The following is a 121896-nucleotide window of genomic DNA, read 5'->3' on the forward strand; positions in this document are numbered from 1 at the left end:
GTTTTGTGATCTTAACGGGGACGTGCGGCCCGATAGGGTATGGTTTTCAGGGTGCTTTGTCTGGAACGGGGTATCTACATTGTATTTCATCACTGTCTGTCTTAAACAGGGTATTCCTTCATGACCTAATGGCTTAAACAGATTGTGATTGCCAATGCATTAAAATACAGTAAGAAACTAGTGTACATGTATTCTTATTTCATTCTAGTCTTAAACACGGTGTGATTTTGGGTTAAATGTCTTAGAAAGGGCCTGAAAATTTTTAATTCTGTCTTAAACGTGATAGGGAAATTGAAGAATTGTGTCTTAAACAGGGTCAGGATTTGAACGCCCGGGCTGCACCTCCCTACCCAAGTATCTGTTGAGTACCCCCCCCCCCCCCCCGATCTAGAGTAATGTTACGCATAAAGCGTACGTTTATATCCTTGTACGTTTTTCAATGTTTCGCTGTTCATATTTTAAAATGAAATTCAGGGGAAAGCATTTGTTATTCACCTTTCATTTGAAGACAGAAACCGTTTCTACATTGATTGTTTTTCGATAGTAAACGTGAGACATCTTTATCTATCTTGGCCCGCGAGGTCATAGACTGATTTAGTTGCCAAATTTTCGGTTAAACAAAACTAACCTTGAAGCACTCAGGTTAGCCTAAAAAACACTCCGGTTAGCCTAAAGAGCACTCCAGTTAGCCTAAATAGCACTTAGGTTAGCTTAAATACGTACATGTAGCACTCCGGTTAGCTTAACGGTTAGCAGTTTATGTTGGGGTTGTTCATGCCTCACATGCCTCGACAATTTAAAGAATTTGATAACACGACAGAAAACATAACTCGTACCAGCCGAGTACAGAAAACGAGACCGAGAACAATAACTCATGGCCCGTAGTCTTATCTCTCGGCCCATCGTGACCCCAAAAAGAAAAAAGAATTTGATAATACAAATGAAACCTTAACTCGGTCCGCCTTACGGCCCGAGTAATAAGTTAAAAAGCAATAAAAAATCTATATATGGTACATACTGTAGTCTAAAAATGCTTACGCAATTTAACAGTTAAAATAAAGCGCAGATCAGTCAAAAAGTTCCTACTTTGCATAAATCGAGATATCTAAAAGATGCCCCAGCCTACAGATTTCTCTGCTAAATAGCAAGTGGTTAGAGTAAGAATTCTTTTTAATATTCATTTTAGTTTTAGGCTCAAGAACCAAAACCAGTGTTATAGATAAGAAGGCTGAATCTTGGTCAAGTTTCAGTCATTATTCGTTTTCTCCAAACAAGAGTTTGTTATTTTATGTTTGCCCGGGTCTTTTTCACTGCTATTCACAATGTGCTTTGAATATTTATGATAATGTGAAGTCGTGCAAAGCATAGGCTATGCGCTACCATTGCTATCATGGTAATAGTTGTTGCTTGGAAACTGATGAAAAAATTAACTTTGATCATACATGTTTGTTGAAATGATGAATGATGTAGAACGAAGGAGATCAAAGTTTACCTTCTGTGCCAGAAAGGGTATATTTCAAAAAGCTGGCAAAGGAAATGCCTCTCACCTCTAGAAATCTGAGATTGCCACTCCATTCACATCCAGCAGTTACTTTTGTACAGTTCACCTTGACATTCTCTATCTCCCTTCTCACAAATTTGTCAGCAAACACCTGTTAAAACATGAACAGAGATGACAATAATCTATAACACCTTTATAAATCCAGGCTTAAACACTTTTTACTAGTTAGTGTCTAAAAGAATGCTATTATCATAAAGGTTAACATCAGTTTTGCATTTTTTTATTTATTTATTTATTTATTTATTTATTTATTCACCACGACATACAAACATAGAAAGTTACAATGAATAATAGACTAGGATTACAAGTACATAAGTTTAGAGTAAATAATAATAGTAAAAGAAGTAAGAAGTGGCGAGGAGACCTCAAGAAACCCCCGGGCTTATACTGAGAGGTCTCCTCGGAGATATGTTGGGACTTTGAGACCATTGAGACTCCTTTATGCTTATCAGCATTAATTACTGATAATGCATGGCAAATACACAATGTAACATGTGCGTCAACTGCAATACTCACAGCAAAAGCAATTGAATTAAGGAAAGAGTCCCCAGAATGAAGTTTTCACGTAAATATTAACTGGTACTGACATTATTAAAGGGCTGCCAAATGTTATGTTAATTTTTTGTTTGGCTCAAAAGTGCCTGTGCAGTGAATTTTTGGCATATGTAGGCAGACTTTAAACATTCTCTCTTTTTTTTTTCCTTTTCTTTTTAAGCACTGGTTTACGTTTGCTTTTCAAGGAAAAAAAGCCAAACTTAAAAACAAGTCATCAAAATAAAAGCAAAGAAAAAGAAAAAAACAGGTCTATGCTTTGGAGCAAAAAACAAGAAATATGGCGTGGCATTCTTTGATTAACCCTTTAATTCCTAACAGTGCCAATCAGCACATAATGAGATGATAACTCTTTCAATATTTGACAGATTTCTATGAATTTTTGACACCAAGATGGTCTTGTGAAGATCTACTCATTAAAAGGATGAAAACTTAACCCCCTCACATATGTGACATGGTTGACCACCCCCATAACTTTTCAACTTATCCCCCTAGAAGTTGTGGGTCTTAATCTCTCTCATTAATGAGCATGTTGAGAACTGCAAAAATTAAATAAGCTATAGGTTAGGGGTAACACTGTACCTTATACACACATGGATTGGGACGCTTTTGAATTTTTAAATTTTTACTTTTTTAGGGCCGTTTATCTCAGAGCCATGCATAACTTTTCTCATTCATAATTATACCAGTTATGAAATACACTCACGAGAAGCTTTAAAATGGTATATCATACATGAAAATGAGTTTGTAGTCTTGGATCTGGAGAAAATGTTGTTTTGCCTTAGCAGTTAAAGGGTTAAATTGAAGGCACAGGAAAAAAAATTGGGCATTTTTTCAGCAAAATGAAAAATAAATCCACAATTTAACATAGGACGTCACATGTATGCCGCACGCAGACAGCTCTTCAATTATACCACATTGGTCAACACAAAAGCCGCAGCTTTTTGCCCAAGAGATTGCCATATAATGGTGATAGCTATATGGCTGTGTTTAAATGCGCAACTTATGGTGATGAATACAATGTGATTTCTATTACTGACATTTGCACTATATTGTGTTCTGCAAACTTACAGACAGCTCACAAGGTATCATGGGGCAAATCATCCATGCAAAAAAAAACCTTTAATGTGCAAGGAGCTCAAGGAACTGCAAGCTGAAAATCAGCAATGAAGGTTCTAAGTTTTTTCAAATTTTCTTGAATTATAAATATTATACAAATGCTCCTCATTTGAGGTTGCATCTGCATGTTGGACTATAAATTTAAACAAGTCATATGTATACATGTAACTACAATTACATTGTATGTATTACTTATTATTCACAATTAAATAGTTGTACAGGTAAAATAGCAAAATATGAAGGGCATTGAGTGTTATTGTTGAAATAATAGTAACATTAATTGCATAGCTATGACTGCATTAGTTATATGTTCCCTTCTGGCTTCACCAGTACAGAGATAGCCTTTTCTCTAGTAAGGAGAAGTCAACTATATGCCTTGTACTGAGATTACATGTAACAGTAAATTAAAGAGCTCAAGGCAATAACTAACCTATTAATAGTAGTTTTTAGATCACTTTGTTGTTTTACATGTACAGCTCAGATTTGCTGTGTTTTTTGCTTAAAATACAGGACTACGGCTTAATTTTGCACACAATTACAATAAAAAATAGCGCAAGTCTCGTGTGGCTGTAGATTGATAGAAACATTATTCTCATGCATATGCAAGTAACAATTTATTCCCTTACTTAAATACTCAACATTAGCATGCAGATTATTAGGATCAATTTCTTGAGTCAATATTTCAGAATCAATAGCCCCTTTTAATTTAATAAAGAAACTCTGGCTCAGCAGACAACTTCAGAAATTGTTGGGCATATACATATACATGTTCATGTATCTTTTAAGCAACATTTGGAATTATCATCCATTGGTAAAAATTTTCAAACATCTTACATCCTCAGATACATATAAGTAAATTGTCAGAATGACTTCAGAAAACAGGGAAAATGTTAACCGACAACAAAAATCTCACACATTATAATTATTCACATGAGAAAAGCCAAGGTAGGTAAATTAGTACACTACCTGAGTTTGCAGCTCCAGAGAGATGCCACATTTAACACAAGCTGGGTGGTTTTGTCTAAAACATATATTAAGCAGAAAACAAATTATTATTGATAATAATAATGTATTAATCAGAATCAAAGCTGCAACAGGTAAGTAATCACTGACTATTAAAAAGTTGCCATGTCTTTAGCCGAGGAGGACACAGTTTGGTTTTTGATTATTACATTTGGGGGATTTTGATGAATTAGCATTTAGTAAAAAGAAAACAACATCAGAGAAAATTGGGCTTTGATGTGTAACAAAAATTATTAGCGCATTCCATATATTATAAGTAAAAACCCTTAATCGAGCTACCTTAAGACAACATTCACCACTTGAGATTTTTTTTTTTTATCAAGTCAACTAGAAAATGGTGCTTCAGCTTGAAAACAGTTTAAAATAATGATAGACATGTTTGGAAAATGGACTAGATATCCTTAGTAGCTTAAATCTTATCCTTAAATGCACAATTATTACCTGTATAAGTTACATGTTTACCATTGAATTAATGAAATCTTTTACCAGGCCGAAGATACATATACATTCATTTGTAGTCAGCCGCCATAATAATATTAAAAAAATTGCAAATGTTTATTAATCATGACCACTGTAAAATTAATCAAACATATTATTCATCCAAAAATAATACATATCTTGGAAATTACTGGGTTTTTATACAAATTTATATAGATACAATGTACACTGTCATGTACTTCTACCAGTTAGTTAGTACCTTTTCACTTCCTCCATGCACTTTTCACAATACATGTGCCCACATTCTGCAACTTGCACTGCCATTCTCACAACAAAGCCACAAGATGAGCAGAGGTATTTCTCCCCTATTCTTGCTAAGTCTGCAGCACAAACTCTATACCCACCAGGGGCAGACATTATAAAACCTATCTGGAACAAAACAAATTAACAAGATTAACTGGAGAGCAGATCTCAGGCACACCAAAACAAAACCAACATGTTATACCAGTGCCCCATTAAAGGCAGGGGTTTGACTTTAAGGGCCACACACTGGGCAAATTTACCGTCAGTGAACACACTACGTACTTCACCTAGCTGCTTTAAACACCTCAACCAACTTTTTCAACAAAAGACCAATATATCCAAATTTAGGTTATCCCAAACCTAATTGCAGGTGTAATCCTCACACAAAAATTTGTATAAGTGGTTTGTATTGCCGCCAAGATTTGCTCACATAGTTTGCATACAAATGGCAGTTAACTCCCAGAGTAGAAAAATCTTATTGTTCCTGTCCACCAACATGGCCACCATGATGTCACATGCAAGCCATCAATAGCGAGCCCAGAAACTCTAAAAAGCTATATAAAAACTGCAGTCTAAAAATAATGCTACTTTTTAACACTAATTTGCTTTGGTAGGCGAGTACAGGCCTTGGAATGCAAGACTGAGTGTGTGCTTTGACTGAATTACTAAATTTAGCTGTCACATCATTGTACACAATGAGTGGTCGGTTGTTTTGTGTAGGCTCTTGGGGCTACGAGTATTTGAGATGAAACAGTCAAGAGAGGAACGCCTTGAAGCTTAAGAACGGCTATTAAGTGGCCCAGGCTGAGTAGAAATGTCGCCCCAAGGCGGTAGTTAACCAGTTACAAAACCATTGAAGTTGTAATACTTGCGCATTGAGCTAGCTAGAATATTGTTGTTGTATGCGATGACTCGATTCACAGCCGATCGCGAGTGGCAGCTTAAAATAACGCCATCCTAGAGAGGCAAAACTCCCCAATCTTTCATAGGAATGTCAAAATGTACTGGACTGCAGAGTGTTGTATCAAACCAACCGACATTTCTCGCGAGTATCGATAATTTTCAGTACATGATATCGAATGTTTGGTCCACCCTCTATGCTTGACATGCTTCAAAACAAATACGCGTGCATGGACTTTGATCAGCAATGTTTTTATACAACGAAGACAAAATCATAAACGAACGTCTCAGTATACCATGAAAAGAATGTTAGTTTCTAAACACGTTTCGCCTTTCACGAAAACGTCACTGTTATTTATGATAATAACCTAATTTTCACGCTTTCAGTTAAGGCTTAGTTGAAAACCGCGTGGCAGTAGTGTGGCCGCGACGTATAAAGCTCTGCGAAATAATTTCAGGCCGGGAACCTCTACCTTTCGACAACTTTACAGCCTTAAAACAACGTCAAGGCGCCAACTAGTAAAATTTCGCTATATATTTCGCAACAAAAATCAATTCTTAAGAGACCTACCTTCTAAAGCGGCGTGGTAAAACTCGAGTTTCCTAAAACTTGAAAAACCAAAATGGCCGCTAGCGAAACACATACGTCAAAAACCCATAAGTCCTTTTGGTCGCATTTGGGGAATCCCCTGGGCTGGATGGAACATTTTTTCGCTTTCGATGTCGAATTAAAAAGAGGAAATGCACACAATTTTTTCAGCTTTATTACGAAAAATTAAACATATTATCCAAGTTTTCGAAAATTTCCTTAACATCAAGTATCTTTCCAAAAATCATACAGTGTTATGCACTAACAAATAAAGCAGATTATGAGGAAGACAAGGACGGCTGGTATGAGGCTCTAAAACAGGCAGTCTCCAAAGTCCCTCAACACGACATGCTAATGATCATTGGTGACATGAATGCAAAAGTAGGAACTGATAATACCGACTGTAGAACAGCTATGGGAAAACATGGATGTGGTGTTATAAATGACAACAGCGAACGGCTATATAGGCTAGTTGACTTACTGTATGTTTAGACAACAACCGTGTAATCGGCGGCACCATCTTTCCCCGAAAAAACACCCACACTGAAACCCACATGGAAGTCGCCTGATGGCTCAACTGTCAACCAGATCGACCACATCTTGATCAACGGAAAATGGCACAGGTCTCTTCTAGATGTCTGAGTTTGCCGTGGGGCCGATGTCAACAGCGACCGCTACCTGGTCTGGCTACCTTCTTCAAGTTGAAACTTAGGAAAGTGGTCAAGCACATTGAACAGAGAAAACACCTAGCTTGTTGTCGTCAAGCTCAAGTGCCTGAACGTCACCCAAGAGTTTGTTGTGGAACCACGAAATCGCTTTGCTGATCTGGCTATGGAATCTGACATGGAACCTAGCCTAAGACTTTGGTGGCTGTATCGACATACGTTCTTTTTATGGCCTTCACTCAACGCTATGTCATAATTACCAATTTATTCCGTGCGCGCCCTAATCGACCCTAATCAGGCCAATCGACATTCGTTAAATTTATTATATGACTTTTATGCGCTGGAATCAAGAGCGCCCCCTCGGGACTTTGTCTCTCAAAATCAAGGGCGCCTCCTAAAGATTTAAAATCACCGCAAGGTGTGAAATGTGAGGTGCGTTTCCGTGCGGTGATCCGGATTCAGGGAATTTTAGATCCAAGATCACTCGGATCGTGGATCAGTAGCTATGGGAGCAGCCTCTAAATTCGCACGCGTCAGCGGAAACCCAGAGGGAAAAGGCACTCGATAATAATACTCGGCTATTTAAAATACCGAACAGCGTTTTCAACCAGAAACAACAAGCTAAAAACAAACAGGATCATGGCGCTCGTCCAAGAGAGTCTATTTTTGAAATGGCAATTTCATGGTAAAAGCGAAAGTTTATATAAGATGGATTTAGCAATTACGAAACTTTTTGGATGCAGGAGACCACACGACGCAAATAAACTGTTCTGAATACGTTCCGTTGGCCCAAATAAATAAGCCCTTTGCCGTCGTGTCAGCTTTGACTTATCGGATTTAGCCTCCTACGCAGACGATCTTTGCGTGACGAGTCCAAAGAGCGTCGGTGTAGGCGGCTAGAATGAATTCGATAACCCACTGATCTGGAAATAGACTGCGGGCAGTTGACTTTTTTCCTCAGATCACGCGCGCAAAGCGATGGTAGAATTATGCAAACCAGAAAAGTGAACGAGGAGGGATTGGGGAGAGGTAGGGACGCGAGCGTGCCAGAACTTAGGCGGAAGAAAGAGACTGCTCGCAGTCCGAGTCTAAAAACGGATCATCAAAGGAAAGTGACGAGTCAGAAATCCTGATCCAGATCAACCCAAAGGAACACACCTGCATATCAGATCATCCATCACAAAACTGAAAACCTTTAATGATTGTATTCTATAAATTTTGATACTTTACTGCGAGTACCTCTCTTTACCGTACTGTTGGCTAGTTTTAATTTTTGAATTAATTAGCTGTTTTTCTGCCGTCTAATTTGTTATTAAATCAGTTGTTTTTATTTTTTAATTCAACTGTAATGTATTAAATAGTGTAACTTATTGTTTTTGTTGTTGTTGCTCGTTTGTTTTTTTTTTCTATCCTCCTCGATTAGCTTTCGCTATTTCCGGGTAGTCTTCGCCTGAACAATATGAAAAAAAAATTCTTATAAAATGATCGGATGATAATTAAGGTGCAGCAGTTAGCGTTGTTACTAAGCTGCTTGTAGTGACTCTGTATGTGCTACATCCTATCGAGTTTGGGTTAGATGTGCGAAAAAAATATGTTCGTCGAGCATTACTCCAAGAAGAACGTTTCTTTGACCTGTCTGATTCTCAAACAAAAGAAGTTTAAATCACCGTTGTACAACGGCGAGATTTCTGTCTCCCTCAGAGGGGGAGAGTAGTTTTGTTTAACCATTTTTTGCTCGGCCCCTCCGACTTGTTTTAGCCTCGCTACGGGCCTGTGTGCACCGAAAGAGTGACCGACGAGGACTCAGACGAAAAAGGGCTTAGAACTGCATGACTCACTAAAGCATTTACCCCGTCTTAGAGATTTCAAGTTCCCTATAGTATACAGAAGGACCCAGAAGCGTCTGAAGCCGTTTCTTTCACCTCTTCGGTTCTAAAACAAAAGCATTTACTATACCTTGCTGTTGTTGAACGGCGAGATTTCAAGTTCCTTTTAATTATATACCGAAGCATTGAAGATTTCAGTCTTCTAGGAGTAAATCATTTATAAGTTATACAATGGCAATCTCTTCGCCGTTGAGCTCCGACGTAGTTGGCGAAGTTTTGAACTGAACCACATAATATGTGATTGTAGGATCACTGTTTTCTGGCACCGGTATGACTCTGAATAGGGAATATATAATACTTACATGAACAGTGCAAAACAGGTATGCTCAGTATCCTCTGCACTGCATGTATTGACTTTCAGTTAAGGGAACAAGATGCCTGCTATACTGGCATTACGCGAGATGCTGGGGCTGATTCATTTATTCCAACTGTATGCTTCGCCGATTGATAAAACTATCCTTGCTAATGGAATAGTTTGAGTCACGACGATCGCGTTACGTTGTTTTCCGTGTGTTACGCGACTCAGACTATCAGCGGAAATTTGTCAAATTCCATTACGATAACGTAAGCTTCTCAATGACCTCTTTTCAGTCTCGCGTCGTGGTCTAAGACTGTCAAACAAAGCACGATTCCTTCACTAAGAACTCACCAATTTCCACCGTTTTACGTGTCGGGTGCTTCTTAGAAGTTATTCTTTCGATTTGCCGCTTCAAAATGGTGAAATTTCCCTTTGAAAACGGCACACTTGAGTCCAGAACATGTTAAAACAATATGGCGCGACTTAATCCGTCTTTAATAAATATATCAAATGTTGCATTGACGTCACACCGGTAGGGGTGAGTGGGTCCCCTCCCTCGCAATATAAGCGACAAGAATGGATTTTGATTGGCCTGCTTTTGTTGAAGACAATCAAAACAATACATCCCGAGTAGGAGAGGGGAGAGTTTAATGAATAAATTAATGTACCGATTTGTGTATACGACGAAGAAAAAAACAAGATGCCAGCTTTACTGGCATTACGCGTGATGCTGGGGCTGATTCATTTTTTCCAACTGTATGCTTCGCCGATTGATAAAACTATCCTTGCTAATGGAATAGTTTGAGTCACGACGATCACGTTAGGTTGTTTTCCTTGTGTTACGCGACTCAGACTTTCACCGGAAATGTGTGGAATTCCATTACGATAACGTAAGCTTCTCAATGACCTCTTTTTAGTCTCGCGTCGTGGTCAAGGACTGTCAAACAAAGCACGATTCCTTCGCCATGAACTCACCAATTTCTACCGTTTTAAATGTCGAGTGCTTCTTAGAAGTTATTCTTTCGATTTGCCGCTTCAAAATGGTGAAATTTCCGTTTGAAAACGGCACACTTGAGTCCAGAACATGTTATAAACAATATCGCCCCAAATTTAATCCGTTTTTAATAAATAGATCAAATGATGCGTTGACGTCACACAGGTAGGGGTGAGTGGGTCCCCTCCCTCGCGATGTAAGCGACAAGAATGGATTTTGATTGGCCTGCTTCTGTTGAAGACAATCAGAACAATACACCCCGAGTAGGAGAGGGGTGAGTTTAATGAATAAATTAATGTACCGATTTGAAGCTACGACGAAGAAAAAGAAATCGTCCCGTTTTTAGACACGGTATGCCCCCTCAGGGCATCCCGCGTAAAAAAGAAATCGACCCGTTTTAAGACACGGTATGCCCCTTCAGGGCATCCCGCGTAATAAATGCATACTGCATTCAGGCTGTAAACTGTACTTTATACATTGTTCAGCGTGGCGAGTGCTTTCACGTCACAGTCATGAGTGGGTGTGCAATATGATTCACTGCTTTAAATTAAACGGATTGAATCGTATTGCACACCCACTCATGACTCTGGCGTGAAACAAAGTCATGAGTGGGTGTGCAACTTATGATTTCACCCACGCACGTATTGCACACCCACTCACTCTGGCGTGAAAGCACTCGTCACGTGCCTTAAAATATGCTCTTTTGAAAATTGCATTATTATGAAGTCCCCCTCGACTGACTTCCTTTCTGAGATATTCAATCAACAAACGATTGTCCAAAGTCACGCTGGCAATTAACCAAGGAATCACAACTGAAGCGCTTAGCTTTGCAAAAAAACATGTAAAAAGGTACTACGCTGTTCCGCGACACAGTGTTAAAACGTTTCACTTGTGATTCTTTGGTCCATATACGGGGAAGTAAGGGGAACCCTAGCCTGCGTTGCAGCCCGGACTCAAGACTCGATATACCAGGGCGGTTGTATAGACTGTCGATGTCCGCGACGCAGGCTAGGGGAACCCCCTTCCACAAGGGTGCATGACATCACTTCGCTTTCTATTCTTGTCGCTTTCGGTCATGCGATAAACACGAACCTCTCTCCTCTTTTCCTTGAGCTTAAAAATAATTGGAGACAAGAAACCTTGAAGAAATAAATATATGAAGTGATGTAAATTAAAGTAAAACGAAAAAAAATACAGCTAGAGATTCAAGGAATTTCGTGATGGGGAGACACAAGGTTGTACAAAGTGTTTTGTCAAATGACATCTCCTCCACTGGACGTTATTGGTTCCAACGAACAACGATCCGTCCACCAAATCTCGCCACTTGCACGGACTTCTGTCGCACTTAATTCAACCGTCGTTAAGTCCGTGACAGTGCCGCCGAGTAAACATCTTTTTTTCAATTTAATTCGGCCATTTGAAGAATAGATTATCGATTTATTGATTTTAGCATGGACGAGCCGTAGCAGAAGTCAGGGCACGATAGTTTAATTTGTTTTTTGATTTTTTTTTTTTTCTTTCGTGTTTTGTTTTTTTTTTTGTTTTTCACTTGCCTCCAAATAAAATAAGAAGTAGGGTTAGTTTCTAAAGAAACTGTGGTGCTGCGTCGGTAGAAGCCGGGAGTAGAAACGAAAGTTTGGTTTTATCAACAGAGTTGATAAGGGTGAATTTGACCTCGAGTGCAGACGTTTCGACCCGGCGATATCAATCAATGAAAATCAATAATCGACGAAAATCAATATAATCAATGATAATCAATAATAATCAATTGATTGGTATTGGAAATCAATAGAAATCGAAGCCCAAAAGTTGATTGAGTTTCGATTTTCATTGATTATGATCGATTTGCATTGATTAGTATTGATTATCATTGATTATTCAAATCTCGGTTTCCTTTTCAATAAAACGCATCACATGAATTGACAAATGATTTTAATAAGTTTATTTGTTCAAATATATATCAACTAAACGTATCCTTTAATTTTAGCATCATATTATTATTCATTAATTATTTAAACGAGTGATGGTCTCAAAACAACAACATTTTATTCCCTTTTCCTATATTTTCTTCCTCAGTATTAAAAGATCCCAAATGCAACGGTTTGTGCACAAGCGTCCGCCATTGTATCATTGTCGAAATCATCATAAAAAGAGAGAACGTTTTTTCATGTCCATTTCACTGATTATTTCATGAAAAGCCCATCTCACCACACAGATTTGTATAAATGACGCATGACGTGCATACGTCGTTAGATCAATCAAATGTCAGGTTTCTTTACTCAGATACCGTTGCATAACCAATTATTGATTATCTTCAAAAATCAATAAGAATCAATAAAATTAAGACGTGTCGGTGAGTGAGTTTCGATTCCTATTGATTGGTTGAACCAATCAATATCAATCAATTAATTATTATTGATTATATTGATTGCGATCAATGATTGATTTTCATTGATTGATATCTTCGGGGTTTCGATCGTGGTTAGCCTTTCGTCAGATTCGCTAAGACGAAGGACTATAACGCTCAAATCTCTTTACGGTGGTCAAATTACCCTAATTATCAACTCTGTTGATGAAACCAAACTGCCGTAAAAATTAACTATATAAGAATTGCAATGAGTCGAGAAAGTACGTTCACCATAATTCTTAGTTTACTTATTACGAATAAATATGATCAATAAAATAGAATTACTTTTGGTTTGTTTTGTGTCCTGCCTGCCTGTCTCGAGTATCGTGGTGTTTCCATCATGTGACGAAAAGACAAGGATCCAAGAATATTAGCAAAACTGAAACAGACGAAGGGACATCGAATATCGCAAAAGTGTGTTTATTTTGGTGATCTTCTTTGAAAATAGTTTAAGGTGTGGCAATTTTTCGAGTAATTGGTGATCCTCCGCAAACCCCGGTTATTTTCGTTAACTTAGTAAATCAAAAGAGACTTACCTGGAATTACTTACATTAACTGAATTTACTAATTCTTCTACATACGTCACCACATTACCCCACAAAAACGACCACTACGCCATTGTGATTTGAATCTCCAGGAATTGGTTGCATACGCTCCATTAGTTTGGTAGTCTCATAAGCGACCACCTCTCTTAAGCGACCGCGATCACTTTTGGAGTTGAAAATTTTCTATTGCTTTGAGCCTACGGCAAGCGACCACTTGACACATGATCTGGTCTTACCAGCGTCGCATTTTTTAATCCACTGAATACAACAGTGAATTTTGTTCTAAATCAGTTAGAAAGTTTTATTTCTGATACTACATGTATCCTACGTCCGTTGTATGCTATGCAACTCACTTATCGCTATGGTAGTATATTGAACTTACAAGCACTGAAATAACTTACCAGAATTACTGGTTGTATTTCTCAAAATACTGACCACATGTAGGAAGCATTTAACACAAGTGACGCTCACTGAAACGAAATCGAGATTTCGCTGTATAGAGTTGTGTTATAAGGTGGCTTAATATTGGAAGGGCCTTTGACAACCCGGCGCACTTTCCCAATAACAAGCCGCCCTTTTGACAGGAACATACAAGAATGTTCAAAGACTGCTGATATCCATAAACGGAGTCGTAAGTTCGTCAGCTTGATGATCTTTATTCTTTTTATGTTTTTTCACACAAGATACACAAGGTCTTCGATACTGAGCGGCATATAGCAGCAGAATACAAACCCCTCTTATTTTTCACCTAGCTATTTGCCGAAGACTAGCTCGTCGTTCAACTAAACAAATGAAGGAAATAGTACAATAAGTAGATACATACTGTACATAGTACATACTGATATCAAGCATCTGTCAGCCTACTGTTTATAGTTAAATACCAAAGCAATTTACACAAACAACGTCTACACAGATTGATTGCAAAATTGCTAATGAAGCTCACAAAGAAATATAACTAGAATAAAAGTTTAATCAAACGCCTAATTCTCTAGTCACTCGAAACTAAATTTTGAAGAAGTGTTCACAACCAAACAGCGATAATCACATAAACAATTTCTTTCTCCGAAGACGACAACAACAACAACGACGGCAACAAAAACGTCAAAAGAAAAAAAACCTCCATTTTATAAAGCAACTTCGTGGAATGACCAAATTCAGAAATTTATCAAGAATGCAAGTGTAACACGGTGAACTTGTCATTCTTCGCTTGAACGACATCAATTGAAGGATACTTCAACCACATAGGTAGACGAGCTGGAATATAATTGCGAAGTAGTTTATTCCAGGCGAACTTAATTTTCAAGTGCCGTTTTCGTTAGCATTACCGTTGCGGTTGTTCAATTTCCTACTGGGCCCTTTGCAGCTAACGGTCTCATGGTACAAAATCCACCTTGCTGGAGAGCAGGTTGCGCACTGGGACATCCAAAACAAAGCGACTTCATCCAGTCATGCTTGAATTTTCCTCGTTTTGGATGTCCCAGTGCGTAGCTTGCTCTCTAGCACGGTGGATTTTGTACCACGTGACCGTTGGTTGCAAAGGATCTATTTACGCTGGCAGCAGTATACAACTTACAATACTGAATGTTCGTCATAATACAAAAAATTAATACTAATTTACTTTTTATAAATTATGACAATTTCCACTCAAAAAAGTTATCTGAAAATACATTCAACTGATCGCTCAGTACTTGGCTGGGTGTTAAGGTAGATCTAGTACAAAGTTTGCGGTAATAACCAGTCAGATACCGGTTAATTAGTTGCCGACCGCCAACGGCAAGTTATGGCGACTGGTTAACGCCAAAAAATAAAACAAGTCTCAATGCAATAATACGCAACGTGCAGCTGTTACATGCAGCACTCGCAGTAACGCAATTGCATAGAAGACGAAATCGGCTTATTTTCTTCGCCAATAAACGGACACGATGGTGTCTATGTCCCTGCCCTGACCGACAATCGGTAGATTTGTCGAGGGAAGTTTTGAAGTTCTTGCGAAAACAATCACTTCTGTGATATCAGTTACCTTATTAAGGTGCCGTTTCTCGTCGCCTAGATCAGGTTGACAGTCTGTCACACTTCCCCGCCACTTCGGCCTTCGGTGTCATAGAAAACGGAGAAAGGCAAGGCCAGGTGGAGAGTGGAAACAGTTGGAAAGAGCGAGGATTGAGCACTGCCACTTCGCCTTACATTCCGACTGAGTACTGAAACTGATCAGTGTCTGGTCCGAGTGACGTAGCGTTGGACTTGCCAGTCAAAGAGTGGATTATCTCTGGCTCTTTTCCCCCTCCTTTCCCTAGTCTTCACGCGTACGTAAAACTGCATATCACACACTAACCCGTTTTAGCCAGGTTGCAAAAACTATGTCCGCTATCTCGGCTTTCCTTGCTTTTACGGGAAACGCGCTCTATAAGGACAAAAATTTCCCGAACGCATACACAAATGACGAAACCCGCTTAACTAGGGTTACGATTTTTCTATCCGAGTTTAACCTTTCTGAAGACGACTACACTGTAAGTGAAGAAGGAATTAACTCATTCATTTGCGTGTGGCTTTGGGGAGGTTTTTCTCCTTAGAGTACGAATCCTATAAAAGTAAGGAAAGCCGCCGTTCTTACAAATCTGAAGTATCCACAATTATTTTGAGGAACATCGTGTCGTCACGCACATAAGCGTGATTGTTCAGTTCAGTGAGGGAGCAGAACATGGGGCACCCACTGGCGATGTTGGTCTCTCTTCTCGGCCTCTGGAAGGATGAGCTGCTTGGATCAGGTCTGAAGGCGTCAATCACGTGTTCCACATTATCCTGATCCATCAGCATAAATGTGACCTTCTGTCTGAATGGCCAGCGGAGAAGCGCGTCATACTGACCGCGCATGACAACAAAGAACACTGAGATGTGTGTTCCTCGCCCCATGCCATCTCCGTTTAAATACATGCGTGCGCACATCTTGTATCCATAACGACTGGTGTAGAAGCACGGACTGTAAAAGGACACCTGCTGACCACTGACCGCCTCATTTTTCTTGCGGGCATATTCATTTATCTTCCAAAGCAGTTGACCATCGTAGCTTGAAAACTCCTGCTGTCTAATGTATTCTTCTAAATCAGCTAGGGTAACATTTCTAAGAGCCAGTGTATGCTCGATAGAATCGATCCTTCGCTCCAATCTCCTGATGGTTTCTTGGAAAGTATCAATCTGCCGCCTAACGGTAGCCACGTCTCTGTTTGCCTGTTCTGTTGTGCGGTTGTTCTCCACCAAAAGCACCTCGTGGTCCGCGGTCCTGTTTTCGACGTTAACAAGCCTTCTTGTAATCTCAGGGTTTTGTGCACTTCCGATAGAATCACCACTCCCTTGTCCTGATGGCGTAGCAGCTGGGAAATTCCCTGAAGCAAGTTTTCTCTCTAGCGAGGTGATTCTTTCACTATGCTCACGGCACTTCTCGCGCAAATCCCTGTTTTCCGCTGCACCGGTTTGCACTTGAGCGAGAATGTCAGAAATAATAGCATCGTAGTTTGCGAACATGTTGGGGCTTCTGGACATCATTCTAGGATTGTGCATTAAAAGTGACACCATTTCGCGGCCCATTCGCAGTGCGCACTGCAGGACCAGGGTGGTGTGGTAAGTGTTGGCTTGTTCCAGATGTTCTTGCTTCTCTGTGTGACTAAGAACCTGTCACAAAATAGGAGAGTATTGACAACACATTCCACGTACGAACTAGGACGTAACCTTAAAGTTGAATTTAAACCGACCGAGCTAGCAATAAATAATGGATCAGAGAATTCCCTCTGTAGTGTATGTTACAGCGCTAAGTGAACCCATGAAATACCTGCCGCGAAAAGATGCTACGCGCGAAGGATGAGAGGAAATAACTTCTGGTTTTCAGTAGTGACATATGCCAAAACATAAGCATAAACGGCAGCACAGCTCAGTGCTTCATGTTCACGTTGTAACAGGTCGGACATACATGAAGGCATATGCTTCCGCTTCCGCTCGCTCGTTTTCACTTGACGCAGAATCGTGCCCTTCCACAGATTCTTATGCCTGTGTTTTTGTGCGCATTTCCTCTAGGTTATTTAATTTCATTTGTTCTTCCATCCTAATACATTTCTTCACATTTTCGACAACTTAAAATTCCATGCTCTGTTCAGTCAATTTTTTATATTCGAAATTTTCGTATCAACAGAAATTTACCTCAAAATTTTGATGATCTACGTTTTGCATACAAACACTATGCTCTTGTTTTCAAATTGTTTTCGATGGTTCTAGATCACATGATCACTTTTTCCCGCCACATAATATATATGTAATTATGTGCATAATTATATTGCTAGTCAGAAATCCCATTCAAGCAACCATTGTATTATTTGTTAATTTGGATACCGATCCAAATTAACTATTAATTTGGATACCGAAGATATTTTGAAATAATATATTCCTGACAAAATCAGCATTATTTTTTACCCTTAAATAATACACAATATAATTAATAGGTAATACGACTACATGCTTGTCCAATTTGGAAATAATTGGATTCAAAAAATTCCTTGGACTGCCGAATTGGATTCGGCCGGTCCTCGGAATTTTTCTCATCCAATTATTTCCAAATTGGACAGCATGTAGTCCTATTACATATACTAATTAATTTCACACACTCTGACTCCCGCTTTCCCGCATCTCCGGTGAATCTCCTCGCGAGGTTATTTTTACTTTCATTCAAGTGATTGTCCGATTATCCCTCAGAAAAAAAAGAGGGACTACTCGCTGTCTACCTGTAAAGTGCGGATCCGATCCTGTATACTTGTTACATACGTTACTGACACAAAGCCCTTGGTCTTTACCTCGGTTTTTGAGCAACCAATCTGCGAGAAAGGACAAGGTCCTTGTACGCCATCACAACTTCCAACAACTGGATCCTGGTGCTCCAACAGCTTCAAAAGCAAGGAAAAGAGTTAATTGAAAGACTAAGACGAGCGCCTACTATTTTTTAGGGTTGGGAGCATTGTTCTGTAGTTAGCCGTTAGCCAGTTTAATCTAGTTACAAACAATTTCTGATATACCATAAACATGCAGTAGACCTGTAAGCTCTGTTGATAACCCGAGCTGCATTGATTTTTAGGGTTGGGTGGATTGTTCTGATGTTCTTTTTTCTGTCCTCTCGACCAACCATTTAAGAGTAAGACATTGCAAATGGTGCAGGTCGCCCCTAAACATGAGTAAACTTGGGATTGTTCTAGATTGCCTTCTAAGTGCCCAGAAAGCCCCTCCTAAGATTTTTGAAATTTGGAAATGTTGGTTTTGGGGGAGAGAGGAGAACCAGAATAGTCGGAGAACAACCTCTCAGACCAAACGCAATCCACACATGATCACCGCGCAAGTCCAAGACACAAATCTAAACCACATTGGTGGGAGGAAAGTGCTCTCACCATTGCACCATCACTGTTCCCTTATGTGCCAATGTATTTTTATTTTTATTCATAGCAATCCGCAATGCCCAACTACAGAATAAACCCTGAAAATGCATACACGAATATATATTCAGACACTTGTACACTTTCAGTCGCAGTATGGAAGGATAAACCGAAGTTTCATAATAATTATACCCTGAGGATATAGTCGAAAACGTTTGGTTTTTAATATCTTTTTAACTTTTTAGCCTTGTAAATAGTATTGTGAGTTATAAATCACAAGAACAGGAACAGCTCTTATTCAATGGGAACTGAAGCTTGCATCCCAACTGTCTTCCAGCATGTGCCGACGGAAATTCTTATTGAAACAGTATCTATAGTAAATACATTCATGAAACTCTACAATCATGTTTTCCCTCTTCTTAATGATGAACTTGGATCGTGTGGCATCCGAAAGCTTTCACTAAGTTTGCAACAGTTCATGTATCTCATTTATGTACCAACACAAATTTTTATATACTAGAAAGATGTTCTGAGAACAGAGCTTATCACGGGATTCAAACCCTGCCTTTAAGCTGATTGAAAAAAAAAAAAAAAAAAAACCACTGTCAGTGGTGCCGGCTTACTTCACCCTACCACAGGACTATACGTTGCCAAAACATTTGGGCAATTCTAATAACAGATACCCCGGGCCTACAAATCTGGTTTAACGTAGGAATGCGGTGATGCAAAACCTAAAACCTAAAATGGAGCTAGTTCTGTTTATAAGTTATGGCATTTTTCACCGTTTACACCTGTAGTTTGACAGAACTGAATTAATAGGAAAACATGATTTTATCTTTGCTTTAATGAACTGATGCCCCTTAAAATCTGGTGAATGGATGATGTAGTTTGACAGAGCCGAATTAATCAAGGAAAGAAAGTTATTTGACGAGAAAAATATGGTTTTACACGTACCTTTGCTCGAGGAATGTCGTCTTTACTACACTTTTCACATTCAACTGGATATGCTGGGCACTCCATCTCATGGTGCAGCTACAAACAAACAAAGGTTATTTATTTACCATTTAGCGCAGTACGTGATTGCATTCAAAACCCGACATCACAGGGGGAGGGGGCATTACACCGACGTAAATAGCTGGCCATCTTCAACAAGTAAAAAAAAACCGTTGCGGCTCTGGGGACGAGAATGGACTAGCGGCTGCCACCTAGCTCCCGTGACGCAGGCTCAGTAGGGCTGAACGAGCAATATGTGCAAACAAAGGAAGATATCAGTATTCTTTGGTCAAGAAAAAATGAAGAAAACACGGAAACCAGTGCGGCCGATAAAGGTAAATAGGTGAACCGGAACCTTAAGTGGCAAAGCGAAACTTTCAGGACATCCGGGCGTAAATCTTACAAATGGTTAAAAGCTAAGTTACATCCGCTGACGGCTTTCAGCATATACCGAAAAGTCGTTCGCGTCTCTGATAATTTCACGTAGTCGGCTTACGTACGCGAAATACAAGAGACGCGAACGATTTCGTACATGCTGAAAGACTTTCCAGAGAACTCCCATCCGCCTTCCTTACGGACCTTTGGTCGAGCATCGCGCACGTTCGTCCCAACGCAAAAAAGGATTGTATCACAGTCGCGGGAGTTCGATAACCTCAATGTCTGTTCAAATAGGCAAACTTCCAACAACTAGTTCAAAGTCTTTTCAAATAAAGGTTCTGCAATACAGCAAGGTGCGTAATGATATAATAAACAACACCAAGAAAACTTTCTATTCATTTCAATATGATCGAATCTGACTGGTCAAGGTGACCCGCGGCCAAAAGAAAGTTTGTCTGCATGGTCAAATTCACAATCAGGCCTTCCTTGGTAAAATTTGTACACTATGTCTGAAGAACTAGGGCAAATTTTGTACACCAAAAATATTTTTATTTGTAGATTAATTAATCCCATAATGCCACATTCTTAATATAGAATAAATCCTGTGTACTTCATTATTAACTATATAAACAATTCCAACAGCATCGAGGCATCTGAACAACTGAGGAATGCCCTGGGAAAGTGCATTAAATGAGCAGCTTCACAGAAAACAAAACCAGCACAAATAATAACGTCTTCAGCTCAACAAGTTAACTTGCTGTTATTTGGAACACTTACTGTCATCTTGTTATGGTTGATTTTTCCCTTGCAGTATCCACAGTTTTCCAATCTACACTCGCAATCCTTTTCCAAGTGCTCTGAAAGTTTATCTTTTTTTACCAACAAGCCACACTCAGGATGTACACAGGGAATTTTAAGAAACGTACAGCTGTTTGTGTGATTCTGTATTGTTCAAAAAGAATAGGCCCAGTTTAAACGTACAATTCTACACAATAAGCATGTAGTGTAACAATTCAAAGAGAATACTGGTGAACTGTACAATTAAACTAGAAACAATGTTATAGGTTCCAATTCAACCAAAGCAGTTCATTAACTTTAAATACTTTCCCAGCTTCTATAAATGGCTCAAAATTTTGTGAAGCAATGTATAGGTTATAACGTTTTTGCCAGAGTGAAAATTCTCCATTTACTTTAATTCTTTCTAGGACATACATCTAGGTGCCCAAATGCTACTTGCCTTTCAAGGACTATACCACTGTCTTCCAGGATTTAGGACGAGTTTATTATATAGTGAAAAAACAATCTATAGAAACAAATATTTTTAACCAAACATTACCAATAATGCTAAAAGGTACAAAGTTATCAATTGTTAAAACTGACATTGTTTGTATCTCTTTTTCAGAAACCAATGTACAATGTTTGAGCCGATTAAAAAAAAAAAATTGAACTAGAACCGTACGTTGTTAATTCTTAGCCAATTTACCTCCAAGTGTCTGACTTCACCATTCCATTTACATCCATCATCCATAAATGGACAGTGGACCACCAAGGATTGCACTTCACGTCGCATGAAATTATCAGGAAAAACCTAAAAATAAAATGAGAGACGAATGCTGATAATTAAAATGTTTACACCTGCTAGTGTAGTCCAGGGACTAGATCTGACAGTAAATTAAACACAAACAAACCAACAAACATTTTTTTTTCGCCTTTTTTGTGTAATTTTGGTAAAATTTATGTTAAAAACACATACTGTGATTTTTTGCTTGTTTATATGGGCATAGCACTAAGTTATTGATTTTATGCAAAAAAGAACAAACAAACAAATTCACAACCTGTGTCTAAAAGGTCTGAATCAAACACATAAAGAAGTTTTATAAGAGTTCCAAGTTCTTTCAATGAGCATGATTAGATTTGTTTTTGTTCTACACACTCAGGAAATGTCCTGACATCTACTCTGAATAGTCTGTCAATTCCATGTGTTTTTAACTTCTCCTTATATATATAATCAATAAGATCTCTTGCCCAATGAATTAAGACTAAGTATCCAAGGTAAGAACAAATTTGACATCTTGATAATTAAATGTAATCAATGCACAAATTGTTAATTAAGCCCTGCTTCGATTACAGTGAGAAGTAAATAAAATCTGAGCCTGATCGTTGATGACTGACAAAGATGCCACAAAACTGAAAATAAATTTAATAGTCTATAACACTCAGATTGCAAACACATTAATCACAACTTATTTTAAGAAAAAACCCTGGAATATTATACTGCACAATATAGTTTGTACCTCATTTGGAAGAAAATTTTCTTGGTCTTGCAAACAAGTCATTTTAGCTGTTCCATTTCTCAAAAGATAAAAACAAGCTTAGAGTGAAATCAAATTATAGACCTTATATAATACTTTTAGTTCAAACAATTTAAAAATAAACAAAAAATGCATGCTAATATGTAAAACAGCTACAAAGTTACATTAACGACAATATAAGTCATAGACTGATGCCCATAAGTTCATTCAACATTGGGTTCCTTCTTTTTATCCACCCGATGCAATACTAATTATAAGTGGCCACTCTTCAAAGCATGTCTAAGAATCCATTTAGGAGAGTCATCTACAGTAGTTAATTGGGAAGATGAAATAAATACAGTGTTTGACCCTTCAATGACTGGAACCATCAGTTAATAGAGTTTTGACTCTTGTTTGCAATGCAAATGACATCCTTGTTCCAGTCCAAAAAGTCATTAAGGACAATCATGTCAATGTGGTGTGGTCATGCATTTACTACATAATAGCTACCATTTTCAATATAAGATCAGCAAGCTGACATCGCTATAAAATGTTTCATTTCCTATTGTAATCAGTCTCCCTTGAAAGTGGATTGGCCAGTCAGTTAAATTTTAAAAGATTAAAATATGTGAATATTCTTCCTGTACACCAACTTGGCCGCCATGACGTCATATGCAAACCATCAACACAAAATATTTAACAATTATTCGCCGAAGGCGAAGTAAAATGACTGGTGAACGTCGAGGGAAATATTCACCAATATTTACTGAGCTTGAGGCGAATAATTGTTTTAGTATGATTACTCAGGTGATTAATAGAGAAAAACAAGAACTGTCCGAAAAATGTCAATTTTGTTTGTTTCAAATCGTCACGCATCAATGAAAAGAGATGCGCAGTCTGCCGATCACATGCTCTATCGATAAACTGCTCATGCCTCAAGCAGTATGTCACTTTTCTTAACTTCTTTGTTGTCTTGATGAGAAAAAGGAATAAATTTGACTTCTTCAGTGATTGAATGTTGGGTTTCTTCGACCCGTTCACCAAAATAGATGGAGATGAACCTGCTGTTGGGTGTAAAACTCGAGGATGACGCGTGTTAGTGCTTTGTCACACAATTTCTTGTTGATGGCTTCACCGGTTAACGGACTTTTATAATTTCCCTCAAAGTTAAGCTGCTTCAGGTAGGAATTAAGTCCTTTATTGGTGGTCGAGAGCCGCTCGAACCGACAACAAACTAGTTTTCTTATAAAAAAAAAACTGCCATCTTTTCTCCTCACTGAAACGTAAAACTTAGAGACCTTTTTTCATCTCGTTAACACTTCCATTTCTTCAAATTCTGTTTTAAATTCGTTTTGTTGGTGAAGCAATTCTGTTAAATAAAGAAAATTTTGTGCAAATTTAATGTTTTCATGTTCATCTATACTGGTATCGACATCGACAACATGAACACAGCAATTTACAAGTTTTTTATTACAATTAGCAAAACTTTCATATCGCATCTTTAGTGTCTTTCGATATGACGCAATCCTCGACCAATGAGATCAACAGAATCCCTATAATCATCTGAGTTATTATAGTAAATTAAAGATACCTTATCTCAATATTATATGCCAATATTTCATGGCAGCAAAGAGACAACAGCAATAGAAAAGGGATGGATTAATGGTGCTGATGCTATTATTAAGTCCTTAGTATCACTTCAATTTAACTTACTGGACTAGATCTCCCAAACACGAACTACAGTAAAAATGTCCACATCTAGTCTGCATGGCATCTCGTAACAGAAGATGACATGAATTGCACATGAACTTTGTTCCAATATTTTGCCGGTCAGAACTGGATAAGCTATAACCAGGCATTTTAAGGGCAGATCCAAGCGTTGTTTGTCTACGACCTGGACGACCTAACCTGGCTTATATGATGTACTGAGGCGTATATGCTGCTGCCTTTACCTGCAATAAAAAAATGAAAGACACCAGAAAGATAAAATGTAGAGTAAGAAATTGATTGAATAGGGTTTTTCATATTCCCTTTTTGTTTTGTACTTTTAGCATGCTACAAAAGGTGGATAAAGCAAAGTAAAGAGGATTGGCAGGAGAATGGGTACGAACCACAACTAACCGAACTGCCGGGATGGGGTGGTCTGGGGGGACGGGGGAAACATTTTTCTCAAATTTATTAATTATTTACGAGCTGATGACCCAATCAGGTTACGCCAATTTGGTCAGGTGCATGTATCTTGATAGTCTTGATACCCAACTAACATACTCAGCAAGACTCAAGACTGATCACATTCAGTGAGCAACATCCCAGTTGAAAATGATGTATTATTCTGGAAAGTGACACAGGCATACTCGGAAAAAAGAAATCCGAGTGCTCCTATCAGTAGTCGTACATAAAACCTTCCGATTACTAGTTCGGATGCTCTACCACTGAGCTACAGGAGACTCGTGGGAGCTCAGGCCATTAAACTAGGTTCATGGGACAAACATCCTGCATACTGCTAGGATAATTAAGATCACATTTCTAAACCTCCTTCACGGTAGTGATTTGCTTTGTTTTGGCTTGATGAATTATGAATGAGTTTGAGAAACAGTTTTACTAAATTCCGACTACCACGAAATACAGCTAAAGTGCGTTTAGAATGTGCGATTGTTTGTTTAATTGGTAATCAGTAAATGAAAAACATGTCTGTGAAAATATTGTTGAGGTAGAAAATCAATTTACCGAGTTGTGACCACCGGTGAAACACGCCCTATCAAATCTAACCTGACCTGTGAAATTAAAAATCTAATCTATATGATCCAATCTGTAACCGCTGTAATTTACAATACATAGGAGAGACTAAACGACGCTTGAAAGACCGCTTTAATGAACACCGCCGCACCATCGATAACCCTAACACTAAATCTAAACCACCACATCCGCAGAACTGGCACTTCCTTACCGCTCCTAACCACACAGCTAGCGACATGCAATTAATACCCAAAGAAAAAGTCTATTCTAACTGAGACTCAATCTCAAGGCTTTCCAATCTCAAAAGGAAAAACACTTCTCCCATATATTCTTTCCTTTATTTTAATTTTATTATTTTCTTATTATTTCATTTGCCTTATTGTCAATCACTTTAGTTTTACGTAGTTCCGTTATTGCGCAAATTCTTGTAATATAAGCACGTCCCAATGCAAATTGCATTGTATCGGTCTCTGCTTCTCTTATCATTTGTATTTTTTTTTAAGCCGATCAGATCAACAATTGATCCAACGTATACCAGCAGGATTATCGTCCACGGTTACTGCTTAGACATTTGTACTTAACGTAAAGACCAGCGTCACGTAATTGGAGAAAGCGAAAATATTTGGGTTTGTATGAGAGAAAAAAGTATCCTGTCAGTGAAAGCAAAATTAAGCATGATTTTTCAATAAAAAAAATAACACACAGCACACAAAAATAACTACAAAGGAGGGTGACTTGTAAAAAAAAGACCCCTAATACCCCCAAAACTTGAAAACGAAGACCCACCAATTTTCGTTACATGTTTTATTATATTGTTTTAATAGAGGAAGAGGTACTCTCCCCAGTACCCTCTCTCTTCTTTTCTTCCTCGTCACCTCCCCCAAACTAAATTACCTTTTTCTGTGGCGAGGGGGTGGAGTTTGAACTGAATAAAGTCTCAAAGTCGATTTCGTTTTCTTTTCAGCAAGTCACTAAAATAAATGATACCATTTATATAGAGTCTTAATGGCAAGCTTAAGCTTATAGTCCCTTGCATTTTCTTCAATGTTTTCACCATACATTTGAAAACAGAGCACAAGGCTTAAGTACTTTCTCGTGTAAGGTTTATTTTGAAATTGATCAATCCAACTACATGTTTTTATCCACGGGCTCACCAATGAATGCCTTTGATAATTTATTTCTGACGCATAAAGACTGTGACTTGAATCCTTTTTGAAGCGGTTAATTGAAACAATAATTTCTAAGAAGTACTCGACAGTTTTAACGGTGGAAATTGGAGAGTTCCTGGCGAAGAAATTACGTTTTGTTTGACAGATTGTAGAACCACAATTATATCGTTAGTCTTAGTTGTATTTTATACACATATTGTAAATTAATTCTGAAAAACCCCTCGGGAAGAATTAATAATGAAGGATTGTATTGTATTGTATTGTATTGTATTGTATTGTATTGTATTGTATTGTATTGTATTGTATTACATTGCATTGCATTGTATCGTATCGTATCGTATCGTATCGTATCGTATCGTATTGTATTGTATTGTATTGTATTGTATTGTATTGTATTGTATTGTATTGTATTGTATTGTATTGTATTGTATTGTATTGTATTGTATTGTATTGTATTGTAGGAGGAAAGGTCATTGATAAGATTAAACACACATCACACCATTTTGTCGAACTGATGCGTAAACGCTACTGGAAATCCACTTCGCAAAAAACATGAAAAAAAGTAAAGGTATGATTGCCAATCTTTCATAAATATTTTCATTTAGGAAAACTTTTTGTCTGTTTTGTTGATGAAACGACTGAAGACATTTCCTAATCACTTACACAGTACACTTAACTGACATTACATAACCAGAATATAAGCGCTTTTTGAAAAAGCACTTATGATATGTAATCGATTTCTACGGTTTTACAATGTTCCGATCCGATAACGACCGCCGACTCTCGCGCTGCCATTCTTTCGCGCTCCTCCGAAAAAAAGAACTCCTGGTGGCAGGCGAACATAACAGTGTCATTACACCGGGATTGTAGCATCAACGCTTGCACATGAATCATTAACCTGCGATCAGGCGGTTTTTTTTTTCTTTTTTACAGGCAGACCGCGCCAAAGTTTTGGTGGCGTACCTTTTTTTTTTCCTTCTTCATCATCATAGTCACAAATTGCAATGAATAAATTAATTGATCCTGAATTAAATTTTGTTCAGTCTCTTAATTAGAGGGGATATTTTGTCCTCTATTGTTCTCATTTCTTCAACAAAAACGGCCTAATCAGAAACCATTATCTGCTCGTATGTCAGTAGGGAGGGGATCTACTCATCCCTATCTGTGTGACGTCACATAGCCACAAGTCAAAATAAGGTTTCTTTCAAGTTGGCGGCCATATTGTTTACATGTTTTAGACTCAAATATACCGCTTTTAGAAAGAAAATTAACCCTTAATTTTGAAGAGGTAAATCGAAAGAATAACTTCTAAGAAGTACTCGGCAGTTTAAACGGTGGAAATTGGAGAGTTCCTGGCGAAGAAATCAAGCTTTGTTTGAGAGATTGTACAACCACATGTCAATGCGAGGGGTAGCACTAATCTGTGGAACTGCAGACCGCGGAACCGCGGAACCTGCGGAACCTAGAGAAATAAGTTTGCAACTCACATACCGGGTATAAGGTTACAGCTGATTTCATTGCTGTGTATAAACCCGGATTTTATTTATTTTTTAACATGATTCGACCAAGAGAAAATGAGATTTTCTCCTGATTCGACGGTCATGATTCGACCGAGAGGTTACCAAGCTCATCGATGAACTCGCAAAATCACGAAGGTTCTGCACGAAGACTTGAGGTGGCGGGTGATTTATCACCAATATTTGTACGGGAGCTCGATAAAGGAAACAGGTAATGTTCTTTTAACGAGTACCGCCTTTGTTTCAAAAATCCGTAGACTGTATAGGCAACGTGGCGAGGTGAACCGAAAGAGAAGAAAAGGACGGCAAAGAATCTTGTCTTGTAAGCTCGTGTTTGTTTTGTTTATGTTTGGTTTCTTGAACAATATCTTGAACAATATATGCTAGCATAAACGTTTCTTTGCCTGGTATTGGAACAGATAGAGAAAACAAAGTTTTAGAGGCGATGATAAGGAGCAAGCCGGAACTCTATATAGATGAATTCCAAGACTGGTTTCACGCCGTTACATGTACAGGGACCCGGCTTAGCATTGCAACAATGTGTCGATCGATTCTGCGCCTTGGTTTTACGTACAAAACTCATCATTTTTCCTTTGTTTGAAGTCAAAAAAAGTTTGCAGTTTAATACACCAGAGTATACATAAATTATCCCTCAAAATTCCATCGCTTCTAGTATATGCTGGTATATGAAATGGCTGGTTGCCAAACGTCCCAAGCTTATGTTTTGCTTTTCTGAACTTCAGCTGAGGGTGATTGCCAAACAGAGAAATGAATTCTTGAGGGCAACATACTGTCGTTTTATGGCTGATATACCACGCAAGTGTTATTGCCGTCCTTTTCTTCTCTTTCGGTTCACCTCGCCACGTTGCCGATACAATCTATGGATTTTTGAAACAAATGCGGTACTCGTAAAAAGAACATTCATTTGGCTGTTTTATTTATCGAGCTCCCGTACAAATATTGGTGATAAATCACCCGCCACCTCAAGTCTTCGTGCAGTTTTGCGAGTTCATCGATGAGCTTGGTAACCTCTCGGTCGAATCATGACCGTCGAATCTGGAGAAAATCTCATTTTCTCTTGGTCGAAACATGTTAAAAAATAAATAAAATCCGGGTTTATACACAGCAATGAAATCAGCTGTAACCTTATACCTGGTATGTAAGTAACAAAAGAAAAAAAACTAGTTATTTCTGTAGGTTCCGCAGGTTCCGCGGGTTCCGCGGTCTACAGTTCCACAGATTAGTGCTACCCACTTTGTAGAACTGATGCCCAAACGCTACTGGAAATCAACTTCTCAAAAAAGTAAAGGTTTGATTGTCAATTTTAACTAAACGTTTTCATGTAGGAACGCTTTTTATGAAACGAGGACAATTTGTAATCTTACACTTATTGACATTACAAAACCAGAATAGAAAACGTGAGACAGGCCTGTATGTGTGTGGTATTATGTATCGTAAATCAATTTCCGGTATGACGATAAATAGCGTGACGCAAGGATACTGAAACAACATCACGCTATCTTTGTGACTCAATGAAAATTTTAAAAAACTGCAAAAGCCGTGAACGAAGATCCTGCTTGCTTGTACGTTGGATCTCACAGGAGATCTAATCAGCCAAACTTGAAAAATAGACGATGAGAAGTCCAAAGACTACTGCAAAGCTGACACAACGTAATATATTTTAAAACTAGAAATACGTGACTCGCAAAACCTCGCGAAGCTGGGGCTGGGTGGAAAGCCCTCTTTACACGTATTGTAGCATCAAACGAGGAGATTAAAAGGCGCATAAGATTTTTTTTTTATGAGCATAGTGTTTTCGTAGTTATCTATTTCTGTCGCGACGTAATGTACAACGGGCGTGCAGCGCTGTCGTGTTCGATGAATTTATTTCCCACGGAAAATTATTTACCGCGGCCACAAAGCGTGTAATTTCTTTAATGCACTATTTCACAAAAAAGATTTCTAAAAGAAAGGGAAAAGATTCTGGAGAGATAGTTCTGTATCCAGTGAATATTGATGAACATTGCAGTTGAAATTTGATCATGCACGCATATTTTTTTCGATGTATGCAAATTTTGCTCCAGACAACGCCAGACAGTCTGACGTCATTGTGCGGACACCTTCAAAGATATAAACATATATCAACATATATACATATATATAAATATATTTTTCGCTCGAATTCGCGCGGCTTAGCTCCGCTCGGGCCGGCTCGGCCCGACAAATTTATTAACCTCGCTTCGCGAGGAACAATATTTCAGCAGGCCAAACCAGCCTTCTTCAGGTTTAGATGTTACTAAATTATATAAATGAAATTACAATATATATCATGGAGGATGTTGCAATACATGGGAGCAGCGGAAATGACGTTTACAAGGTGGTACCAAAGGATGAGGAAATAAGTAAAATAAAATAAAAAAAATTACAATTCACGGTTTGAATAGACGTGATGAATTGTAACGTATCAAGAGAATTTAAATCAAATATTTCAAAAAAAAAATTATGCTGTCGAGTCAAGACAGCGTGTCTGGCTGATCAACTAAAACGATTTCTGGTCATTACTAGCAAATATGGGAAAGTGATTCAGAGACCAAAAGATAACAATAAGCAAGGGACCGCAAACGAAAATGCTGCAAGGATCTGTAAAAGATCTCAGTAATCAGCCAAAAATATAAATTTGAGTCAAAAGATAACGCCGATGATTGAGTAAGTGGCGACCAGTGGGTTATGTAATTCGACAGTACACAACCTGTCGATGATGAATTACAACTTCATTGGTCGACTGACTCTGATGTTACTTACTTTTGTCTTTGGATCCAGGCCTTAGAAAAGTAACTGCCGTTCAAAATCCATGATACTTGTTTTAGGACATGCCTTAACCTTGGCTACAAACATGAAAAGGTTAATGCGTGGGCGGAAAACCCCACACGTTTGCGGTTTTTAACTTTAGCTGTGGTATATATATATTGACAAGCTTGTCAATATTTATATATAATATAGTCAGCAGAGCTCAGATCCGCTCGCACACAACTCAGTGCATGACATTAGTGCTGTCGCGTAAATTTTATGCAAATGAGCACCATAGAAAACCACAAGAAACGAACCAGGTAAGTCAATAATGTTTGTGCGACTGTTTGACGATTGCGTGACTTTTTAAATAACTTTATAAGAGACCTGATTTCCGTTTGATCATAGCAAATGCTGTCAAAATATGTAACTAATTCAATCGGTCGGATATCGGATTAGATTTTAGTATTGCTGCTATTCGGAGCGTTTTCGGTTTACAAGTTTTGGTTTTGGACGTGATCTGTTTTTGTTAACATAGAATCCTGTCATGAAGTAAGTTTGTTTGATCTTTTCATTTGTTATTCTAAGCTTCGTAGTTTCATATATTCGGTTTAAAGCAAGGATCATTGCCAGCGTATGTTACGCAACTGCGTGTAATTTTACTTTCCTTTATAACTAGTTTCGTCTTTAATCATCGTATGTATTTGCTGATTCAATTCCAGATCGAATATTAATCATTAAAGATTCTTATACGAATATGGATTCCGTGTTTTCTCGCTAACCTCATGGATTTTCGACCCGCTGGACCAAATAATTTATAAATTTATTTCTTTTTCACAACTTTTCTGGACTCCCTGTGCTTGATCTTGACAAAGCGTTATGAGATCTTATTACGTCACAGGGCACCCACACAAACTGTGTGACCGTTTGTATTTTATATTTATGGAGGAAATGAATGGGAATGTCGAAAATCCTCGTATTATCGTACTGGATTGCGATAAATATTTTCATTTAACATCAAAATAAACGTATTTTTAAATGTTGTGTGTTTTCGTTCTTGAGGTTGAAGAGGGCGTTGGACGTTCACTTTTTCGAGTGAACGTCCAACGCCGAACCCTTCAAATCGCTAAAATTGCTGTCTTCAACCTCAAGAACGACAACGCACAACATTTAAGGTAAAAATACGTTTATTTTGATGTTAAATGAGAATATTTATCGCAATCTAGTACGATAATACGAAGATTTTCGACATTCCCAAAATACAAACGGTCACACAATTTGTGTGGGCGCCCTGTGATTACGCATCGTTTGTAATGATCATCCGAAATACAGAAGCTGATGACATGACGGTTTTTTTAATCGTGTCAAGAAATTTGATTTACCAGGTGAATTTAGCCGGTATAAAGGTCAAATTTGACTCCTCTGCACCCTGTATAGCTAGGTTCCAGCAGAAATCCTTTACCTCAAGACACTGCTTGTCAATTTAGGCAGTGATGCACAAAATCTACCTTCATACAATTTGAATTGGATGATTCGGCAAAACAACCTCTCTCGTTCTCGCTCCGGTCAGTGTCTGGTTTGGAATCGTAAAGAAAAAAGTGACATCCCGTTTGAAAAAAATTCGGGGAGTCTGAAGTAGAGTTAGTCGAGTCGACAGCTGAGTCGAGTCGAGTTAGTCATGTGGAGTCGAGTTTAATTTCTCAACCCCACAAGCTTTTAGCTTTAAGATTTATCGAGTAAAAATAAAGACTATCTATCTAGCTATATATTAAGAATGATGGTGGTGCGCCGTGATTTGAGGCTTGCCAGCTTCCAAGGCATTCATGATGGAATCGAAAATTTATCCCATTGCCAGAGATTTAAACTTACCTAAGATTGTATGGCGTTATCATGGTGAAGCTATTATGGATTATGATTATTCTAACTTTGTTCAACAAAAACAGACTTACCACTTTAAAACTGTAACAACGAAAACAACTCCCCCCAAAATTAAAGTGACTGGAAAACGATAGGGAACTAGGGCACGTGGTTTTTGTAAAATGCTACTTAAAGCAAATTTAAAATTTCAGTTCCGCTTTCATTGTACAGTTTTCACTTTCGTGAACCGACCAGTTTCGGATAAAAGGGTTATCGAGTGGTCTTTGCGAGTATTCTTCGCGAGCATGCGAACACTCTGGTTTTTATTGAGAAACTGCCTTTCGAAAAAAAAATTCTATATCGGCGACACAGACTTACGGCCACGCAACCGGCGCTGATTGGTTCCTTTTGACTTAGTTCGTTTGACATGCAGCAGTCGAAGGGGAATCCCCGAAGGATGACTTAACCTTACTTTTGTGGAAAGATAAGGAGGGGGCTACGGATCACGGCAAATATAGTACACAAACGTCTCCGGAGTTTCAAATATAAATCTGCTCTCTTCCCTTCTCCCTTAACCAACGCGAGCCTCACCGGGAAAAAAACCGTACAATGAATCAGTATCCGCTTTTACAACAAGATTGATATGATACGTGTATGTCACTCACATAGCTATGACTAAACCAGCCGTTGTTGCGTCCCCCGTCTATCTGCGGCTTCTTTGCCGCAAAGTGATAATGAGTGACTATCTTGAGGTCAATGACACGCTTCATCAAATGCAGATATAATTATATGCACATTTGCTTTCTTCGTTCCACTGAGACCTCACGAGAAGGACAAGTAATTTCACTTTCCTAAGTACCACCGGATCTATAGGGAGTGATTCATAGGTTAAAATTTTCTATTATGGATCTGTACCACGCAGTCGGTTTGGGACTGCCAAAATGAATCGCCTTCTACGTGCATTAAACCAGTGACTGAGCTGAGCTGGCGTGGTCGTTAATCGGTGTGCACGTGCGTCCTGGCTTAAAGCTGTTTTCATGTAAGATAGCCTATTTATAGCTTATGATAAGGAACAATTATCTTTACGGACGGGGTACTAAGAAAAATGTAATATAGACATAAAGAAAGATATAATTAGTAGTCCTTGTTTGAGTCGGACACAACGACGAGCGAGCATGAGATGCTGTAGTTCCGCTTCAAATGTAGACTATTCAGCTGACTATTGGTTCATCGTATCGTGGGGTGTATGGGGTGCTCGCTTGTGGTAGTACCTTTGTAGGGAGGCGGTCGCACCCTTCCCAGGGTGGCTGAGCTGCACTGGTCCACACGCAACACCCAGCTCTGACGTATGGCTCCTAGAAGCTGCAGACACTGCAGCGGCCACACCCCGGGAAACGGTGTCGACCCACCGGCTAAACTACGTCAGGGTAACCAGCCTATTAAGTGGGATGGTGATAGTAGAGGGCAGTTGGGGCTCTTTAGCTGTGAAAAGCAGCCCATCTAGGAGAAAGAAAACTCCAAAATCAAACTCGGGGGGTAGTACCCGTTAGCCCAGCAAAACAGCTACCTAGGGGAAGGAAAATCCCGAAAAAACACCAACCTTCTCCATTGGAGTTGGTCGTAGGGCCAATCACCCTACACCGTAAAAAATATCTGATTACGGAAACCAGAGATTTGTTGACGAAAACCTACACTGGATCAAGCACAACGACATGCCAAACTCCGGTGGATAACTATATTACATGGGATGATGGCAGAATGACGGACGCGGGCCAAACCCGCAAGGAAGCCCGTGGACTGAGAGGGTCGTTGGCTAGTCCTAAAATTATGTATAGAATTGGATGTTGGAATGTACGGACAATGTATAGCATTGGCAAAACAGCTCAAGTTACATCGGAGATGCAACGTTACAAGATCAGTATACTGGGAGTTAGCGAGTGTAGATGGTCTGGATTTGGAAGGCTGAGAACTCAAACTGGAGAGACTATCCTTTACTCGGGTATAGAAGATGACGTTCACCAAAGTGGAGTAGCAATAGTGATGTCCAGGTATGCCAGTGGGTGTCTGGAGAGCTGGGCACCAGTCAGTGATCGGATTATAACAGCCAGATGTCACTCTAAATTCATAAAGACTACGATTGTTCAAGTGTATGCCCCAACCAATGAAGCAGAAGACGAGGCAAAAGAGACCTTCTACGATCAACTACAGAAGGTATTGGATACAGTTCCCAGGCGCGACATGCTCTTGGTGATGGGGGACTGGAATGCCAAAGTGGGAGAACGAAAAGAGGGCGAGAGTGGCATTGTTGGGAAACATGGTCTAATATGCGAGAGGAATGACAATGGCGACCGCTTTGTGTCCTTTTGTGCGTATAACAACCTTGCTATAACATCAACCATGTTCCCTCATAAGGATGTGCATAAGTACACGTGGACCTCCCCAGACGGTCAGCCCAGATTGATCATGTGGTAGTCAGGTCTCAATTCAAGAGGTCAGTGCAAGATACAAGAGCGCATAGGGGGGCTGATGTGGGAAGCGACCACAATCTTGTAATAACTAAAGCTAAACTCAAATTGAACAGCACTGGCAAGAAGCAGGAGGGGAACATCAGGTTTGAGGAGAGCAAGTTGAGAGAGCCTGCGATTAGACAACAGCTTCAGCTCGAGTTGAGAAATCGATTCCAAATCCTACAGATGACAGATGAGAACGACATGGATGAAGATGATAACCGGATTAGTGAACAGCCTGACCAAGGCAACAGCAACAGCATAGACCACACGTGGCAGAAGATCAAAACTGCATACACTGATACTGCAATGAAGGTACTAGGGCGAAGAAAGAAGAAAAGTAAGAGCTGGATTAGTATGGAAAGCTGGAGAAAGATCGAAGAGAGAAGGAGACTGAAAAAGAAAAATAGGAGATGCACGATCGGAGAGGCTGAAGAACAAAGCTCGAAACGACTACAGAGAAAAGGACAAGGAGGTGAAGAGAAGCCTCAGGAAAGATAAGAGAGACTGGATTAACGGTGTAGCACGAGAAGCAGAGGAGGCTGCGAGTCTGGGCCAACTGAAGGGAGTATATGTAGCAACCAGGAGATTATGCAACGAAGGGCCAAGAAAGGCAGGAATGGTGAAGAGCAAGGAAGGAAAGTTATTGACTAAAGAAAGACGAGGCATAAGCAAGATGGAAAGAGCACTTCATGGAAGTCTTAAACCGGCCAGTTCCTGAAGTTGTTATTGAGATGGAAGAGGCAGACGTAGTGAATAACAGCATCAATACAGGAGAAATAACAAGGGAGGAGATTAGGAGTGCATTGAGGGACATGAAAAGTGGAAAGGCGCCGTTTTTTGATAGTATCACGGCAGACCTTCTGAGGGTTGACACCGACACCACAGTTAGTGTCCTGTATGAGTTATTCAACAAAATATGGGAGGAAGAAAGTATTCCAGAGGACTGGTCTAGGGGGCCTATCATCAAACTGCCCAAGAAAGAGGACTTGACGAGTTGTGGAAACTGGAGAGGTATCACCCTCATGTCTACTGTCGCCAAGGTGTTGGGAAGAGTCTTGATCAAGAGGATTGTTGCTGGAACGGATGCTGAGTTGAGAAGAGAACAAGCTGGCTTTAGAAAAGGAAGGAGCACGACTGAGCAGATCTTCATACTGCGAAATATAATTGAACAGGTAGCCGAATGGAACACCAGCCTCTACCTTTGTTTTGTGGACTACGAGAAGGCCTTCGATAGCATACACAGAGACACTCTCTGGAAGATCATGAGGTGCTATGGAATACCAACTAAGATCGTGAAAATGGTGCAAGTCATGTATACTAACTGCACATGTGCTGTGGTAGATGGTGCTGGAAGATCAGATTGGTTCGAAGTGAAGTCAGGCGTCAAACAGGGTTGCAACATGTCCGGGTTCCTGTTCCTCTTGGTGATTGATTGGGTGATGAGAAGATCAGTCGAATGCACAAGGACAGGTATTAGGTGGAGGTTGACAACTATGTTGGAGGACTTAGATTTTGCAGATGACGTAGCTCTCATCTCAAGTACATTCACGCAGATACAGTCGAAGATTAACCATCTCAGTAGTAATGGTAAAGGAACAGGCTTAAAGATTAACACCAAGAAAAACAAACTGATGAGAATCAACGCCAACAGCAACAACACAGTTGTTATAGATGGGCAGGAAGTAGAGGATGTGGATTGCTTTGACTACCTAGGAGCAAGAATAACCAAGCATGGAGGGGCTGAGGACGATATCAAGCACCGTCTAGGGAAAGCTACAGGAACATTTAACAAACCAACTAAGATCTGGAGAAGTGGACAACTGAGCAAAAACACTAAGATCAGTATATTCAAATCCAATGTCGTAGCAGTGTTACTCTATGTATGTGAAACATGGAGAATGACAAAGAGGGACGAAAGAAAGCTGGACACATTCCTACACAAGTGCTTACGTAGACTACTTAAGATCTATTGGCCAATGAAGGTGACAAATGAAGAGGTTAGACGGCGAGCAAAAACCTGCTCCATCAGTGAGCAGATTAGGAGGCGGAGGTGGCGGTGGATAGGGCATGTCCTGCGCATGAGCAGCGATCAGAACCCGCGCATTGCCCTAACTTGGACACCGGAGGGGAAGAGGAAAAGAGGGCGGCCGAAAGAGACCTGGAGAAGGACTGTGGAAGGAGAGAGGCAGAAGATTGGTTTTGACACTTGGGGAGAGGCTGTCATCGCTGCGAGAGACAGGGTGGGATGGAGAAAACAAGTCAACGGCCCTATTCTCCCAGAGGAGATAAGGAACTAAGTCAAGTAAGTCATCTTTGTCTAACTTTACGGACGGGGTACTAAAAAAAATGTAATATAGACATAAAGAAAGATATAATCAGTAGTCCTTGTTTGAGTCGGACACAACGACGAGCGAGCATGAGATGCTGTAGTTCCGCTTCAAATGTAGACTATTCAGCTGACTATTGGTTCATCGTATCGTATATTCCATCGTATACGTCAGGACGGTCAGTGATTCGTCATTACTATTCGGTGCATCCTAAGAGGTTCCTTGACCTTATTCGTTCGTTGCAGACGAAGCAAGAGAGCTCGTAGTTGGCATACGAAACAATTCAGTCTCACCGTGTACGGTTCGAACTCATACGTAACTAATCGATTAGTGCCAGGGTGAATGGTCTTATCGATCTTGCATGGTGAACCTATACTGATCTAGATATTCTAAACAGTCGCACTCCTCCCTGCATTATAAAACAAGTTTGTTTGTCGTCTATGAATAATTTTGGTTATATTTTCAGTTGCTCATTCTATTATTTCGAGAAAATTGGCATTGATCATAATCAGCAATTTGTACAAAAATGCCAAAACCCAAACATAAGTATAGGCGTCGTAGACGTAGACATCTCAAGCTTCAGGTTCACCCATGTACGACAAGCACAAACATTTATAAGAATGCGGGTGAACCAGGATGTGCCAACAAGGCAACAAGAACAGGGATATGCAAGAACACAGGCCAAAAGAGGCTATTTTCAGTTTTATTATATTTATGCTTGTACTTTAATTAGGGGCGATGATGTCAGAAGCGTGAACTGGGCAAGATAAGACCATGCAAGCATATGTATAAGAGCTAAGCAGCACTGATTGCCCTGCGTTTGTCGCCTGTTCAGCGCTCGTGCTTATTTCATCAAGAATGTCAAAAGTACTGTACAACTTTTCATTAGCTTATGCTTATTCCTATGTACTAGCATGAAACAGGTCGTCTACAGCCTTCTCTTTTCTTATAAGGGGATTGGATAGTCCAGTGGCGCATTGGAATTAGTGCACCACCGCCAAGGTACTGTTTTCAGATATTGACAGATATTGGTACAACTGAGAGAAAGAATACAGATGTTTGTTCTTTACGGCTCTTATCTTTAACATACTCCAATGTAAATGCATAAAATACTTTCTCAGGCAGTGATATAACCACGAGGTCTGCAAAATCTGCTGTGACTAGAGAAAGCTGTTCGAACTTTTCAGAAACAGAACTGAACAACAGCATCAGAGCTACATTGTGTATAGGAGAAGTGCTTAGTCCTTGTATCCCACAAGAAAGAACAAACGCCGTTCCAGATAGTTGGGCAACAAAGCTGGGAAAATAAACAGGACCAACGCAAACAAAGGCCGGGAAGCCGGTAAATCGTAAAGTATGCTAGACGTTTCCGTTATACCGAGAATAGTCGGAATGCTATGCTTATAATGAATTTCGCGACTTTTTAACAACGTCAGCATCTACGGTAAGCAACTCTGAAAAGGACTTCTGATCTCGGGTTAAATAAGCATTGTATTAAGTCGTTGTTGTTCCCGTCCCCGTTCCCGTCCCGTTGAACATGGTGGTATTTTTGCAAAGTCTCTTTCATATTGTACATAGCAGCTTTTGATGTACTAACCAATTTTATACTGACGAAGATTTGTATTTTGTTCTTTCATTTACTCTTTGTTTATACGATCCTACAAGCTTATTATACTACATCGTGTATAAATAAAGATATCCATTCAATGATTCAAAACGGTAGAAACTAAGGTTTGCTGTGGTGTATTGCAACGTGTGGTCTTGTAAAGTAAAGAGCGGCAGACCACCAATGCTGCGGTGTGGAAACAAATGCTGAGGTTAGCTGTGATCATATTTTAATTTTGCTAAAAATTTCCAGAACCCCAGAAAGGTTTTAAACTCGATCAAGCCCACTCAGTGTACTGACATTTATTTACTTTATTAAGGAACAGGTCATACGAAAATAAAATAAAAAGGCTGCAGGCCTCTAACAAATATTCCAGTTGCTAAAAGGCCAAATTAAGATGAGAAAGGAAACATGCACCACTGGCACAAATTGACCAACGTACCTCCTTGGAAGCTCTCCACTGAGTATCTACACCGTCTGAGTGTCGAACCAGTGCCGCTGATCCAGGACGTTCAGCTACGTCTCTATGTATAATCCACCCAGAGGTTACTGTGAAGGTCAGCAAACTATAATATTCTCACAACTAGAAGGGGAAATTCACTTACTGTGACAGTCGCAGTCAGGGTTTTACAATTCCGTTTACTTCCAACTATGCGAGATTTGTTATTATAAAATAGCCAGGGTCAAGCAAGCGCTGTGATTGGTCAAACTGAGTTCTGTATAACTCCACAAAGCACGAAGCATACGTATGGTGCGTGCATTATAATTGTACATATGCACGGAGCACACGTCAGATTTTTTGCCTGTGAAAAATCTGAGAAATTCAGAGACAGAATGCGCTGTCACTCCAGCGATTCGCAAAGAACAGTCTCTTGTACTGATGTTTCCAGACTTTTAATTAACTTGAACGTGTCTCTCAACACCTTTAAACTTAAACTTGACTTGTAGTTAACTTCTTGAACTTGCTTACGACGAGACGAAAAACTAAAACAGTTTGACTTTTTACTTGATTGCGCGCGCTGTCGCGTGCCCTGTCGTGATCGGCAAGAGCGCGCGCTATTAAATTACGCGTTATCTCGCGTAAGGAGAAACTTGATGTTGATTCATTAAAATTCGCACTTGTCTGAGGAGTTGCGATTGTTTATATTTTATAAAAGAAATAAAAAAACTTGTTCCTCGTGCATTGTTGAGTTATATAAGCACTTGGGAATTTTTAAGAACACTCGAGAAGTGCAGAGAGGCACTCGCCTACGGCTCGTGCCTCTCTGCACTTCTCTCGCGTTCTTAAAAATTTCCGCGTGCTTATATAAGTCAACAATGCACTCGGCGCGTTTTTTATTTCTTTAATAAATGCCTATAACCAGTCGTGATTTTATACTTTAAATAGTTGACCTCTGCGCTTTTAAACTCTTTTGATGTTTTTAATTCTTATAGATTTGACGCCTTTCATACACTCTGTACTATCTGAATGCCTGATCTGAACATGTCAAGAATGCAGTAAATTAATAAGCTAAAGCTTGAAAACAACTGAATTCTTGTTCTCTTTGAAAGGCCTTTCAAATAAGCATAAGTTATTTTTTTTATTTCATAGGCACTTAAATAGTTCTTTGTCCGGATCTGTTGCCTTGTTGCATTACTGCGCAGAAATATCCAGAGTTTCAACATTACTGCAGTTAGTACTGTCAGTTACGAGCAACATCAGTCGGACACAAGGGGGGCTGAAGCCAACCAGTTTGCCCGTTTTTACTCGCATTTTTTTCACACTAACATTTACGGGAACAAAAAGAAGAGATATATAACAGTGCTTTCTGGAACCGAACCATAAACTGTTTTTGAAATACTCCTTATCTTTTGTCTCATTGGTGTCATTTAGGTACTGTTTAGTTAAGGCAGTGATCATTAGAAGACAAACACAGTCTGCGGATCACTTTTAGCCGGCTTCCTACAACATTCAAACAAGATTCAGCTAGCGACCTGAGTGACTCTCTGCTCCATTCCCCTCTCCGCCCGACCGCGCGACCGGTCCTTTCAATTCTGTTTATTCAGAGCTCAGCGGTCTGTTTCTCTGAAGTTGCATCATCCAGTTACGGCTCCTCATATTTCTTTACATGAGTGATGTTTCGCTTAAGCTGGACGCCTTGAGACGAATTAATACTGTTTTCTATTCATGACTGCGTTGCAAAAGGGTTGGTAACTTGTTTTGCCTGTGTTGTGTCACCAATATCTCAAATATCTTGTCAGCTGGAATAAATCTGAATATTCAGCATGCCGCCTCCCGTCTACAGACTCTACACAAAGTTTAACTTTCGCTTTCATTTCTCCGTCTCTAAATCGAAAGCCATTGCGCGCATGTGTGGTGGGTTTATCCGGAATGCCAAAAATACACTGCAAATACTCCTTCAGCCCGAGCTATACTTTTTGGAAGATGCCTCCTCCATCCCTCCACTTGTTTCTTCACATAGGGGCCACAAGTGAGATGCTATAAACTGTCGTCCGTTGTCACTTGTTTCCGACGGTGGTGGACCATGGGTCGTAAAGATATTCACATATCTTATACGAAATTGTTTAGCGTATGATTTCGATCTCGTAATAGCCATAAAAAAAATGCACTTCGACCAGTAGCGTCACCTGACCAACATGAAATCCAGCATTATGTCGGCGATATAGTTGAAACCAAGTACCAGTGAGTGCGCGGCCAAGAATAATTAATGTACCGGACCCGTCGCAGGTATTTTTTTTTTTTTTTTCTCATCCGTTTGCTAACAAATTTTCTACACGTTTGTGAAGTTATTACACGGAATGCCCGCAGGGCATGACGTGTCTAGGTTTCGGTCGGGTATCTTTTTTTTCATCGGTGTCGCAAATGTGCACATTAATTACGCGGGATGCCCTGAAGGGGCATACCGTGTCTAAAAACGGGTCGATTTCTTTTTTTTTTTTTTACGCGGGATGCCCTGAAGGGGCATACCGTGTCTAAAAACGGGTCGATTTCTTTTTACGCGGGATGCCCTGAGGGGGCATACCGTGTCTAAAAACGGGACGATTTCTTTTTCTTCGTCGTAGCTTCAAATCGGTACATTAATTTATTCATTAAACTCACCCCTCTCCTACTCGGGGTGTATTGTTCTGATTGTCTTCAACAGAAGCAGGCCAATCAAAATCCATTCTTGTCGCTTACATCGCGAGGGAGGGGACCCACCACCCCTACCTGTGTGACGTCAACGCATCATTTGATCTATTTATTAAAAACGGATTAAATTTGGGGCCATAATGTTTATAACATGTTCTGGACTCAAGTGTGCCGTTTTCAAACGAAAATTTCACCATTTTGAAGCGGCAAATCGAAAGAATAACTTCTAAGAAGCACTCGACATTTGAAACGGTAGAAATTGGTGAGTTCATGGCGAAGGAATCGTGCTTTGCTTGACAGTCCTTGACCACGACGCGAGACTAAAAAGAGGTCATTGAGAGGCTTACGTTATCGTAATGGAATTCCACACATTTCCGGTGAAAGTCTGAGTCGCGTAACAGAAGGAAAACAACGTAACGCGATCGTCGTGACTCAAACTATTCCATTAGCAAGGATAGTTTTATCAATCGGCGAAGCATACAGTTGGAAAAAATGAATCAGCCCCAGCATCACGCGTAATGCCAGAAAAGCAGGCATCTTGTTTTTTTTTTTTTTCTTCGTCGTATACACAAATTGGTACATTAATTTATTCATTAAACTCTCCCCTCTCCTACTCGGGATGTATTGTTTTCATTGTCTTCAACAAAAGCAGGCCAATCAAAATCCATTCTTGTCGCTTATATTGCGAGGGAGGGGACCCACTCACCCCTACCTGTGTGACGTCAATGCATCATTTGATATATTTATTAAAGACGGATTAAGTCGCGCCATATTGTTTTAACATGTTCTGGACTCAAGTGTGCCGTTTTCAAAGGGAAATTTCACCATTTTGAAGCGACAAATCGAAAGAATAACTTCTAAGAAGCACCCGACACGTAAAACGGTGGAAATTGGTGAGTTCTTAGTGAAGGAATCGTGCTTTGTTTGACAGTCTTAGACCACGACGCGAGACTGAAAAGAGGTCATTGAGAAGCTTACGTTATCGTAATGGAATTTGACAAATTTCCGCTGATAGTCTGAGTCGCGTAACACACGGAAAACAACGTAACGCGATCGTCGTGACTCAAACTATTCCATTAGCAAGGATAGTTTTATCAATCGGCGAAGCATACAGTTGGAATAAATGAATCAGCCCCAGCATCTCGCGTAATGCCAGTATAGCAGGCATCTTGTTTTTTTTTTTTTTTTCTTCCTCGTAGCTACAAATCGGTACATTAATTTATTCATTAAACTCTCCCCTCTCCTACTCGGGACGTATTGTTCTGATTGTCTTCAACAACAGCAGGCCAATCAAAATCCATTCTTGTCGCTTATATCGCGAGGGAGGGGACCCACTCACCCTTACCTGTGTGACGTCAACGCATCATTTGATTTCTTAATTAAAAGTGCATTAAATTGTCGCGCCATATTGTTTATAACATGTTCTGGACTCAAGTGTGCCGTTTTCAAACGGAAATTTCACCATTTTGAAGCGGGAAACCGAAAGAGTAACTTCTAAGAAGCACTCGACATTTAAAACGGTGGAAATTGGTGAGTTCATGGCGAAGGAATCGTGCTTTGTTTGACAGTCTTAGACCACGACGCGAGACTGAAAAGAGGTCATTGAGAAGCTTACGTTATCGTAATGGAATTCCACACATTTCCGGTGAAAGTCTGAGTCGCGTAACACAAGGTAAACAACGTAACGCGATCGTCGTGACTCAAACTATTCCATTAGCAAGGATAGTTTTATCAATCGGCAAAGCATACAGTTGGAATAAATGAATCAGCCCCAGCATCACGCGTAATGCCAGTGTAGCAGGCATCTTGTTTATGCATTAAACTCTGTCCTCCCCTAGTAAGGATATTTTGTTCTGATTGTCTTCAACAGAAGCGGCCCAATCAAAATCTATTTTTCAGGCACATATAACGAGAGAGGGGACCCACTCATCACTTCTGTGTGACGTCAAATCATCATTTGATTTATTCATTAAAACTAGATTAAATTCTTCCCTCTCCCAGAAGGGATCTATTGTTTTGATTGTCTTGAACAAAAGCGGCCCAATCAAACTCCATTATCTGCGCGTATATCACGAGGGAGGGGACCCACTCATCTCTACTTGTGTGACGTCAAAGCAAATCATCATTTGGAAAAGTTGTTTTCGTTCAATGGCGGCCACATGTCTGAATTTACGACTCCGGATCTGCCGTTTTCAGAGAGAAAACCAACCTTTTTCAAGCAGTAAATCGAAATAATAACTTCTAGGTAGTACTCGACAGTTGAAACAGCGGAAATTGGGAGAGTTCACAGCAAAGAAAATCCGCTTTAAAAAAACAGATCGAATGATCAACGCGAAGAATTAGAGCTAGAGGAGGCCAGACCAGTTCAGCGGGGTCATGACGTTATTGCATAGTTATTTCTGGTATGATTCCTAGTAACACAACGATAAGTATCACGCAATATATCTGAATAAAACCATTCAGACAATTATTTCAATGGCCAAGGGAGGATATTTTTTAAATATCTGCGAAACATACAATGGGGAATAATTGGGGCTACATTAAGCATTCCGTGTAATGCCATTAGAGGGGCATCTTGTTAGATACTGAATCTCTCAGTTACAGACATCGTGCACAATTTACTTTTTGGATCCGAAATTTGCAATCGCTTTTTATGAAATCACAGAAAAGTGTCCCGGCTAATAAAATTACAGTTTTGTACCAGCCAGGCGTGTATATACGTCTCTTGACTTAATTTGAACTAAGTGGCGATTTTCCAGCTCATACATCTTCTGTAAGAAGTCCGAATTATCCAGGGTGACTGAATTTGTAGGAACGGCGTTCATGTCAAGCCGGAAAGAGAATGAAACTTTTAGCGAAAACGTCAAGAAACAAAAGTTTCAATGAGCAAAACAATGGCATCCAACTGCATGCGTTAAAAAATTTTGGTACATCAACATGAAATGACCGAATCCAAGGCTTTATGCGTGGAGAACGTGAAGACAAGACGCTCATCGGAAACAATGCTAGCCAGGTGTAGCTAGAACCGCCCCGAAACCAGATGCAGGCTTTGATCAAGTCGAAGAAAGAGTCTTGGAAATTTTTGTAAGATGTCGCACTTTATCAATTGTTCAGGTCGTAAGCTTCGGTTTTCTCAGGACAACTGGTAGGCTTCGGGAAATAACTCGGAATAAAATATTAAGTGAGTTCCTGCTTTTCCACTACTCTGAGTTTGAAAGCCACCGAAGTCAGCATCGCGGGGGTGACAAATTAAAACAATTTATACAATGATCTACAGACACCAATTTAATAGTTAGCCTCAAGACTACGTTACAAGGATATTTCAGTGCATACTGACTAAAAACAAACGACAATTTCACCCTGATTCAAATATTACTTTGAAAGTGAAACTGAAACCAGAAATATGTTGACCAGTGTCAAAAATGTTTTAAAATATTATCAGTCTTAAGACGCACGTTCAGTTTGTGACTATATTATTAAAAATGACTTGCAGTAATTGTGCTCACAATAATTCTGTCCTTGGTGAAGAAAACAAGGTCATATAAGCACTGGTAACGGAACGAGCAGAAAAAGCGCGCAAAACTAAACAGAGCGGTATGCGTACCGCTGTGACGGTCACCGTAACTGAAGACGGAAGTAAGCGGGCGGGAGATCCGTTGTTTTCTCCACTCGCGCGATTCTTCCACCTTGTAAGCGAATGCTCTTTATTAATCATGCCATTATCTGAGTGCAGGGAATAGGCAGTGCCACGAATATACTAATACTTTCAGTAACAAGTCTCGGCAACCTCTGGGTTTGTCACTGTTTATCATATGCGACGCAACCGAAGCATTTTCAACACACATATACTAAAGCGCCAAAACAAGGACCTTCCTATTTCAAAATGCGCCGTAAAAATTTAACTAACAGCTATGGGTTTAATAACAATCAGTTATAATATTTAAAAGTGAGACATACCTTGAATGGTCCGATGTGTGAGTCTGCACTTGAATAAATGTCCGCTTTCTTGATTTTCCATTTTCTAAGAAACACACAAAATTACTGAATAATCCCACCGGCTATAATTCGAGGAAATACGGAAGTACAAAATGCAACCCCCCCTCCCCCACCCCTCCCCTCAGACCAAACTGATAAATATTTTATAGCAACTTCATGCCCGAAGACCCAGTGTGTTTCAGGTCCGCGGAGACCTACCGGACACACGCGCAGCCGCTGCTAATACGAAATTGTTTTTTTTTTTTTTTTATCCCTCACAGTTTGGTGATTATCATTGTATTAGTTGTCGTCAGTGGTCTTCTGTTTTCAGTATTTACAAGTGATTAATTGAGAACCGGTCAGAATGAAGACCTAAGTTTTATCGTAGAGTTTGCCAACACTTTCTCAAAGTCCCTTTTTTGTGGGAGTCCGACCTCGTCCCTCGTCGGTCACTCTTTCGGCGTATAAGAAGACGACGACTTGAAGCAAATCCGGGGTTTGACAAGCAAGCCTTACGTAGTTTGTTTTCTCATCAGTATTCTATTTTTAACTGTCGCGGTTCAGACACAATTTCTCTGTTGTCCACCTTGACAGCTGATCCCAGTATCAAGGGAAACACCTTTATCCGAATAGGAATTAGATCTGATGTTTTATTTATTTAGCTTTGTCCAATATGGACAGGGATACCGCAACAGCTAAGGCCAATTACTGCGGACCCGGGATATACGGGGTATACGCACAAAGACCAGACGACAACACCGGGAACTACGTCCCCTACTCTTTGCGAACAGTGAGTGGGTTCTTTAACGTCCCACGGAGTGAAAACAATGGGTCGGTAATTAATATGGAAAAGGCCTTCCAGAGTCAGTTTCTGGCCAGATCAGGCGACGTGGTGCGTCACCACCTGTTGTGATATCCGTTTTTTAATATAACGAACAGAAGTTAAACGAAGACAACACTTCATTGGAGAGTAGGAAGCGAAGGAATTATATTTTACAAAGACGTCTACTTATTAAAATTACAAGCTTTCATTGCTAAATTCTCGACTGCATTCAATGGAAACTTGCTTGACACTTAGCAGTCCCTCGAAATCATCATATCGATTCAGGACATAGTCCCGTCCCAACCACTCATTCGTTTATTGTTTTAGGGTACGGTAAGAAGAGTAACGATTGTCAGTTAACTAGTGTAGCCAGGGGCGGATACAGAAAATCCAGAAAGAGGGGGCCGAGGAAACTGTGGCGAGAGCACTTCTCCCATAGCAAAATTCTATGGCGTACGATCCCCGCCAAAATTCATGGTTTAAATTTTAGGTTCATCATTTAAATTTTCGATGGGTCAAATAGGTTTCTTCCGGCGGATGGGAAATCAAATGGAACGGTCACTGAATTTTCAGTTGCTGCCTAAATTAGAATCTCTGTGAGTCATTTCAGTAATGTTTTTCTTGGGCTGTCTTATCCAACTTTTGCATTCGCGATTTCCGTTAAAACGATACAAGCTTCACCAAATTGAGTGCCAGTCTCGTAATGCTGTCCATTTCTGGGCATATTTCAAGAAACTAGGCGGGCAGCTTGAGTAGTCGGCCCTTTTATTTCCATTCTATTTTAATCGCTAGAACAATAAAGGGAAATGACGATCGTAGACAACAAACCTTCCTTGGCGTTATTCCGGAATAGAAATATCGGGCGCGGTAAGTACGTAATGCTATATTCTTACAGGCAATCACTACTGTTGATGATATGACAAATAAACTGTACGGCTACCACGAAATGAGGTAGGGAAAAAAGTTGAAACTAATGAGTTCTTGTTGCAGTACTGTAAGTGAAAAAGTGCTTTTAATTTGATTGTTTGTGAACTCTTACACCCTTGAAAACTTTTTGACTTGTTTGTAAAATGTATTTGACAAATTAGTTTTGTGGATGTTGTTATTCAGAGCCTCAACTGACTACAAGTTTTAAATTAATTTGGGAACTTTTAACAAAAAAGTCTGAAGGAACAATTGCTTCAGGGGCGAAGCAACTGAAGAAAATAGTGACTATTGTAGCTGTTCAGTTATCAGTGGTACGTGCTTCTATTGTCACAGAAGAAATTATAGGTTGTTGCGCGATTTCCTTTAACATTTCGATGAATAGAGGCAAGCCATAGAACACAGCATGTTTGAAACGAAACTGTACGTCAGAGTATCGATGAAAGTAGCCGAGGCAGTACTTATACTATAAGTAACCCTGGATACGAAATACATTCTGAGACCCTTTTCATTTTTTGATTCTCTGCTTTGAAGGGATGAACGGTTACCTATTATGAAGTATATTTCCATTTCTAATTCAGCTGTAAAATTAATTGTTGAGGTTGAAAATTTAAATGATGAACCTAAAATTTAAACCATGAATTTTGGCGGGGATCGTACGCCATAGAATGTTGCTATGGGAGAAGTGCTCTCGCCACAGTTTCCTCGGCCCCCTCTTTCTGGATTTTTTGTATCCGCCCCTGGCTACACTAGTTAAGGTGACCGAATACAGTTTTTTAGTCTACAGGTGTTAGAAGACGTAATTTGGAAACTATGTATTTCTGGACGCCCAACATTGGTATGGTGTAAGACTAACTAAGAACGAATGTATTTTCATACGTCTTGTTGAGCTCAGTACCGTTTCCATGGCAACGCAGCGAACTATTAAACGTCCATAAATAGTAGGTTTCCTTTATTTTTAGAAAATGTACCCATTAGATTTTTCCCATTTTTTGTATCCAGAAAAACTCACAAAACACTGACACAGTTGCACTATTTTCATGTAATTTTAACAGAGAGATCTCCTGTAAATATTGATTTTGCATTTTAATGTTTTGTGAAGATACCCTCTGTTAGATTTAGGTTTCTCTTTGTAGGCGAGTTACGCTTTTAGGGAACTATTTTCATGCCAAATTTCACGGAATTCTAATGAGCGGTTCCTTAGAAAACAGTTCATTTCCACGAAAACAACCAGTCGCAATTTTTTGGTCAAATGCGCTTGCGTGGCTTTAATTGGGTTTCACGGCAAAGATGAAAAGTATTCAAAAGGTCTTGACGAATGACTTTTTTGCTCGGAAAGAAAAGAAAAAGAGTCCAGAAACGAGAAACTTAGTTATTTAGGATCATTATCCATTTGATGTAAAATTGAGGGATCACTTTATCGACCGCCGTATTTACGTACCACAACCCTAGCGCGCGCTTAATAGTATCATTAACAGAATCTATAACGTGCGCGTATACTGTGTTCGGCCACCAATCGTTACTCTTCTTACCGTACCCTAAAACAATAAACGAATGAGTGGTTGGGACGGGACTATGTCCTGAATCGATATGATGATTTCGAGGGACTGCTAAGTGTCAAGCAAGTTTCCATTGAATGCAGTCGAGAATTTAGCAATGAAAGCTTGTAATTTTAATAAGTAGACGTCTTTTTAAAATATAATTCCTTCGCTTCCTACTCTCCAATGAAGTGTTGTCTTCGTTTAACTTCTGTTCGTTATATTAAAAAACGGATATCACAACAGGTGGTGACGCACCACGTCGCCTGATCTGGCCAGAAACTGACTCTGGAAGGCCTTTTCCATATTAATTACCGACCCATTGTTTTCACTCCGTGGGACGTTAAAGAACCCACTCACTGTTCGCAAAGAGTAGGGGACGTAGTTCCCGGTGTTGTCGTCTGGTCTTTGTGCGTATACCCCGTATATCCCGGGTCCGCAGTAATTGGCCTTAGCTGTTGCAGCACCCCTGTCCATATTGGACAAAGCTAAATAAATAAAACATCAGATCTAATTCCTATTCGGATAAAGGTGTTTCCTTGATACTGGGATCAGCTGTCAGTCATTATAAATTCAATGGAAGCGCTCGGTACCTTTGATTCTTTTTATGGGCCCGAACGGTCCTTTGGGACTTGACTGCAAATACGTAAGTGTTTTCGCGATATGGCACTGATCCGGAAAATTTCTTTTCATTTTATTTTCTACCATCACATATCTACAAAGGAAATATTTTACAAAGGTATACACAATAACAAGTTCAGTAAACTTGATACAAACCTAAAGGCCCTCTTACAAGAGCGATTTTTGATGCAACATTTCCGCACCCTCACTTTAATTTTTCTTGCTTAATGCCGCATTTCAAATCGCATGTGTAAACCAGCTGCGATTTCAGCGCGATCACAGTCGATGTCATTCTTGGAGATCCAGAGGCAGTTGGTCATTTTCGTGGGCGAACGTTTGTAGTAAAATTTCGCCCACGAAAATCCCTTCCACTCGACCAACTGCCCCTGGGTCTCTGAGGATGAGTCACTGTACGTTGTCTGAGAAACCCGCAATTTTGCATCAAGTTTCAAGCTTGTTCGAAACGACTGAGATACATTGTATCATGGTCAGGGGCACCCAACGGATCGTTTCGGTAAATTATCTGTTCAGAAGGCCGTTAATCCTGAGCAATTTTCTAAAGGGAATCTTTACCTCGAACTTTCGTGATGTGGGAAATTTAAGGGCTAGTGTTTTCGGATTGATAAAAATGCTGTTTTTAGGTCAGCTAAAATTTTCGGAAAGGAAGTAAGACCTAAGGTTTTCGGGAAATGGACAAAAATGCCCTAGTAATTTCGAAAAGACTCAAGTTCCCCTAGAATGACCGAACAGATAAAAAAAAATTATAGCGCAACCTAAAATGAACCTACAGAGCTTTAAAGACACTCCAGATAGCCTAAAATAGCGTTTCAAAGGATCTGAGAGAAAACTGTCGTTGGGTGCCCCTGCATGGTGACAAATCGCGCTAAAATAGTCTCTTGTTCACACTGAAACTGTAACTTGAGCACAACAAAAGTCGCACGGGTAAGCAGGCCTCAAGTTTCCCGATTATATCCAACTTCGTCAAATTCTGTTCTCAAGAATTTTCCATCGTTCCTTGAACGACTTCTTGTCTGATCTACAGTAAATACACTTTCAGTTTCATATTTATTTAGCGGGATACACTTGAAGTAAGTAGATGACGGTTTTGTTTCTTTACATCGACAAGTCTTCAAAAATCAGTTACACAATTAAATATTGTACTGAAATCCATCTCGCCTTCAACTACAAGCTCCGTAATAACACAATACGAAAGCGAGATTCCCCTGCAACTACTTTGTTTATTTACACTTTGACAGTAACGTCTTCCCAAAACGAGAGTGGAAAGGATTAAAGCTAAGGCCATATGTCAGAAAGAAGCCCTCAGTCTGGGAAACGTTTAGGGTCAGTCTTCAAAAAGCCAAGAACGTTTCTACTTTTGCTCCTGCGCATACGCTCTGCGCATTTTGAGATGTCCGGATTTTGCGCAGTAATGACTATTCAGGAAATGAAGATCTTTGCAAGGGTTGTTGAATTAATATCTTATTACGCCCATTTTGAAATCACTGGTGATCCCTGCACTCTGATTGGCTTTCAACAGTGCGATTTATTCCCAAATTGCACCATTTTTTGCTCTAAGTCGCATCCTTTCTTTCGCCCATCAAAATGGAAATGAAGTAACAAAAATAGAATATTAATATTGACAATGATACTCTGTGATTTCAAAATAGGTGTAATAAAGTGGTAATTGAACTTTGTGTCGTGCAATTTTGGTCTGAAATCATACTTGTGATTTCAAATCGAACTCGCGCTGTGCGCTCGTTCGATTTTGAAATCACGCGTATGATTTCAGACCAAACTGCACTCCACTTAGTTCAATTATTATTATATATCATCTGATAGTGACATCTGAAACTTGTGTATCTGTAAGTGGCAATTGAATATCGTGCCTCGGGACTCCTTGCGGGTTTATGAGGCCCAAATCAAGGCTGTATACCATGTGGAGAAACATATTCCAAGTAGGCGGGACAAATAAAACATTTCAAGAAGTGGGAGAAGCTTTTGCCATATGCTAGCTCGTAGTATGGGCGCTCTTCATATGTGTCTATCTTTGTCGTACGTAATCTAGTGTAGACGAGTGTTATTTGATTTCCCGGTTGATTTTAATTTAACGTAGTGATAATGTGTAGTATTGTCATCTTGTGGTTGATATTTGTTGTAACACTGTATGTTAGTTTGTAGTAGGGTCGAATAGTTTGTAGTTGTTGTATTTAGAAAGAACAATAAAAATTTAAAGTTAATAAAGGGGGCTGTTGAAATCCAAAACGAAAATTGAGGGTAAACAACTTATCCTTAACCTTCAATTAATATCACATTATGTATTTAAAAGTTTGTAGAATTACTGTTATCTCTGAAAAAGGGTTGGTTACCCCATTTTTCTTTCTGGATTCCAATGGCCCTTGCCCAAATCTGTTTTTCCTGCATAGTCATAAACCCGCGCAAAAATACTTCTGTATTACAAGGCACCCTCATCAACGAGAACAAAAAGATCCATGCGTCTGCTCGGCGATGAAATCTGAAGAATTAAACTCAAACGTCAAATCAAGAAATCGATGGATGACTTGAAGGATTTCAAGCGTAAAACGAACGACTGCTAAAGATTGAAATTGTCACATCCAAAATCAATGAACCCCATCTGTTCAGTAAAAATCAGTGACTGTATTCAAAGAAACACCGCGACAAAACAAAAATAGCATGTTAACAGGCTCCCAAGTGAGGTATAGAGCGAAGACAAAAATCGAACTCGGACAGGTTCAAACACCGATCACAGAGGATTTCATACACGAATTCAAGGATTGCAATACATTCAGTAAATTAGACCTGAACCATGGATATCACCAGTTCACTTAATGACATTCTCTGCACCATGGGGAAATTCGCGACATACACGCTAAGCGTTTGACGGACTTAACAGTCAGGATCTATTCGATGCGGAGATGGGGAAGATAATCTCTGGAATTCCCCGCGTCTTGAACAACCGAGATGATATCATGGTTGAAGGCATTGCCTGGAACAACTGCAACACGAATCTACAATCATTACTACAGCGAAATGAAGAGACGATAACCTGACGCTGAAAAAGGAGAAATGCGACTTCTATGGGAACATGTTCAGAGCGGATGAACTGAAACCAAGCCCAGACAAGATTAAAGCAGTACAAGAGTGTACCCGGCCAAAGAGTAAGGACGAACTGGATACAAACGCAACTTTTCAAGCAGATGTAAACCGCTCAGACGATTAACCATAGACAAAGCAAATTTTCGGTGGACCAAGGAGCAGAAGGAAGCTTCCAGAGATGTATTTTCCTGCGCTTGACGTTGGATTTAGCGGGAAAATATGCTCTCATCGGTATCCAATGTTTGTTTGGTGTGTGCGCTGGTATGTGAGTCAGAGTGTTAAGAGTATATATAGGTGTGAATGCCAAGGCTTTTCATCTCGGTCTCGCTCTTTCAAGCGTTCGGGTTACTTTAGAGATGAATAAAGAAGAGTTGGTCGAAATTTTAGCGCGATCTCAGGAAAAGGTTTCGGAGAAAGTGGATTCTAAGCTTGACGACCTTAAAAGAAGTATTTCGGCAGACCAAGCAGAATGTGTGCAATCAGTCGTTAGGAAAGTCAAACAAGAACAATCTCTCAAGTGGAAAAAAGTCGGTAACGAGAAACAGTTCAGGTTTAATGAGTCTGTAGAAGCTTTGTTTGAGTCTGCTATTGCTGCCATTGACAATAACAAGTTGGACAAGGCTAAGAAAGAGCTTCAAGAAGGTAAGAATCTTATACAAGAGCGTCAAAAGCTGAATAAATTGGCCGAGCGGTCGGATTTCGGCTGGGCTACGGTTTCGGCTTACTTGACGGACGATCTTGCGGATACTCCGGAGGATGAAAAACGTATTTCCAAAGCCGAGAAGACGGCTAAGAAAATTGTCGAAGCCAGAAAGGCCAAAGTGCGTCCAAAGTTGGGTTCTTCTAATAAGCCTGGTTCTTCTGAGTCGCATAATTTTCAGTCTTTCCAATCTCTGGGTTCGCAAGACGACTCTCATTTCAAGTATTTCCGTCAGCCAAGCGCTTCATTTTTGTCAAGGCTCTTATTTTCCCGGATCCTTCAGACGTAGAGGAGTGTGCTTGGCCTGTGGTTTGGAAGGACACTGGAGAAATAACTGTCCCAACTACCAGACTTCCACCAGATCAGATAAGTCACTCAGTAAATGATTGTTTTGACTTTGAACAGTCTTCGGACGTTAGTCCGTTTAGGATAGGGGACAATATTGCGTTTTGGTCTAATTCCATTCGCGCTTCTGACTTTGTTATTGACACCATCCGTGAAAGGTATAAAATTCCTTTCTTTGATTTACCATCTGGGTTTCGGTTTCTGTGTACGTGTGATATTTCTAGGGTGAAACTTGGATTTAGAGGAGAGCTGAAGACTGTAATCACTTCAGCAAAAGTTCTTGTACCATATTACCCGGAACGCGACAGTTTGGTCATCTACGACTGGAAAGAGAAGCCCTCTCAGCAGAGTTCGTGACATCAAGGCTACAAATGGACCTGACACAAGGAAAACACTTCCAACTGGCTACCGACCACAAACCTTTGCTTACTCTCTTCAACAACGCACAAGCAAAACTTTCCCCTAGGATTGAACGACTCACCACGAAGATGCAGAACCTCGACTTCACAATGATCCATGTCCCCGGAAAGGAGAACGTCACCGACTACATGTCTCGTCACCTGCTACCAGAAACAACCAAGGACAACATAGAGAAGCATGATAAAGAAGCCACCTAAGTAGACCATGTCATTTTGCTAGAACAAATCGCAGCCGAAACAAAGATGGATCAAGAATTGCAGCATCTGAGAAACGCCATGCAGTCTGGACGTTGGGACAAGAAAGACCCCGTGCTACAACCCTACACAGACCTGTAAGCTGAACTCTACGAAGCAGATGTCATTCTTCGACTTGACAAGATCTTACCACCAACGCAACTACGCGCCGGAGAAGATTATCAGGATAGCACATAAAGGGCATCTAGAACTTTCCAAGACAAAGGAGCTGATTAGGCACAAATACTGGTGGCTAGGCATGAACCTGCAAATTGCTTCGAATGCCAAATAGCCACTAACTCGAAGCCAATACAGCCAGCCAAAATGACTGAGCTTCCAGGCAGACCATGGGCAGTCACAGAGGTGGACTTCTGCGGAGCATTTCCAAATGGACAGCTCGCCCTTGTCATAACTGACCAATACGCAAAGGTACTCAGAGGTCGAATTCACCACATCACCTTCATTCGAAACCAATGAAAGAAACTTAAGGAGATCTTCGCAAACACTTCAATGCGAATTCATAGAATTCGCATTACAGACAGGATTCCAGCACAAACGAATAACCCCATTGCACCCCAAGGTACAAGGCCAGGTGGAACGATTCAGCACACGGAGAAACAGACCATGACTATCGCCCAGCAAGATGCCATTGATCCTCAAGAGGCGATCCACGTACAATATACCACAGGGCGCCTCAGAAAATCAACCTTTGAAGGACGACTTAAAGATTATGATAAGTAGAAACTGAAGGTGAAAGAATGAACTTTGCATTGAACAATGAGAGACATTAACAGCGATTTTAACTCTATTAATAGAGATACGAAGTGACAGCTGCATTATCTTGTTAACATTTATGATTATCACGATCTGCCTATGGGTTTACCAACAGGATCAATAGCAAACAAACAACTTCCCAACATTATAATATTAATATTAACATTAGTATCTAATAAGATTAAATTTAGAAATACAGTTGACTATAAAAAGAAGCGAAAAAAAATAAAAAAATAAACGACGCCTCGGTGTCATCTTGGCACCATTATCAAGTAAAGAACGTAGCAGAAAAGATAATTTATAGAGAAAGTAAAGGTGTGAAATAGAATAATTTAAATTAAGACTAAAAGTAACTGCATGTCGGGTGTTTATTTCAGAGGGCTGTTACAAAGTGAGAGTTATGCCCGTTCACTGGGTTAAACAAATAGTTTCGCGCGAATGGAGTCTGACTGGGTGTTTAGACTCAGTTTCTTCGTGCGGATCCACAGCATTTCAAAGATTAAACAATCAAGCTTTCCTGACATTTCTTTAGGACGGTGACGTTGCTTGTCAGGTCACCAATTGTTTTCCGATGGCGGAGAACCGATGCTCGTCAATCCGTTGGTGTAGATGGCCGCTGGTGTAGCCAACGAAATCTACATCTATACACAACGCACTCTTCATTGATCACGGGTGGCTTAGGCTCCTGCACTTTACCATCATCACCATCTTCTGAAAACCGGCTGTAGAGTGTGGTCAATTTTGTTGCTTAAATCAGAGAGATATTTCTTTACTACGTCAGCTGACCTCTCGTCTATGAAAGAGAATGACTTTGCATTTGACTCAGTAACCATGAGGCGTCGGAATAGTGCTTCGCGACGTCACAGAAGTGACAAAGTGGGCGATGGTAGACTGAGTTGATAAGAGAACGGTACTTGAGCTAAGACTACATCAGTTTGAGGCGTTCGCATTCTGTTGTGAATAGATCCCAGATCGACGACAAGCGAAAAGCATAGTTTAACATTGTCTTGACTAGAGATCTTTTGTAGCGGTTATCGACATTACTCTGATGGTGAAGGAACACACCAATATTTGTTGGTTTATGGTAAACACTTGTTACTGGCTTACAGCCTTTCTTACAAATTTCAATGCCGACAGATGGCGGCTTACTATTAGTCGCGATCTCCATGGTGAAAGATAAGGAAGGATGACAGTTATTCGACAAGGTCACCAGAAAGGCTTCGTCTTTGATTGCAGCTAGCGTGTCATCCACATAGCGTTTGTAGAAATCTGGCACTTTTATTTTTCGGCCAAGAGAAGCGACGTTAGGAAATAATGATATCTTTATTTGTGCTTTTTTTTTTCCAATATACATAGTTGATTGTTACAATCTTGTAGTGGTAATACATAAAATTAAATTAATTATTAGTTAAAATAATGTGCAAGCAAGGAAGCTAAATGAACCATTTGGTTATCTTGTTAGCTCCCTGGCTAATTTAGGTTCTAGATAGCAGGCAAAAAAGACAAAAAAGAAAAAAAAAATGAAAAAGCAAAAGGAACGAAAAACTTATTAATTGTAAAATGTTAACTTATGTTACGAGGTCAGCATAAAAGAAAATTAGTTCATTTGTTGTTCTGACAGTAAATAACGTATAATTTGTTTCGGAAAAGCAGACACACTTTGTATGAGTGTTTTTAAAGGAGTTGGAAGGTCTTTCCAAATATCGGTTGCCATGAAGGAGATTAATTGTTTACCTACATTAGTTCGTACGTTCGGCTTATAAAGATTATGGTTAGCTGCATATCTTGTGTTGTAGCCATGTATATTACTAGCATATTGAAACATGTTGTCAAACACTTCAGGCAGGAGGCCTCTATGCCATGAATGCAAGAATTTCAACACTTGTAGGCGATAAATATTATTAACGTTATTCCATAGGCTTCCAGTTTTCTCAGCAAGATCGTATGGTTTACAGTATCAAAGGCTTTTGAAAAGTCTAAGAAAATACCACAAGTGTATAAATTATTATCAATGGCTTTTCTTAGTGTATTTGTGATGCAGTTATAGCTTCTGCGGTTGAATGTCCTTTTCTAAAGCCAAATTGAAATTGATAGAGGATTTTCTGCTTCTCAATATAGTTGTTAAGTTGCTTATGTATAAGTTTTTCAAATATTTGTGAAAACGTTGAAAACGTTGAGATAGGGCGAAAATTGGTAGGATCTGTAACCTTTCCTCCTTTGTCAATTGGTGTAACCTTAGAAATTTTCAGAATATCAGGTACGATACCCTGTTGTAAGGATTGGTAAAAAATGTAGGTTGGACATTCACTAATATAGCTTAAAGATAGTTTAATAAACTTTTGAGGTACTCCGATAGTGGATTTGTTGAGGTTTGTTCCCATTAATAAATCGTAAACTTCGTGGACAAGGATACTGCGGAATGCAAAACTATCTCGGAAAGAACGTTTGATATATTGGATAGGGCTATTATCATCATTATTCGGCGGATGTTTGTCAGCAAGTTCACAACCAATATTAATAAAATGTGAATTAAGTTGATGCGCAATACTGGCTTTATCGGTGTAACACCTATTTTTATAAATCAGTTTTGTAATTGGAGGTTGCCCACAACCTTTTTTCCTGTTTATTATGATGCCGATTAATTTCCATGTTGTTTTCAGATTTTCACTATTTAATCTTAATTGTTTTTTGAAAATACTCTTTTTGGCTGCATCCTTAATTCGGTTTAATTTGTTATTATAAGTTTTGTAATAGGTTATTTTATTGGGATCGTTACTAAGGAAGTGAGTTTTAAAAAGTTGTTGCCTTCGTTTTATAGATTTCAGAATGGCGTTAGATATCCACGGTTTAGCTGACTGTTTTCTTTTTCTGTTTGATAATTTGCGCATAGGTGCATGTTTATCAGATGAGGATTGTAGCGTATTGATTACATTAATTTATTCATACTCTGATTAACATCTTCATCGACTAGGTTATTAAAATATATAGAGGTCACTTAAAAACAAGGCCTTGTTAAAACGAGAAAAGTCCCTAAAATGTTTTTTTTTTCTTGGCGTAGAGGAAGCCGTTTGTTACTGTACAGAAAACGGGTAAATGATCTGTTATGTCAGCTAAACACATTTCTGCTTTTGTTATTTTTTGAGGCACGTTTGTGTAGATGTGATCAATAAGCGTTGCGGTGTGATCTGTTATACGTGTGGCTTTAGTGATCAGTGGCATGTAACCCAAGCCAAATAGCATGTCTAGATAATCAGATGTTTGGTTATCTCTATTGTAATTTAAGAAGTTTATGTTTATGTCACCTAAAACAAAAACCTCTTTACCTTTATTGTTTAGATTACATAACTCCTCCTTAAGTGTATCATGAAAATTTGCGCAGTCTTTGGATGGGTGCCTATAAATACAACCGACAACTAAATACGTCTGCGCTCGCAGGCTATTCCTCTAGCGGACTCCCCTACCTTGTGGGTATATATAGAAAAAAGCCGTTGGAACTGAAACTCCACGAAATCGCCTCAAATCAACCTAGAAACGACACAGGACACAAAAGGAACTACAAACGAGTTCAGCTGCATGATAAATTTTTGGTAAAAAATCATTTCCTAATTTTGCCTTTAAATTCGATATTTTTTCCCCGTACAAACCCTTATAATTTCGCTATCTTGATCCTCGAAATAAGTGACGCTGATGTTTACGTTACAAAAGTCAACACAAATTATATAGCTTGGGCTACCTGTGCTATAACCAGGTATAATCATCCTTATACAAACAGGAACCGAAATAAAACAAACTTAGTCTAGGTGAACAAAAAAGCTATCGCGCCAACGCATATCGACTCGACGCTAGGATAGCAAGATTATTTCAGCAACTGATCTGCACTACAACCAGGTTTAATTTTTTTACATACAAACAGGAACCTAAATACAACACTAATGAGCTAATACGCCTGCAGTACGTTGCCATCAACCTGTCACCATGAAAACTGGTCGCAAGGCAAATTCTTCAGTTATTCAAACAAACCGTTGCATAACTTCATACGTTCATACCTGGGCCAAAAGCATCAGGGTGTATCCCATTTTCACGCCAGACTTTCAAGCCTTCACATCAGTCAACATTACTGAAACTGGAAGGAGCTAGCGGAGCCAAGAAGCGCGAGCGACAACGAACTGAAAAGTTTCCTGTTGAAGGACACAACGAGAGATCAGAGAAAGCCGAGACAACTTCATCGAGGCTCAACGCACAGCCATGGGCGATGATTATCCCCGCTACGTGCTATAGCTAATCATTTCCAGGTAAGGTCTTAGGTTCGACTCCTGATAGGAGTATGCCTGCGTCACTTTCTAGAATAATACATCATTCTCAATGTTTAAATTGTCAGCACATTGTAGATTTTGATTTAGTATCAAACCGGCACAGGTGATTCAGCACATATAACGAGCTCACTTCTTCCCTCTTTGATTTGAGTTGAAGTCTTGTCTTGGGGCTGCTGGCAGTCTTCTTGGATAACGACACAAACTGTTGCTAACAAACCAGTTAGGACGCGGAACAGGCCATTTTGAGTGACTAAATTCCAATCCGATCCTGATGACTGCGCGTGTACCCGTAACTCAAACGTCTCGTAAAATAAGCTCGATTAAATTATCTATATAATTGAATTAAGCCGAGTCACATACCCGGTTTTGGAAACATTTGTGACTGTTTTTGTTTAAAATCACATATGCATAAATATTAGAAGGGTAAGGACTCGGCTTAATGTTCGTTAATGTTAAATTCCCGCTGTTGGCCCCCGCTTCCAGTCAATGGCCCCGGTCAAACTGACACTTTGTTAACTTCCCCGCCCCTCGGGGTCAACGCGTTGTTGAATAAGCGTTAAATCACGGCTTTGGAGGCGTTACATCCCCGCTATGTCCCGGGGGTCGGGGGGTTGGGATTTCAATTGACTGGTGCATTATCCACTGAATACAACGGTGAATTTTGTTCTCACATTAGAAAGTTTTATTTCTGATACTGCATGTATCCTATGTCCGTTGTATGCCACGCAACTCACTTATCGGTATAGTAGTATATTGAACTTACAAGCACTGAAATAACTTACCAGCTGAATTACTCAATACTGGGTGTGTTTCTCGAAATACTGACCACATGTAGGAAGCATTTAACACAAGTGACGCTCACTGAAACGAAATCGAGATTTCGCTGTATAGAGTTGTGTTAAAAGGTGGCTTAATTTTGGAAGGGTCTTTGACAACCCGGCGCACTTTCCCAATAACAAGCCGCCCTTTTGACAGGAACATGCAAGAATGTTCAAAGACTGCTGATATCCATAAAAGAGACGTAAGTTCGTCAGCTTGATGATCTTTATTCTTTATATGTTTTCTACACAACATACACAAGGTCATCAACACTGAGCGAGATATAGCAGCAGAATACAAACCCCCTAAATCAACTACATTGGGAAAAGTTACTTATGCATAATGATTTCAGGTTATTATTTTTACCTAGCTATATGCCGAAGACTAGCTCGTCGTTCAACTAAACAAATGAAGGAAATAGTACATAAGTATATACATACTGTACACAGTACATACTGAATTCAAGCATTTGTCAGTTTACTATTTATAGTTAAATACCAAAGCGATTTACACAAACAACGTCTAGACTGATTGTAAAATTGCTAATGAGACTCTCCAAGGAAGAAAACTAGAATAAAAGTTAAATCAAACGCTTTGTTAAAATTCTCTAGTCACACGAAACTTAATTTTGCGAAGAAAGCTACTGGTATCCGAAGTGTTGACTCCCAAACTTAACAACAATAATCAGAGAAACAATTTCATTCTCCGAAGACGTCAACAACAGAAACGACGGCAACAAAAAAGTCAAAAGAAAAAAAAAACGTGCATTTTATAAAACAACCACGTGGAATGACCAAATTCAGAAATTTATCAAGAATGCAAGTGTAACACGGTGAACTTATCATCCTTCGCTTAAAAGACATCAATTGAAGAGGACTTCAACCACTTAGGTAGACGAGCCGGAATATAATTACGAAGTGGCTTATTCCAGTACGAACTTAATTTTCAAGTGACGTTTTCGTTGGATTACCGTCGCGGTTGTTCAATTTCCTAATCGGCCCTTTGCAACTAACGGTCACATGGACAGGTACAAATTCCACCTTGCTGGAACATACGAAACAGAGCGTCTTCGTCCAGTCATGCTTGAAATTCTTTGTTTTGGGTGTCCGTAAGTAGCTTTCTCTCCAACATGGTGGATTTTGTACCACGTGACCGTTAGCTGCAAAGGACCCATTTACGCTGGCAGCAGTATAAAACTTACAATACTGAATTTTCGTCATGATACAAAAAATTAATACTAATTTCGTTTTAGTAAATTATGACAATTTCCACTCAAAAAAGTTATCTAAAATAACTTCAACTGATCGCTCAGTACTTGGCTGGGTGTTAAGGTAGATCTAGTACAAAGTTTGCGGTAATAACCAGTGAGATTACCGGTTAATTAGTTGCCGACCGCCGACGGCAACTTTTTAGCGATTGGTTAACGCCAAAAAATAAAACAAGTTTTAATGCAATAATACGCAACGTGCAGTTGTTATATGCAGCACTCGCAGCAACGCAATTGCATAGAGGAAGAAATCGACTTATTTTCTTCGCCAATAAACGGACACGATGGTGTCTATGTCCCTGCCCTGACCAAAAATCGGTAGATTTGTTGAGGGAAGGTTTGAAGTTCTTGCGAAAACAATCACTTCTGTGATATCGGTTACCTTATTAAGGTGCCGTTTCTCGTCGCCTAGATCAGGCTTACAGTCTGTCACACTTTCCCGCCACTTTGGCCTTCGGTGTCATAGAAAACGGAGAAAGGCAAGGCCAGGTGGAGAGTGGAAACAGATGGAAAGAGCGTGGACTGAGCACTGCCACTTCACCTTACCTTCCGACTGAGTATAAACTGATCAGCGTCTGGTCCGAGTAAGGTAGCGTTGGACTTGCCACTCAAAGAGTGAATTATCTCTAGCTCTTTTCCTCCTCCTTTCCCTGGTCTTCACGCGTACGTAAAACCGCATATCACACACTAACCCGCTTTAGCCAGGTTGCAAAAACTATGTCCGCTATCTCGGCTTTCCTTACTTTTACGGGAAACGCGCTCTATAAGGACAAAAATTTCCCGAACGCCTACACAAATGACGAAATCCGCTTAACTAGAGTTACGATTTCTATATACGAGTTTAACCTTTCTGAAGATGACTACACTGTAACTGAAGAAGGAATGAACTCACTCATTTGCGTGTGGCTTTGGGGAGGTTTTTCTCCTTAGAGTACGGATCCTATAAAAGTAAGGAAAGCCGCCGTTCTTACAAGTCTGAAGTATCTACAATTATTTTGAGGAACATCGTGTCGTCACGCACATAGACGTGATTATTCAATTCAGTCAAGGAGCAGAACATGGGGCACCCACTGGCAATGTTGGTCTCTCTTCTCGGCCTCTGGAAGGATGAGCTGCTTGGATCGGGCCTGAAGGCGTCAATCACGTGTTCCACGTTATCTTGATCCATCAACATGAATGTGACCTTCTGTCTGAATGGCCAGCGGAGAAGCACGTCATATATACCGCGCATGACAACAAAGAACACTGAGATATGTGTTCCTCGCCCCATGCCATCTCCGTTCAGATAAATCCGTACGCACATTTTGTATCCATAGCGACCGGTGTAGAAGCATGGGCTGTAGAAGGACACCTGCTGACCACTGACGGCTTCGTTTCGTCTTCGTGCATATTCAGTGATCTTCCATATTAACTGGCCGTCATAGCTTGAAAACTCCTGCTGTCTAATGTATTCCTCTAAATCAGCTAGGGTAACATTTCTAAGAGCCAGAGTGTGCTCGATAGAATCGATCCTTCGCTCCAACCTCCTGACGGTCTCTAGTACAGTATCAATCTGCCGCCTAACGGTAGCCACATCTCTATTTGCCTGTTCTGTTGTGCGGTTATTCTCCACCAAAAGCACCTCGTGGTCAGCGGTCCTGTTTTCGACGTTAATAAGCCTTCGTGTAATCTCAGTGTTTTGTGCACTTCCGCCAGAATCACCAGTTCCTTGTCCTGATGGCATAGCAGCTGGGAAATTCCCTGAAGCCAGTTTTCTCTCTAGCGAGGTGATTCTTTCACTATGCTCTCGGCACTTCTCGCGTAAATCCCTGTTTTCCGCTGTACCGGTTTGCACTTGAGCGAGTATATCAGAAATAATAGCATCGTAGTTTGCGAACATGTTGGGGCTTCTGGACATCATTCTAGGATTGTGCATTAAAAGTGCCTCCATTTCGCGGCCCATTCGCAGCGCGCACTGCAGGACCAGGGTGGTGTGGAACGTGTTGGCTTGTTCCAGATGTTTTTTCTTTTCTGTGTGACTGAGAACCTGTCACAAAAAAGGAGAGTATTGACAACATATTCCACGTAACCTTAACGTTAAATTTAAACCGACCAAGCTAGCAATGAATAATGGATCAGAGAATTAACTCTGTAGTGTGTGTTACAGCGCTAAGTGAACCCATGAAATACCTGCGGCGTAAAGATGCCACGCGCGAAGGATGTCATTAGAGGCAATAACTTCTGGTTTTCAGTAGTGACATATGCCAAAGCTTAAGTATAAACGGCAGCACAGCTCAGTGCTTCATGTTCACGTTATCACAGGTCCAACATACATGAAGGCATATGCTTCCGCTTCCGCTAGCTCGTTTTCACTTGACGCAAAATCGTGTCCTTCCACAGACTCTTATACCTGTGCTTTTGTGCGCATTTCCTCTCCGTTATTTGATTTTTAGCATTTATTCTACCGTCCCAAATTTTTCTTCACATTTTCGAAAACTTAAAATTCCATGCTCTGTTCAGTCAATTTTCTATATTCGAAATTTTCGTATCAACAGAAATTCACCTCAAAATTTCGATGATCTACGCTCTGTATACAAACACTATGCTCTTGTTTTCAGATTGTTGTCGATGGTTCTAGATCACATGATCACTTTTTCCCGACACATAATATATCTGTAATTATTAAAAACTCTGTCATTGTATAATGCAATTCGAGCGATTTGATTGGCTTAGCGGCCATGGTATATGAGCCATTATACCATGCCCGAGAAATAGAGACCATTAAGTTGTCTCAGCAATCAGCAAAATCTAGCAATATTTCTTGATTGTTTTTAGTAAAACAATTATTCCACTCACGCTTGTTGGATATGAGATGATTATAGCGAACTCGGCGCTACGCGCCTCGTTGGCTATCTATCATCCGGCATATCCAACGCGTGCTCGCGGAATAATTGTTAATTATGTGCATAATTAATTTCATTCTCCGACTTTCCCGCATCTCCGGGCGCATCTCTCCGCGAGAGGTAATTTTTGCTTTCATTCAAGTGATCGTCCGATTATCCTTCAGAAAAAAAGAGGGACTACTCGCTGTCTACCTGTAATGTGCGGATCCTGTATACTTGTTACAAACGTTACTAACACAAAGCCCTTGGTCTATACCTCGGTTTTTGGGCAGCCAATCTGCGAGAAAGGACAAGGTCCTTGTACGCCATCACAATCTCCAACAACTGGATCCTGATGCTCCAGCAACTGTATAAGCAAGGAGACGAGTTAACTGAGAGAATAAGACCAGCGTCTACTATCCTTAAGTGCTTTGATAGCCCGTTTAATCTTATTAAAAACAATATAATATACCATAAACATGAAGTAGACCTGCACCCTTCAAAAGTTCTGTTTCTCATTGGACTCATTGTTGTTCGTTCTTTCGTCCTCTCTGCCTACCATGTAAGACTTTGCAAATGGTGCAGATCGCCCCTAAACATGAGTAAAATCGGGGTTTATCCTAGATTTCCTTCTAAGGGCCCATAAAGCCCCTCCTAAGATTTTGGAGGCCCTTCAACTTTTTTCAACCTCTCCGCACAGAACAAAGGAAATAATTAATGAGAAATTGATGATATAAAACTAACATTTTGAGATCTGGTCAGTTGCCTTGACGGCAGATTAAACTCGCTGGGCGGTGTATTTCAGAGGTGCAGCGAAATATGATTTCAAGATAAGCCAGGTTCGCAAAAGGTTTTTTAAAGTTGTCATAACTGTTTTGTTTTTGGAATATACATGTTGTCTTCCTTGGTGACATTTCTGCCCCAAGTTTGATGCACTTCAGCAAATTTAATTTCTTTATAATCTTTTGTTAGCACAAAGAGCACTGATTGGCCACACTCCTGATCGAATTGAACTTTGGAAATGTTGGTTTTGGAGGAGAGGGGAGAGCCAGAAAAGTCGAAGAACAACCTCTCAGCCCAAACGCAGCCGACATATGATCACCGAGTCCAAGACGCAAATCCGAGCCACATTGGAGGGAGGAAAGAGCTCTCACCACTGCGCCATCACTGTTCCCTTATATGCCAATGTATTTTTATTTTTATTCATAGCGATCCGCAATGCCACACTATAGAATAAACCCTGAAAATGTATACACGAGTGTATATTTAGACACTTGTACACTTTCAGACGCAGTATGGAAGGGTAAATTGAAGTTTCATAATAATTATTAATCACAAGAACAGGAAAGCCCTTATTCAATGGGAACTGAAGCTTGCATCCCAGCTGTCTTCCAGTATGTGCCGACAGAAATCCTTATTGAAACAGCATCTAGAGTAAATACATTCATGAAACTCTACAATCATGTTTTCCCTCTTCTTAGCGATGAACTTGGATTGTGTGGCATCCGAAAGCTTTCACTAAGTTTGCAACAGTTCATGTATCTCATTTATGTACCAACACAAATTTTTATATACTAAAAAGATGTTCTGAGAACAGAGCTTATCACGGGATTCAAACCCTGCCTTTAAGCTGATTGAAAAAAAAAAAAAAAAAAAAAAAAAAAACACTGTCAGTGGTGCCGGCTTACTTCACCCTACCACAGGACTATACGTTGCCAAAACATTTGGGCAATTTTAATAACAGATACCCCGGGCCTACAAATCTGGTTTAACGTAGGAATGCGGTGATGCAAAACCTAAAACCTAAAATGGAGCTAGTTCTGTTTATAAGTTATGGCATTTTTCACCGTTTACACCTGTAGTTTGACAGAACTGAATTAATAGGAAAACATGATTTTATCTTTGCTTTAATGAACTGATGCCCCTTAAAATCTGGTGAATGGATGATGTAGTTTGACAGAGCCGAATTAATCAAGGAAAGAAAGTTATTTGACGAGAAAAATATGGTTTTACACGTACCTTTGCTCGAGGAATGTCGTCTTTACTACACTTTTCACATTCAACTGGATATGCTGGGCACTCCATCTCATGGTGCAGCTACAAACAAACAAAGGTTATTTATTTACCATTTAGCGCAGTACGTGATTGCATTCAAAACCCGACATCACAGGGGGAGGGGGCATTACACCGACGTAAATAGCTGGCCATCTTCAACAAGTAAAAAAAAACCGTTGCGGCTCTGGGGACGAGAATGGACTAGCGGCTGCCACCTAGCTCCTGTGACGCAGGCTCAGTAGGGCTGAACGAGCAATATGTGCAAACAAAGGAAGATATCAGTATTCTTTGGTCAAGAAAAAATGAAGAAAACACGGAAACCAGTGCGGCCGATAAAGGTAAATAGGTGAACCGGAACCTTAAGTGGCAAAGCGAAACTTTCAGGACATCCGGGCGTAAATCTTACAAATGGTTAAAAGCTTAGTTACATCCGCTGACGGCTTTCAGCATATACCGAAAGTCGTTCGCGTCTCTGATAATTTCACGTAGTCGGCTTACGTACGCGAAATACAAGAGACGCGAACGATTTCGTACATGCTGAAAGACTTTCCAGAGAACTCCCATCCGCCTTCCTTACGAACCTTTGGTCGAGCATCGCGCACGTTCGTCCCAACGCAAAAAAGGATTGTATCACAGTCGCGGGAGTTCGATAACCTCAATGTCTGTTCAAATAGGCAAACTTCCAACAACTAGTTCAAAGTCTTTTCAAATAAAGGTTCTGCAATACAGCAAGGTGCGTAATGATATAATAAACAACACCAAGAAAACTTTCTATTCATTTCAATATGATCGAATCTGACTGGTCAAGGTGACCCGCGGCCAAAAGAAAGTTTGTCTGCATGGTCAAATTCACAATCAGGCCTTCCTTGGTAAAATTTGTACACTATGTCTGAAGAACTAGGGCAAATTTTGTACGCCAAAAATATTTTTATTTGTAGATTAATTAATCCCATAATGCCACATTCTTAATATAGAATAAATCCTGTGTACTTCATTATTAACTATATAAACAATTCCAACAGCATCGAGGCATCTGAACAACTGAGGAATGCCCTGGGAAAGTGCATTAAATGAGCAGCTTCACAGAAAACAAAACCAGCACAAATAATGACGTCTTCAGCTCAACAAGTTAACTTGCTGTTATTTGGAACACTTACTGTCATCTTGTTATGGTTGATTTTTCCCTTGCAGAATCCACAGTTTTCCAATCTACACACGCAATCCTTTTCCAAGTGCTCTGAAAGTTCATCTTTTTTTACCAACACGCCACACTCACGATGTACACAGGGAATTTTAAGAAACGTACAGCTGTTTGTGTGATTCTGTATTGTTCAAAAAGAACAGGCCCAGTTTAAACGTACAATTTTATACTAAGCAGTGTAACAATTCAAACTTAAGAGGATACTGGTACAGCTACATGTACTGCATGCATGCATTTATAAGCACTTTCCCATCGGGAAAGGTCTTTTCAAAGGTCATATTCCACAGGTCACAAGTACAGGTCACTGTTGTACTGGCACATAACCAAGAAGGTTAGCGTGTCCTAGGCATGAAAAGGCCTTTTAGTATGGGGCTAGGGCTAGGAGACCCTGTTTAGCATGTTTATATACAATTATCACAGTGACCTGTAGTTGCGACCCGATACCTTTAAAAGAAAGTTAACCTGCCGTTCTCAGCGACTACAAGTAACTCACAAATTTGTGCTGCACTCAGAAGGGTATAACTTCAATTTACTTCTTTTCTTTCTATATGTTGTAGTTCTGATTTTTCAAATTGAAAAAGTACAAAAGCCAATCTAAATTAAGAAACATTTTGAACCAAACATTACCAACAGTGCAAAGTGCAATTGTTACAATTGACTTGTATTTTTGTTGTTGTTGCTGCTGCTAATTAACCAATGTGCACCTTCGACCCAATGTAAAAAGTTACAACTGCCGTTGTCGTTTTTTAAGGCCAATTTACCTCCAAGTGTCTGACTTCACCATTCCATTTACATCCATCATCCATAAATGGACAGTGGACCACCAAGGATTGTACTTCACGTCGCATGAAATTATCAGGAAAAACCTAAAAATTAAGGATCAGAAAGATTGCTGATTATAGTTAAAATGATTACCGGTACATCTGGTAGAGTACTAAATTCAAAAATTAAAACAAACAAACAAATTATAAAACTTCACGACATCGCTTTTGTGTAAGTTTGGTAAAATTTATGTTACAAACACATGCTGTGATTTTGACTAATTGTTTCCCTGGGCACAGCACTAAGTTATTGATGTTTTTCTAAATAAATGATATCAGGATGGCAATTTTATTGTCAAACAGGCTATGATTTACTGATATAATTTGGTCGCATTGTATGGGCACTGGTGAGCACTTTAATAATAATGTGATTTCTCAACAAGCTATTGATTTTGTCCCTAAATACAGTAAAAACAAAATAAATATAAACAATCTGTATCAATTAGGACATGAAGAAAATAAATAAATCAGTAGTTTGAGACTTCCAAATTCCTTCAATTAGTCAGAGATGACGAATCGGCAGGCTTTCAATTTTTCATTTTCCCAAAAAGCATCTTTTTAGGCAATCTTTTTCATTTCATTTAGTTTCTTTTGTTTTATGCACTCGGTATATGTCCTGACATCTAGTTTGAAGGGTACGTCTGTCATTTCCAAGTCTAAGTTAAACTCTTCTCCCTATATAGCTATAAATCCATTGGATCTCTTGCAAGACCTGAGTGAAAAGATACTAATTTTATGAAAGGCATACAAAAATTCTGAAAGGCCTTGTCTTGACATTGAATATTAATGAACGATAAATATTAATCTAGACACTCAAGACCACAGTTAGGAACAGGCAAGGATCATGCAGATGAGAGTCTACGTCTGAGCAAGAATCATAAGACTTTTCCCATCAAATAAAACAACGATAACAATCAACATAGCACAGTGATTCGTAGCACAGCTTCACGTTATCAGCTACAGGACAATTACTACTAACCGTATTGCCTCATAGTAGGTACTTCACACAAGGCTTTTTTGAGTTCATTGAGGACATTGAGAATCGGTGCATTGGCAGCAATCAACGCATTAGCACATTGGCTTCAGCTAGTATAAGCTTTACAACGTTTAAGTTCTTCTAGCTTAATAACTGTCCACTCACTTCCAGGACAGTTTTGATTTTTTTTGTTTGTTTTAAATTATTTTACTTCTTATGTTATCTATGTTGTGGTTTATTTTTTTATTTATTTAATTTTTTTTTTTCGGTTTAAAAATTTTCAAACCTGAGTTTATTTTTTTTTTCCTTTCCATAATATGAAACAAAGGGAAATAAAAATCAAACTGGTTTGAAAATTGTTAAGCCAAAAAAATAATTGAACTACAAGCGATGTATAACGTGATTATTTTAGTGGTTTATGGGACCCTCTTCGTTAGTACTATTTCTGTTGTGATAGTTCTAGTCTTTAAGCAGATTTTAATTGTGGCTAGATTTCTATAAACTGCTTGATCTCCGCCTGACACTGTGGGAAGTAATCAGCTTCTTGATGTGGCATACATCAACTGCAGAAAATAGATATAATAGATTTAAATCACAACTTATTTTAGACAAAAAATAACATTTTTATTGCTACAGATTACCTCATTTGGAAGGAATTCTTCTTGGTCTTGCAAGCAAGTCATTTTAACTGTGCCATTTCTCAAAAGATAAAAAGAAGAGGGAAATCAAATCATCAAGATTTAATTTGAAGTGTGCGCTTATAACATGAAAAACAGCTACAATTAGTTACCACAACAGAAAATGATATATCAAATATGGGGTACAAATACTATCGGGTCATTGAACAAGGTTCAATATCTCTTGATTCACCCAATCCAATACACGGTGGAACCTTGTGCAAGTGGCAACGACTCTTCAAATCATGTCCAAGAATCCATTAAGGAGAGATCTACAGTAGTTATGGAAGTGGAAATAAATTTAGTTTTTGAGCCAATAGCTGGAAGCATCGCTTTAAGTTAGCTTTTAGATTAAAACTACATGATGTAACTGATTCTTGTTTCACTTAAAAAATTAAATCACAGCACAGTGGATCACGTCAATGATCTGGTGTGGTCATTAACTTCAGTTACAATTTTCAATACGGTTTCAGCAAGCTAACATCAAATGCTGTAAGTGTTTCCTTTCCCATTGCCATCTCCCTCTTGAATTAGTAAATTGATCAGTTAGTTACATTTTCGAAGAAAAGATTTATTGATAAACGAAAACATGGGAGGGCCTCTCCTTGCGGTTACTAGTTAATTCCAAGAGATCATATGATTTGGTTTTTTTTCTGACTGCCCAGAATACTACAATAATTGCCACTCTCACTCTAAAAGGTGTTTCATAAAGACATTCATATGAATTTTTATGCTGGTAATTTGGATGTAGAGGTATTTTACATGCAAAGGATGTAAATTTAAACTTAGAAAAGTGACCCTGGGCTGCCTGTGCTCTTTCCAGCAGTGTTCGTGTAGATTTAGTTTGTTCACTCAGGACCATATCAGGGGGATCGAATGGTCCCATTCAATTTAAAAGTACTCCCAAAATTTGGCTTTTGCTCGAATTGCTCCCATTAAATTACACTGGTGCTCGCTTGCTCGTGCTCGCAAAATTTTTGCAACTGCTCGCATGCTCGCATTCTCGTTAACATGTGCTCGATTGCTCGAAATTTCGTTAATCCTGCTTTGCAGTTATTTTTTACACATATATAAACGATAAATCAGTTACGATATTGTTAAAACAAAACGGTTGAAGTATCTTTACCTCTGGCTTCAGTCTTTCTTCAACAGTTCAGGCTGTAACTATTGTTCTGTTTTGGAGGTGTCTGCCAGATTATTAGCTATTACTTGGCGCAAAACAACGTATCCTATTAATAAAAGAGAGATTCCGGCCAGCGATTCAAAGCTTACGAAGTAATCGTAGTGCTCGCTGCTCGCCATCTGTATTTTCTTAAGTGCTCGCTGCTCGCAAGAAAAAATTGACAACTGCTTGTACTCGCAAAAATAAACAACTGCTCGCATGCTCGCAAATGCTCACAAAGACCATTCGATACCCCTCATATCATTTGGATAAAATCATGTAGGTCTACATCAAAGTAGACCTACATGGTAAAATCCTTGTACCAACCACTGATGCAAAGATGGTAAGATTCCACACATACAGCAACCCCATACATTAACTATGTATAAATGTTCTCAGTCAAACTCTATACGATCGCTGCTGTGTCAGGCGGGTGCAAGTCTAATTTATATATTTGAAAGTAGACGAGGAAATCACCCCCATAAAAGCTTTGGAATATGTCCAAACTTTACCTACCTTAAAAGACAACTTCTCTTCAATGACTGGCGTTCAAAATCATAAATGACACATTCCATAAATCTTAGTTGGCTTATGTGCAAACATTCAAGGCGCCACGGCTTAAGCTTAAAGTTAAACTTCAATGAAACTTTTCTTACTGAACTATATTTCCCAGACATGAACTGCAGTAGAAGTGCCCACATCCAGTCTGCATGGCATCTCGTAGCAGCAAACCACATGAATTGCACAAGTACTTTGTTCCAATACTTTCCAGGTCTGAACTGGATAAGCTATAACCAGGCATTTTAAGGACACGACCTAGATGACCTGACCTCGTGTACTGCTCCCTATGCTGCTGAACTGCGAAAAACTGAATGGTGTTAGGAGGACAAACTGTGAAGTAAGAAAATGAGTGATCTGGGTTTCACATAAATTATCCTTTCTTGTACATGTAACACCTGCGTTCTGTGGGAAATTTGGCAAACAAGGTCGGTTAGTACAAGTTCATACATGTTGCGTACTCTTAGGATCAGCAATGTCGAAATTAAAGCGTCTGTGCCTTTCAGCATTGCTGATCTGAGTAGTAGACACAGCCTGTTACATTCAGTTTGAATCTAGTGAATAATGTAGTTAGTCATGAGTCAGTGCGTTGAGTGATTAGGGTATCTGATCAATCCCAGTTGTTCAAAGAGCGGATAACTATCCAGCGGATAAGTCGCTGTCTGGAAGATAAAATGTATTAGTTGGGGTACATTTTATCTACTGGATGGCAACTTATCTGCTGGATTGAGTTATCGGCTCTTTGAACAACCGCGGCCAGGTGTACAGAAGGTTATTATGGGCCAAAGCCCTCTCTGGGATTTAGTTTTTGTCTTCGTCCTAAACCGTGCAAATGACATGGTGAACATTGTACCTTTTTGATTTCATGACCGACCTTGAAAATTACCAAGTTTCAGAACGTCTTTGTTACAAATAAAACTTTGTTACTAATTGTTAGTTTACTTTTGTTTTGTTATTTCTTGTAGTGCACAGATGCCACATAGAGTCCATTTTTAACTGGGTCAAGTTCACCATGAAGAACAAGGAATTTAATGACTTAAGTTACTTTCTTTTACTGGAATGTTTTAGGTCTTGTTTTTGTTAAGGCAGTTATCCTTTTTCTCAGTTTTATACATGGTCTCTTTTTTTCTTTTCTTTTCTTTCTTTTTTTTTTTCAATGAAAAGTGCTTAATGCTAATCGAAAGAAAGCTGCTGGTTTGTAATGAACTTTTTAACAGGTTTCCAAAGCTGTATTGGAGAGATGAAACTTAAGAAGTTTGGTCTACAAATTTCTCGTAAAATGTATTTGTTGCTAAATTAAAAATGCTAAATACAATTGGAAACTAGGACATCAGACAAGGATCTGCGCAATCCTACTTTTTAAATTTGCAAGATATTAAAAGGTTCTAGGCAGTCTCCCTTTTTGAATTTACAGGATATTTATAAGATCTAGGCAGTCTCCCTTTTTTAACTTATAAGGCAAGATATTTACAGGATTTGGCCAGTTTTCTTTATAAAATTTACATGATACTTACATGGTGGCCTTTGTTTCGTCTCGAAAATTTACAGGATCTTTATGAGAATTTACATGTTTCATGATCAGACATAGAATTTACATGATTTTTAAAGTATTGCTCCAAATCCTGTAAATGGGCAAAAACTACGAAAATTTGAATTTACAGTACCTTTTTGATAATTTAAATGATATTTACACGTTTTTTTTTTTTTTTTTTTTTTTTTTACATTGAAGTAAAGTGCTCATTTTTTAAGTGCAACCTCGTTCCCGCCCTGGGAACGAGGTTGCACACAGAAGCTTCAATCCTTAAATACAGTATCACCTTTGATTTGAAGACAGGATCCCTTATGTAATACTCAGAACTGATGTCACTCACTGAATAATACATCATTCTCACTATACTGATTGCTTACGTTTGAATTACCATTTATTTGTACATCCCGCGTGAACGCCTATACACGTCTTGTGATTTTTAAAACAGGTGTAGTCTAGCTAGCCTCCTACGTAGACCCTCTTTGAACTCGTCACGCATTCATTCCTCACCCACGAACTTCTGTGCAGGAGGCTATAGTCTAGCCAAATAGATCCAGCATGTATGGTCGAACATATAGCACGTCATAAAACTGAAGATGTACATTTTGCAGTATCGCTTTATATAATTGTTTTCCGTTCAAAGTAGCAAATTATTCAGGCATATGCATCGATTGTAAAAATTATAGAATTGAGTTTGAGTTAAACTAGGTTTTCAGAAATTCATTAATAATTCATAAGCCCATTGACCTATCAAATGGTCGACGGATAAAGCATCACGTGCAGTGGTTTTAAAACCCAATAAAATCTCCTCCTTATTAGTATGCGTTGTTTAATGTTTTTCTCGTATGTCAATTTCCAACGTTCACAAAAGCATCAGTGTTATGAACTCTCCTGAGACACCCTTTTCCAGGAATGTTTTTGAAGCCGTTCAAAAAACTCGGCTGTGCCTCGTGGTTTTAAAACCCGACAAAACACTGCTGCTCGTGTTTTAAACGTTACATCAGTAATTACTTTTGTAACTTCCGTTAACCAGTTAACCTTATCATGCCCTTATTACCACTTGATATGGCGTCATTACTTTGCGTTACGGACCTCCCAGGAGACATCTTAAAACGCACTATATATCCTTCAAGTCTCGCTGTCATAGCCTTTATACTTGCAACGTTATGGCGGAGCGGGAGGGGAGGTGGTGGATTAACCGACCGCCCCTGTACCAGAAAAAAAAACAAAGTTTGGTCTAGATAGGATTAACCCTTTGGATACTAACCGCGCATATTTGCGTTGAAAACACTGTTCTTGCTTTTATGATTTTCTTCTTGTCATGATAATGTGTGAATGGCATCTCCGGCAACCGGTGTACCATCATCACAGCCATTACAAACCGACTACACCTCTCGATTTTCGCTGTATATCACCGTTCATTTGGCAACAAAGCCCAAAATTCCAATTTTCCGGCCAAAGAATAACACCATAAATTACACTTCTTGAAGAAATTCATCAGGCTAGTGAAGATAAACAGCCAATTTAAATGTTCTTAAATCATAGCCAGTCTTAACGTCTTATTGATGCTGACAGAATTAAGGAAAGCATATGTATTAGATCGAACACTCTTACTATGAACAGGGACGAGGTAGCCTATCAGCTTTCTCCCATATGGACACAAGTGATCTCCACCCCCAAACCAGGGGGGAGGGGGCGTCTACAGAGTAACTTTGCGCATTTATCGAAAATAATTAACACCGTCAGAAGCTTATTTAAGGCTTTTGACACTTTTCATATTTTTCAAGTTTTGATAAAGATGGCTGACAGTCATCGAAACTGTCAGCATAAATAAGACGTTAAGACTGGCTATGATTTAAGAACATTTAAATCGATAAATTACACTTATTTATCGCCAATTTTTAATCCATTTTTTTACCGTTTCCTGTATATGTATATAGAGAGGAAAACAGCGAATCTGAAAACCCACTGGAATCGTGATGAAACGGCCAAAATACACCACACGAACACTGACCGAGGTATCAATGAGGCAAGGTAAGACATTTTTGTTCAATTCATGCACTTTATTTTCGACTCCTAAACACGTTCGTAAATTCCCATACAAACGTTAACCTTTCAGTCATAATTTACCCCATTGCGTAACTCATCGTGACACTCAAATTACAACGTGACATTAATGGGTCAATCAAAGGCCTTAGAAACGCTCAAAGGACTTGGGCTACCTGTGCTCGAACAAACAACAACTGTCATGTGGACCACGTGACAATATAGCCTAAGCCCAAAGTTTCTTAAGAATGCACATTTCTTTTAACAATAACTGCCAAAATTCCCGCGCGGTGGTTGGCTCATAACTATTGTCTATAAGAGTACAAACAATAATCAATGGCTCCTGTAAGCCAACTTGTTAATACAGAAGTGAATAGTGTTGTATAGCGGTACTCGCATCAAACTATACGCCACAAGAATTCATGGACGCCATGCCGCATTGCAGGAATGCATTATGTATAACGTTATTTGCTAAACGCGCAAAACAATTAAATTACGCACGCACTCTGATGCTTTTCGATACGCGAAGCAACGCAAAGGTGGACGTGTACGATCTTTTGGTGGTTTCATGCGGTTGCCAATCGACAAAAACGTCCACTTTTTCTTCCAAGAACTTCCGTATTTTTTCCTCACGTAGTGTTGTTGCCAAATGAAACTTGATATGAGTGAACAATTTTGGTTGCCTAGCACGTGACCTCAATCTTGCTGTTTTCAGTATGGTAATATTCCTTTCTACGTTCAAGCGACGGCTTCTGTCAGCGTTTTACAACATCGGAAGAAGCTTACAATTTTGCTAAAGTTGCTATTTTGGCTTTATCCAGGTGAACGTAAATATAGAAATGCGTCAAGCGTTGCGATGATTGTCGCTATGCATTAGCAAATTTTCAGTATTTACATTTGTTGTGGTGAATCGATCATATCGCTTACATTGGACCCCGAATGAAATTTATTGCGAAGCTTAAGTTTTAGTTTCCTATTTTATCCTTAGCCTTTCACCCACGGAATTGCCTTGAATCTTTAAAGTTAATTGAATGTTTACATTATGCTGCGCAGAAAGAAATGCGGCAAGAGTTGTGTTCGGCTGTATGTAAATTCAGTGTTGACTTCCTGATCTTATCGATTCCGTTTGACACCGAATGGAGATTTATCGCACTGTGGAATTTCCTATTCTTTTATTCACGTCGTTTCCTCGGGTTTTTTTTTTTTTTTTTTTTTTTTTTTGCGTTAGATGGGAGCAGTTCCGCCTATTGAAGTCCCGCCTCTCACGCTCTTTTGACTCGTCACGCAATCTCTCCTCCCAAACGACACGAGCCAAAAGAGCGTCTGTGAGGGAGGCTAAACGAAGTCGAACTTTTGGAAAATATCTGTCCTGAAAGGAAAGTTGCCCCTCAGTTTCGGCAAATGGAATTAGTTAGCAGACAACACACCTACTAGCCGTTTTCTTTTAAAGGGAACCTCTGCTCCGAAAACAAATGGGCGGTAAATCGTTGAAAATAGTGTCTAAATTTTAAATTTTAGTTTAAGAAGTAGAAATAACACTCAAGTGTGCTTAAAATTTGATGATTTTTGCCTATTTTTGCTTTTAAATTTCCCAGGCGCAGCCATCTTGGATTTCATGACGTCATTAATCATATCTAATTGTAAGCACACTTGAATGCTATTTCTACTTCTAAAACTAAAATTTAGAATTTAGACACTATTTCCAACAATTTACAGTCCATTTGTTTTCGGAGCAGAGGTTCCCTTTAATTTTGCGACCTTGTTTTTTGTCCCGTAATGGCGGCTGATGGTGACTACATGCGCTGTACGTAGACGAATAAAAAAATTATGATTCTGATTAAATTATGATTAAATTAATATGAAGTTTACGGCTGAACGATCGAGCGAACGACAATTGCCCCACATAAATGATAACTCGTTCATTGCGCATGCACGCATTTCCGAGGTTAAAAATGACGTCAGATGTAGCTCGCGCGCTTTCTTACTGGAAATTAAAGCCAATTCCGCTCGTACTTTTTCCATGTTATTGTAAAAAGCAAATCAACGGTAGTTTTTTATGGTCTATACTCTTATAGACCATAGAATGACGCCATAAAATGTCCAAAACTTGGCAGTGGCAGTGTATCAGTGCCTACTAATACAGGGATATTGCGCGGTTTAAAACTATGTGGAGAAAGCAGAACTTAGGAAGTGCTCTTGGTATCTAAAGAAAATTGGGGGGAACCATGCATTGTTCAGAGATAATAAAGCTTCATTATGAAAAAAAAAAAAAAACGCCATAAAATGCTTTGTATTTTATTGCTTTTTTTGATAATTGTTGCTTAATTATCTCTTAAAAATGCGTGGTTACCCCCAATCTTCTTTTTGGATTCCAGTAGCCCTTGCTAACATCTGCTAACATCTGCTAACATCTTGCTAACATAGCCATAAACCGAGCAAAAATTTATTGCCAAAAATGTATTGAAAAAAAGCGGGTGTCAAAGGGTTAAAGAGGTCAATTCGTGGGCGGAAAATTTAAGCCCGCTTACGGTAACTTTACCCTATTTCACGCAATAACCGCGCCGAGTTTCTTTGAACTTGAGAGCAAGCAGAATTTCAAACAGTGACTTCTATTGCCACCCCAGAATGAGCGCGTGGGCTGTAAAGTTCTTCACGGAACATAATTATGCTTCGTGCTGTCTTCGTCCCCACGTCCGATCCCACATGCACGAAAGAGCTGTTGCTCGTTGCCGATCCTACAATAACTACCAATAACTACAGGGAGTTTTTAAAACATTCTGCTCTCCACGTATACTGATTCAGCCCTGCTGATTAAGGCCGCTTTATTCGCCTTGCAAGATTTATACAGTAAGGCGGGCCGGAAATCTTGAATCACGTTTCCTGGCATGATATCATGGATTCACGATAATTGCCATTCTAACAAAAGTATTCTTATTTGCCAGTCCGAAACTCTGTTTAGAAGTCGAAACAATCGCTGACTGAACTGCACACTTGTATATCTTTCGTCTACCTCACACTTTGATACTACTGGCACGAAAAATATAATTAAATATATGTACCTCTTACTAACCGAATTCGTAGCCTCCCACGCAGACGTTCTTAGGGGTTGGTCACGCGTTCCTGCCCACGTGGGGCAGGAACGCGTGACGAACCCCTAAAAACGTCTGCGTGGGAGGCTACCGAATTCGAGGTCCGTACTAAAAGTTTTGGACAGTTTTTTTCCCGTTGATTTACGGCCCAAGCGCGGGCCATAAAACAACGGGAAAAAACGAGGATCCGTAACTTACAGTACGAACCGAGAAAACAAATTTAGAAAAAAAATATTTGTTAAATCTCTGAAGTTAATCGGGCGCGCGGGAAAGGAAACTAGTTGAAGTTTAGCGGTCGTACTGAACTTGATACACTGTTGATACGGCCCGGCACAAAATTGACCAATCTCACCGCGCGTTCTTACTGAGAGGTATAATAATTTTATGTATGGAAAGTCTACCGAAGCTTTTTAGTTAACATAAATGAAATCGCTCATCACTAATCAGCCATTTTAGACGAAATATGCTGATTCACCTAAAATATTACTGAAATTCCGGAAATAGAGAAATGTCTAATTTCAGTCAGTCATAAACAATACCGCAAAGGAAAGTTAATACGACAAAGCAGACTTACCACTTTAAAATGTGACAACGACAGAAACTCCCTGTAAAATATTAAAGTGAAATAGCGTGCGGTAGTGGACATTTACAATTTAAACTACGTAAGCTTGCAAATATGAAATTTCCGTTTCGTCGAAATTCCGGTTGCGTCAACAACTCCCTTTGATACAATACGGACTCCCGCTGCGCTGATTAAAATCACTGGTACATGATTACTGATCGAATTGGACTCCACTCAGCCCCATTACTACTATTACTATTATAAAGTCATGCTAACTACAGATATCAAGGCACAATCAAGAAATAGTATATTCTTGATTCTTCGTAAATGCACAAAACTTAGTTTCTTACCTCGGTCAATATGATCACGATCACCACGCTATTTTGGGATGTAGAAATGGAAATTGTTGCTCAGTTACTTTCGTTCCTGACAAGAGAATACACTGGAAAAACTTGTTTGGCCATTCTGTTGAGGTTTTCTCTGTTTTTCACAATCCATAGAAGCATGCCTGCATGCCTGAGATTTCACTCCAGTTAAACTTGAGAAAACCGGCAGCACAAGTACACCATTTCTTAAATCATGTAGAGCAAAATTTGCGCAATAGGGCGGTTGGGATATCACTTTAGTCTGTCACAACCCCGTGTAAATCAACTCATCACGTACAGAGCGAGATTGTTTCGCAGCTTTGATATTCCTTTTCACAATGTGAACAGCGCCACTCTGTTCCCGGTTTTTGTTCCATTTTGAGTGTATAAAATGCCATTTATCTCTGTCTGGCGTCGTCGCCGTATTGCCTGAAACCTGTCACTGGAAACGGTCAGCTTTGAAAGAAAATGTAGGTTCGTAGACGCTGGAGAACAATACCTAAGTTGATTGCTTTGAGAAGCAGTTTCAGGGGAATCCCCGATCGATTACGAAAGTGAGCTATATTTACAGAACGAAGGAGGGGGCTAATGATCACAGGGCTTTCAATTTTAAATTACAACAGATGTCCGTGAGACTACAAATACAGGTCGGCTCTCCTCTCTTTCCCCCAACTCAGCCTTAGCAGAAAAAAATCTTCTTACGATAAATTATCCTCTTGTTACAACATAAAAGTTGACGTGATACATAAGTTGTTGCCTCCCCCGTCTATCTGCGACTTTTTTCCCCGTAATCAGATAATAAGTGACCATTGAAACGTCACTGCCAAGTTTCAATAGTTTGACGTTCCATCGGCGATGTTTCCGGTATTTCCAGTATAGTCACTGTATAAGGTTAAGGAGTCACATCCTCCAAACGCTGGAGTGGTCGTTAACATAATGACACGTTACTATTTTCTTTGTTTTTGGGTGCTTGACGAAAAGTGAAAAATTCCATTTTCTTGTATTTCGGTTTAGACAATTGCCTCTTTATCTACTAGGAACCTATAATTCCCTCATGATTATAATAGGTGAACAGGGGTGAAAATCATTGTAGATAGAATACAACTACTTGAATTCATAAGAAAATGATGTAAATGGCTGCAGACCTCTACCAAATATTTTGCTGACAAGCCAAATTAAGAGGAGAAAGGAAACATGCACCACTGGCACAAATTTCCAACGTACCTCCCAAGCTCTCTAAATTTCTACTCCGTCTGAGGGTCGAACCTCAGTGCCGCTATGTCAATGCATAATCCACCCAGAGAAGGTAGGCAACTATAATCTTCTAATAAAAAGGGAAAATTCACTTACTGTGGCAGTCGCGCCGGCGGTCAGGGTTTTACAATTCCGTTTACTTCCAACTACGTCAACTATGCGCAGTTTCTTGATAAATGCCTATAATCAGTCGTGATTTAATCCTTTAAATAGTTGACCTCTGCGCTTTTAAACTTCCAAGCCATGTTCCTTTTGAAGTTTTTAATTGAAATACGCCTCATCTTTTGTCTCATTGGTGTCATTTAGGTGCTGTTTAGTTAAGGCAGTGATACTTGGAAGACAAACACACTCTGATCACTTTTAGCCGGCTTCCTACAACATTCAAACAAGATTCAGCAAGTGACCTGAGTGAGTCTCTGCTCCATTCCCCTCTCTGCCCGACAGGTCCTTTCAGAGCTCAGGGGCCCGTTTCTCTGAAGTTGCGTCATCCTGATCTGGGTTTCATGATCAGTCATGGTTCCTCATATTTCTTTTCCGCATTTTTTTCTTGAGTGATGTTTCACTTAAGCTGGACGTCTTGACTGTATTGCAAACGGGGTTGATAACTTGTTTTGCCTGTGTTGTTTCACCTATATCTTGTCAGTTGGAACAGATCTGAATATTCAGCATGCCGCCTTCCGTCTACATAAACTTAGCTTTCACTTTCATTTCTCTGTCTCTAACTCGTAATCCCTTCAGGGAAGTTGTCTCCTCCATCCCTCTACTTCTTCATTCACATAGGGGCCACAAGTGAGATGCTCCGCAAAGTCTGAAATAAACTGTTGTCCGTTGTCACTTCTTCCCGTCGATGGTGGACCATGGGTCGTGAAGATATTCATATATCTTATAGAAAATTGTTTAGCGTATGATTTTGATCTCGTAATATCCATGAAAAAAAAATGCACTTCGACCAGCAGCGTCACCTGACCAACGTGAAATCCAGCATTTAATGAAAATTCCCCGCAAATGCCCCGCTATGTCCCGGCCGGAGGGTGGGGGGGGGGGGGGGGTGCGGGGGTTTAAGGTGTAGTTCCGGTAACTTAATTACCGGACCCGTCGCAGGTATTTTTTTTTTCTCATCCGCTTGCTACCAATTTTGCTGCAAGTTTGTGAAGTCATTAGATATATACTGAATCTTTCAATTACAGACATTGTGTACAATTTAGGTTTTTGGATCCGAAATTTGCAACCGCTTTCTACGGAATCACTGTCCCAGCTAATAAAATTAGACTTTTGTACCAGCCAGGCGCGTATATATACGCCTCTTGACTTAATTTGAACTAAGTGGCGATTTTCCAGCTCATACATCTTGTGTATTATAGAAGTCCGAATTATCCAGGGTGACTGAATTTGTAGGAACGGCGTTCATGTCAAGAAAGAGAACGAAACTTGTAGCGAAAACGTCAAGAAACAAACGTTTCAATGAGCAAAACAATGGCACTCAGCACATGAGTTAAAAAATTTTGGTACATCAACATGAAATGACCGAATCCAAGGCTTTATGCGTGGAGAACGTGACGACAAGACGCTCATCGGAAACAATGCTAGCCAGGTGTAGCGAGAATCGTCATCTGCACCTGACCGAAACCCAGATGAAAGTCGAAGAAAGAGTCTTGGAGATTTTTGTAAGTTGTCGCACTTTATCTATTGTTCAGGTCGTAAGCGTCGGTTTTCTCAGGACAACTGGTAGGCTTCCGGAAACAATAACCCGGAATAAAATATTAAGTGAGTTTCCACTACTCTGAGTGAAGTCAGCATCACGTGGGTGACAAATTAAAACAATTTATACAATGATCTACAGACAACAATTTAATAGTTAGCCTTAAGACTACGTTACAAGGATATTTCAGTGCATACTGAATAAAAATAAACGACAATTTTCACCCTGATTCAAATATTACTTCGAAAGTGAAACTGAAACCAGAAATATGTTGACCAGTGTCGAAAATATTTCAAAACATTATCAGTCTTAAAACGTACGTTCAGTTCATGTCTGTATTATTAACAATGACTTGCAGTAATTGTACTCACAATAATTCTGTCCTTGGGGAAGACAACAATGTGATATAAGCACTGGTAACGGAACGAGCAGAAAAAGCGCGCAAACCTGAACAGAGAAGTAAGCGTACCGAAAACGGAAGCAGCAAAACAAAGCGGGCGGGAAAATTTTGATTGTTTTCTCCACTCGCGCGATTCTTCCACCTTGTGGGTGAATGTCTTTATTAGTCATGCCATAATCTGACAGCGGGGAATCGGCAGCGCCATAGATATATTAGTCCTTTCAGTAACGAGTGTCAGTAGCCTTTGAGTTTGTCACTGTTTACCATTATGCAAGGGAATCGAAGCATTTTCAACACACATACAGTAAAGCGCCAAAACAAATACCTTCCTATTTCAAAATGCACCGTAAAAATTTAACTAACAGCTATGAGTTTAACAACAATTAGTTATAATATTTAAAACTGAGACATACCTTGAATGGTCCGATGTTTGAGTTAGCATGAATAATTGTCCGCTTTCATCATTTTCCTTTTCTAAGAAACACATGCATAAAGCATGTAGTGATGCACCCCCTCCCCTCCCCTCAGGCCAAATTGATAAAGATCATGATCAATTTCGCACCAGTTGCCGGACACACGCGCAGCCGCTGCTAGTAAGACATTGTTGTTTTTTTTTTTTGTTATCCCTTAGTTTGGTGATAATCATTGTATTAGTTTTCGTCAGTGGTCTTCTGTTTTCAGTATTTACAAGTGGTTGATTGCGAACTGGTCAGAATGAAGACCCATGTTTTGTCCTTGGGTTTGCCTAGACTTTCTCAAAGTCCGTTTTCGTGAGAGTCCGACCTCCTCGCTCGTCGGTCACTCTTTCGGCGTGTAAGAGGAAGACGACTTGAAGCAAGTCCGAGGTTTGCCGTTTGCTTTCTCATCAGTATTCTATTTGCTAACTGTCGGTTCTGACACAATTTCTCTGTTGTCCACCTTGACAGCTGATCCCAGTATCAAGGGAAACACCTTTATCCGAATAGGAATAAGGTGTGAAAAAATGAGTCGGTAATTAATATGGAAAAGGCCTTTCAGAGTCAGTTTCTCGCCAGATCAGGCGACGTGGTGCGTCACCACCTGTTCCTATATCCGTTTTAATATAACGAACAGACATTAAACAAAGGCAACACTTCATTGGAGAGTAGGAAGCGAAGGAATGATATTTTAAAAGACGTTTAGTTATTAAAATTACAAGCTTTCATTGCTTACTTCTCGACTGCATTCAATGGACATTTGCTTGACGCTTTGCAGTCATCATATTGATTGGAACATAGTCCCGTCCCATTCACTCATTCGATTCGTTTATTGATTTATGGCACGATGAGAAGAGGAATGATTGTCAGTTAACTAGCGTTGCCAGGGGCGGATCCCGAAAATCCAGAAAGAGGGGGCCGAAGAAATTGTTGTGACAGCGCACCCCAACCAGTGTAAAATTCACATTCGTGGAGATTCTGCTTTTAATACAGCATTCGGGGAGCATTCGAGGATTTTCAATTTTCTAAACAACTGATTGCATAATGCCACTCGAAATACGGTTACAGAAACAGAAACTTTTTTGAAGATATAAGAAAAAAAGGATGCCTTAGAAAGGAACATGGAAATATTCCATTCAGGATCGATTTGAACATTTAATGCTCAGACCTTCGATTAATATTTCCGCAGAAGGAAGCATTGTTAAACAAATGTGTTCCCAGACCGTACCAGACAATTCGGTATCATCATACCTTTTAATAACTGTGTCATTATTATCTTGTCGTATTCAGACATTACGCTTATAAATCAAACATTTCGAATGACGGCTTTGTTCTCACTGCACATGCTGAACTGTGTATTATCTTGCAATATTTACTCCCAGAACTGGTAGAAACGGCCTTCATGGACTGGAAAATTGAACGTCATGTGCTCACGTTCTCCACAAAACCTTGAACGTGGTCATTTCCGACGTTGCCGTTTGGCCGAAGACGGCGACAAAATCTACAAAAATTTGTAATTCACGTTCACAGACATTGTTTTGTTCATATATTAAATTCTTTTTCTTTTGACGTTCTCGTTTCCGCGGGCGTCGTGTTTGCGTATGGCGGTGATGTGCTCAGGGCGGTTAAGTGGCGGTAGCGTTTTCGGTTTCCGGCGGCTAGGACTAAAATGTTAGTTTTTTTAAGAAAAAAATGCCATTGCAAGTTATTATTCTAGGAAACGAAAGCTGTGGAGTCCCGTCTTTTGTAGATCTATGTTAAAATCAGTACTACACATGAAAATATACTTCATAATAGGTAACCGTTCATCCCTCCAAAGCAGAGTATCAAAAATAAAAAGGGTCTCGGAATGTATTTCGTATCCAGGGTTGCTTATAGTATAAGTACTGCCTTGGCTACTTTCATCGATACTCTGACGTACAGTTTCGTTTCAAACATGCTGTGTTCTGTGGCTTGCCTCTATTCATCGAAATGTTAAAGGAAATCGCGCAACAACCAATAATTTCTTCAAATAGAAGAATGTACCACTGATAACTGAACAGCTATAGTAGTCACTGTTGTCTTCAGTTGCTTCGCTCCTGAAGAAATTGTTCCTTCAGACTTTTCTGTTAAAATGTTCCCAAATTAATTTAAAAATTGTAGTCAGTTTAGGCTCTGAATAGTCCTTTTCACGGTTGATTTTTCCCATTTGCATTACAATGTTATCCAACGTGGATGCGAGGCAATTTCGGGCTAAAACTACAAAATAGCCCGAAATTGCCTCACATACATGCTAGATTTCATTGTAATTCAAACGAGCAGAGTTAACAGTGAAAAGGGCTATTCAATAACAACATCCACAAAACTAATTTGTTAAATACATTTTACAAACAAGTCAAAAAGTTTTCAAGGGTGTAAGAGTTCACAAACAATCAAATTAAAAGCACTTTGTCACTTACAGTATTGTAACAAGAACTCATTAGTTTCAACTTTTTTCCCTACCTCATTTCGTGGTAGCCGTACAGTCTATTTGTCATATCATCAACAGTAGTGATTGCCTGTAAGAATATAGCATTACGTACTTACCGCGCCCGATATTTCTATTCCGGAATAACGCCAAGGAAGGTTTTTGTCTACGATCGTCATTTCCCTTTATTGTTCTAGCGATTAAAATAGAATGGAAATAAAAGGGCCCACTTCTCAAGCTGCTTGCCTAGTTTCTTGGAATATGCCCAGAAATGGACAGCATTACGAGACTGGCACTCAATTTGGTGAAGCTTGTATCGTTTTAACGGAAATCGCGAATGCAAAAGTTGGATAAGACAGCCCAAGAAAAACATTACTGAAATGACTCACAGAGATTCCAATTTAGGCGGCAACTGAAAATTCAGTGACCGTTCCATTTGATTTCCCATCCGCCGGAAGAAACCTATTTGACCCATTTCAGTCACTACAAATTCAATGGAAGCGCTCGGTACCTTTGATTCTTTTTATGGGCCCGAATGGTCCTTTGGGACTTGACTACAAATACGTAAGTGTTTTCGCGATGTGGCACTGATCCGGAAAATTTCTTTTCATTTTATTTTCTACCATCACATATTTACAAAGGAAATATTTTACAAAGGTATACACAACAACAAGTTCAGTAAACTTGATACAAACCTAAAGGCCCTCTTACAAGAGCGATTTTTGATGCAACATTTCCGCACCCTCACTTTAATTTTTCTTGCTTGATGCCGCATTTTAAATCGCATGACTGTGTAAACCGGCTGCGATTTCAGCGCGATCACAGTCGATGTCATTCTTGGAGATCCAGAGGCAGTTAGTCATTTTCGTGGGCGAAAGTTTGTAGTAAAATTTCGCCCACGAAAATCCCTTCCACTCGACCAACTGCCCCTGGGTCTCTGAGGATGAGTCACTGTACGTTGTCTGAGAAACCCGCAATTTTGCATCAAGTTTCAAGCTTGTTCGAAACGACTGAGATACATTGTATCATGGTCAGGGGCACCCAACGGATCGTTTCGGTAAATTATCTGTTCGGAAGGCCCTTAATCCCGAGCAATTTTCTAAAGGGAATCTTTACCTCGAACTTTCGTGATGTGGGAAATTTAAGGGCTAGTGTTTTCGGATTCATAAAAATGCTGTTTTTAGGTCAGCTAAAATTTTCGGAAGGGAAGTAAGACCTACGGTTTTTGGGAAATGGACAAAAATGCCCTAGTAATTTCGAAAAGACTCAAGTTCCTCTAGAATGACCGAACAGATAAAAAAAAAAATTTTTTATAGCGCAACCGAAAATGAACCTACAGAGCTTTAAAGGCACTCCAGATAGCCTAAAATAGCGTTTCAAAGGATCTGAGAGAAAACTGTCGTTGGGTGCCCCTGCATGGTGACAAATCGCGCTAAAATAGTCTCTTGTTCACACTGAAACTGTAACTTGAGCACAACAAAAGTCGCACGGGTAAGCAGGCCGCAAGTTTCCCGATTATAGCCTACTTCGTTAAATTCTTTTCTCAAGAATTTTCCATCGTTCCTTGAACGACTTCTTGTCTGATCTACAGTAAATACACTTTCAGTTTCATATTTATTTAGCGGTATACATTTGAAGTAACTAGATGACGGTTTTGTTTCTTTACATCGACAAGTCTTCAAAAATCAGTTACACAATTAAATATTGTACTGAAATCCATCTCGCCTTTAACTACAAGCTCCGTAATAACACAATACGAAAGCGAGATTCCCCTGCAACTACTTTGTTTATTTACACTTTGACAGTAACGTCTTCCCAAAACGAGAGTGGAAAGGATTAAAGCTAAGGCCATATGTCAGAAAGAAGCCCTCAGTCTGGGAAACGTTTAGGGTCAGTCTTCAAAAAGCCAAGAACGTTTCTACTTTTGCTCCTGCGCATACGCTCTGCGCATCTTGAGATGTCCGGATTTTGCGCAGTAATGACTATTCAGGAAATGAAGATCTTAGCAAGGGTTGTTGAATTAATATCTTATTACGCCCATTTTGAAATCACTGGTGATCCCTGCAATCTGATTGGCTCTCAACAGTGCGATTTATTCCCAAATTGCACCATTTTTTGCTCTAAGTCGCATCCTTTCTTTCGCCCATCAAAATGGAAATGAAGTAACAAAAATAGAATATTAATATTGACAATGATACTCTGTGATTTCAAAATAGGTGTAATAAAGTGGTAATTGAACTTTGTGTCGTGCAATTTTGGTCTGAAATCATACTTGTGATTTCAAATCGAACTCGCGCTGCGCGCTCGTTCGATTTTGAAATCACGCGTATGATTTCAGACCAAACTGCACTCCACTCAGTTCAATTATTATTATATAAATCATCTGATAGTGACATCTGAAACTTGTGTATCTGTAAGTGGCAATTGAATATCGTGCCTCGGGCCTCCTTGCGGGTTTATGAGGCCAAAATCAAGGCTGTATACCATGTGGAGAAACATATTCCAAGTAGGCGGGACAAATAAAACATTTCAAGAAGTGGGAGAAGCTTTTGCCATATGCTAGCTCGTAGTATGGGTGCTCTTCATGTGTCTATCTTTGTCGTACGTAATCTAGTGTAGACGAGTGTTATTTGATTTCCCGGTTGATTTTAATTTAACGTAGGGATAATGTGTAGTATTGTCATCTTGTGGTTGATATTTGTTGTAACACTGTATGTTAGTTTGTAGTAGGGTCGAATAGTTTGTAATTGTTGTATTTAGAAAGAACAATAAAAATTTAAAGTTAATAAAGGGGGCTGTTGAAATCCAAAACGAAAATTGAGAGTAAACAACTTATCCTTAACCTTCAATTAATATCACATTATGTATTTAAAAGTTTGTAGAATTACTGTTATCTCTGAAAAAGGGTTGGTTACCCCATTTTTCTTTCTGGATTCCAATGGCCCTTGCCCAAATCTGTTTTTCCTGCATAGTCATAAACCCGCGCAAAAATACTTCTGTATTACAAGGCACCCTCATCAACGAGAACAAAAAGATCCATGCGTCTGCTCGGCGATGAAATCTGAAGAATTAAACTCAAACGTCAAATCAAGAAATCGATGGATGACTTGAAGGATTTCAAGCGTAAAACGAACGACTGCTAAAGATTGAAATTGTCACATCCAAAATCAATGAACCCCATCTGTTCAGTAAAAATCAGTGACTGTGTTCAAAGAAACACCGCGACAAAACAAAAATAGCATGTTAACAGGCTCCCAAGTGAGGTATAGAGCGAAGACAAAAATCGAACTCGGACAGGTTCAAACACCGATCACAGAGGATTTCATCACGAATTCAAGCATTGCAATATATTCAGTAAATTAGACCTGAACCATGGATATCACCAGTTCACTTAATGACATTCTCTGCACCATGGGGAAATTCGCGACATACACGCTAAGCGTTTGACGGACTTAACAGTCAGGATCTATTCGATGCGGAGATAGGGAAGATAATCTCCGGAATTCTCCGCGTCTTGAACAACGGAGATGATATCATGATTGGAGGCATTGCCTGGAACAACTGCAACACGAATCTACAATCATTACTACAGCGAAATGAAGAGACGATAACCTGACGCTGAAAAAGGAGAAATGCGACTTCGTAAAAACAACGCTCAATTTCTATGGGAACATGTTCACAGCGGATGAACTGAAACCAAGCCCAGACAAGATTAAAGCAGTACAAGAGTGTACCCGGCCAAAGAGTAAGGACGAACTGGTACAAATGTTAGTGTACCTCTCCTGGTACATCAGCAACTTTCCAAGCAGATGTAAACCGCTCAGACGATTAACCATTGACAAAGCAAATTTTCGGTGGACCAAGGAGCAGAAGGAAGCTTCCAGAGATGTATTTTCCTGCGCTTGACGTTGGATTTAAGCAAGAAAGGCCAAAGTGCGTCCAAAGCTGGGTTCTTCTAATAACCATGGTTCTTCTGGGTCGCCTAATTTTCAGTCTTTCCAATCTCTGGGTTCGCAAGACGACTCTCATTTCAAGTATTTCCGTCAGCCAAGCGCTTCATTTTTGTCAAGGCTCTTATTTTCCCGGATCCTTCAGACGTAGAGGAGTGTGCTTCGCCTGTGGTTTGGAGGGACACTGGAGAAACAACTGTCCCAACTACTAGTCTTCCACCAGATCAGATAAGTCACTCAGTAAATGATTCTTTTGACTTTGAACAGTCTTCGGACGTTAGTTCGTTTAGGGTAGGGGACAATATTGCGTTTTGGTCTAATTCCATTCGTGCTTCTGGCTTTGTTATTGACACCATCCGTGAAAGGTATAAAATTCCTTTCTTTGATTTACCATCTGGGTTTCGGTTTCTGTGTACGTGTGATATTTATGGGGTGAGACTTGGATTTAGAGGAGAGCTGAAGACTGTAATCACTTCAGCACCAGCTCTTGTACCATATTACCCGAAACGCGACAGTTTGGTCATCTACGACTGGAAAGAGAAGCCCTCTCAGCAGAGTTCACGACATCAAGGCTACAAATGTACCTGACACAAGGAAAACACTTCCAACTGGCTACCGACCACAAACCTTTGCTTACTCTCTTCAACAACGCACAAGCAAAACTTCCCCCTAGGATTGAACGACTCACCACGAAGATGCAGAACCTCGACTTCACAATGATCCATGTCCCCGGAAAGGAGAACGTCACCGACTACATGTCTCGTCACCCGCTACCAGAAACAAACAAGGACAACATAGAGAAGCGTGATAAAGAAGCCACCCAAGTAGACCATGTCATTTTGCTAGAACAAATCGCAGCCGAAACAAAGATGGATCAAAAAATGCAGCATCTGAGAAACGCCATGCAGTCTGGACGTTGGGACAAGAAAGACCCTGTGCTGCAATCCTACACAGACCTATAAGCTGAACTCTACGAAGCAGAAGATGTCATCCTCCGACTTGACAAGATCATACCACCAACGCAACTACGCGAGAAGATTATCAGGACAGCACATAAGCAAGGACATTTGGGACTTTCCAAGACAAAGGAGATGACCAGGCACAAATACTGGTGGCCAGGCATGAACCTGCAAATCGACAACGCAGTCAAAAATTGCTTCGAATGCCAAATAGCCACTAACCCGAAGCCAATACAGCCAGCCAAAATGACTGAGCTTCCAGACAGACCATGGGCAGTAATAGAAGTGGACTTCTGCGGACCATTTCTAATTATACAATGCGCTGAATACTGCGCACGCTGTGATTGGTCGTTGCCCATGATCTATTACAGTACACACGGATGACGTCACTGGAAAAATTGTTTTCTTTGTTTAGTACAACATGGCGCACAGTTTTGAAAATATTTGCGAGATTAATTCGAATTGAGCAAGTGAAGGCCTCGAGCAAAGTTTAGCAGACGCTGTTTACAAACAAGAAAAAGACGAAACCAAGGCGAAAGTGATCTTGTCAATTGAAAATGCCTAAACTGGAACAAATCTTCAAAACAGTTGTTAGCGCTACGAAAAGGCTCACAGCTTTGGAAATATTTACTAGATTATTCTGCTTTGAGCAAGCGAAGGCCTCGGAAAAAATAAGAGGAAGCTGTTTACGAGTACGATAAAGAAGAAGAGAAGAAGCCGACACGGAAAGTAGCGTTGGTGACTTTGAAAATGCCTGAACTGGCACAAATCGAACAGTCAAGCACTACGAGGCAAGTTTGTCGTGTTTCCTTTCTGTTCATTGTATAAAACAAATAGATTCCAAGTTGCCGTGCGTCTGTTCAGTAATAGATCACAGAAGACGTCAAAATGTGGTAAGAACATCAGTGACACACTCGCCTGCGGCTCGTGTGCCACTTTTTTGTTCTTACCACATTTTGACGTCATCTGTGATCTATTACTGAACAGACGCACGGCAACTTGGAATCTATTTGTTAAATGGACGGCACGCCCTTGTCATGAACTGACCAATACTCAAATACACCCAGAGGTCGAATTCACCACATCACCTTCATTCAAAACCACTAGAAAGAAACTAAAGATCTTCGCAACACATGAAGTCCCACAAATACTTCAAAGCGACAATAGACCACCGTTTAACGGACACGCATTCACAGAATTTCAGCACAAGCGAATGACCCCATTGCAACCCAAATTACAAGGCCAGGTGGAACGATTCAGCACACGGACCAACAGACTATCGCCCAGCAAGACGCCATTTATTCTCAAGAGGCGACCTACGTACAATATACCACAGAGCGCCTCAGAAAATCAACCTTTGACGGACGACTTAAAGATTCTGATCAGTAGAAACTGAAAGGTGAAAGAAGGTGAAAGAATGAACTTTGCATTGAACAACGAGAAACATTAACAGCGATTTGAGCTGTATTAATAGATATACGAAGTTACAGCTACATTATCTTGTTAACATTTATGATTATCACGATCTGCCTATAGGGGTTTACCAACAGGATCAATAGCAAACAAACAATATCCACAATATTACAATATTAATATTAACATTAGTATCTAATAAGATTAAATTTAGAAATACAGTTAACTATAAAAAGAAGCGAAAAAACGTAAACGACGTCTCGGTGTCATCTTGGCACCATCATCAAGTAAAGAATGTAGCAGAAAAGATAATTTATACAGAAAGTAAAGGTGTGAAATAGAATAATTTAAATTAAGATTAAAAGTAACTGCATGTCCGGTGTTCATTTCAGAGGAGTGTTATAAAGTGAGAGTTATGTTCGTTCGCTGGGTTAAACAAATGGTTTCGCGTGAATGGAGTCTGACTGGGTGTTTCGACTCGGTTTCTTCTTGCGGATCCACAGCATTTCAAAGATTAAGCAATCAAGCTTTCCCTGGCAATTCTTTTGGATGGTGAAGTTGCTTGTCAGGTCACCAATTATGTTAACTTGGTGATCATTCTTCAGGTGTTTCCCGATGGCAGAGAACCGATGCTCATCAATGCGTTGGTGTAGATGACGGCTGGTGTAGCCGACGTAATCTGCATCACACAGATGACATACAAAATTATACACAACGCACTCTGACTGTTGATTGATCACGGGTGGCTTAGACTCCTGCACTTTAATATCATCACCAAGTTTACGGCTTCTGAAAACCGGCTGTAGAGTGAGGTCAATTTTGTTGCTTTTATTACACCCATTTTGAAATCACTGATGATCCCCGCAATCTGATTGGCTCTCAACAGTGTGATTTATTCCCAAATTGCACCATTTTTTGCTCTAAATCACATCCTTTCTTTAGCCCATCAAAATGGAAATGAAGTAACAAAAATAGAATATTAATATTGACAATGATACTCTGTGATTTCAAAATAGGTGTAATAAGGTGGTAATTGAACTTTGTGTCGTGCAATTTTGGTCTGAAATCATACTTGTGATTTCAAATCAAACTCGCGCTGCGCGCTCGTTCGATTTTGAAATCACGCGTATGATTTCAGACCAAATTGCACTCCACTCAGTTCAATTACCATTATAAATCAGAGAGATGTTTCTTTACTGCGTCAGCTGACCTCTGGTCTTTGAATGGTAAAACTATCGGACGGATATTGTCAGTCTGAGGCGTCGGAATTGTGCCTCGCGACGTCACAGAAGTAACGAAGTGGGCGATGGTAGAGTTGATAAGAGAATCTGGGTACTTGAGTTTAGAGAACATTAGTTTGAGGCGTTCGCATTCTGTTGTGAATAGATCCCAGGTCGACGACAAGCGAAAAGCACGGTTTAACCTTATCCTGACTAGAGACCTTTTGTAGCGGTTATCGTCACATGACTCTGATGGTGAAGGAGCACCAGTGTTTATTGGTTTACGGTAAACACTTGTTACTAGCCTGCAGCCTTTCTTGCATATTTCAATGCCGTCAAATGGCAGGATATATACCATAAGTCGCGATCTCCATGGTGAAAGATATGGATGGATGACAGTTGTTCGGCAAAGTCACCAGAAAGGCTTCGTCTTTGATTGCAGCTAGTGTGTCATTCACATAGCGTTTGTAGAAATCTGGCAATTTTATTTCACAGTGGAGAGAAGCGAGAGCAGGAAATACGTCTGCGTTCGCAGGCTATTTCTCTGGCGGACTCCCCTACCTTGTGGGTATATATATATAGAAAAAAGCCATTAGAACTGAAACTCCACGAATCGCCTCAAATCAATATAGAAACCACACAGGACACAAAAGGGACTACAAACGAGTTCAGCTGATAAATTTTTGGTGAAAATCATTTTCGAATTTTACCTTTAAATTCAAACCCTTATAATTTCGCTATCTTGATCCTCAAATTACGTGACGCTGATGTTTACGTTACAAGAGTCAACACAAATTATATAGCTTGGGCTACCTGTGCTATAACTAGGTATAATTATCTTTATACAAACAGGAACCGAAAAAAAACAAACTCAGTTTGGGTGAACAAATTGATTAACCACCGCGCCGACGCATATCGACTCGACCCTAGGATAGCAAGATCATTTTACCTACTGATCTGCACTACAACCAGGTTTAATTTTTTTACAAAACAAACAGGAACCTAAATACACTAGCAATGAGCTAAAACGCCTGCAGTACGTTGACATCAACCTGTCACCATGAAAACTGGTCGAAAGGCAAATTCTTCAGTTATTCAAACAAACTGTTGCATAACTTCATACGTTCATACCTGGACCAAAAGCACCAGGGTGTATCCCATTTTCACGCCAGACTTTCAAGCCTTCACATCAGTCAACATTACTGAAACTGGAAGGAGCTAGCGGAGCCAAGACGCGCGAGCGACAACGAACTGAAAAGTTTCCTGTTGAAGGACACAACGAGAGATCAGAGAAAGCCGAGACAACTTCATCGAGGCTCAACGCACAGCCATGGGCGATGATGATCCCCGCTACGTGCTATAGCTAATCATTTCCAGGTAGCTTGAACAACAAAAATTTTCCCCGAATATCACTGGGGATATGACTAATATGGCTCATGTGCGCAAGGAGTTTTTAAAGGTCAGAAGTGTCCACTATAACTTTCAGGAACATCGTGTCGTCTCGCACATAAGCGTGATTGTTCAGTTCAGTGAGGGAGCAGAACATCGGGCACCCACTGGCGATGTTGGTCTCTCTTCTCGGCCTCTGGAAGGATGAGCTACTTGGATCAGGCCTGAAGGCGTCAATAACGTGCTCCACATTATCCTGATCCATCAACATGAATGTGACCTTCTGTCTGAAAGGCCAGCGGAGTAATGCATCATACTGGCCGCGCATGACAACAAAGAACACTGAAATGTGTGTTCCTCGCCCCATGCCATCTCCGTTTAAATATATGCGTGCGCACATCTTGTATCCATAGCGACTTGTGTAGAAGCATGGACTGTAGAACGACACCTGCTGGCCGCTGACCGCCTCATTTTTCTTGCGGGCATATTCAGGTATCTTCCAAAGCAGTTGACCATCGTAGCTAGAAAACTCCTGCTGTCTAATGTATTCCTCTAAATCAGCTAGGGTAACATTTCTAAGAGCCAGAGTGTGCTCGATAGAATCGATCCTTCGCTCCAACCTCCTGACGGTTTCTTGTACAGTATCAATCTGCCGCCTAACGGTAGCCACATCTCTATTTGCCTGTTCTATTGTTCGGTTACTCTCCACCAAAAGAACCTCGTGGTCAGCAGATCTGTTCTCGACGTTAACAAGCCTTCGCGTAATCTCAGTGTTTTGTACACTGCCGTTTGAATCACCAGACCCTTGAGCAGATGGCGAAGCAGCCAACAAATTACCTGAAGCCAGTTTTCTCTCTACCGAGGTGATTCTTTCACTATTCTCTCGCAATTTTTCGCGTAAATCCCTGTTTTCCGCTGTGCCGGTTTGCACTTGAGCAAGAATATCAGAGATAACGCCGTCATAATTCGTTATAAGCTGTGGGCTTCTGGTCATCATTCTAGGATTGTGCATTAAAAGCGCCTCCATTTCGCGGCCCATTCGCAGTGCGCACTGCAGCACCAGGATGGTGTGGAATGTGTTGGCTTGTTCCAGATGTTTCTTCTTTTGACTGTGACTGAGGACCTGTTTAAAAACAAAAACAGAGTCAGTCGGATATTGCTCAAACCATGCTGACTGTCACAAGGAAAAATTAAAAACACTTGTAAACAGCAAGTGTAACTACAGCATATTACGCTTGGCTGCTCGGATTTATAAACTATTTACAAAGAAATTGTTTTCTACTGAATTTCCTTACATGTACGTTTACCTTGAGGCGATGCCATTAAATTGCATAGTGCATTCAGTGACTGCGGGTTTGTCTTGATTCTAAGCTCAGCCCCGATTACTCAATGGTTATTTTCTTCTAAACAAGCAATATAACCTACCTTTGTAGTTTATCTTAGCTTATTTAAAAAAAATATGTATTGAAAAAGTATGACAGAAAAATGAATCGTCGGGCATAACATAGTGACATCAATACTGTTTCACATTGTGCTTAACGTTTTTTGAAGTCCTGTCTTATGTATGCAATTCCTGCTTCCACCAGAAATAGCATCAACAGATCAAATAGACATACATTTGCAAGTTAATGTTGCAAGCAATTATGTAGCCTGTAGCCTGCACAGCAACCATTTCCGTGGGGCTTTGTTCGTTTTTCGCTGTTTGACCCAGCGGAAATTAGGACGAGAGCGCCGGAAACAAAACGGAGAAATGAGAAAAGGGGAGAGGAGAGAGAGAGAGGAAACTACTCCCTCCCCCCTCCCTCACCACCACCGCCACCCCCAGCCCCAACCTCTTTTCTCCCTTATTTTCGATCTCGTCCCAAATTCCGCATGGTCAAACGGCGAAAAACGCACAAAAAACACAACGGAAACGCGTCCGCAGGCTAGCAATTATGGGATCCAAAAGTTCTTTCGCGGGCACGGTGATCTATTCTTTTCACTGCATTTGTTGAAATAATACTTACTATAAAAATTACTGAAAGTTTTAGAAACTTTTTGCACCATTTTCTATTGCGAGGAAAGCACCTTAACACATTTATTTAGCATCATTTCAATGGATCCTTGGGCAGATATTAAATGTTATCACGGAACTTTTGCTCAGCCAGTAAAGTATGAGCGACTGCTATTGCTGGCATTCAAATTGACTGGGGTTTGGGTAATCCGAACGAAAGCCATCCGGTTACCATGGTAACTTTCACTCTGGTTATCTCATACGTGTTCGTCTGTTGGTTTTATTTACCCAGGGTGTTCCCACTGAGGAATAATTAACAGGGTCAACAACAGTTTACTGTTCAAAGAAAAGTGAGTCTCATTCAAAGTACCTCAGTTTGGGGACAGCCAATCTGTGAGAATGGACATGGTCCCTCTACGGCATCACAGTCTCCCACAACTGGATCCAGATGTTCTGACAACTAAAACATTACAAACAGTTAATTGAGAAGGGATACCACCAACCCCCTCCAGTACCACCCACTCCGGTCCCACTCCCGGGCAATTTAAACGCACTCCGAAGGTGTGAGCACGAAGGACGTGCTCTGCCGACTGATGGCGCACTTTCGAAGATAAATAATATACTTAATTTGTTTTACTGATTTCCAGAAATAAAAATGATAAAAATGACACGATCTCGAAATGTTAAGGATTTACTTGGTATCGCAAATTTGGCGGTCAACTTCAGAAGACGCCTGCACCAGAAATTTGTCCTCAGATATTAAAGACCTTTTTGAAATTCTAATAATTCTAGTAATTCTAGTACGAGTACGAGCAGGTTTTTTCCAATAGACAAAGAGTGCGCGAGCGTGGCGGGAAAAAGAGACAACAGTCGTCATTTTACTGCATGGTTTTGCGAGAACGGCGTACTGGCGAAAACATGTCCACAGAAAATTGATGATCAGCCGTCTTTTTGGAATCACTAAAGCGATTAGCTATCGTTATTCAAAGCAACTGGAAGTTCCTTGCTGACAAAGAGTAAAGTGAAGCTTCCTGGGCCCAGTTGTTCAAAGCCCGATTAAGCTAATCCTGGATTAACGCAAACTTTGACTCGAGTTTAATTGCTCATCAACAAAGATTCTTCCAAAAGATTTTCGGCCCTCAGTTTTGACTTAGACTTCTCTTTACCTTTAGCTTGAAGTTAGGCTTTAAACTCATTTTAACGAGCGACGGTGAAAGCCTCGATTAACTTTTAATCGTGCATGAGCGTTAATTGGCTTTCGAACCACCCGGCCCTGGGATATATCTCTTTAGTACCTCGCTAAAAACTTACAAATCAAATCTCGTGGGCGTAGCCTGTCGTACTATAATCTAAAGGTCTGTATGGCCGATATCACTGAGGAGCTGAACAAAAAGACACCATCTTACCTTTGCCCGAGGAATGCCATCTTTGTTGCATTTATCACACTCCACTGGATATGCTGGGCACTCCCTCTCATGATGAAGCTACAAACAAAAACTAACATGTACATGACTGTACTTTTTACAAATGTTACTTTACAGCGAGAAACACGCTACTAAAGAGCCAAGCGCACAACGACAGTAAAATTTCTCTCTGAAATTAAAACAAAAAGAGGATGCATGAACAATGTAAAAGAGGGCCTTTGACATCATCCAATGCGCCATATTAGTTGTAAAACTGTCGTGGGTTGTATTAGACTTTCTCAAAGTCGCTCGCTCGCTTCTCATTGAATGGACCTCTCGCTCGCTCGCGCTCGCTCGCTCGAGCTCTGACGATCGCGCTTCGCGCTCTCTAAGCTCGACTTGTAAGCAAGTCTAGGGTTGTATGCACTGTAACTTGTATTTATCCCAACAAATTAACAGTCTTTGACTAGCTTTAAGAAAGTTTTTCAATCAATTTTACAGAATGCTTTTCTCTCTTGTGCGAATTTGGCATTTTTCGGCTGCCAAAATTGGCCACGACCACTGCTCAGTCATTTACAACAAAAATACTTTTCACTGCAACATAAAAACATGGCAAACTGAAAACATAAAGGCCTACGACTCTAAACTTTAACTCTTTAAACCCTACTACCAAAGAACAAATTCTCCTACTGTATCTTGTCGACATACAGTGTACTTTTCTTATAAAAGTACTGAGGAGAAGGTACAAGGTGTATTAAACTACCAAAAAAATTGACCTTGGGTGATCATATCCTTAATTCTCATAACCTCAGGGATTCAATAACCACTGATGTTGCTGATCACTGTCAGGGCTTAAAGGATTAAGATAAGAATGTTGCAGTTGGGAATTCATAACAGAGAATCAACGACATTTAGTTCAAATATACAGTAGCAATTTGTAAGTGACATTGAAATGCTGCTGTATCAATCACTCGCCAACAACAACTAATGCAGTGCAAACGGCCAGTCTACAGTCCCATGATGTACTATGGCGACAACACTATTAAAAGCGTATTCTTCGCAGAGAAATTTTTTCAGCAATTTAATTGTTGAATGGAACAAGAGAGTATGGACAAAGGTTATTGTGACAGTACAATCTTTTCAATTAACAGCCTGAGTAGTCAAAAGAAATTTAAGGGGTGACAAAAGTACATGTACAGGGACTCAAGACATTGCCACATTTTTTAAAGGGGGTGAAGAAAACAAAAATAAATCAATTTTCATCTTCTTCTGGTTTTCCTTTTCTTGCTGCCCTATTTGCGAAAAAAAAAAAAGGTTTCAAGGCTGATTTACACCAACCAAATTATCGGCCGGATTAGTAAGTTCAATCGCATGGGCCAATTTACACCTTACAATTTTTCAGCCAATTTTATTTTTCCTTTTAGTATAACGGGGGGTGAAAATCAGCTGATTCCAAGAATCTGTAGCCCTGCCTCAGATTTTAATAAATAGGGCCAATTTTTGTCTGCTCTCTCATTTTCTTTGTCAAATTGGGAGAAATCAGCCCGATTAATCGGTATTGTGCCTGTAAATTAGCCTAATTATATGTAGGGGAGTAATCTCCCACCCCCCCCTCCCCTCCCCACCACAACCCACAAGGCATTCAGTGAACTGTGCCAATCCTGGTGCCCAAATGAATATTTTAATACTGTAACAGCTTTTTAAGTATTTCAAATGGTGCCACTGTTGATATTATTATATCAATAAGTTAATATTATTGTTATGTTGCTATTATCATTATTATTATTATTATTATTATTATTATTTAATATTATTATTATTATTATAAATTGTGTGTTATTACACTGCAGTCATGTAAATAAACTGACACAGTAATAACTATTATAACTTACTTTTATCTTGTTATGGTTGATTTTCCTCTTGCAGAATCCACAGTTTTCTAATCTACACTCGCAATCCTTTTCCAAGTGCTCTGAAAGTTCAGTTTTTTTCACCAACATGCCACACTCAGGATGTACACAGGGAATTTTAAGAAACTCACAGCTATTGGTGTGATTCTGTAGATACAAAGCAACAAAAATGTAAGGTAACATCTTTTTAAAGGATTTTAAAAATTATCTGGAAGTGAGCAGGTAAATGGTACAAAGTTAAACAAACCTAATCTGAAACCGAAAAAAAAGCTTGATCTTTCTGCCAAGTAAGCACTGAGCTAAGCCAAGCTGTTTTACAGTTTTGACACCTCATAAAAGAAGCTGTCAACATACACTGTAGCTATACCACTTATCAGTGCAATACAACTAAGGAACCCCCTTAATAATCTCAACAGGGGAAAACAAAGTCTCACTTACACAGACAAGAAATTTTAGCAAAACCTACATGTAATCAGTGCAAAAGGAAATGACAGCAGAATGCAACAGGAGAGTAAAGGAAGAAGAAAGCTAAGGATACTGTTGTGAATGCTTGTTTGAAGACTCTGATCAAATTTAATGTGTCTCATACAGTGTATCTACATGTGTACTTTTATGAAGTGAATTTTGAGAGTGTTGGCACCAGTTTCATTAGATATTCTATTACTAGTATAGTAGACAACTGTGCTTCATCAGTGACTGAAACTGGTTGGTAGAACCACGCACCCTTGTCAATGGTAGCAGGCACTCAACACAATATTTTGTCCAGCAGTTTTTAATCAGTCTTGTTGCTTTTTTCGCCTGTGATTTCATTTGCATGTACAATCATGGCCAATATTATCTAGGACAGATACGAAATTAAGCATTGAAAATACCAATGTACCACCAATGTATTAGTCTTTCATTACACATCCGACACTGGCATTATCAGTTGTAAATTTATTTTATTTCAACTTGAGGGAACCTAATATTATAAGCCTTATGGTTTCCTTTTCGGCTTCCTCACCACTTTCTTTCTTTTATGTAAACATGTTTTTTTTTTTTCATGTTCTTTACTTTATTTTAATAAAAAGATAAAAAGAAGAGAAAATTAATATAAAAAGACTGTACATTAGTGTTATGGATACTATTGCTCAGTGTTTCTGGCTATCAAAATACAGCAACAAGACAACATTGCAAGGCAGGGTCTGCCAGGCACTTTGTGATGAGTTTTGGAAATCGTCCCAACATTTTTTGGCATGGATTGTTGGTTCTACCCAAAAAATGTCAAAATGCTGCTGAATGCCAACTTGGAATCATGACACTTTATATGACTTTGTACACGTATTTATTAACTGGGTTCTCAAGACAACCCTTAATTGACATATCTTAATTGTGTTATTTTAATGATTTTGAAAATTTTATTTTAGCAATTTCAACATAATGATTATAATACCTTAACTTACAAAAGAGCACAAAAAAAAAGAAAGGAAGTTTTGAAAATCTGACCCCACTGATATTATTATACAGTAACATTAATACAAGAAACCACAGAGACTCTTAAAATTAAAAAATTATTGTACACGTAATTAAAAAGTTCCATAACTGATTTGCATATTAAAGATTTTTACTAATGTCTGCCTAATGCATGTCCACATGTATTGTACATGTACATTCCGAGCTGCTATACTGAGCCTGTTTTTACCTCCAAATGCCTGACTTCTCCTTTCCATTTACATCCATCATCCACAAATGTGCAGTGGACCACAAAGGCTTGTACTTCACGTCGCATAAAGTTATCTGGAAAAACCTGAAAGCATATAACAGGTACAGAATTGTTGTAAATTGGTTTGAGCTTGTAGCATGGCTTGCCACCGGCACACTGTATCAACGCCAGGAGCTCAAGACAATATTGTAGGAGCCTCCGTATTTATTATTTCCAAAGATCAACCCTTTCACCAGTAGATTTATTTTAAAACTGCTTTTCCACAAAAAGGTTTGATCATGATTAAATTAAAGGGTGTTCAGCAAGACTGACAGACATGACCACCCAAAATTGCACATTGTACATTTTTTGCTTTGTTTTGTTTTTTGTTTGTTTGTTTGTTGTTGTTTTTTTCCAGAGGTAATGCCATGTGGATATTGTAGAGAAATAATTGTTAAAAATCATACTGTCTTGGCTTACTTCATTTGGAAGAAATTCTGTCTGGTCCTGCAGGCAAGTCATTTTAGAGGTTCCATTCCTAAAAACACAGGTGTAAATAATTTATTATCAATTCACAAGATCAAATAGAAGAGCATGTACCTTGAAATACTTACATGTAAGACATGACCATGACTCCTTTAACCCTCATTTGCACTTAATATAAATAATTTTACCTCTAATAATAAAAAACTAAATGCCTAGAATTTTCTTAAAAAGAGGTTGGCTGGTGGCACAAGATTTTTACTTCTACTGTAACCGAATCCTGGTTTTATTGTGAACCTAGTTTTTACACTAGAAAGCGTTTGTATTATGTCTGTATATGGGTTAACTATATTCAGAAACAGACAATCTTACTTTATATTTATTAAGGTGGGTGCTTTACATGTATTTGACAGACTAATATACCACATCCCTAAGATGTTTGGCTAATGTACATCCTTAACTGTAAAAACTGCCATAATTCCTCTTTATCCACAACAAATATTATGACAGACTGGGGGAATAAAGGGCCCCACATATTAAAATTTTTAAAATATTGGGCCTCAGAGCTTCTCACTAATCCAAGAGAAAAGGACAGTCAAATAAACACAGAAAAAAAAACCTGCATGTTAACTTTCTGACATGTGCGCTGTGTAAAATATTAGACTTTCTATATCGTAGAACAATGTTGTAATACTAGTATTTTATTCTCTTCTTCTTGTTGCAGAGTGAATCAAGAGTTTCATTTTATGGACACATCAACAATTTAGCCGTGCTTCTAGGAATTCTCTAACTGACCGCAAACCCTCTTTGAGCAATATTTGGCAATTGCTAACTTTTCTCTGAGAATGTCTCTTAAAAGGGACACTTCTTCCAAAAAGCAAGTCAAAAAAGCAACGTCTTCCAGATGTAAAACTTGGCAAACAGCTTTAATTTAAGATCTGAACCCAAACGAATCAGAATAGGTCACTGTATTCATGTAAACACAGCATAAACGATGATTGCCAGACTGAAAAAGCACTTTACGAGATGCACGTTTTTAAAAGTAGACTGCAAAAGACAGCTACACAAAACAACTTTTCAACAGCAGTGCACATGACTACAATCTCTCTAAACAGCCCACACTTGAAAACTACACAGGGAATTCACTCCACTCAAAAATGGAAGACTTGCTCCTCAGACTCTAGGCCAATGTTGAAAATGCCAATATATGAAAACAAAAAAAAAAAGAAAAGTGTTTGTTTCAATAAAAAAAAAAAAAAACAATTGTGATGGTGTGAAAATGTTCTCACTGACAAATTATCCATGTACATGTACATGTCAGGGTACAGCATTACAAATTAAAAAGCTTGACAGTGTGAAATAGAAACCAATTGAAGCATTATGTTAAAGTTGGTTGAATTGATTTCAAACCAAAAATATGGTGTGATGGTGTTCAAATCACTGAATTTACTGTGTGATAATATTGCAGTATGGTGTGTGCAATGTGACATTATTTCAACTTCACTTCAAAGAAAATCCTGTCCGTTTTTATTGTAGTAAAAAATAGTGAGAGTATCTATTTTTAATTACTGAATAAGCCTTGTGATGTTGCTGCAATTACAGTGTAGCATGTCACAGAAAATCATTTTGAATTCTGAGAACATTTCAAGGCAACAGAACCAAGAAATTGGCAGTTTTTTCTGCTGACAGATGGTAAACTAAATATGAAAGTTGATTTCCGAGCCAGTTTATTTAAAAGAATGGGCATTGTTTAGATGAAGCCGTATTTTTTTAAACACTTTAAATCGCTACACGTAACAATTTTGCAAAATCAGCGATGCGTGCAAGTGAGCAAATTATAATTATCACGTGCAGTGAAAATTAAAATTTTTAATTCAAAAATACTTTTTATTTTCCCTTGATCTGTTTCGGAAATCAATTTAAATAAAGTTTACCTTCTCTTAGTGAGGTAAATTTCTTAGTTTCTTGCTGGCTTATTTTGGAATCTTGTCAGAATTCAAAATAATTTCAACGGCCTTTCTTTGATTGACGTCCACCAAAACCTAACTTTATCCAACTCTTTTGAAGACGGTAGGTCACGTGTTATTGGTAACAGCTATAACCAGACAGTTTGATAAGTCGCAAGCTTCCCTCCCACATTTAATGTAAAAAGATACCTCTATTAAAATGGACATCTTTGTGACTTCAACTGTCATTTGTATTAAAATCCTGTATTAAGTGGATTTAAATACTAAAGGGAAGCACATCATCCATCTTTTAAGTTAATAAATTGCTCCAGGGTAGTCTTCAGAATCTGAAGCAATCGTGAATTGATGATGTTTTTTTCACCAAATAGATTATAACTGTGAAGCTTGGGGTAATGTTTTGTATCTTATCACATGAATGTCATTATAAGATTCTTTTGATGACTTTTAAATGTTTAAATGGTCTAGCCCCCTCGTATCTATCAGAACTAATTCAGAAGTATATTCCTCCATGTAATTTAAGATTGTTAAACAGTAACTCCCTTGCTAACGTGGAATATCCACTCTGTAGTTATGGATAAAGGTCCTTTTCAGTAGCCTCACCCCAACTGTGGAATTCCCTGCCACTTGAATAAGATCTTGTGACGACTTGAATGTTTTTAAGAAAAAGTTTAGACTCATCTTTTTAGGAAAGTTCTTCTATAGAATTAAATACCACATTTAGACATTTTGTACATTACAAATATTAGACCTAAATTTATCGTAACTGTAATTTTCTTTTTTGTTTTTTTATTCAGTATTGTATGGTGTAATGAACTTTATTTGCTGTAATTGTAAAGCATGATTGGGCATCGCTGGAAATCGCTCTATATTTAATATAAATATTTAATATTATTATTATTTATTATTATTACTTACACTTCTGGTCTACTTGAACAAAAACATTTGCTGAGAGCAATAAGTGCTGAAAGGTGACATTTCTCCTATTCCCTTTTGTTTGTACAGAATGTTCTTGGTTAATGTGTTGACCTTATCATTTGATCAAAATAATTATGACACTGCACTTTAATCATTTTACATATTTTAATGAAGCAAATATCGAAAACATTTGTTTAATTTACAGAAATATTTCAGAGTTATCTTATATTCATGGGAATGGTTTTGGATCCTTAATGAGGCAAATCCTGAGGGAACTTGTTTTTAGCAGACACCTTGTATCAAGTGGACACTAGCCAGGAGAGTCGAGTGAATATAATTATAGTTCTGAAGATTTGAACAAAACCTCACAAACAAATTCAATTAAGCTAACGAGGGACATCAAGTGGAAATATTTTATGAATGGTAAGTTTTAAAAAAGACCTGTCCTGAGTACTTTAAAAGAATACTTTTGGAAAGATTATTATATTGTTGCCTTCATCTATTCGCACATGTAGATAATGCCTGTTTAAACTTTTAATTTGCTAAATGTAGCCTCACATGGGAAAACATACACTAAACGCTTATCCATTTGGACAGGTAAAAATTAAACGGATAACGAACACGGTCACGGTCGTCAAGACAGTCTCACTGAACCAACTGAAGGTGCACTCTACGCGTTACAAATTTCTCGACTCATTCACTCAAATGGGCATGACACTGAGCATATGAACCACTTTGAACAGTACATTTCCCTAAGCACTTGAATGGACATGAACTAGTACTCGCATGTTATGGTAACTAACCATCAGTGCCTCTCCCTTGAATCTCCCAATCACCCCTGAAGTTATGGTCATGAGAATACAAATTGTTGCCCCCAGGCCAATCCATATGCATCATAGTCACCATTTACAGCATAAAAACCTTCTTTTAAACTTTGATATTTCCCTCAACGAATGGTAACATCAATTTGTATGAAAGAAAACAATCATTGTACCAAAAACAATTAGCCAATAGTAAAAAATGAGTGTCTGCTACCATAGTCATTATTTGTATGTAGGCAATCAGGATTATACTCCTATTCATCCATTGAATCTATTGAATTCCCCAGTAAAAATATTTTGTGATCACAACGTGATCACAAATCACGGCCGTGATCACAGGCGTGACACTCTTTTCACCGTGATCACGCCTTCAGCAATGCGTGATTGGAGTGATCACACCCGTGATCAGGGTGTGATCACTCCACTGACCGTGATTCTCTACAGTGATGGCGTGATCACGTATGGGTAGGGTAAAATTGAAAATCAAAAGCATTACCATCTCATTCAAATAGTCCAAAATATCTGTTAACACTAATGGAGTAAAAAAAAAATCATATTCCAGTAAATTAAAGATGTGGTTTAATAACAGCCCAATGACTTACCGCACTAAACTCGGGACAAATTTGAATCTTTCTTTCACAGTGCGTGTCGTTCCGGTCTTTCGTTATTGTAACTCTCTGGTTTTGTGGTTCGTTTTTGTTTTTGTGCGTCAAAAGCTTAATCTGCAATATATACGTGTTTTTTTTTTCTGCATTCATCAGTCCTGTGCAACATTTTATAGCAGCTTATTAAACGACTAACAATGAATATTATTTGGACGATCAAATTCAATCCTGTTATTATTGTTGTAGCATATGTTGCCTTCTTTGTGCTCGATTCATTTCACTTACTCGATCCAAGGCAAAAAATCAAGGCTGCTTTTTTGCATGTTCGCGACAAAGCACTGATATACACTGAAAAATATTTTCAAGGTACGATTCTAACTTCAGTTTCGAGAAATATAGCGCCTTTTCTCCGAGTTGCATGACACGTGCGTGTCGGAATTTTATCTTCAAGGTCTCTTGAGACATCTGCAGGTTTAATCTTATTGGCCAAATGTCATGAACCTGTTTCAAATTACCTTTACCTGATCGCGTGACAAAAATTGTCCTGAAAATAAACTCGACCGTTGGTAATTTGACTTAGAAGAGCGGGAACGTTTTCAATGCGAAGAATCTTCCTTTATTAGTGTGGGAAACAGTTTAATGTTTTGGGTTTCTGAAGCGAAGATCTGCACCCGGCCTTTTTGTTAACAACAGACTGTTCCTTCGGATTGTCTCCGACTGCGCAGCTACTTGGATGTTTGAAGTTCGCCGCGATAAATTTACTCTGATCGAGAACACTCAGAGGGCTTCTTTGGTCTGCTGTAAAACTAAATGATTCTTGCGAGTTGTATTTTAGTCCACGTCTCCACAAGGGAAAGAATATCGAAGAACGTTCCAATTACTGACAGAGGTGAGCAACATGACGATCGCGTAAAATACAATAATGACGAATTTTTATGTCGAAAGTGATTCCCGGTTAGCATGACCTTCTAAACCGTAAGAAAATATTAGTTCACTTTTTCCTTTGTGGTTCTCAACTTGTCAAAATGTATACTATTTTAGCTTTTTAATTCCACTGCGCAACAGACTGCGCCGTTCTTTAATGGACGTTCCTCCCCCGCCTCAAATAACCTCTGAAAGGCTATTACTTTGGGGCAGTATTTTATATACACATATATACTATATATGTAGCTCATTTTTGACAGTAATAAAATTTGTTGTTGTTATTACATCATTGTACAATTTTTTTAACTTCCTGTATTTTGTGCTTTTTATGTTCTTGTGTACTTCACACATAAAGTTAATACTGTGATCATAAGGGTGACTGTGATCACTTGTTGTGATCACAGTGCTAACATTATGTGTGATCAGAACCTGTGATCTAACCTGACATCACACCCATGATCACATCTCTGATCACATCACATCTGTGATCACATGTAAAAGTTTTTACGCGTGATCACTGTGTGATCACATTGTGTGATCACAGAGTGATCACATTATATTTTTACTGGGGTTAAAATGGATACAAGCCATAGTCATTATTTGTATGTAGGCAATCAGGATTATACTCCTATTTATCCATTGAATCTATTGAATTAAAATGGATACAAAAGCTTACTTGATCTGAGCAAAATGATGCTTTGTTGTGTTCAATTCATTTGTTAGTTTGTACAGTTTTAATGCTCGACCCCACTACCACTTGTGCTTTAAACACTGCCGGTACATAAAGGTTATCAAATTAAGCTTATATTAATATTATTACTATTATGAATTGTGTGTCTTTATGGAAATATGAACCATGAGAATTATACTTACAAAAATAAGTTTCCAAGGCAAGAGCTACAGTAAAAGTGTCCACATCCAGTCTGCATGGCATCTCTTAGGAGCAAATTACAGTAGTTGCACATATATTTTTTTCCAATACTCTTCTGGTCTGAAGTTGCTAAATTGTATCCTGGCATTGTAACCTGTTAAATTGTATCCTGCAGTTGTGTCCTGTAAATCGTCAAGATGGCCGCTTTCCTTCAGACTTCTTTGACCTCAAAAACACTGCTAAAAAAACAAAAAAGAGAGATTAATGTAGCTTTTTAGCATTAAATTGCACAAAAAAGTCCTCGTCTATCTCTAATGCCAAACCTAAAGGTCGTCCAGGTTAAAAAATAGCCAAAAGGTCAGCAACTAATTTTCCAATGACCGCTCTACTTCACTCTACTTCAATATGCTTCGTAAGCATCTTTCCACTCCCCCTCAGTCTTCGCTCAACCAACACAACCCAACACCCCCCACCCCCCCCCCCCCCCCCTTCCCGGGGCGCACCACCGAAATGATCATGTCTGATCTTATTTATTTATTTATTTATTTATTCATTTATTTATTTATTTATTTATTTATTTATTTATTTATTTATTTATCGATCTATCTATTTTTTTATTCTAATATTTATTTATTTATTTATTTATTTATTTATTTATTTAATTTATTCATTCATTCATTTATTCATTTTTTCATTTATTGATTTATTTATTGATTTGTTTGTTTGTTTGAATTACTGAGTTTACTGCTGATTTACCCTAGGGGCAGCTACTTTCCGGAATTCGCCAATGCAATAACTCTGTAATTAATGGCGTGGAGTTCCTCACAGGCTGTTCTTTGAAGATGATAAGCAGTGTTCGTGAAGTGTGGAAAGGGACTCGGGCCATGAAACGTAGTTATTAGAAAAACGCGTATAACTAGCGTAACTTTTATTTGTTTACTGGCAATATTAACTCATATTAGGGGACTTCTTGAATGGATAAAATAAGTAACGAGATTTTTTTAACTGAACAAAATTGACCAAGTTAATGGCAAGCAATTTTTATAACACCTCGTTTACTGTGGTTAACAATAAGCGCTGAAAGAAAATCCGCAGCGCAAGAATTTTGCGACAAAAAAAAAAAAGACAAAGGATATTTTTTTCTCCTTGAAATTCTCGATAAATGTTCGGATCAAAAAAGAAAAGCGACTTGTGGAGTGTTATGTCTAAAATGCTTGAATTAAAAAGAAATCATGAGAAAAAGAAACAATGCTATTTAAGAAGTCTTCGCACTGAGAAACAAAACGGCTTGGAAAGTCCCGAGCGTGATCGTTGTCATGCAGAGCCTCCCTGTTTTCACATCCCGATTTTTTTTTTTAATTCGTTCGCGGGACACGTTACGCCGTTACGCATTTTATTAGCAACCCTAGTCTAACCCTCGAATGTTCTTCTGAAATCTTTGGATTTTACCAGAGAATGTTCGGCCAATAACCGCAAAACACGTGAGACGTAAAAGTTAACTGACTGATCCCGCATAATTAATTGCTAGCTGACAATTGACCAAAATTTTAGCTCATAGCTAAGAAATGGCATAAATGTTTACTGGTAAAGCAGAATCCCATCCCCATGCAGACCCAATTTGAGGAATGGGACTGAAGGAGGATGATAAAGACGACGACACTGACGCTGATGATGATTATAATGATGATGATGATGGTGATGATGATGATGATGATGATGATGATGATGATGATGATGATGATAGTTTTCAAATTTATACCTGCTCTGGGAAGCTTCACAACAGTGATCGTAACTATATGAAGTACTGGATGCTTAATCCCAGCATTCAATGTAGGCATTATTTGCCAGCTGCTGAAGGCTGTCGAGTTATCTGCTAGCTAGGGCTCCGCGTATTGGTGCAACATGAAGGTATATAAAATCCACTGCAAAGATGGAAATCTCCTTAGCCAAGGATTCTTTCAGGTCATTTTATCAAAATTGTTCAGCAGGTTAGCCGAGTTCCTTTTTGGTTTTCATTTTATTTTCACTTTTTACCAAGCTCCAGCCTTGCACTGAGCCAGTAACGACGTCGAGAGAGCTGTCGACTTAGAGGCCTTGGTTAAAGCTATAACGTAGCCGATCCAGTCAGCACATCCTTGGCATAATGTTTCCCAGCTGCTTTAGTCTACTCTACTCCGGCCATTAGATACTTTCTATGTGTGATAGAATTCTTACAGCTGGAGTTAGTAGGATTTGACCACACCATCTATCCTCCGCACTCCCAACACTCGATTACCCTCTTCCGTTCTCTTTCTGGTTGCCTACCAGGCAGGCTAACGTACCTAGAATAAAGTTTCAACTTCCGTGATGAAGGAGAGATCCATGGAAAACTTCAGTTAATATCTTTGTTAATTTTCTTTGCAGCATATAATGTTGCGGTGGGACCTACAGAGACGCCATCAAATCCGATACATGTCCAATACACTCGACCTGAGTCCGGTTGACTTCACTCCCAGCAGGATTCAGTCCGATCGCGACCGGAACCGGAAATGAGTGCAAGCCGTCGGTGGTACCGGAAGTAAGGGGTTAACAGGAGCGAGTGGGGGATTGAAAAGTTGGCAAACAGACTCGATCGGATCCGATGGAGACAGTTCGTCTTAACAAGAGTCAATCGGACTCCCGGAAGTCTGTTTGCGTGCCTGAGTATGGCATAACTTGACAATAACTGTGTAGTCAATGCCTTGAGAATAGGTTGCTAATGAAGATGGCTCGGAGCTTCTCATAAGTTGTTTCTAGAAGGTTAGAAGATGATAAGCAGAGTTCATAAATTAAGTCTCTAAAAAAATTGGTATTAAGCCGCCGTTACATGATGAAACTTGTGTGCAACGGCGCTGCACCGTGTAACATGGTCGGTTTCCTCAAACTTTTTCGAACTTCCGTTGCGAGACAAGTTTCATGAAAAGTAAAACTGTTTTCTATTCTGCAACGGCTCGCAACGGTCGCAGTGGTGAAAAAACAAGAGTTTCACCGTGTAACACCACTTCGTGAAACTGGTCCCGTTCGCCGTTGCACAGAAGTTTCAGCGCTAAAAGTTTCAATGCGTAACGGCGGCTTTACTCGAAAGTTCTCCGGAAATCGGCTAATGAGAGGGTCACCCTGGACTCCGTACAAAACGCAAAAACGAAATCTGGTGTGTAAAAGTGAGCTGGATGTCCACATAATTGATTGGGGGTGAACTGAAATCTGAGAAATGGCCGAAATTTCAGCTGATAGCTAAGAAATGACTTAAGTTTTAACTGATCACTGCTGAGAATCCAGAACCCCCATGCCAGACCGCCACGTGATGTAGCTCATGTCGCCCGAGCAAGGCAAGGCAAGGTACAGCACAATGTTGAATGTTTGGAAATACAACTCGCTAACAAACGATCCTTCCTTATTTTCGATGACATCAATTATTTATTTACGGTATTGCTACCGAGGAAATAAACAGCGCCAGTGCCATTTCTTGACACGATATGGCCAAGGAGTCTTTGTCTGTTCATTTGTTTCTGTTTGCAGGCCCGGCGCCACAAAATGTGCACGTGGCCCCTGAAAGCAAAGTACCGCTCAAGCCACGGTTCATGAGGTAAATCTAAGCAACTTTCTATCACTGAAGCAACCAGTGGTTAAAAATGCCTTTAGCGGTGTAAATGTGAGAAGAACCGAGAAAAGGAACAGTGTCTGTCTCAGCTGGTAAAAAGTTAAGTACTAATGGTTATATCACCAGCTCTACTCTGATTGGCTCTACTTCGAACTAGCTTGAACTCTCCATTCTATGATAGGTTGTGCGCAGCAAAAAGGTGCGCCCTAACGATATAGGCTTTCAGCACAGTCAAACGAGTAGAGCCTGAATGAGATAGTTGGATTAGCCAATTGGACGGCCGATGCCCACTTCCTTCCTCAGTTATTGAGACGAAAACAACTCAAGTGAAAAGGGACTGTTTCAAAATCAAAAGGAATGTCAGTTCTAAAGGCTCGATTTCCCGCGCTACCTCGGGTCCGGCTTTCCTCCATGAGAAGAGGGCCTAGAGAGCCTAGGCTCATTTTCCGAACAGCGGCTGGTAATTGAGCTTATCTGGTTCTGTCGATGCCAGCTGAAAAATAATACCCCGAGTTTCTGTAAAATAGCTGTCCCAGTGCAAGATGACTATTCATCGTCATATTTTCAGCTACGAATCGAATGCTCAAGATGGAAATGGAACGAACAGTATAACAAATAGCAAAGGTAAGACCTTGTTCTCAGGTTCTTCTCTTGTGCATTTGATAAAATTTGGTGTGTGATTCATTTCTTCATTGAAAATTCACTTGATTTACTTGTGATCTTAATTCGCGTTTTAGCATGAATTTATCATATTTTATATTGACCAAGAAACGGGTCAATCACTTTGACATTGCCCCTCAAGAGAGTGGCTTTCCCATTCGATCCAGTGAAATTATGTGAAAAACAGTTTGTAAACGGAACAGTTTAAGGCCGGTTCTCACTAGCGCATAAGCATAAGAAAGTGAGAACACCAGCGACATAAGCATAAGGACACACGCACGCACAGAATACATTTTTTGACGCAATCCTCGATACCAGGCCTCTTCGATGTTTGAAAACAAGATGGCTAACGATAATGAGATATTTCTCTTTGCGTTACTTGTGACCTGCGTTCTTCGCTTGAGAAGGCGTCGAAATACCAGGAAAACTATCAGGCCTACTGAAAAGGTTTTGGGTGAGGGAAGTTTACCGTCAGCGACAAGGCCAAGGCGAATTTAATAACTTAGTTCTTCAACTTTTTTGGAGGAGATAGAGAACTATATCTTCCCACGCCAGCGTTTTCTTGTTTACATCCTTGAAAAAACTTATCAGCCTTGTTGTACAGAACTGGATATAACCTGACTGATTCTGCGAGCAACTCGTCTAGTACAGATGTCATAGCATCCGCCATTTTTCTTGTGATACTTTCTGCAAAAGTCTGAGTCAAAGTGACCTGTGATTGGTTGAAGGGCTTGAGCTTATACTTATGCTTATGTCGGCCCCGTTCCCACTTGCGAAAACTGTGACATAAGCATAAGCATAAGCATAAGCACAAGCCGACACAAGAAAAACAAACATGATTTCTTATGCTTATGCTTATGCTTATGCTTATGCTTATGTCACGTGTGTTCTCACTTGCTTATACTTATGTTATGCTTATGCTTGTGCGCTAGTGAGTACCAGCCTTAACTCATCGGAAAAATTGCTGACTGATCGAGCAACGGAATCGGAGAGGTCAACTGAGTAGTGTTATCGGTTCGCAGAGTGACTGGCAAATACATTTAACAAGTCTTTAAGTACAAGGCACGACATTGTTAGGCCTGAAGTATATATATTTTTAGAAATGAACTAAATGTCTGTATATGCGTCTAAACCACGATAGTAAAAAACTTACCCTCGCCGTTTATTTATATCCCTTTGACCGTTCGTCTTAAACGTTTATAGCTTGAAGGCGTTTTGGTATTGCACGTCAACAGATGTAAAAAAAAAACTTACGTTAGGACTTATCGAGAGCGAGCAAAACTCTAACAAGCACTGAAGCCTCAGATACAGGCTAGAGTTCAACATTAAAAGAAAATGAAGCCACTAAAGCGGATGTGTTTAAGCGGCCGGCAACGTATGACGCAACAGGAAGAACAGTTATATTTAACAATGATTCACCGATGTGGAGATGAAAAGGGGTGGATATTTAACGAGCTGCGAAGCTTTAAGAGACGTTTGTTCGTTTAAGCGAATCCTTTTTATGATTCTCAAAGGTATAAATATAAAATTTGGTCATTTCAGGCATATTTCCTAGAAGTACTGTTTTTTTAAAAAACGAGAAGGCCGCTAGCAATGGCCGCTAGCAATCTGTCAATATGCAATCTTGATTAGGATATTTTTAGTGGCGCCTACGTATTTCTCCGCTTTGTGACGTAAAAAAATTAGTAATTTGGCACTTCTGGTACATCACAGTGAAAAGGAAGAACATAATAATATATACAGCACGCTCATGCTTGTGCTGTTATGCTTCTGCTGAAACTTATGCTCATCTTTGTGTCGCCGGTGGAAAATAGGCCTAAATTACCATAATTGACAGTTTTTTAGCCTCCGAAAGCCAAAGCTTTCAATATCGCTGCTTTTAATTTATTTTAAAATGCTATTGGTTCAGCATTGAAAAGAAGCGAATCGATTAAGTGTGATCATATAATACTGATGGATGGTATTCTTTAACAACTCCTTTTCTAGCTATGGATATCTCGATGACAAATGCTCAAGAAGCCTCCATCTTATCATGATCTTGTAGACATAACTATATAAGTCCCAAAACCATAACCAGGTTTCGAAAGGACAACTTCAGGCCGGCGAACCAAAGTACTGAAAAACCTTACTTCACATGAAATAAAAATGGTTGGAAGCAAGCGATCTGAAATGCAAAACTGAGGAAGAATGCGATTCAGTTGTTTCGGCTTACATAAGAAGCCGCTCAAAGTGGGGAACAGCTATTCTTTGAGTTGCGGTGAATGTTCACGGGAATTCTTGGTTGTCGACTGAAAATAAGATATTGCATCACCACTACACATATATAAGTTTATGACGTTTGTGGAATAACTAGCCTTGGAAAAATAATTTTCCGAAAAGTCAAGCATGTTATGGGGATGCAGGAGAAAATAAATAAAGTATTTTGATGGATGTTCCACATGAGATGCTTCGATAAGCACATTTTAATGTGAATGCTGTCTGCTCGAGAGCAGCATGTAAAACTATAAAAGTATGGCAGATTCTTATCGAAATCAAGCTAGAAGCTTTATGTACAACTCAACATTTGGTAGCAATCGCCAGTTTTTCGAAGAACAAGGTTTCTAAAACATCTAGTAGCACAACGTATCTTTCATCTGCCATTCAGCGCAATTTTTTAATTTTTCCTTCACGAACGAGTCGATACAATCTTATAAATCGCCATCGTTTGTTGAGGCTGAGATTCCAGGTTGGAAAGAAATATAATAACACAGAATGGCGTGTCAAACTGAAGATTTCGACTGTCATACATAGGGTTTGGTTACTTACCGTACAGTGCGACTCACCGCCACAGATAATTTTCATTTTTATCCCAGAGGGGTGGGAGTTCACTGCTTTTTTTTCTTCTTCTTCTTCTTTTTATTCTATCTTTCTTTTTCTTTTTTCTTCTTTTCTTTCTGAGCCTTTAATTTACGGCGTCGTTATAATGTAATATTAATAACTATAGGTGTCACATTTTGGCCAAAAATGAAAAAATTCAACAGTTTACAAAGTCAAAAGTCTCAATCAATAGTTGGCCCTCAATTCCTGTATTATCTTAACCCTGCTTTCACCGAGGATTATGAAATGCCTGATTTTAAGGTAGCTTTACTGTGGATACTATAACTATGGTATGTGTAACCTTGGCAATTTAGTTCAGTGCACTAGGCATCATCGCAAGGCTGAATAAATTGACATTCAGAATATAGGGCTAACTGTGTTTTCTGGACTTGTTAATGAGATAATTATAATAAATCTTTGTAGATTTCAGTGTCGCGCAAATGCTATCAGTTGCCAAAGAACAGACAATATCATGCAATTGTATGGTTTCAGGATACTTTACGCAAGGGCCAAAAGAACACAACAGCACTGTTCATATATAGCACCCCTCAGGACAGGTCCATCAAGGTTTAAACCTGGCCAGCGGCGAGGAGTAAATGGCGGTAGTTGATTTGAAGTGACCTTGCGGTGCAACAGGATCTGCGGGTGGAACAACCCTCACACCAGCTCTGCCTCTACCTCCACCGCTTTCACGCCCTTACACTAGGTTTTCTAAATTTCCACCTCGCCCTAGGAGGGGAGCCTGGTGTTGAGGGTCATGGTCGGAATCACTACTGCATCTATATTAGATAGACTTTCTCAAAGTCGCTCGCTCGCTTCTTGGAGGGTTTTTTTTTTTTTTGAAGTTACCTGTTTAATTTGTAATTGCAGTCTATTCCTTTGCTCAGAATTCAATATTATTGTTTTGCAGATGATGTCCATTGACAAATTTCTATATGCGACACACCAGTTATGTCGGCTGTCGATTTCGTCACGGTTTTGAAACTGAAATAAGTAATTTAGCTGTTTTTAAACGATATAACTCTACAACTCAAAAATATTTCAATATTTTTCCAGGCATATAAAACTGGGGTGTGACTAACTCGAAAAGATTGGAAAATTAAGTGTCAGATTTCATTGGCGAAACTAGTTATTCACTTCAATTCGAACACGGAATCGCTTGCAATTGGAGGTTTAATTCCACCTCTTCTACGCTAAAAATCACTCCAGTGTTGCTATGACCTTCAATTTCTCCTTTGCTATCGCCCCTGGTACACATTTCCCGGACTTTATCGACGGATAAAAAATCCTATGGACATGATTTGGTCTTCTACTACAGGAAGCCATTTTATGTTCGATCACAACGTTATAGCGCGTTACACAGCCAACAACATGTACAAACAGCCAATAGTAGGGCTGTATTTCCAAATGACCAAATACAATTGGCTAATTGTTCAAGAGCAAGTTAGCGTGACAAAATCCCTCGCCGTAGCAACATCATCTGCAGACCGTTTAAACATTTTAATAAAACTTTAGCTATAAAACTTAAATTTGGAAAGCTCATGCCTGACGACGGACATTAAAATCTGCTGCAAATATGTAGCTGTCTCTGAAGTAGTATGGGCTGTGAGTGAAGCTTTTCAGTTCATCGTAGCACAAATTTGCGTCGTATGATTTTCAGTTCAAATTTTCCTTTTTTATTTTAACAGCCTCAGTCAGAGAAATCAAGTAAGCTGTTAATACAGCGGAACCCCGGTTTAATGATATGCCACGGGAACGTTAAAATTATATCGTTAAACCTGGATATCGTTATAGCCGAATTCCCAGTATAACGATATTGTGGGAAAATTTCTAAAAATATCGTTATACCGGGACTGAAGCTAATAATCGCCTTTTTATACTGTACGTTATCTAATAAATTTTTAATTGATCATCAAATGAAGTACAACATCCAGAATATTCTTCAATGTCCTTAAAACCTGTCAAAAACAGTTTGTACAGCTCATAAGGTGTTCGTTACCAAAAAAAAAAACAGGTCATTGTGGTCCGGCTGTGGTATTGATTTTATCGTTATAACCGGAAATATTTTGCGCTCGGTCAACGACATTTCCCATCGTTAAACCGGGAATAATTTATCGTTATGCCGAGGTTCTGCCCGATACATTTTACTATAACTTTTGCTGGGCAAACGAATGTTGATCGTTATACGGCCGGGAATATCGTTATACCGAAGATCGTTAAATCGGGGTTCCACTGTATAAGGAATTTTTCTACAGTTCTCTTATCAGCTGTGTCGTGATATAGATAGCCGAATTCTTACTGGGGTTGAAAGAGCAGCATAAACAGAAGCCTTTGACAAACAATTAAGGCCCAGTTCAAACGTCCAACTTCTCATGTGTCGAATCTACTAATAATTAGATTCGGCACATGAGAAGTTCGACGTTTGAACTGGGCCTAAAGTTTTAAAAATCGTTTTGTTGTGCAAGTATATAAAAAGAGCGCGAAAACTAAACGATTTCAGGTCAATTATCCATCTAACGATGTGTAGTGTTCAAACAGATGCAAAAGTAAAATTAAGTGGCCATATTAAGTGCAGTAAAAAACAATGTTTCTTTAAACAAGAGGGAAGGCAGATTTTAAACCCAACGCTGTCTAGAAATAACCGTTACCGGCCTCTGACTACCCTTGAGTAGAATTCAGTGAACGGTAGGATCAACAGCGATGAAAAGAATAATCAAATGATCGTACGTTGAAGGTAAATGAAGCAATCACTGCCTACCTCCATGGGCATCTGCAAGCAGAATATAACACAATAATCAAATCCACACAAGCTAGGTTTCTTGCCTGAAAACTGGAGATGAAGGTTTTCAATGGTCGTTGCCATAGGAATCGCACGTGGGGCCTGGGGGCCACTAAGACCGATTAGAAGTAACGTTTACGCGTTCAAAATAAAAGTTGACGATATCCACTGAATGGCCGACACTGAAAACTCTCTCAAATTAGGTAGTTTTCATTACGGTCGTTTGGGAAGGAACAGAAAGAATACTTCATTGCATGTTACACGATGGAGGTGAACAAACACTGGTTCCTTGTATTGAATTAATTGTCTCCTTGAATATTAGTAAAAATCAAGAAATTTTTTGCATCGATGTTTCTCGTTTAAGTTTCACGTTTTCTGAGATTGAACCACTAAAAAAATTCCAAATAGCTCTAGAAGTTCATGATAAAGCACACATACTCTTATAACCTTATACAACCTTAATACGTATGGCTCATGTTTAGAGCATTACTGCAGTTAAGTCAGTCTTCAAAATGATACATTTTCAGTTCTTAAAAGTTTACGTACACTTTGCGTAGCTTTTCAGTTCTTACTACCTTTCCGCTAGATTCAAACCTCGATATTAGAAATCAAAGCCATGCTGATGGGAAAAGAAGCAAAACTGAAAGGTAGTTTAGAAGACTACATTTTAAAGTGGTATGCCTAAGCAATTCTCCATATTCTACTTCTCCATATATCAGTATATCTGTCTACAATTCTCAGTCATGCTATTGACAAAGAATTCAGTTACTACATGAAAGAACTTGGCATTTACCATCTTCCAATTTAAAGTGCTACAAACGATTAGAAAGTTACAAAAAAATCTTAGTTCGATCAGCTTTTAGCAGCTTGGGTTTTCCCCAGAAAGGTGACATAACAGCAGTTAAGCCTCGGTATCATACTCCCCTCTCGAGCTCTCAAGTAAGTGCAAAAAAGCCCGCTAATAAATTGTGGACCGTAGTGTGCTATAATTATAGAGCCATGCCACGTGTCCAGCTTTCCCGGTTGTACCCGACCCTCTAATAATCTGCCGTCCGATGAATAAGAAACATTAAGACTAGCGGTAATAAAGTGATACATATCAACAGTTATACTAGTCGAACAGAATACTTAACTTTCCTACGTCATATGATTACCTCAGCTTTAAGATTGGAGTATTCCCCAGCCCGGCCTTAGGAGTGCCGGCGTGCTTTTCGTATTCAGCGGCTTCCGTTACTGACACGCATCAAGTGACGAAGCGTGACTCGCTTTGCGTGATTATATTTGGTACTATTATCACTTTTTTTTTTTTTTTGGTTATTTCCACGAGATTTCCATTGCCTTTGATTTTCGTGATCACGTTTCCGATTTTCCATTATGATATTAAATTCAGGAGTGATAGTTTCTCCGTTTTGTGCTTGACGTTAACAATTTTTTTTCTCCGAATGGGTTTCCTCTTCGAATTCAAGTCAACTTATTCCTACTGAATAAGTTTGACACAAAATTTCAGGTATAAAATTGGACCGAATAATGAGGCTTCATCATGCTGAAAATTACTACACTTAGTGTTTACAACTTCTAAAACATTTCATTCTCTTCTTGTGACTTACTTAATTTACACATAGATGTCATCATCACGCGATCGAAGCAAACGCCATATACTTAACGCGGAACTACATAAATGAACTACGACCTGCTGTACCGTAAGTTGACAAATAACTCGTGAGCCGTCCGCTTATCTCTCACAAATCCATTCAGTAACAGACACAAACTCAGTCTCAAATTTGCTGGGCAGGTAATGTCAGTTATAATGATTATCATGACTCCAAAGAATTGAAGTTTGCTTACCTTTCATGTTGCGAAATGATCAATCCTTTGTGTAATCACCTGGCACAACTTGTACAACAACAGGTTATTTCACGTCTTGTTTTAAACCATACTTGATTCCAAACATCCTTTTGATACTCAAATATTTTTTTCCCGCTAAAACCAAGTTGTTTTAAGACTGCTAAAAGAAACCTGTTGGCGACCTGAACCCTGAACAGCGAATACATCGATCTCGGTTGTCTCTTCCATTGCCATCGAAGGAACTGAACCACGACACATGTCTTGCCGGCTTCCATTCTCCACACAGTAAATCTCATATATTGCCTGCCCTCGCAAAGACAAAAATATATATACTCTCAGCGCCTTGGAAATAACAAAAATTGCCACTTTACTTCTTTCTTTCGGCGTCCCCATCATTCATCCGGCCGCAAGAAATCTACGCTATTTTGAAAGTAACTTAGCCATGCATATACATCCCCAGCGCTGTCGATCTCCAAACTCACAGTTGTTTTCCTTTCTTGCTCGTTGAAAAGGTCAGTAAGAGCTACAACTACACAAAAAACGTGCTCGTAGCAAATCCAGGTCATCGATCGCCGTAGTCGAAAGCCTCGTGAGAGTCTGATCACAACACGAATGAAAACGGCCATATTCCATCCTCCTCATGCCTCCTAACGTCTTAGGTATGTCTTCCAAAAAGCCAGGAAACATCAAACGCTGATTTCATCTCCTTTAAAATGGCAAAGTTGCCACTTTGCGCTCGTCTCTCCAAAGCACCGTCTATCTTCCGGCGAAAACATATCACTGCTAAGTGAGGCAGGCAGATTTGCATTAATTGACGTCTGCCCCTGGCATGCGCTAAAAAAAAACTGTCCACGTGATAGTGTAAATGGCGTTTACGTCAAAGGCAGGAAAGACCAATGGCTTAGCGAGTTAGTGGTTAGGGGAATCCCCGACGCTCAAGTCATGCAGGTTCTCAGGTCGTGTCAAAATGGTGCCAAAATATTGGACGCACATCATTTCTGGGAGAGGTTCATGTAAGAAGCCAGAATGTTCATTCACCACCGCAAAAAAACAAGGAGGAAAACACGGTCAGCTGCATGACTCATAAGACTATCTCTTTCATAGCTCCAAATTTTTTTGGTGCTTGTCAGTTCGTCTGGTTTGTTGGCTGCTAAAATATTCACAGACAAGAGGTGACTCATGTCATCGCTCATGCATCGCTTAAATTGCGTCGTTTTCTGCATATTTTACTATCTGTTTTGTTTTGTTTCCCAACAGAGTCTCTTTAGGGTCTCATGCACTATCGCCTTAAAACTTTGGAAACGCAAGACTTGTGGGTGTAACTGTTTTAATTTTATCGTTAATTAAACTAAATGTATTTCAGCTGACCATCCAGGCCATAACGTTTTCGAATAAATAAAATATAAATCAGATAAACGTGAATTTCAAGAGGCACATTCAAAAAGTGGCTATTCGTCCGCCGTTTCCTGTTAGAACTAGAATTTTGAAAAGTTAGTTTTAATTTGTGTGTGTGCGTGTGTGTTGGGCGAAGGGGTGGGGGGAAAGGAGAGGAAGATTCAGGGCGGTAAAACCGTAAGAGAGAGGAATAACTCAAAGTTCAACTTCAACTCCGGGAATTTATTGAGC

The 121896-nt window shown here is 39.4% G+C and overlaps 5 protein-coding genes across 13 annotated transcripts in view; 1 reads left to right on the top strand and 4 right to left on the bottom strand.

Moving 5' to 3' along the window:
* The window catches only part of LOC146459358 (TNF receptor-associated factor 2-like), a 14250-nt gene extending 6897 nt beyond the window's left edge, over nt 1-7353 (bottom strand). The window contains exons 1-4 of one of the 2 annotated variants that reach the window (XM_085089508.1): nt 6468-7353; nt 4953-5118; nt 4199-4253; nt 1548-1652 (exon numbers count right to left, since the gene is read on the bottom strand). In XM_085089508.1, coding sequence (XP_084945634.1) covers nt 1548-1652; nt 4199-4253; nt 4953-5118; nt 6468-6540 — 399 coding nt within the window. In that variant the 5' untranslated portion in view covers nt 6541-7353. Of the gene's footprint in view, nt 1-1547; nt 1653-4198; nt 4254-4952; nt 5123-6467 lie in introns of both variants that reach the window. The other variant, XM_085089509.1, reaches the window with a different exon arrangement.
* Nucleotides 7354-14967: 7614 nt separating this feature from the next.
* LOC146459359 (TNF receptor-associated factor 2-like) lies at nt 14968-24374 on the bottom strand. The gene is made up of 7 exons (XM_085089554.1): nt 24061-24374; nt 22351-22408; nt 21540-21644; nt 20834-20998; nt 19640-19717; nt 18116-18205; nt 14968-16946 (listed from the first exon to the last, which is right to left on the bottom strand). Exons 1-7 carry the CDS (start codon nt 24204-24206, stop codon nt 15888-15890), a joined length of 1701 nt encoding a protein of 566 aa, XP_084945680.1. The 5' UTR covers nt 24207-24374; the 3' UTR covers nt 14968-15887.
* Nucleotides 24375-34273: 9899 nt separating this feature from the next.
* On the top strand, nt 34274-35421 carry LOC146459360 (protein CFDP2-like). The gene is made up of 2 exons (XM_085089520.1): nt 34274-34881; nt 34995-35421. Exons 1-2 carry the CDS (start codon nt 34274-34276, stop codon nt 35419-35421), a joined length of 1035 nt encoding a protein of 344 aa, XP_084945646.1.
* A 25371-nt stretch (nt 35422-60792) lies between these two features.
* On the bottom strand, nt 60793-80474 carry LOC146459361 (TNF receptor-associated factor 2-like). 5 transcript variants are annotated; one of them, XM_085089548.1, is made up of 8 exons: nt 79739-80474; nt 72262-72463; nt 70408-70465; nt 68731-68835; nt 67926-68090; nt 66733-66810; nt 64991-65080; nt 60793-63878 (listed from the first exon to the last, which is right to left on the bottom strand). In XM_085089548.1, the coding sequence occupies exons 2-8, from the start codon at nt 72405-72407 to the stop codon at nt 62820-62822; spliced, it is 1701 nt and encodes a 566-aa protein (XP_084945674.1). In that variant the 5' UTR covers nt 72408-72463; nt 79739-80474; the 3' UTR covers nt 60793-62819. The 5 variants fall into 5 exon arrangements, with proteins under 5 accessions (XP_084945674.1, XP_084945673.1, XP_084945675.1 ...); XM_085089547.1 differs by having other exon boundaries at nt 79727-80474; XM_085089549.1 differs by lacking the exon at nt 79739-80474 and adding an exon at nt 79401-79476.
* Nucleotides 80475-86598: 6124 nt separating this feature from the next.
* LOC146459362 (TNF receptor-associated factor 2-like) lies at nt 86599-121071 on the bottom strand. 4 transcript variants are annotated; one of them, XM_085089551.1, is made up of 8 exons: nt 120271-121071; nt 108514-108750; nt 102406-102463; nt 101926-102030; nt 100227-100391; nt 98338-98415; nt 97302-97391; nt 86599-96061 (listed from the first exon to the last, which is right to left on the bottom strand). In XM_085089551.1, exons 2-8 carry the CDS (start codon nt 108657-108659, stop codon nt 95003-95005), a joined length of 1701 nt encoding a protein of 566 aa, XP_084945677.1. In that variant the 5' UTR covers nt 108660-108750; nt 120271-121071; the 3' UTR covers nt 86599-95002. The 4 variants fall into 4 exon arrangements, with proteins under 4 accessions (XP_084945677.1, XP_084945678.1, XP_084945676.1 ...); XM_085089552.1 differs by lacking the exon at nt 120271-121071 and adding an exon at nt 113944-114103 and having other exon boundaries at nt 94254-96061; XM_085089550.1 differs by lacking the exon at nt 120271-121071 and adding an exon at nt 108835-108970 and having other exon boundaries at nt 94254-96061.
* Between the last annotated feature and the right edge of the window lie 825 nt (nt 121072-121896).

Source organism: Pavona decussata, unplaced genomic scaffold (assembly GCF_977016875.1).
Source record: "Pavona decussata unplaced genomic scaffold, jaPavDecu1.1 SCAFFOLD_219, whole genome shotgun sequence".
Lineage (NCBI taxonomy): Eukaryota > Metazoa > Cnidaria > Anthozoa > Scleractinia > Agariciidae > Pavona > Pavona decussata.

Bases quoted from the DNA above. Each gene is read 5' to 3' on its own strand.
- LOC146459359 (XM_085089554.1), bottom strand. From the start codon at position 24,206: ATGCCTGGTTATAGCTTATCCAGTTCTGACCGGCAAAATATTGGAACA. The intron at 22,409-24,060 runs GTAAGTTAAATT...TTATCTTTTGAG, and splicing joins TGTTTGGGAGATCTAGTCCA to AAATGGAACAGCTAAAATGA. The intron at 16,947-18,115 runs GTAAAGACCAAG...ATTTTGTGACAG, and splicing joins TTGGTTGCTCAAAAACCGAG to GTTCTTAGTCACACAGAGAA.
- LOC146459360 (XM_085089520.1), top strand. From the start codon at position 34,274: ATGTATAGCATTGGCAAAACAGCTCAAGTTACATCGGAGATGCAACGT. The intron at 34,882-34,994 runs GTAGTCAGGTCT...CAAATTGAACAG, and splicing joins CAGCCCAGATTGATCATGTG to CACTGGCAAGAAGCAGGAGG.
- LOC146459361 (XM_085089548.1), bottom strand. From the start codon at position 72,407: ATGCCTGGTTATAGCTTATCCAGTTCAGACCTGGAAAGTATTGGAACA. The intron at 68,091-68,730 runs GTAAATTGGCCT...TGAACAATACAG, and splicing joins GTGAAGTCAGACACTTGGAG to AATCACACAAACAGCTGTAC. The intron at 65,081-66,732 runs GTACGTGTAAAA...TTGCTTATACAG, and splicing joins ACGACATTCCTCGAGCAAAG to TTGCTGGAGCATCAGGATCC.
- LOC146459362 (XM_085089551.1), bottom strand. From the start codon at position 108,659: ATGCCAGGATACAATTTAGCAACTTCAGACCAGAAGAGTATTGGAAAA. The intron at 100,392-101,925 runs GTAAAAACAGGC...TTGTATCTACAG, and splicing joins GAGAAGTCAGGCATTTGGAG to AATCACACCAATAGCTGTGA. The intron at 98,416-100,226 runs GTAAGTTATAAT...TTTTGTTTGTAG, and splicing joins TCAACCATAACAAGATAAAA to CTTCATCATGAGAGGGAGTG.